This window comes from Sceloporus occidentalis, unplaced genomic scaffold (assembly GCF_023333645.1).
Source record: "Sceloporus occidentalis isolate IW3139 unplaced genomic scaffold, rSceOcc1.0.p SCAF_291, whole genome shotgun sequence".
Lineage (NCBI taxonomy): Eukaryota > Metazoa > Chordata > Lepidosauria > Squamata > Phrynosomatidae > Sceloporus > Sceloporus occidentalis.
Genome location: NW_028317271.1, coordinates 148,000 through 292,178, shown reverse-complemented (window position 1 = coordinate 292,178; position 144,179 = coordinate 148,000). Strand labels below are relative to the sequence as shown.

The 144,179-nt window shown below is 40.9% G+C and overlaps 1 protein-coding gene across 3 annotated transcripts; it reads left to right on the top strand.

Moving 5' to 3' along the window:
* Positions 1 to 24,911: 24,911 nt before the first annotated feature.
* Positions 24,912 to 114,116, top strand: LOC149275392 (E3 ubiquitin-protein ligase PDZRN3-like). 3 transcript variants are annotated; one of them, XM_089504774.1, is made up of 11 exons: positions 24,912 to 25,604; positions 32,188 to 32,214; positions 32,606 to 32,692; positions 35,354 to 35,461; positions 106,687 to 106,940; positions 107,652 to 107,739; positions 110,152 to 110,250; positions 110,614 to 110,676; positions 110,994 to 111,095; positions 111,740 to 111,856; positions 112,572 to 114,116. In XM_089504774.1, the coding sequence occupies exons 1-11, from the start codon at positions 24,912 to 24,914 to the stop codon at positions 114,114 to 114,116; spliced, it is 3,183 nt and encodes a 1,060-aa protein (XP_089360900.1). The 3 variants fall into 3 exon arrangements, with proteins under 3 accessions (XP_089360900.1, XP_089360901.1, XP_089360902.1); XM_089504775.1 differs by lacking the exon at positions 32,188 to 32,214 and having other exon boundaries at positions 24,912 to 25,625; XM_089504776.1 differs by lacking the exons at positions 32,188 to 32,214; positions 32,606 to 32,692 and having other exon boundaries at positions 24,912 to 25,625.
* The last annotated feature ends 30,063 nt before the right edge of the window (positions 114,117 to 144,179 follow it).

Below are 144,179 nucleotides of genomic sequence, written 5' to 3'. Positions count from 1 at the left end.
CGAGTACTCACGTCACACGACAGGCCGATGATTATGACAGAAAAGCCATTTACGTCCCTATAATTTAATGTCACCGCTCATTGTTCAGCTGGCCGCCGCGGAATAATTACTCTATAATTTAAGACCACAAACCATTTCTTTGACAAAATACAATTTCAAGTCTAGTTTAACACAACGCAGCGAGACTGGCTTCTGCCCCCGCGGCTTTTGACAACCACATCTAAATACATTTAAAAAAAAAAGTGAAATGAATAGAGGGTAAGCGAAACGGATAATCTCTGCGCTGTTTACGGGTTTCGGTTTTCTTTTTTTTAATCGGTTTCTTGGAACAAAAGTCTGTTTAACTCTTCGAGGGGCTACGTGTTGCATAGAGACCATGGCACGTAAAGGGTTAAAGTGGATCCGTCACTTTTCCTAAATTCTACATTCTATGTAAACACGCTGGATAAACCTATGCAATTATATTTATAGAGTAAAATCACATACATATATATATATATATATATATATATATATATATATATATATATACATTATTTCTCCATTAAGTTATCTCTCCCCCGTTGTCAAGCTGCTGATTGTTGCTGATTGGTTCACAAAGCCTTTGTAAAGGGGTGGGTGGAATTTAAGGATATTAATTAGATAATGCTAGTTTTATTATTTTTTTTAATCTCAAATCTCAACATGATGAAAAAAAACCAAAACCTAGAACCAATAGTTATTATATTATTTATATTATATATAATATATATATATTTCTATATGGTAAATGGGTTTATCACTATTGTACAGCACTGCGGAATATGATGGTGCTATTATTATTATTTATAGTTTTATATAACGCTGTACAAAGCTAAGAGAAAGGACACTTTTGACTGAAATCAATTATAATCTGGGCATCATGGGAATCATATTGTCAGAGATTGTCGATCTCTTTGGGGCACTAAGATCCCATTTCTACAAACTGATTTGATAAACCTAAAGGAAAGGATTTGTTGGCGTTTTAATAGCTCTTGGGTAAAAAAAAAAAAAAATGGAAAAAAAAGCCATTTTCAGTTTTGGGAAAAACAAATCATGTAAAGTGTCAGTTACTTGGAGTTGGCAACGAGAAATAAACAAGTTACATTTCCTAGGGAGGATTAAGTTACCTCCAGAATAATAACTTTTACATTGTTGCTTGTGAAAATATGTCTTTATTTTCACGGAATCCTGAAGAACGTGTAACTTTAGCTCCGAGCTGTCAGGATGCCAAATGTGTTTCGCGAGTGGTTGGTAAGTTGTCGTGATCTGCTTCGTAACCCACTGGATTTATAGAATGTTATGATTCCATAGATCAAGGGGATCTGCCACCAACACAGCTTATAGCATAACTACATTCATTCATCAAAACTACCCATAGCTCGTGTTATTTTATTGCCAATTGAGGTAATGGTTTTGGGGGATATCACCTTTAAAGGGTCACGTCATGGAAACTGAGATAGGTGGCAGCTTGTGGCAGAGCCAGCATTATCTAATTAATTTTCTATCATGAAGTTCTCTCCCTTCTACTCCTTTTACCCTTACAAAGACTGTCCGAACCAATCAAAAACAATCAGCAACGTAACATTAGGGGAGAGATAACTTAACGGGGAGGAATAATCAATATAGATATACAGTACACTATATGGACAAAAGTATTGGGACACCAAACCATGACACCAACAGGGACTTTCAAAACATTACATTCTAAATACATAGACATTAATATGCAGTTGGACCCCCCTTTGGCAGCAGTAACGGCTTCCGCTCTTCAGGGAAGGATTTTCGCCATATTCTAGAGAGTTTCTGTGGGATTTTTTGCCCGTTCATCCAGTAGAACGTTTGTGAGGTCAGCCACTGATGTTGGACGAGACGCCCGGCTCACAATCTCCATTCCAGTTGGTCCCAATGATGTCTGATGGGGTTGAGGTCAGAGCTCTGAGCGGCCGGTCAAGTTCTTCCACCCCAAACTCATCCAGCCATGTCTTTATGGACGTTGCTTTGTGCGTTGGGGCTCAGTCATGCTGGAACAGAAAGGTCCTCTTCAGCATACCAAGACATTTTGGACATTGCTATGCTTCCATCTTTGTGGGAGCATTTTGAAGAAGACCCCTTTCTATTCCAGCAAGATATTATATTATACTATTGACTTTGATATACATTGGGCCAGACCTGCATAATGTATAACTAATGTGGGGAGATTTCATGATTTAATCATACATGACACATGCCCCTCCTTTCAGAAGAGACTCATTGAAGTTTGCCCTTTAAAACTAATTTACAGCGCTTACTTAAGATATAACATGCAAGATCTCCCCCAGTCACATTTAAGTGTTAAATAGCAGAAATTTCTCCAAATAATTATATTTCACTTTATTTATCTGATACGTTTAGGCCATATTTCTTTCTTTTCAGAGAAAAAATATGGTATGTAAGTTCAAAGAAAAGTCCTGAGTCAGACTTGGACATATGTCTTGGGAATGAAGATTTATGAAATATGATAGCCGCCTTTTGTCTGCCCAGACAATGAGTCTTTCTGTTATCATGTTAGTGGCTATTTAACTGAATATGAGCTTCCCCCCCCCCCAGAAAAAAAGTTTTTAATTAACTTGGGTTACATCGCGACACATTAAAAGAGTGAATTTTCTAAATATTTCAGGGAAATCATTTTCACGTCAAAAAGGAAACAAAACAAATTGTTTTATAATTCACATTTGCTGATATTATGTGAATTGCAAACTACCATTTTTTGGTAATTTCAGGTAGAATTAACAGGAAACCTTAATAATGTTCATTAATCATAAAGTGGAATACCACCCAATTTTCCTATTACTACTATCAGCTTAAAAATAAATTTTCAAAGATATTCTGATGGTTTTTTTTAAACCAGTTTTTCAGGCAGCTGCATATTAGCCATTTGGATGAGTTCTCACCCTGTTATATGATCCCAATCTACCAGACAAACACCACGACTCCTTATCATGCTGCCTGTCGGAAACACTAGAATGGCTTGGTCTTAATCACCAGCCTGACTCTCTCACTTATAAAAGTCTATAGAGGAATGGACCTCATTATCATTAACATAAAGAATCAGTCCTGTCTGGGATCCACCTACTCTATACCACTTTCAGATCTTTTTTAGGGAAAATACCACCCATATGCGCTGCTAGCCCCACCTCCATGTGTGCTTGTCTCCACCCCTTTATCTCAGTCACACCTCCTCCTGAAGTGTTCCGGAGGGATCTCTGGTTTTGGCTCCTGTCTCAGAAGTCAATGTTTTTCTGGACCAACAGGAGGACTCCCTCTCATTGATACCTTTAATAGAACTGAGGTTAATGGAATCACTTGAGATCTATAAGGACCTCAAATAAGTACTTGAACCTCTTAGAGCAATAAACTAAATTCTCTGGAGAACACCTGGCTCCTGTCTGCTAGGTATATTTTCCATACTTATTTTATTAAGTTGTATTTTCTGTTTGATACATAGTATCTACAAAGCACCACACTCACTAAAGCCAGTCATCCATAAGATGTGTCTCCTCACACAAGGTCAACAGCTAATCTGCCTTGACTATGTAACACGGTCACATGGATAATGAAAAGGTCAAGTAAAACATTATCAGGAGGTGGAGGACCTAAAGATCTTCCATGAAAAGGGTAACCGCGTTTGCAATTGGAGTCACGAGCTTTTTTATTGGGCTAAAGTCAGCTAAAGACTCGATTTTTCAAAAAATCCCGTCGTCCGCCATTTTTAAAACCATGAACCGGCAGACATTGCCACTCGTTATCCAAGACCTTCAGGAGATGCGACGCTATAAAGTAAATGGAACTTGGAATCTTTCTTCCACCTCAAAAGGAAGCCGTTTAAAAATAACCAAATATTGTAAAAATAACTAAATATTGTGTTGACCAAGCCCTTTAATTTATACGGCGTTATCCTCGTACATTTATTTTCAAGACCATAACGTTCGAGGATTTGCTGATGTAGTCAGAGTTTTTGGGGGAAGTTCAGATAATTTCTTTTGCTAATTCTACATAATTCTCTATAAACCTGCAATTACGGTGAGGATTTTTCCAGACATCTAGAGGTGGTTATTATGCTTAAAAAAGAGTCAGTATTTCCTTTTTTTTTGCTTGAATGGTTAGCACAGCACATTTGGTCATCTCCAGCAGACCTTATTATGAAGAATAATTCTAGTTCGATGACCTCAGAATCACATTTAGTGGTTTGCCATAATCGTGTTTTAACCTTGTTTTACTTATTTTGAATAAAATAATATTATTATATGATTAATATGAAAACATAACCTGGTGACTATGCTGCTATGCCAGATTTTATATACTAATTAATGACGTAATTATCAATTATTAGAAAAGATCTAAATGGACTGATTGTGCTGATGGTTCTTCTTTCTTCTCTTTCTTCCTCCTTTTCTTTTTTGTGTTTCTTGAACACATCACTTACAATGCGACAAAATGTGTTCCATCAGCGGTTTGTTTGCGCGGCGGTGCCAGGAAATTAAGCGCCGTAAAGGGATAGACAACCTTTAAGGGGAAATCACGGCCATGCTCTCCGATTCTCTTGTAATAACTCTATTCAGGGAATGTTATAAGTGGATTTTTTTTAGCCACGGATTATATTTGTAACTGTTCACTAGCCAAATGTTGTGATTGGAGTCCGTAACCCATTCACCGTGGAAGAAAAGTACCAGGGCTCGCGTGTATGATGCCTTGCTGGCTGCCTGTGGGCGGAAAGGGTTAATGCATCGGGAGACACACAGAGGTCTCTTTTCCCCAGTAAACTGGCCGAGTTCATAGAATCGCTGCAAGCTGTTCACAAGCTGTCCGTCAATATACTCTAGCATTCTGCAGTGAATGGTGCCATGATTCCTCTTTCCAAACAGCTGTCATTCTTTTCGTCATCATTGGTTCTCCAGGGAACATTTGAAGCCCACTGATGTCATATACAGCATCGTGACATCATGCGCGACAATGTGATTCATATATCACAAGGCTTGTTACATATAACCTGGCAGACACAGAATAAAAGGTATTTTCCATGAGTTACCCCCCCCCCCCAGGAGGCAAACTGCTGTTATCTGCCCATTTTTATTTTAGAGCAGGCTGATTGGCTGATGTGGCACCAGGGTAGATTGGTTATCTTAAGTCTAGGTGCCAAATGGTAATGACATGTACTTGTAATAAATGGAGAGTTACAGACCATTGGAACCTAGTGATTTGAAGCTTGGCGCTCTAACCACCGATAGTCTTACTATGGGAGTTTTGGATGATACTCTTGGTGCAAAACTACCCTGTTTTGTAGGGGACCAACAGCATTTTGCGCCAGTCAAGCAGCTTTGATGCTTTGGAAAAACTCTTTACAAATAAGCCCCATTGGCTGGCAGAAATTCAGGCTTTTATTTACGCCATTGTTAGCTTTAGCAGTAGAAATTGCTATAAGACTGCGGAGCCTCCACATCGCCACCACCTGGCCAGGCATTTAAAGTGCAGCTGAACAGACTTATCCAGGAAATTCTTAAAAATCAGAAATTGTGATGAAGTTGATTGAGAAGAATCTAAAAAAAAAAACATAACACATGATGACTTTAAGAAAATACATTTGGGCTAACAAAGTCAAACAGAACTGCAACAAATTATTTTTCTGAAATTTTGCTACTATAAATTGTAAGCATATTACAAAAAGAGAGCATGTAGTTAAAGTTTATTTATTTCTACTAAAAATTTTATTCATAAAAGCAAGGATAAAAAAATATATATATTTTGTTTCCAAAGTCAAATAGTTCTTAGACTCAAAAAGGGTTAACTCAGCTCTTGTTTCCTTGGGGGTTTCAGAAGCTTTTCAGTGCCAGTGCCCCATTCTCTTGATCTGTTTTGCGTATGCAGTGTTTGCATGGACAAATTCCAGCTCTAAAGTTTGGCGATAAGATCAGACAGTAGCAGAGACAGCCTTAAATCACATTAACAGTCTCTTCTATTCACTGAAATGGTACAAACCCCCAGCTGGAAGATACAAGGTGAACGTAGCATGTTTATATCCGCATTCCGTTGTCAAAATTTTACTTTTTAACCCCAAAGTCTTGCATTACCCGCTTTCAAAAGGCCTTTTCCCATTGGACCCCATATTAAAGAGAACATCAAACCTCCAGTTGAACAATAATGCGATGGATGATGGGTATGGTAGTTCAGCCAAACCCTAAGGAAGACGGTTTCTTCTACAAATTCTGTGCTCATGTATCCCCTAGAAATGATAAAACAAGACATCACTATCAGCTTTCTGTTCTTAAAACAGGGGACTGAAAATAAAGAACATCAACATTACCCAAGATGCCTCCAGAGGTTATTATAAAACAACTTGGGGTACAATTGCACTGTTTTTGTTTTTTGAGTCCTCGCTCTGTTATCTGAACCCCAATCTACTAGACAAACACCCCGACTCCTTATCATACTGCCTGTGAGGAACAATAGAATGGCTCGGTTTTAATCACCCAACTGGACTCTCTGACTAATGAAGGTCTATGGAGGAACTGAAGTCATTAGCACTGCCATAAAGCATTCGTATTTGTGAAGGATACGCATACTGTGTTCTACAACATCATATATATTGTCTTAAATAAATATTTATTTTACGAACAGGTTCAAGTGAAATTTACGTCTCAAACCAATAAAAAAAAAAAGAACTAAGTAACTTGAAGTATTGTGCCTTTTTGTGCCTTTTGGGTTTTTCAGTTGCTCGGTAAATGAGCATTTCTCTGACATTGATATATATTGCTCGTAGTCTTGATAGAGCGTGTTAATGACCTTGTAACATTTTCAACATCGTGTAGCCAGCGTTGCTAAGCAGAATGAATAGTTTTATTACAATCGTAACACAGTTTTTGACCTCAAAAAAAACAAATCTGTAAAAAAAAACAATATACCCCCAGGGCAGCAGGGCTTCTATATACTAAGGAACCATAACGGCTATGGTGCTCAGGCAGCTTCTTTAAATATATTGGATATGATGTCTGGGGTTATAAGTGGAATTTGTAGACAATAGCAAGAAATAAATATTAAAAAAACACGCAATAAAAGCTTTTATTTAGGCACATTTGTTCATGTCAGCATCTCTTTCACCATCGGTGGACACGTCTATAGATCAGGTAGTCTTCATGTTTTGAGATATTTTAATTACGCAGAAGGAGTAACCTAATACGTAACATATTCTCAGTTAATACTATATCAAAGAACAGAGGTGTGAGAGATATCCTGTTGATGAACCCTGCTGTGGAAATAATAATAATAATAATAATAATAATAATAATAATATAATACAATATAATATTAAATCATAATTTCAGAAAGTTTTCACATTTCCATTATATTTTTGAAGGTCATACATATTCAGGAGATGGTGATATTATCCAGAAACGCACATGGGTGGAATAACCTTTGACTTGCCCAGCATCTTATTGCTTTAATGTATGGCCATTAACATAACAGATATTTTATTCCAATTGTATCAGTAGTTTCTTATCATTCGATTGATTTGATTCCATCTTTTGGTTTATTTCAAGTGCCTGGTCCCTATCTGTATAGGAACAGAACTAAAGAAAAGGCACCGCTAATGATGGAGAGTCCTGATAGTTACAGCTCTAAGTTGGGTTGGGAAGAGTCCTCAGGTCCCAGTCTATCTTAACTACACCTTTAGTGGAAGAGAACAGTTGATGGCCTCTGCAACCGAAGATTCATAACAAACTTCAGTCAGAAAACATGCCCCAAAGAGACAAGACCCAATATATCTCTCTTTGGTTATCTAGTTTGACTGGTGTCATTGCTCTTGGACCTTTTGGCTTCCCAGTTGGACCAAACGATATCCTACTGGTTTGGACATCTTGGTGCATCCCGACCAGCTAACAGCACCTATAATTCTACACCTCGACACATGATTGCATAGAATCATCTTACATCCATGGTGGTGGGACTAATATCTTTGTACCACGAAGTAGAAGACCTCTGGCCAACAGGAAGGTGATGACTTATTGCGAAACAGCACGAAAAGGCCAAACATATGAGAATCAAATCATCTGGTTCAATTATTCCTAAAAAGACATATAAAGAAGGGTATTTGAGATGCAAGATCACATTGAAGACAAAAATACGGAGAAACAATAAATACGGAATACAGAGTAGTACTTCTTGATGACGAGGTGGCCCTGGCACTTTAAGGCTAGCAGCCGCCTAATGACAGAAGTGCGGCCAATGGCTTGACTTATAGCACGCTGAACTTCTTTAGTACTTTATGGGTGTTTGATAAAAGCCATATGAAGACTTTTCATGGCCAACACAACACCGAATTAGGCTGAACCCAAACAATACTCTCTTCCCAGTTGAGTTTATGATGACTCCACCTTATCTTCAATCTTTCCCACCTTCAGTAACCAAAAAATGTAAAACTCAAAACAGAAGTGAAATATTTAGAAACTCCGGAGGGTATTAAATCATCGTTTCAGATGAGGTCTTGACATTTCCTTCATATTGGAGAAGGTCATACATATTCAGGAGTTGGTAATATAATCCAAAAATGTGTAGGGTTCCCTCAGGGCAAAGTAGCCTGCGAGTGACCCATCCCCTTGGTGCCTTAGTGCATTACAATCACAGCTAAAGCTTGTCCTTAACTTAAAAGATATGATGTATTTTAATAATTTCCAGAGATTCCAACAATGTCCGAAATTCATCTTGCTTTCATCAGGAGACCGACGGAAATCTTACGTCTTTTGGAGCTTCAGGTTCAGGTGTTAAGTTAACCCATAAAAAATGTTTGAAAAGGTGAACTTTTTATATTTTTCATTATTATTTTTGTTTATACTTTATCCAGTGCTTTTTTTGCAGAATTTAACATTTTTCTTTTCAGTGTTCGGTTGTAAAATAACCATTTTCTATATTTAATTTTCTACCAAATGTTTTAAAAAAAAATGCTACAAAATACACTCAAATTCAAGAAATTTTACAGCAACATCCAAAGGATGGAAGATTAGCGTACTGGAGATACAATAATTTTCCAAATACGTCAAATCCTAACACCTGTATTAATACAGCTTTTGTCTATAATTTCAGTGCGTTAGTTCACCCTACATAAAATGCCATGTATTGTTCTGAAACAAAGTGTATTTTTGTAAGAATTTAGTATTTTCAAAAGGCAGCGGATCTGCTCGGGGCAGGAAACATTTTTATTTATTTAAGTAAAATGGTTTTTTTTTTGTTCCTACGCTGTTATACTTACATGGGTCAGCAAGAAATGGATACAGCTAAGAAACTCTGTCCAGAAGTTACGGTTTATTTATTAAATTCAATTTATCCCCAAAAAGATCTCAGCTATAACCTCTAAGTTCTAAAGGCTGATTATAGAAATTATACTCTTTTTTAGATCTTGATTTGCTTGTGTATAGTAACTTGAATATAACATGTTCCTTCCAAGAAAAAACATGTTCGTATTAAGCAGATTGATGGTTTTATCACCCAAACATGTGATGCAATGGGCCATTTAGGGACATTTTATTGGGTGCGACTTTGTATCCAAATCATTCAACCCATTGGATGACTTCAATCCTGAAATAATTAAGATAAAATCTAAAATTATGGGACGATGCCTTTCTCTCTCATCTCGTTCTCCTTCTTTCCTTCTATCCCTCTTCATTTCTATCTCTCTTTCTGTCAATGATGTTAGATTAACATGAGATCAAACACGGCGTGATACATGTTGTCTGGCTGTTTCATATTACAGCGATGCAGGAACACGTTGACCAGCTCGGGATCCGTGTATGTCGCTGACAGAGGGATCGATATTTAGGATTTAGCGGTTTTGGTTATTTCATCAGTCCTCGATGCGGACTTTCTATCATTCCGAATTCCGAGCATGAGACAAATTAGTTTAATGTGTGACCTTCTTTTGTGAACGGGGAAAGGTGAACGAGCGAATCAGTAGCTAGTTTGCTCGAGTCACGTCAACTTGAGAAGTCATGTAAGGGAGAAAGGAACGCATACTGTATGTATTACTATAAACGAGGCATGAAAGAAACATACCCCACCTCTGGATAAACCTCTTCTTCCACGTTCAGCAATAAATAAAGGACATCGGATGATATTTTTAAGGTTTTTTTCTAGTTTAAGGTTTTTCTTTTAGAACAAGCCATGAAAAGGACATCTGGTCCTTCGTTTTTGATGGAGATAAACCCAAGACCTTATTATTTTTCCTACTCATGGCAGTTATGGTAAAGTTACCCCATAACCAATTTGGTGTCCTTGAAAAAAAAATTTGTTTTAATAAACTGAAATAAAACAATTCAGATAATATTCATTTATTTTTCTAAACAAGCTCATGGAATGAATGTCCTTAAGTTGTTGTTCGGCTTGTTTTTCGTCGTTCCTGCTTCCTGCGTGTAATTTAAAATTCACCATTATTGACGCGTCTCATTGGAGTGGCATCTTTTGAAAACGCGCAGCTAATTTGGGGAGATTCAAAGCAAAAAAGGAATCTATCACATCAAACAGAGCAGAAGAGGGGATTAGGGTCACATTACCTCTGATCTGTTAATAATTGGTCATATGATGAACAACTTTCAGTAGCAGAGTAAGTAATTTGTGAGTTTGATAGGCTTCCATGGAGCTCCGTGGAGATAAAAGTGTCTTAATGAATAGAGGCGATTAACCGGCAGAATGCTGGAGGGTAGAGAAGCTTAATCCCAGGTTAGTAAAGCAGTGCATCGCTGGTCCCCCCAGGCAGCGAAGAGTTAGTGCAATTACTGAGGGGGAATCAACAACATTTTGGGACAATAGAGGCATAAGAAAGCGCTTTATTTGTTTCCAGATTATACATGGAACCCAAGAGAGAGAGAGAGATGCTACGCATTGTTACCCCCGCCAATTTATCCCAGGTTGCTTCATCTTTACAGTTTTTTTTGGTTGGTTTGCTGTTTAAGGAGATGACGCATCCTTACAACGAGGCGGTGATAATGGAGGACTTCTAGAATCTATACTCTTAGAAGTAAGACCCTATATCATCTTCCCAGGGGTGGAATGATGACGAGGAATGAGGAATAGTTGCCTTCAGGCCCCTATTTATGAGGATTCTATTCTGGAGAACATAGAAGATGTAGGAGATGTTGGCGGGACCTTGTTGGTTCAAGAATTTGGCCAACCCCAACAGGATGAGCAAACTGGCGTTTATATGTCATAGTGTCAGCTTGTAATTTAGGTGTTTAAAGACTTATGAGTAGATTGGTTGAGGGCAGCTAAGGTTTGAATGCCACAGAGACCTACATGTTCTTAATGAAAGCAAAATATATAAACATTAATATCACAAAAGAAGTTAGGATTAATAAACTTGAAGCCACTGGTTTGCAATATGCTGGGGGAAGCCATTTTCCTTTGCGCGGTTCATTTCCTGTTGGAGGGCAGAAAGAGGTATGGAGACAGGAAGAGGAGTTATAACTGCATTGTTAGAACTATGGCTCCTGTGGTCCCCCTTTACTAATTTCACCTCCATCACTGAATCTAAACCCTTCCAGCTGTGAGGGACCTACAACTCCCATCACTTCCGGGTGGCTGAGGATAAAGGGTATCGGGGTCCAGCTACAGCTAGAGGTCCCCAAACCTGCTTTTCTGAAGGCTTATGCACTCCGGTTCATTGCGTCCTTGGACTTGTTTCAGGTTTATAAAGCTGCATTGTTGGTGTGTTTGCAGCTGCCCCGCTTGGAACTGCTTGCTTTGATCTCCTTTCAGAAAGTTTAATACCCTTTTAGCGAATTTAAAAGCCATTCATCCCATAACGTCACTAAGAAAGACATTTGCAAGGGTATTTCGGCTTGCGGCTGTCGAGTGGCAGCCCGACCTGTGTACACATTGTCCGTCATTCATTTTAAAAACGCTAACAAAGGAGGGCGACCGTCCTTAAAGGGGAATGTCCCTTGGGAAAAGTAGATCCTGTGCACATTTTCCTGAGAAAATAGTATGTTGTTTCTTTATTACATTATACTTATTTCAGCCATTAACATGGAAATCAGCAAAAAAAGGTAATTATATGATATCTGGGTGCCACCCACTGAACTGAAACCTCGCTTTACGTGTTCCCGGGAACTTTATGGCTCAGTCTACCCGGAACTCTTTCTTGCAGGATGCGGGGAGGAAGTCCCCCTGATGTTTGTTGGTTGTTCCCGCTAATGTTATGAGAGGTCCCGCTGATGTCATGGGTGTTTTGCTGATGTCATGGGCATTTTCGCTGATGTTTGTTGATCGTTCCCGCTGATGTCATGGGTGTTCTGCTGATGTCATGGGCGTTCCCGCTGATGTCGAGGGACACACAGTTGTTGAACTGGGAAATGGGGAGTGCGGAGGCTGGATATATAAACTTGATATATGCTTATACAGCATTTTATCAGCCACTGGCCTTAAAGTTCCAGTACGACCCTGCTGTACAAGCCGAGCTCAGAGTATTAGCCATCCTCTGCTCACAGACCTTGATTAGTCAAACGGCTACCTGGTTTAAAGCCCTAACATGTCACGGCGCAGTAAGTATGTAGTAGATGTTTATCTAACAGCAATGTTATAGACTTTTGCCCCAAATAGTAGTGGTGGTTTCATGCATCACGTATGTCTTTAAAGTACAATAAAGGCAATCTCTAAGGACGCTAGATGTCCTACCTAACACTTGAAGGGTTAAACATGTTTCTATGGGTTTTTTTCTTTTTTTTTCTAGCCCAAAAGTCCATATAGAGCCGCCTCAGTCAGCAAGGAGACAAAATTTCCTCCCTGGCCGACCGATTACACACAACCGCTAAAAACCCCTGGATTAAAAAAGATTAGAGTAATGGTTTTCATTCCCGAACAGCGAGGTTATTGTGACTAAAACGTCGGAAAGCCGTAATACGGCAAGCACGTTGTAAGAATGTAAACGATTGCGGACATTCTCACCCTTTTTATCCAATATAGCTTTAAATTCCTTAAAATAAGACTCGGAGGTGTCGGAGTTAATAATGTAGCTCCTCTTGTACTTATTGGCAGCAAATGTCTTTATTTCTTCATTTTTTCCCCAGTCGGGGGAGTGCGCTATGTGCTGAGACATCAACTTTCATGTCCGGTAAAATATTACGGATGGATATATTTTTCAGTTAACTGTTAAAACAGAACAGCATTTAATATTTTTAGACCAATAAACTTTAACATTCTTTATCAGTTTATTTTTAAAGTATCTGTTTTGAGTGAAATGAGGCGGAATTTGCCTGTTATTGGCCATATTTATAAAGAATTTAGGCTATAAATTGTTACATAAAAAACAGTCACCATGGAAACCACCTATAAGTTCTTTATAAGCGATCCAACTTCTGACGCTTTTTCTCGCCATTTTCTCCAAACTCTTCTTTAATGTGAACCAAGAAGTGGATTTAAAGGAACATTAAAGAACAGGCAAACCTATAGAAACACACTATTTAACCCCTTCGCGACTAAAGGCCGTACATGTATGGGCTCACAATGCATTGTCCTTAATGGGTTTAAGGGCAACACGTAGTCCTTAAGGGGTTAAATGGAACGGGTGATTGGGCTGGACTGAGGATACCAATTGGCCCTAGCATTTTAGGGCCAGTGGCTGCCAAATGATGTAAGTTCGTTTGCCGGCAGCGCATATCCAGCCGGCAACCGCATACTGCAGGAGACTATCTGCCGCTGGAGAGCCGGTATCGGTAAGTATGCTGCCCTATTGACCAATGGTGGCCGGTTGGGGGCCTGCCTCTGGCCAATGAAAGTCTGTAAAGAAAGGACTTCATTTAATAAGGAATACAGTTTAGTGCTGAGTTTGAGTAGGAAAAGTCACCCGATGTCACATGACCCCTTACAACGGCAACCTCCATGTCTGCCGATAAAGTAGATTTATTGGAAAAATATGAAATTGAACCCAGTTTTTTTTCAGGGGCCCTCTTTATTGCTCCACGCAACACCGTTTTAAAGAAAAACATTAATTACAGGAAAATTGTAACATACAAAGTCGCAACGTGGGGATAACATCCAACCGGTTCCTCAAGCGAAAGGACGTTAAACATCAGCTTGGATAAGAACACGGTTTTCCTGCCAAGAAATTAATGAAGACAAGATGCTGGCAGGAGATTCTCAGAAGGATGGAAAAATCTGGATAGGTTTTTTTTTTTCTTTTTGTATTTGTTTCTCCTTTTCTTCTGCAAAGAAGAGGACAGCGTGGCTGATCCGTGAAGAAGGTTCTAGATATTTTGCATAGGGTCTGTCGTGTGCTTGGTGGAAGGTGCCTTTAATTGCTTTCAATAATACGTATTTATAGGTATTTGTATCTCCACTCATCTATATAGGTGCTTCTGCATAAACCATAATATGGATACATATGATGACATAACAATAGTTGGTCATCAAGGTTCCACCTGAAGATTCCAGGTGAAGCGGTGGTTCTCCGGGTCTCAGGGACAATTTTTACGCACTACCCACTCTATTTTCCTGCCACCCCCATAAAGATTTAAGGTATCCATGGCCAGCCACACCCATATAGACAACAAGCCCTGCCCCTCGCCAAATCGACTCCCCTCCCCCCAAAGACGGGGGGCTCTGGGCACCTTCCCAGCGATATATATAAACCTCTTGTATTTCCTACTGATTATTTCTTTTTTTTTTCTTTTTTTCTCTTTTTAGAGACCCATTAATGGTGCAGTTCCACTAAGATGTTAATTATTGAGCTCAGTATTTCTTGGTGGGGGGGGGTTTAGTCATCCCTTCAAAGGAAGAATCTAAACCACTAATAAACTTTTATTAGATTCTGATTCTAGGTTGCCCTGGCGGTCTGAATAGAACTTTTTAAAGAATATTAAGAAGAATATTTAGAAGGTTTTTTTTTTAGATATGCAAGAAAATAAAATGCAGATTTACATATAGAAGTATCCGTCAGCAGACACAGATGGAGGGTGAGGCAAAGGTTTAGGCTATTCATGGGGAGGGGTATTTGTTGAATAAGGTGGCATTGTCAAGGTATTTGCTGGAGGGGGTAGAGGCATGTGCTTCATCATGCCCCCCCCCCTGCGGACCCCCATGGAATTATCAATAACGAGTTGCTTGATGGGTCATGCTGTTCAAGAAACAAAAATACTATGCGGATTTTTATAAAATTTCTTATTTAAAACATCCCCACTTCCTTGCGATATTTCATATTCATGGCTATAATATAAAATAGTTGGATTATGTTCCAATAGAATGGGGGGACTGTGTGAAATGGTGATTTATTGCCTCTGTTTGCCAGAGTGAATGGGGCTTTTTTTGTTCCAAGCGCCGTTCCAGGCTGTTATGTTTAAAATCAGGACCAGTAATTTAGTAAATTGCACAAACCACAACAGGACAGCCATATAAACACACATCATCTCGCTAACACACCAACACACTTCCATTCTTCCTAACACTGGCTTAACTGTTGCCGTCCCATAATGACCGACGATCCTTCACGACACAATGTATCCCGTGTGGAGGCCATTGGCTCTCTGTCTGGATGCCAAGAATAGCCCCCAACAGCTGGACACAGAGGTTACGTGTCCCTTGTCGCAGAACAAGAGGTTAAAAGATTATGATACAATGTTAACTAGCACTCCAACCGGGCTTATCTTATCTCCCTGCTGCTGACATACCTCGGCCCTAAATAGCTTAACAGTGACAAATTACCAGCAATTACACGTCTTAATACAAAGCGTGAGTAATGTTTTGTCTTAAGCACACAAGGAACATTGCAAGCATTTGGCATCCCATGGACTGGTATTATTTTAAGAATTTAGAATATGGTGAGAACACATTATCGACACTGGCCCTAAAGTGGTTACGTTACCAGGCCACCCACTGTTATAAATAAGGGACATGTACAAATTTTAGAGGAATTTTCTGATTGTAGCCTAAATTCCCAATTCTGTGTGGATGCGAATGCATTATTAACCCCTTAATGCCAAAGCCCGTACATGTTTAGGGACCGTCCATTGTCCTTAAGGGGTTAAAATACAAGTTTATACGTAATTATTTGTATTTACTTGTTTATATACAGTGCTGTGAAAAAGTATTTGCCCCCCTAAACCTTATAGCTGGTGTGGACACCCTTGGCAGCAACAACGGCTAACCGTCTACATGGAAAAAAATCAAGTAATTATTTCTCAGTATATATAATTTCCAGATCTTATCCGGTTTCATGGGCTTACACAATGCTGGCTAAAAGATCGACCAGTCATTCATAGAGCTGTATATGCAATGCCACACATTGCCACACACGTATACGACCTTACACACTTATCATGTTGAGTCTCCGAGCTCATAATACCAGAAGAGGTCACTAGGTAGGTGTTAGGTCAGGCTGTGTAAGGAAATTCAATCGAAATTCCCCATCGGCGTCATTGCTTCCTTGTTCCTTACTTGGGCACAGGCTGCCGTTTTTCACTGAGCTCCAGCATTGCCTCTCCCGGCAGGACCATGGACCAAACGGGCCAGTGACATCCTTTTGATGACATCAGAAGCCCCTTGCGTTGCCAAAAATAGTTTGTAGCCTTTTCGGCTATACGCAGCTTCAGTATTAGACACCAATTGTTTGAAACTTTGTATTGTCAAAAATAAGACAGCAAATCCCATTTTTTTTGGCAATACGCTGTCCTACGTCACACGTGACATCATCACTGTAGTGTTCCGAGCTCCAGGAGGCGAATTAAGATGCTAAAGTCATGGGTAGCTGATTATTCTTATTTAAGCTCCAGGTAAGTAAAATAAAAGTTAAAAAAAAGACTTAAAAATAAATATTACTTACGTGCTTAAAGCTTTATTAAAAGAAACACTTTTGGGTGGCGTGGCGGGGGGTCCCCTTTAGCCGTTCCTTTAAATGTGTCATAGTTCTATAGTAAAATATCGTTTCTGTACTTGATCCCCAGAGCTGACAGTTTGATTAGCTCTGCTCAGCCAATTCATTCCATCAGGACCCATGAGAAACCCACGAAGGTTCACGGGAAGGAACCCCCTTCCCCAAGCGGCCGCTCTGATTTATTGTGCGTTTCTGTTAATAGACCGGTGCGCCAGTTCCCAACATGAAAAGAACCATATGGAAGCATTTTACATTAAATGTCTAAAATCGTGATTTAACTAGGACTTAATGGGACAGCTTTATGTTAGTGACCAGCTGAATATTAACCTTTGGAATACCAGAGGGCTGAGTAATATTTATTCCTATTGTTTTTTTTTCAGTACTTTTCTGCCACAATGCTTTATGAACATCGATAAAGGATAATAATGTCGCCGATGGTAGCATTACAGCGAGCATTTACATGATTTTATCGGAAACAAATAAATGAACCAATAGACCAATCAGTTCCTAGTGATTTCTGTTAGTATTCCAGTTTCAGTATAATAATTAGGATTGTATCCATGCAAGGCTGGTATGCTCGATCATGACTTAACCCGTACAGCTGCTATAAGGGACACTCAGGTGCACTTTAATGCCGAGGATAGTTGAGTGGTTCCTTTAAATGTTTAGTGCCCCCTCACCCTTGAAAACGCATGGAAAGTTTCTGCAAAATCCCACAATACGCATTTGCCCCCTTTTACCAACACCCCCCCCCCAGCTCCTGGCTCTGAGAGATTTCTTGGGGTGTCTAACCATTGTTTTAACCATTGTTTTAATGCTTTCCTGCCACTGATTGGCTACTCTAAGCAGCCAATCAGTGGAGCAAAAAAAGTGACCACGAAGGGGGTGTTGCAGCTCTGGAACTGCAGCTTCTCCTAAAAGTAATTCTCTTCTTTTCCCCTACAGGTTAAAAAGTGCATTCTTGGTTGAGGAGGCTGCCTGGGACCCTAAGCTGTCCCTTTAAACGTTACTTTCACCTGCCGCAGATTTTTTATTACAATTAGGAGTTAAATGCATCCTAATCACGTCGTATAACTGAACGGCTGCATTCCTCCCCTACGCTGAATGGGGTTAGAATTGAAAACACTGAGCGCTGGCGAGCGCCACGTACTGCGACGAGCTTTAAACAGCCTTATAAGGTGAGCGGCGGAGGACTCGAAAGGCTCTTGTGTGTGAGCCGGGCAAACCTTCCAAGAAACTTCAGATCTCTGCCCTCCTGCTGTTACTGCCGAGCAGCGTTCCCTGGAACAGAGCGGTCTCTGTACGTCTGGCTAACACTGTGCGGTTTATGTACAAATAGCGATTCTTGTTCCAAATCAGCAGGAACATTCCATTGGTTGCTATAGTAACTGCTCCACTTTTATCCCGTTTTCCCCCGATTCACTGATTTAGCACATTTGATATACAATAAATATATGATGTGGAAAACGATCGCTATGGTGACAACCCGAGTCACTTTTAGTACCTAACCCTCGTCGTCTGCCTGATTGCTACCCCAGCCACGTGTTAAGGTTAGATCCATGCCAGCTTTCCGTACGTTTTAATTCTCTCGGAAAGAGATACATTGTTACAAGAACGCCGCCGCTTCGTGGATTCTCCTTATAATCCCATCACTCGTCGGAGGAAGTGGATCAATTGGCAATCTGTCTTCAGCGCAAGCACTTTCTAATTTGCTGCTTCGCTCCGTGCTGCTTTTAAAGAGACAGTCCAAGTGCTGGGAAATCAAGGACAAGTGAGTCAAGTTTAATCTCTGACGTGTTCTATAAGCTAACCCAGAGAAATCAGCCGGAGCCCTCTACATACATGTGCCGAGCCAGGAGTTGAATGGATAGATCACACGCCAAAAACACATCTCATGTATGGAACAAAGCTGGGGGGAGGTGGAAGGGGCAAATACATATGGGGGCATGGCAGAACCCCCCCATGCTTTTTTAAAAGGGACCCCACATAAACTTAAAGGGACCTCTGTCTGTCTCAGCCCTGAACGCCGACATCCTCAGAGATATTAAAGTAAACTTTCAATTTAACAATCAAAGGGCTGAAGACTTTACCTTCGATTCCATAGATGCCCCTTGCAGGTCAAAAACAAGATAATTGAGACCATAGGGGGCAGCTAAAAAAGAGACGTTTTATAAACGGGCGAATCTCAACAATCGTTTTCTGTGATACGGTTTATATTCTCTTTATATTACTGGCTGTTTTTTAATCAACCTCCCACTAAATCCGACTGTTTTCCCTTAGGCTTATTTCCTTTATTTTGTAAACTAACCTCCTGTTTGGCTGAAAATCAAATACTTTCCCTAAAAACAAATAGACAATATCCACTGTGTTGACATTAGAACAAGTTCCTAATTACTTCTTCCCAGAAGAAAAGGAGCTTTCGTGGCTTTTAAGCTTTTCCGTTTGTGGCGCAGCTGTATCGCCCACCGATAACCGTATTTTGGGGGTAGTCAATTTTTGGTTGGATCTCCAGATGATTTATATAAATATTTTAGTTGATATTCCCAACAGAGAGGGTTCTTGGTAAGCTGGGTGGTTGTGCATCAATGGGGTGGTGTTGGTTGCCAGATGGCTCCCTTGTGCCATGTATGTGTCAATGCAGACTATATATAATTTCCTTATTATTGGTATTTTCAGGCCACTTTTGGGGGTCTTCTTCCAAGTATACACCTGAAATGATCTGCAATATCAGTAGGAAGTTCTAGGATATACTTATATATTCTTATGTCAGTACTATATATAAGGCCCTGTAGTGTAACAATTCCTTTATTTTATGTGCTTACAAAGTTGGAATTTCCATCTACAGTGGTCTAACTGCCATGGGAGCTCCACATGAAGTAGATGTTATGGCTCCCCACCTCTGTTTTTCTCTACTCCCCCATTTATATTTCTGAACAAGATGGCGGACGTGTTCAGGGGTGTAGGATCCATGATGTTTTAGTGAGGTGCAGGAAGATTTGGCTTCCTCTAGCTACTTGTCTGATCTTTGCCAGAGTCCGTCATGATGTCACAGTCTAGCACCCTCCAGTATTGACTAGTATGGACGCAAAGATGGGTTGAAGGAGCCTTCTGGTGCCTGGACTGCAGAGGACCTTTAGGAACTTGATGCCCATGGAACCTCTATTGCCACAGTCATTACAGCACGCTAAGTACTCCATTGGAATTGAGGCCATTGGGTATTTTGGTATCTGAATGAAGATCCCTTTTTGTTGGGTTCTGTAATACTGGAATAAGTTGGAAACTTAGCGTATTATTTTGCATTGACTGCTTAATACATTCTTAAGCTTGGAAAGAGGAGAGGAGAGAAGCCTTCTCTAGGACTTAACAAAGGTCTTTGTGATGTTGGTCGCAGAGACTAACCTACAAAAAGAGAACTAGGAGAAAACCTCTATCTGTATCTGAAAAATGGCAGAAGTTAGCAGGTGGACGACACATACTGGTAAAAATTTCTACAGTGGCAACCTACGAGGAAGACGACTTCAACTTATCTCATGAAATATCCAGACCTTACAAATCATCCTCTTAACATCAATTAAATCTGCTTAGAATTAACTATTACAGCATTCCCATAAACACACACACACACACATATATATATATATATATATATATATATATACATGTTTTGTTTAATGAATTCAGCTTCAAGGTCAAATTCAAGTACATTTTATACCAAAAACATGTTGAACATTTGCAAAGCAGAAGCAAAAAAATACACACAATATGACACGCTTCTCATAATGTAATGGAGAGGATAGTGATGTCCTAAAAATAGCGAAGCCATCATTTTTGCTATAGTAGTTTTTTTTTTTTCTTGTTTGCTAATGAATCATGTGTTTTGATGTTTTGTGTATATGTGGTCATGTGGAAACAATGTGACAAAGAAGGTTTGTTACAAATGCTGTAAGACTGCTTGGGATGCTTTGTTGAAGAAGTGGTAGGACTGGAGGGTTTGTGCTGAAAAAAAATGATTGTACATCTTGAAGATGCAGCCAAGGAACCCGACTACCCAACCGCACCAATGGGTTTTTAAGATTTCCCTTGTGTGCTTAGTTAGCGGCGGCCCCCATAACTTTACCCTCTGCTGATCCGGAATGGAAAAGGCCGCGGAGGAACGTTCCTTGGCTCCCAGGCTGCCCTCTTGATGTGGTCGGGGAGTTTGAAAGAAGGGCCTAACTGATTGAACATGTAGATAAGAGATATAAGACATCCCGCTGTATGGGGAAAAGTCATTATTACCTGCAGAAGCTTTGTTAGACTCAAGCCAAGCAGAAGGGAGTCCATGAAAATGAGAATATTGCATACACTATGGAGAAAGCACAATGATTCCATCACTCACAGCCCCAATATTTGATCTTTATTACATGGTATTTATTTATTTAACAGAGATGAGTTCCTTAAAATTGCTGTAAAACATGGTTATATGTTATCTTCTCTTCAAGGTTTTATTTGAATTGGGCTAAAATAAGACCCATTCGGCCCCCGTCTAGTCACCCGTTTTTTCTGCTGTAAAGACTCAAACCTTAATCAGTCGTTGGTCTCGTCTTAGATTCAGGAGCCGTATGCCTATCCCATGCTTGTATATTACCCTCACTGTATTACCCTCTACCACTTCTGCTGGGAGGCTGTTCCACTTATCAACCACTCTGTTCAGTGATGTCCTTGTCTTCTCCTGTTGATCTGGGACCTTTTAGTTGTTCCCATGGACTAGTGGTTGAGGAACCCTCAAAATGTTATCTATGTAGCTCACCCTGTTCCTTCCAGTTATAAGGCAATAAGCTCTTGAAGTGGATTTTAATGCTTTTGTACTTTTTAGGAAAAAAATTGGTGATTTTTGTTTCTTTGGTGCTCTTGGTTCCCATATGGGGACAACACACCCAGTTCTACTGGCCACCAAATTCCATTGAAGCTTTATGTGAACTGATTGTTATTGGCCCAGGGATAATTTTTGGCCGTCAAGTATTATTCTCACTAAAATCTTACATTTTTTAAAATGTCAAATACAGAGTATTTAAAATTCTATATAATTGCTATTAGTCTAATGACGCAGCTGAAACACACTGAGCCTTTTCTTTCTTTAGGCGACTTGGAAATACCCAGTAATAAAAAGGATACTTTTTTCTATTTTACCCATAAAAAACAAATAGTCGTTAAACCATAAGAAGACAATTAAATGTGGTTACTGAATGTTCTCAAACTTAAATAGATTCTTATGTCTTAAATATTCTCTGCAATATTTACGGTAATTATTCCTCATTAGAGCAATTTATACTTAAGCGTTAAGTTATGAAACTATCCCAATTCTGGCAAAATGTTTATATTAACTATAATAAATTATTATTATAATAAACGGCTAGTATTACTGATTACTTTAAACAATATTGCACCAGGTTATATGTAGAACTGTTTTATTTTGCTCAGAAATCTAGATAATTAAGTAGCTTGGGGGTTCTTTTGTACAAATATATATATATATATTTCTTTTTTTTCAAAATTGTATCAGAGGTGAAATTAGACACCGGTTTATAAAAAGTGGATTTATATTCCAGAGATGAAAAAAAGGTATTTGTAAAGAGGACAAGTATTTTATAATAAATATCTATCTATGTATTTTTTTTCTGAATTTGAACTCCTTGAATTCAGCATCTGTTACATGACGGAAATAACCACTTGTTTTTATAAAAATATGAACAGAGAGCTGAAAAGGGTAAATGCTAAATATATTTCCTAAATACATGTGGTTTCTATTGCAAATGCATGGGGTGATTTTGCAGAATACCCTCATACGTAGTTGCCCCTTTCCCCAACTCCAAGCTATTTGCGGTGCAGCACATGTGTTATGCCGAACACATCATCTTACATATGTTCTCCGGGCTCCGGGTTAATGCTCTGGATGTTCTAACACGATCCCATTGTACTAATTGGCTACGTCAAGCAGCCAATCAAAACATTAGACCATGGAGGTGCTGTTCTACTGCAGCTTCTCCCGGAGGTGAGTCATTTTTTCTTTATTTTTTCCTAGAATAATGCATATGAAAGTACTTGCAAAATACTTTAATGTGCGTTTGTTGTTGGATATCCCAACCTGGAATGCTGGAATGTCCCTTCAAGTTTAACTGGTTTTCTGAGAATGCTTCTTAGGGCAACAGGACAGATCGTGTGGCAGTAGGTGGGTTAGTAAATTGTACCCACAATGAAAGAAACTACTTTGGCAAAAGGAATTCGAGAAGATCCCCAATAGACATAAGCCATCCCGATGATCAAAGAAGTAAGAAAGGGAGATGGGTGTACCAGATGGGTCAATGGTTCTTATCAGCCTTCAAGTTCTATGTTTCTGAACAAAGAGCAGATGCTGTCTTAAGCTAATGAATGCGCCGGTTCCTTGCTGGCTCTCTGGTTACCTTGAAAAAAGATGATATGGTAAAATAAATAAGCGGACACAACTCTTCTGCCCAAATTTCATCTGTTCCTCTTTTTGTGTGAATATCGGGTTAGCTGGTAAACTCCAGTTATTTAGTATCAGGCTCTGGGTGCAGTGACACAGTTCTGCCAGTAGGGGCAACAGTCAAAACCATGCGATATGTGTAAATATGTAACATATTGTCCAGAGAATTAGACAAATTTGAGATTAGGTGTAAAAAAACAATTCTTATGCAAAGCAATGAATCAGGAGATTCACTTCATTAACACATTTGCCAACACTTACAAAAAATGTTAGAAATGACTAGAAATTCCAGAGACAACATGCTGCATGGTTGGCTCATCATGGCTCATCAACAGCGCTGTATCCAAATGTCGTAGGAACGAGAGAATTTGTGTCTGTCTTCTTACTGCCAATTGGTTTTGTTGTTCTGTTCTAGGGGACAAAGCTTTACCAAGAAGGTTCAAGTGACTTTGTAACCTATTGATAGCTATTTCTCTAACCGAGGCATGTAGAAGAATGATGCATTTTATCTACACAGTTTACTTTATAAACCTATTCCTGCTGTTTCTATACACATTATCGGGGCTTTTAGGGCTGTAGAACCCTGTGATATCCTCATATCCAGCAAACATTCTGAGCTCCTAGAAAAGAGGGGCATCAGGGGACGAAAAAGTAACACGGGAACATAGAATCTGTTTTGAGATAAGAACCATTTGGACCATCCAGACTCAAACCCCAGTCAGCCCTTGGTCCAGTCTCATAGTCCGGATAGCTTTATGTCTATCCCATACATGTTTAAATTCCCTCAGTATTAAGCTCGACCACTTCTGCTGGAAGTCTGTTCTATATATCTACCACTCCCTCTGTAAAGCAGAACTTACATTCCATCGAAGCCTTGCACCAGAATAGCCCCACTCCAAAGAGTTAACGGCAGCGTGAATCTGTGCACATTTGCACCGAAAAAGATAAAAATCAGAGCGTTTTCATGATTAAGTGTCACGGCTCTCGGTGGGTTACAAAACATACTACTGACAAAACCACCCCTACGTTAACTATTTGCGTACCAGAGGAAGCACTTTTTTTTTTGTTCTGACAACAGGGAGTTAAAGCTTTTCTCCTAGAAGGTATTCATCAGAATGTTTATTGGGAATGAAGAAGGTTACAAAGATAGACAAAGAAACGGTAACAAAGCACAGAAAAACAAACACACAACACACACAGGGGCAAGCTGAACCCAGGAGGGGGGCAACAATTTCCAGCCCTCCCCTGTGCGTATTGTGGGTCCTCGACACATTTGCCCAAAGACAAGAGATCCCCTGTATGTTTGTCCGATCTGTTCCAAAAGTGCAGCACTTCTCCTTGACACATGTGCCTCCTGTTCTGTCCCCTGCCCCTCCTCTCCATGGATGAAGTCCCTGCCTCCTCTACATATGTTGGAGGCTCCCCACCCCCACCGCCTCTGCAGTGATTTGAGTCAGTAGACTGCAGCCAGCCAGTCTAGGATCTCCCAATGCCCAGCACGAAGCCATTCCAAGGGGCAGCATCATGGGCTTTGAACTAGATCGCTTCAGTGGGGAAGTGGACCCTGATTTCAAATGCAACCTATGCAACAGGGTCCTAGAAGACCCCCTGACTACCCCTTGTGGGCATGTCTTCTGCGCAGGCTGCGTCTTGCCCTGGGTGGTGCAGCAAGGCAGCTGCCCGGTGAAGTGCCAACGGATCTCTGCCAAGGAACTCAACCACGTGTTGCCTCTTAAGAGCTTGATCCTCAAGTTGGACATCAAGTGCGACAATTACTCCAGGGGCTGTGACAAGGTGGTGAAGCTGCAGAACTTGGGGGAGCACACCGAAATGTGCGACTACTCTCCGGCCAAATGTAGAAACAAGGGGTGCAATGAGGTCCTCAACCTTAAAGATATGGACGCTCACATGAGGGAGTATTGCGAGCATCGGACTGTGGGTATCTGCCAAAAGGGCTGTGGGCTCATGTTAACCTTTAGGGAGCAGAAGTTTGAGGACCACTGCTGCCTAAAAGCGATGAAAGTACAGAATAGTGCCTTACAGACCAAGATTTCAGGGCTGGAGACAGAGCTTAAAAAGAGAGCTTTGAGATCTTCCAAGAGAGAGAAATCCCTCTTGTCCCAACTCTCTGCTGTGCAGAACGAGCTTCAGATGACAGCCCTGAGATACCAGAAGAAGTTCACGGAGTATAGTGCAAGGCTAGACTCTCTTACCAAGGTTGTGGCTCCACCATGCAAGGTAAGACTTAAACTCATAACCCCACAGGGTCCACTTTACCCTTACGTCCGTTAGTTTCTATTACCAGAGAAAAAAGTAACTCCAGGAATAGAATACCAATTCTCCTGTAGACTGCGATGGAAAAAAATCTTGCGATAAAAAACTAATGATACATTTGTAGCCAGGTCATAGAATGTAGCAAATCAGTTCCAGCCCTAGAGCACCTACTTCTTTGTAAACTTGACTGATGACCTTCAGACCATCCTCCCAGGGGATTTTGGGCTTGGGGGCTAATTCGTATTCCCAGCAGGAAAGAAGGCTATTGGTATTTTCACAATTAGCGTAGTTAATGAAAGGTAAAGGTAGGACCGCCTTCCATCTCATATAACAGTCCAATCTTGTCTGGATAACTAATGGAATGGCCTTTTCAAGACAATGTCTCGGTGAACTGCAATGTGTATGTTTGTCCTTCATCTTGGAGATTAGTGACTTTGACAGATCTGATTGCCCAAAGGTCCTGCAGTAGCTGTGCTGGGCTGGTTATTTTCTCCAGTGGCTATAATCCTTACCAAATGCCTTAATTTCCAGACCCTCATAACTGAGGCATCTGGAAGGATGCTGTTTGTTGGATTGTTAAGTCCTCTCCTGTCGTCTATAGGAAAGGCTTTTGATGGGGTTAGTAAAAGTTCACTCGAAATACTGTGCGTTTAGGTACCATCATCCTTTTGGGTTCCCAAATGGGGTAAGCGTTACTTTTTTGGGTGCGGTTTTTAAGACCAAATGTTGGACCACTCTCTAGATAGTGTCTACCGTTGACCAAACTTCTTTGCTACAGTGGACATTCCATTATAAAAAAATGGTGTTTTTTGGTTTGACACATTCTAAATCAAATCATGATTAAATGGAATTGATATGCGAAATATACATTCTTCAATACAATTAGCCCCAAAATATGGATATATATTATAAACCCACTTTTTCCACTACCGAGTGGGTTATCACCCATGACCTTTTGACCCTGGGTCGCCTAATCAGGATTATAATGCGTGATAAGCAAGATAGATGCAGTTACTGATATAAACTGACAAGTGGTGATAAAACTCTCTGTTGAAGTTAAGTTCCAATCACAGAACAATTATCTGCCTCAAACTTTTTGTTTTGTGTCTTTCAAACTTTATCTAATGGGCAAATAAATGTCAGCCTGGGCTTTAAAAGAAATTTTGGGTTTATTTCATTGTTTCTGCCCTTAATATGGAAATCTTAAACACATCTGTGCGTGAAAAAAAAAGTTTTTTCCCCCCATTGTGCTTTTTAATGGATTCTATTCCTTTTAGTCTATAGGGAATTAGAACCAAATTATTCTTGAGTTCTGACACACAGCTGTGTTTTTGTAACTTGCCTTAACCTTTTTACGTACCAGGTGAAGGTGTGCATCATTTCACCCTGGTAGTTGAAGGGTTAAATCTATATTTCATGCAGGCAAGAAGCACAGAAACCAAAAAAAAAAAAAGCTAAGCCCCGTGTCAAACAAACACTGCCACGTTAAAGAAAAAAAGAATCAAGCTCAGAAATCCATTCCTAATTTTTTCTTAAAATCCCACATATCTTGGGACAATTTATTGCAATTTCCACACCAATAAACGAAAAAAAAGAACAAAACCCACAAAGGGTTAACTTTTTTAAAAAGCAACAATTTGGCTCAAATAAAGCCTTCATTTAAAAAGAAAAATAATGGGAATTTGGTGCTGTAATAACAGAATACAAGGAAAATTAACACCTTTCATGCCAGGGATCAGGCGATGTAGGACTAAACAATATTTCCTGTTTGCAACTTTTTTAAACTTTTTCTTATTATCAATATTTGGTTTGCTAGATACCAGCACATACTGGGTTAACATAGAAATGTAGAGGGGGCTATTTATAGTTTTAGTCATTTAACCATTTAAGGGATCATTTACAACTGTAAGAAAAAATAGCTGAAAAAATATTAATTATCAGGAACAGTTAGGAGTTTTTTTTGTTTTTGTTTTTTTAGAAAAAATAGATTATGCCACCAAAAAAACACCTGCTGTGTGGGAGAGTTTGCTTAGTATTTTGAATTTAAGAAATTTATATTTTTAATTATTTTGGAATTTTACACTACAAAATAGAACGTTGAATGATAAAAAAAATATTTTCTTTTTTTTCCCCATATGGCATTATTTAAATTGAGAATTTAGATAAGAGACTGCCTTGCGATTTTAAGTTTATTTCTTGCTTGGGTGGAGTTGATTTGTACCAAAGGTGATAGTGGTAACACTTTTCCTGTTGTAACCAAAACCAAGTCCCCGCTGGTTTTCTCGCACCTCCTGAAAGCCTGAGGGTTAACCCAGCAGTTAGCAATAAAAAAATCATCACTCACAGCCCCATATAGCGGCTTGAGTTTTATAGACTGCAAGAAGAACATGAAAAATTAGAATACAAGTATGGGTCTTCTGGGTATTTCTCTGTCAGCGACAGAAAAAAAATAAAGCCATACATCTTTCTTCTTTTATGGAATAGAAGAACTCTGAAATATGCATGTACTGTATCTACAAATATATTTGTTGATATATTGATGCTTGTGATTTTAGAGTTCATGGGGGAAGACATTTTCCGCTGCACAGTTTACTTCCTGCTGTATAAAGAGCCTCTTGCTCAAGTATAGATCAGGAAGTGTTTAAAACATTTAAAAGTCCTACAGGCGGAACACATGAGCTTTTAAATAGTTTGTATTTTTTTTGTGTAACATTTAGATTGATTTTTGTTACAGAACACTGTAATTATATTTTACTTATATAGCGCCCACATAATCCTCAGTGTTGTACAATGGTCATCGGGCACAAAGGGCCATCTTAAGATGTAAAAGAAAATCATTCATGTCACTTGCAGATCCCTTTCAATGCGCTTGGAAGAAACGCATTGGCAATTTGACTTGAACAAGGGACGTTAAACCCGATTTGTTGACTTGAAGTCTTTTGGCTTCATTAAATCTATTTGTACATAAAGCTGGTATTCTTAATTTTTTGCAATGATTGTAGCTGTTCTTAGATATTTGGTTCAAAAGTATGGAAGTTTAAAGGGATCAGATTTAATTTTAGGATGGGTTGTATCATATTACCTTCATGATGGAAGGCTGGACCTTAGTCTTGTAGGTTGGCCTCCTTCAATGTCTCTTGAGGGCAAAGCAATCTTTATTAAAAGTGCCAGAATCTTGTGGTTAGTGATATATGGCAAAGTTCCGAGGCTTCATTCTTCAAAAGCCCAATGCTTCTACATAAACCAGACCTAATGAAGTATTCTGGGGGGACCAAATCCAAGACCATCCCTAGGTGCCCCGTGTACATTGATGACCTTCCTACATTACCTTCCACTGCATATGGTATCATTACCTAGAATAAACATGGTAACTGTTACAATACACTTTAAAGAGAGCAAAAAAATCTAATTCCTCCAAGTCCCCAAGTTATCTTTATCCTGGTTTGTGTGACATTTGGTAGCCAAGTCCTTAGTTTAACCCATTCCACCACAGCCACTGCCCCACCGAGACTAAACCCCCTTTAAGTCAAACCATGTTCCTATTTCCTTCCCAATAACAATATGTAGATGCCACAGAATATTTTGTTTAGCTCTAATAATCCTCCATAAACATAAATTTTTCTGGAATGCGAGTTTTCTGAGCCTAAAGTGTTTATGTCCAGGACTTCCGGTGGCTTTTAGCAGAACTTGGTATATGAAACTTCTTTTTTGTGTAGTGAAATCTTGCCAGTTTCTAAAATACCTTATGAAATACGAATTTTTCATATTTAGAACATTTTCATATGTAATACATTATTGCAAAATCATTTTATGAGGATGCGCTGTATTCTACCATGAAATTGATTCGTGGACGTCTCGTTTCAGGTAATAGGTTTTCTGTATATGAGAAGCCCCCGTTCTCAGATCTTTTGTACGGGCAAATCCCCTGCTGTCAGTGAATACCTCATTTGTCAACCTGATTGTTTCTGCAGAATAAAACTCCAGGGGCTGCATACATTCCTAAAAAGCATGGTTTCTTTTCAAGCTGTGATGTTTCAGGTTGAACTAACATATAAATCTCCTTTTAAGCGGTGGCTTTCAAAGGTCCTGGTCGGACGGTTGGTGTTTCCAGTAAAACATAACACAGCTTCAGAGGACAATCTGCCATGGAAATACCCGTGGAAATATATTTATCTTCCAGTCCAATTAAACATTTTATCCCATTGTGGGTTTAAATCGCGCTATGGGTAGTGATACGCAAACCAAAACCGTTGGCATGAGTTCCAAGGGCCTGTTAACCACTTAACGAGGCTATAGGATGTCACCAATTGAATGGTTGGCCAGCGTGGCCTCATGAACTTAGTTAAAGGAGCTAGAAGTAAAGAGAAATGCGTTTGAAAATGCATTCGTAAATCTAATAATGCTGTCGAATGTAATCTTAGAAAGACTAATGGCTGACCTTCTCACGGCTGCTTATTCGAGAGGCTAGATGAGGCGATATCGGTTATTTATTTCATTTAGGTAGAGGTAGTATCTCAGAGAATAATGATAAATGGGAGACTGTCTTTGTTTGAATGAGATCTTTGGAATTCTTTGGGTATAGTGTCCTCTTCTCGAAATATTTCCGGTAGCTTTGCTCTTTCCGTGACTTGATATATCCAATCTCCATGCACTTCTTCTGATATTGATATTAGACATTGAATTCTACCCAAAAAAAGATCCTAGAAAGAAGAAAATCTGGCCCACCAATACCCTCTGTTAAAATCTGGAGAGATGGAACACGTCATACACTAGAGGGAAGGTATTCTCCTCAAACGGTGAATGGCGTGTATTTGTTGTGTTACGCTCTGGATGACAAACCACATTTAGAAAGCTAAAGCGTATCTGTACTTTAGGAAATAGGTTCTGCTAGTGAGCGAGGATTCGCAGATGGATTTAATGAAAACAATTGCCCCCAATGATACTGAGGGCTTGGTTATAGGAAACAATGCTGACATCTGCTACCATACTTCCCAAAGAAGGCACCCATACCTAGCACCGGCCATGTGGCACATTAGATAAATATTACTATGGTTGGCCGATGGCCGACAGCTCCCCATACTTATCCTTTCTGCCACGAGCTGCGTTAATATATAAATGTAACGTGCGGACCTACGCAGCCAATGGCCGCGCTTTCATCATTTGCCGGCTGCTGGCATTTAAGTGCCACGGCTGCCTAATCAACCCCAGTCTACGGCAACATAGTACCCAGTATGGCAACAAAGTATCCTTCTAGTGCGACTGTACTAAGCAATGCTTCATACAAAGTGTCCCTCTTACCAGCTCCTAAAATAAAAGTGTCCAACTTGGCCATCTGAAAGCTTGACCTGAGGGCACTCGCCAGCCATGTAATAACCGCTTATCCACTAACCTTATGGGTCGTCAGCCAACTGGACGAAATTGCAGCCATTTTTGGGACCCAAACAGGAACGTTGCCATGACAGCTGCACAAAACAATGATAATTACTAAATTTACCAAGGCAGGATTTTTTTTCAAAAAAATAAATTTGAATTAATTTATTCTATTTTTTTTCCCAGTGGGAGGGGTAGCTTTTTGGGGTTTTTTTCCCCCTCATTTCACCAAACTTTTGTCTGAGCTAAACTTTTTGTCTTTGTAACAAAATTTGAGAGGCTGTTTGTCGAGCGGTGGCATTTTGCTGCGTCTGTCTGGTAGCCTTTTAGCCAACAGCTGTGGGCTCGGCACATAAACCGTGGCTGCCGTGGACACAGGCTTTGTTTATTCATTCCCTGCTTTATAGCAGTCGAGCGTTGATATTTTTGGAATTAACTCTTTCAGCGACGTATATGATGGTATATTTAAACATAGCCTTATATAGTATACTCTACCATTTATTTTTTTATATGGCTGTAAATTTACAAACAAACCACCCTCATTTTTAGCTTTTATAGGACTTTAATTCTTGGAACAAAAAACCCTTTTGTGGGTAAGTTTAATGTTTACGTAGTTGCCAACTGTACAGATCTGACAGAGACAGCTATATCCTGACAACCAGCTGTTCCCAGTCTGACGTCTTATCCCACCAGGTTAATACGCGGGATAAGAGTTATCGGCCATGCGCTGGGTGGGGGATACTGGGCATAATGGTGGAAGGATGAAAAGACACCCCAACAATTTTTGGATTCAATCTTATATTTGGGATGGGGGGGGGGCTGGCATTTTGTTGGGTCAGGGTTTCACCAAAACATTTCATGCCATTTATTGACCTCATACCCAGAAAAATCTTGAGCTCTTAGAAAAAGAAAAACTTTAGAGAAGAAGAGATGGATTGGGGTTCCAAACGAAGACTGGGGCTCATAATGAGAAACGTTTGAAGGGCGATCAGGCCCGGGCTGGGTTTCTGGCACACTGGGCACACTGGGTATACTGGGCAAACGGATACCGGAGAGATACTGGCCAGTGTCTGTGCTGACATCATTGCCAGGGCCACTTGGTTATCCCATAACCCCAACGTCTAATCTTGCCGGGGGACCGGAACTTGGAAGGTAGAGTGTCGCTCAAACTGGCAGTGGTGCTGTGCATGCGCACGATTCTGCACATGTGTCCCAGACACTGGAGAATGAAACCGGTACAAAGGGATTGCGTTCCCGATTCCTCGGTCCTGAAAAGCGGGGCAGAGGTAGAGCTTGGCGGGGCGGTGGGATAGAGTGGCAAAATCAGGACTGTCACACACAAAGCAGGACAGTTAGGAGGCATAGTATCCCCAGTCCAGCCCTGTGGTTGATACAACATTATGAGCTGGTTTAAATTACACCAAACATTTTTTTTTACATATATTTTTATATATATTTAATATTATATGTATATTTATTGGGCATTTATATGGACTTGTCACCCAAATAGAATGGAACGCAAGCTTTACATGTGATCTGCTGTCTCGCTGAACTCTCTTACCTGTCCATTATAGGGAGAAGAAACCAAAACACTGACTCTTGTGCTTCACCGGGAATCTGGATCGTTGGGATTTAATATTATTGGTGGCCGGTCATGTGTGGTATGTTAATTGTTCAAATGTGTTTTCTTTTTCCTGTTGAGTATATGAGCGTGAATGTCTGAGGCTGCGTTAACGGAGGACACATTCGCCTCTGCTTTCTATGCCCCGAGGAAGGCACTTAAGTAGGAACGCTTGTGTCCATATCTCCCAAGTGCCCCTGTCTAGAAGGGATAGTCCATTTTTGGGTCCCCAAATCTGTGACGCCCCTCTTTCCTCCCCTGATGCCCCTCTTCTCCAGGAGCTCAGAATGTCTGCTGGGTATGAAGGTTACAATATTGTGTAGTTGTGCTCCCCAAAACACTGATTGCTTTATGGCAGCGCTCAGTAAATTATTTCCCCCCGCAGGCTTCATTAGTCATGGGATTCCCACGGAGCTGTAAGACCCGGGGCGTTGTGCTGCTTTACTTGCCATGTAATAAGGACCTGTTATATATTGTATCAATATATTTTATTTATATATATTATATATTATATATAAAGAGTACATATATTTAGCAATTGCATCGCTTTACTTTATGAAGGTCAAAAATATGTATCAGGCAGCTTATTGAGTGTAAAAGACTACGTAAGAGAATTTAAAGGTGCAGTTCCACCTACTCTGCTGCGCTTATTACTTTTATGCAGCATTGGTAAGACCATTGCCGGTACTCTTTAATGTCCTTAGGAGAAATTATTCTTCAATTAAGGGATTAAACCTTTAGAGAAAATAATTCAATGACAGATCTGCTAAGGGTTATTTGTTTTCCATGCTAACTGAATGTTTTACCTTTTTAAATGACAGTAATAAGGAAAAGATACATCAGGTTCAAAGTTGGAATCTCACGAAAATTCCTCTATTTATGAAAGTGAAAAAGTTTTGGGGAAAGTGGTCTGGAAGCGAGAGATACACAAATAGTGGGACCACATCTTTAATGGGCCTTTTGATTATCCTGCGGTATATTTTATATAAAAAAGTAATGAAAAGAAAACAGAGTGTACTAAACAGATCTGAGTTTTGATTGGAAGCCTAGCCGTGGAACCCAGAGATCCGATTCCTCCTAACACAGCGCCCACTGTTCTGCTCCGCCAATAAAGGTTTTGCTGTCCGGAGCGTATTTTTTCATATTTCTCAGCACGTCAAAAGAAATTAATAAATAAAAAGCTCTATGAAGTTGCTGTTTTCCAAACTCAACATTCAAATAGCTGTCAAGACTCAAGACCATCACCGGATCCGAAGTCCAAACGTTTCTTAGCGAAACGCAGAGGCTTCGGTCGTCAGCTGGCGGCCGACGGCAAAGTCTTAAAGGAGCAGCCATGCCACTAATTATTTATATACACAAGCCTTATTAAGTTATTGTAAGACAACACAATCCCTTTACATTCTTCTCTATGTATATATATATATATATATATATATATATATATATATATTTATATATATGACCAAAGGTCACAGGGCAATCTATACCGATATATATATATATATATCGGTATAGATTGCCCTGTGACCTTTGGTTAGTGGTCATTGTAATCAGTCCCGGCACATTTAATGCTCGCCTGGCATGTCTGTTATTAAGTAACGCCAAGTGTTAATGATTTTCAAACAAACATAAAGCCTCGTTTAATGGAGTAGGAACACCCAGGTATACGTGGCATCATGACGCTGGAGATCCCATCCCTTTCATTTTAGCTTTTATTTTGTGTCTTTTGATGCCGGGGCTTCGTGTCTCTCCTCCTCAAACATCCCGGACTCCCCGCCCCGTCTTTCATTTTCTTTTGATACAAAGTATTCACCGACTACGGCGTTTCAGATGTTTTCCTATTTTTACTTACAAGATGGGCCATTGCAAAGTTTAGTTGAAGGTAGATCCCGCCGGTCTTTGGTGGGGTGAATATGGTAGTGATTGCGATCTAATGACTGTTGCCTTGGCCTGCTGCGTTCCGCGCATTCACAGGGGTATTTGTCAGGGGCCCTTTAAATTCCAGGTATAAATAATGTGTTGCAGGTGTGATCTTTTTAAATTTACCAAATTATATCCCAATATAGGGAAGGAAGCGGTTCCAAACAATATCATTATGGATTTCCCACCTGAAACAGTTGAGGGTCTCCTCCCCATATATCTATCCTGTATCCTAGGACCCCCAGCACAGGGAGGACCATAGGGACCTGTTGTGTGTTGGTGGATCTTGTCGTTATGATGCACGTGGGGAAATACAGAGCCCAGATAGAATATGTATGCTGGTGCGAGGCTCGGGAGTGATGATGTTCTATGTTTCTAAAGCCATTCCAAGAGAAATATTCAAAAAAGCCAATAACCACGTTAAGAACAATTACACAGCGTAGATTCCATGCTACATATTTGTCATAGCTGGTTCTGTGGCATGCAGAGGTGTTACGATGAGATGTCCGATAGGTGCTCAGCTGACACATACATGTTTGTGTGTTTAAAATGAGGTGGATACATCTTGACAGCTTGAAAAAAATTATTTGGATCTTTGGAACAGTTTACTCCACATCTAAAGCTTTGTGATTCTAATCCTGCTTCACATGTTGCAAATCAATATTTTATGTAGTAAAACATATTTTCATAATAATAATATAATAATAATTATATAAAATCAAAAGTCAAAGTAAAAGAATTAATAGCACCTTAATAAATGTGTTTTTGTTTTGTTTCTTAGGACAATCAAGATGGACAATCAAGTGAAGGAATTTTCGTGTCTAAAATAGTTGACAATGGTCCCGCTGCCAAGGAAGGAGGACTTCAGATCCATGACAAGATCATTGAGGTTTGTTCCAAACACTGGACTTAGATCATTGTTAAAATGTATTTGAGAACCATGACCTTTTAGGTAAATGGGAATCACATAGCATGTTAACTATCTTCTGGAACGTATGTCAGTTAGAGGTTGTCTTGAGTCAAATAACTGTTGACCTTCATGTCTTGAAACATACCTCTGCTAAATTTAGGAAGCAGTACGAGAAGTTATGCTTGTATTTGTACGTGCCTCCTACCAGCAAATGTTTTTTGCCAATGTGTTTTTGGGTGGCGCTGAGTGTCTTCTAAGGAGAAAATTCTAGAGTCTTCATGCAAGGGTGTTGGACAGAAGCTTGCCCTGTCTACTTGCGCTTTCTGTGTCAATGTGTAGGGACTTTTGGCATGATAGAGGCACAGGTGTTGATATAGTCCCTTGATGATAATTGTTTAGTAGTGGGTGAGAGCAAGAGTTTACATAGAAAAACATGGCTTAGCAAAAAATGTTTTTGGTAGAATTTTCTGGATTTTGGGTAAAAATTACATTTTCAAATGACAGTCCTGGTGTTCAGAGTTGTATTTCAGTAGGCCTGCTAGTTATCTGTGACTTTTGTGTACAGTAAGATGACGAGTAATTTTTGTTTGGTATCACTAGACTAGGGTGACCACTATCATTGTGTTTATAGCACTAGTATAATTTATGATACAATTATCTAAAACAATACAGGTTTCTCAAGTCATTTCTGTGTTTTTAACAGAATATCAGCTTTTAAAATTGCTTGTAATTATATTGACATAAATAGGATGTTTTCAAACATTTTTAAAGAAGAGCATCGGATCGGAAGTCAAAGGTCACGTGTATGGTGGTAAATGTTGCCCTATGCCCAATATTCAGGCAACGTCAGTAGTAATACGTTATTAAAGATATCTTAAAAACTAGCGTTGATGTTTTTGTGTTTATTTTTTCTAATTTGATGTTTTTTAGGTTTAAAAAAACTATATCTTAAATCTTACTTTGGGGTTGAGGAATAAAAACAGGTTTTGTTTATTTTCATGGCTGGACACCTTGAAACAACTCAGAGCAGCTTCTAAAACTGTAAATAAGATTCTCAGATAGTTGATTCCGTTTAAGCTTTGTAATGTGTTCATCCAGATGGATGAACGGCGAGTAATCTCTCTAATGTTAAGAGCTTTAGGTAATGGTTTATACCAATTAGCGTTGTTTATAAAGCTTGTTGATGGATCCAAAATAAACTAGAAGATTATACTTTGCAATCTGTACAGAAAAAAAGGTCTTCTTCTATGTGTCTCTACATAATGAATGTAATGTGAGATCAAGTTAGGAAACCATATGCAGTCTTACAAAATTAACGAGTGCCAAGGAAATCCCTCTGATCTTCCAACTGCTTCAATTTTATCAATTTGTTTCAATGTACATTCTTAATCTGTATTTGGCTCGAAGCCATGCTTGAGGCTTAATGTATGACAGTTCTCACGTTTGACGGGCCAATTTTCCACAAATTTCCCCCAAAAGAACGCTGATTTGAAGAAACTGCTTACGTTTTAAGGCCTGGAGTGTTAATCTTCAGGTGAAGAAAGGAGGAGAAGGGGTGAAGCAAGGATAAAAATATCCCGCTTCGTCAAAAAAGGAATCTTCGAAAATCGTTCTTTTGTTTACGAAGTCAGTGCTTGAGTGGGGACACAGTTTAGGTCTTAAAAGAAATTGTTCTTTGAACACATTGTTTAAAAGAACGGAACCAAAGAATGATTGCTTTTTGAAATTCAAGACTGTACGTCTTAAGACGTGATTTAAAATTATATGGAGGAATGACTGTTGAAGCTTTGGGCTATTTGCAGGAAAACAATGTATCCGAGATGATAGTGTTTGGAATTTCGGCCATTTGGGGGATGAATTAAATCTAAGATTCATAATCTTGACCAATCACAAATGTTCAATATTTTATCGTTGTGTTACAATGTAATACAAATAGAATACTGGCCAGTATAGATTTAGATTCAGGCGCCTTACACATGCCTGAAGAAGACACCTAGGTAGTCTTAAAAGCTTGCAATCTATTATAAGTGTGTTAGGTATCATCTTGACCTATTTGCTTTCTCTCTTTATATGGCTGACACAGTACAACTCTATACAAAGTTCTACAAAACACAACTTTGAACTGCCTAAAAAAGACGAGGATTTATAGTAGAATGGACTTTCCTCCTTCCTTGGATCCAATGGAAGACACTGGAATTATAGGCGATCTGTAAAAGATTAACACTATTTATATGTATTTTATAAAACTTTGGAGTAAAATCTCTAAAAAAATAATCTTTATATTCTTCTGTTCAATTAAGCTTTAATATTTTAATTAAAAAAAAATGTAGCCAAAGTCGTAGGGTTACATGTATATGGATCATGTTCAGCTTTGCAGCTGTGGAGTCAGGGCTGGTCCGGCTTAAACGCTGATATTAGGGTCTCCGATTTTCACTTGTTGGTTTTTAACTAATTTGTTCCACCTCTCCCGTCAATCCCAGATGTAAATGCGGTGAAGCTTCTCAGCTGCTGCAGAGAATTTTGAGAAGCGGAGATTCTAGGAAACTAAAAGAGTTCAATTACAGTTTCAGAATACTGAAGTTTCGGTATCTATAAAAAAATCAATAATTTAGTAGTTCCTACCTAAATTTGATGGAATATATGAAATTATAGTCTGTCTCAACAAAGGCTTAGGTAAGACTTTTGAGTGAAGGAAGTAATACAGGAGGGAAAGTACAATTCATGAAAATTATTTTCCGAAATTTCAGGCATTTTTGTAACCATGCTGAAGTTGTTAATTAGTTAACGAGGTTCTGGTGCTGACATTGGAAAAAAAGGATGTATCCACACGAAGGAATTTTTTTTAGAAAATAATTGTTGAAATTGGCAGACGTTCTACTTGGATGATTTTACCATTTAATTTCCACTAAATCACTCCACAAATAAAAATGACTCCCACAAATCAAGACTTCCATTTCCTCCGATAATGTAAACGTTTCATTGGACGATAGCCCTATTGACGGATTTACTCCTTCTGGCGTTGCGTGCCAAATCGTGAAAAACCCGTCCTTGTACAAGTGATAACTGGTATAATATATATTATTATATAATATGATATATATAATATAATATAATAGATATATAATATATAATAATAGATATTTTTAATTACATCAAAAAAACAGAAGTGGGTACTTAGTTACAGTATTTGGATACATCGACATATCTTATAGTAAGTTTCAATTAAAATACATTTATTGACCCAAATCTCACCTTTGTTGTAATACTAGAGATCTTTAGATCAGGAATACAGAGTTCTACATTCTGCAGTGAATTTGGTGGCTTTTGTAGTTTCTGGAATGGTATGGTTATCATTTTTTCCAGGTATTTACCAAACCAGATGCTTTTGCACCAAGCCATGGCTTCATCATTTATAAATCATGGAACACCAACGTTCCAGCCACCGAACTATCATTAATGCGCAATGTAGCATAACAAATAATAATATGTTTGTATTTTATTTTATTTTCGCATGATCCTCGCCAGTAGGAAATCTTGGAAACTCCTGAAAAGTTTTATCTTCCCATATAATAAAAAATATATATATCTAAATTGTATTTCTTTAACTACTTTGAAGGATCTTAAACCCCATGGTGATATAATAATGTAGGTAATGCACAGGGATATAAGATCAAATTGAACTAAAAGTCCCAAAATTCTAGAACCGAACTGTTTCTGAAACAAATCTCATTTTGAAATACACTGAAAACATGCGTTTTAAGAAAAAAAATTAATCTGTAGCATTAACGCTGACAACGTGAATATTCGGAGTCTGCCCCAAATGAATACACGCGTCTCAACCGCAGAGTCAGAGGAACTATTTTCTTAATATATTTTTCTAGACACATATTCATTGGGGTTTCAGGTAGTTGGGTAAAAAAAAAAAAAAAAAAAGAACAAATTAAGAGGAATGCTTTTGCAAACGACCCCAGGTATGCAAGAAATTTTCCTACGGACAATGAAAAGTCTATGCAGATCGTTGCATTCAGTAGCAGAAACTTTAAACAGAGAGATCGGGTTTAATAGTTTTGGAATGGGACTTACGGACGCGTTTAACTCTTGTTACTCCGGTTTGGCAGCATGTCGCCTCTTTTAGCTGTATTTCTCAAACAGAGAGTTTATAATGTTTGTTGGCAAACAGTTTAAATCCTTACAAGACGTCTATTCTGGCCAACGCCACGAGACACGCCGTCTAAAGCCCTGTGGTATCATGGTTCATTATGTGCCGAGCTTCCCATGTTATACGGGGTAGTTGTGATGTCATATCATGCTCTACCTAATGAACATAAAAGATGACACAAACACTGTTTTGTCTGAAGACTTAGTAACAACTCATTGTCTTTGTGGATCGTCATCTTTACGGGTATTCTGGTGCCTCCAACGATAGGTGACCTTGTGTTCTCCTTTACTTTTCCACCATGTTCTCCTCCAACCTTTAACTATATCCTTCGTTCCATTATATAAAATATATGCAACTGGGGTCTGAGACCTATGGTAATTAAGAGAGTTGTTCTCTTAAAAGTTTCTACTGAGACTCAAGTGACAACCGAAATCTTACTAAATGGAAGGAACTTCCTATGTCAACGTAAAATTAGCCTCGTACTATGAGCTGTATGGTTACTTTACTCATGTAATTTTGACCCTAATGGTTATTTAGATTTGGATTAAAAATATATTTTTACACATGTTTGTGAATTGCCAAATTAAAGGGCCACTGGCTTTGTAGCTTTGTATCTATTTGGGTTGGTAATTCATTGAGTAACTTGGCTTTGCGACAGGAGATCTTCTAATGACATGTCAGCTTTAATCTGATAAAGAAGGGCATTGTTCCTCTCTTAAAATGGACATTTTTAATTTAAAAATTAACTCAATTTAGCAATTAGCCTGTTTATTTCAAGATCCTGTCCTTTGAAAGTGAAGGAAGTGTCAATTTCTGGTGGATACAATGTAATGAGCTTTGAAGCGGTGAAGTCCACGTTCTGATAAGCAGGTCAATGGCTTTCAGTGTGAAGTTCTCTTTGAGACAGATGATTGCATTAATATAACATCAATTATACTGTCTCAGCATCTAAGGATGACACAGAGGCTGTGAAGGATCAGGTACAGGGGGAATCGGAGACTTAAACGTAGGTGGACAATGCAATAGAGCAGCAGGGATGCTTGGTTGTATGAGAAGAGGACATGGTCTTAAATTAGAGGGGCAAAGGTTTGGAAGTAATATCAGGAAATATTACTTTACTGAGAGGGCAGTGGATACATAGGATAGCCTTCCAGCAGAAGCTGTTCATACAGTGAAGGAGTTGAAGCATACATGTGATAGGCATAAGGCTATTCTACAGATGAGGCCAGGGACTAAGGAAAGTATCCAGAAATTGGGCAGACTGGAAGGGCTGAATGGTTCTTATCTGCTGACACATTCTATGTTTCTTAACTAGAACTTTATGACTTATAAGTAAGTTCCAGAACTCTTCACGTCCGTATAATTTATATGTTCTCGATGACCGCGTATTGAGAGCGGAGACCCTTAGAGATCGCGGTTGGTTATATTTGCGCGTGTGTCTAATCATATTGTGTATTAGTGTTACTTTTCCCAACTTGCTGAAATAATTGTATTCGTGTAGTTTGTAAACGGTCAGACCTACGTCTGGATGAGTTCGCTCTTTGAATCTTAAGACAGACATGTGGTATTTACACGTTCGCAGCTCCACAGTAAATGAATTATACTGATTTCTGCTGGCAGATGGTCTCGCCAGGAACGTTTCATTCCACCTTTTCAAAGCCTCCTTGTTTCAACGGCTGGACATGACTTCTTCTTTTTTTTACCCCACTCTTTCAGTTCAGGAGTTGGGCTAAGGAGCTCTAACGCTCTACACTCGCTATACTAGACTGTTTATGAAATATATATATATATCAAATTCTAATCAAATGGAAACATTTCATTACTACAAGTTTTCATATACAATTTGCACCGGCGGTTTGACAATTGATTATATTTCAATTCTTATTTTGAAGTTCCAAATGGAACTTGAAGAATAAAGCCCCCGACCTACTGATACTTTCCATAGGGAACACTTTACGTTAGATTTTGTTTTTTCTAACAACTTATCTCGCTTCTTCTAAAGATACGAAACGCATCTCCTTAATCAGGTAACGGCGTCATTTCTCATCTCAGACGAGGCATATCTAAGTGTGAAGGACGCACAGAGTCAGGCAGCTGCTGTATGGGTTTGAGGCCTAAGAAAGAGATTCAATGCCAAATTAGCCCACTTGAAAACACACAAGGAATCCGCAGATGGCTCATTTCTTGGAGAGAATGTTCAGCAGAGCGTGGAGATTCGTGCGCTTATCAGACTTTGGAATACCTATCAGCGGCCTCGATGATTCCTTCACAAGACGTACTCAACAACACTCACCGGCTCCTTCTGACCAAGATGTCATCACGTGATTAGCAGACTCCCCGTTATGAAGGGTCACACGTGGTTTCTTGACTTTTTCCGAATATTTTTTTTTGGAATCCAGTTTTTTGCCATGAAGAATCCTGGGAGAACGTTAATAGAAACATTGTTACTACTTACACAATGATTAGTTATTAATATAGCAGCAACATGTTACGTAGCATGATACAACGGCACGACTGCAACCGTCAACTCCCGTCATCTTCTTTCTTTGGCCAACGTAGCCAACATCCCGGCAGACATCTTCCCAAGTTGTAACGATGAACGAATAGGTACATGCTTTCTGAGATGGTGGAAAAAAAGGACAGGGGACATAAAAAAATAAAAGGGATAAAAAATGTATAATATATCTTCTTTAGCTCTCTGCCTATCTACATTTGGTAATATAATCCCCCCCATTGCTACATTTTCCCATCTTCTTATCCACCCTTAAAACCCTTTTTCATCTTAAACTTTTTGGTTTTGTAGCCGTTGACTGTTAAAGATGTTAAGAGATGCATTTGACTCCATTAAGATTCCTACCCTGCGCTGAAATCCCGAGCGAAGATGTGACCTCATCAGCCGCCAGTTGGTGAAACCCAATTCATAAATTATAATCATATTTCATGCTGCAGCATTTTGAAGAAGCCGGTCCTGATTGCTTATTTCTTTCCCTTATTCTAATAAAACCTCACAGCGTGAAGGCTGTCTGAATTCTGGGAGTTTTGATATCCTTCCAAACTTCCCATTAATTGGTTCATTTACTTGAATTTCTGAACAGCGTCACCCGGACGTGTATCGGACTCGGGAGAATCTAAGTCGTTTTGGTGAAATTGAAACAACAAGAAGTGACAAATCCGGGCACAATTCCGAGGCTAGAAATAGAATAACACAAGTATTTTTTGGGGGAGGGTTTTTAGAATGATGAAAAGGCGTTTAATCAGCTGTGAAAACCATTGATTGCGATTAACAAAAAGGAGGCATTTAATTCCATTTTTTTTGTGATTTCAAATGTTTCAAGCTGTTTTCTGCCGCATTCTAATTCGGTTCACACCAGAAACAGTCTGATTTTATTTTTCTATGGTTAGAAATACCTGGCCGCATTGTCCTGAAGAAGGTAATTTCTGAATAGTGACCATCGCTGTTTTTTTTTTTGTTGTTGGTTGGAGTCTGAATCAGATTTTATTTCCATCATAAGATTTTTTTTTTCATTCATGATATTGTAGGGATCCTTTTATAATACGTATAGAGATACTCCAAAAACCACCAAAAGGAAGAATTTTTTCAGGGCTTATGATGACTTAAGCAGTTGCCGAGGGTGCCAAATGGCAAGCGGCACCACATGGTGTGATCCCAGAGGTGCTCAGAGCTTTCACCTCTTAGGACACCTGCCAAGGGTCAAGGATCTCCCTCCTAACAGCTTGTTGTGAAAGGACCCGATGGATTGGAGTCAATGTTCCCTCACTCCGTGTCCTTACTGATGCCGGCTATTGGGACTTGATGTCAACCAGCGCCTATCAGCCGGTGGCTGCGTGAAATTTGAAGGTGATAGCGACGTAAGTTCCCGTCACAGACCACCAGGGAAAACGGGACCTCTGTCTCACCCCCAAGCATGGGTAAGAGGAATAGAGGCGGGGGCCACAAAGATAAGTCATGTAGGACGCCATATCTATGAGAGCTACCTCTATCTTCCTAAGGAGAGCGTAATGGTCTTGGTAGAACGTCACGGCCTTCTGTTCTGAGTATTAACATCTCCAAACAATTCCTGAAAAAAAAGCACCACATTGAGGTAAAACTTAAAGAATGGAATCTACACGTTGTTCTATTTTCCATAGAAATATCCATACCTTACCCAATGAGGTTTGTTTTTTTTACCATATGGCGTTACTGCTTGCACGGAGCGGGCCGGATAATTACCAAACAAATTCTGTGTAATCAGTATTCCCCGTGGCTCTAATGACAGATAAATGTTTTATGATCTCGCTGCCAGCTGACGAGTCCAAATATACAGCGACAGCGATTCTCTCGCGTCCCATAAAAACGAAGGCCCATAACTCTCAATTTGCACAAAAAAATGGTATTCAATGATAATATTTAAAGATGTTTTTAGCTCGAGACATTCGACCCACGGAACCTTCAAGAACATGACAGGCGCGTCGTCTAATGAGGGCTAAAGGAAAGAATAATACATCGCCCACCAAACCCCCCCCCCCCAAAAAAACTGATTTTTAACACATAGACAATGACCCCACAGATAAACTGATATAACAATAAACCATCCCATACCTATAAAGTGCCAATAACCTCTCCGAAAACCAAAAAGTAGGGGCCTACCGCCACAGACCAACTCGAAACCGACAACACCAACCAACAAAACCAACTATTTAACCGACAGAAAAAATACCAATTCTACCCCCCACCTTACCAATCTTTTTCCCCGTTGCGGATGATATACTGCACTCTGGTACTTAAAAGGTTAAAAATGTAAAGGCCTCTTTCTTCGAATCCGAGTCTGGATTTGGAGTCTTCTAAAGGAAACTTTTTTAAAGAGCTCTTTCTGCCCCATTAAATAAGGAAGAGGTAAAATTTCTCGTCATGCCTAAAAGAGTTTTCAGATCACATTTCGTTTGATTACAGATGCGTAATTAATCACTTTGAACAGATCTGTCTTATTATTAAGCGCGTTCCTCTGATGTTTTAGGTAAAAAACCCATAATTTATCCCTTTATTTATAAGGCGTTTGTATATTGTACGAACAACATTTATAAACTTAAGAAACCAAATATTAGCATCATTACCTTCTTTCCGCTTCTGGAACGTTCCGTGCCCAATACGGCCTGGATATTGCGCTAGCAAATATGCAGATCAAGAGAAAATATTATTCTCTTAGCTCCTCCCTCTTTAGCCCCATTTGCAAATGAGTTATTTTGCATTGTAATAGTTTATTTGCATAGTGTGCAGCACCAAAAAAATACCAGCTCCAGGGGTGGAGAAAATACATTTAAATATTTTTTAAATATTTTTTTAATATTTTTTTCCCAAAATAATGTATAATCCAGCACCCTGTATTTATATATTTGTATTTTTAGAATTTTATTAAATTTTTTAAAATGTTTTATTACTATTTTTTTTCTGCGCTCATCACAACATACTTTATTATTTTTTATTTTTTTTTAATCATTAAGTTGGCCATTTTCCCGACTTATCTCCCCGAAAACGGGGTTTGACTAGTAGACCCTAATTTTTCTGTACGTTTCTCCCGTGTATTTATTTTTGCATTTCATGTCCCGGGTACAGGGAGGCTTTAGAAACATTCTTAAAATAAATACTCCTTCGCGTAAGCGGCTAAATTGCACCTAACCAAATTCAGTAAACTGAAGCAGATGTCAGATGTATCAGCTCATAAATCTTCAGGAAGAGATTAGGGCTGGCCGGTCCCATGCAGATAACCACACACGCTTTTTCAATAACATTCAAATTTTCGCTCATAGCTTTGGTATGTTTTTGTGCATGAAACAGGAGTTTAACTCTTTAGAAACCAGCCAATGCAAAATTCTAAAAAAAGTTCATAGTGTTTGTTTTTTTGGTTTTTTTCCGCCCCATTTCCCAGCATTCTTAGCCAGCCTATGGGGGTAAGAAGGAGAAAAAAAACAACTCTAGGAGAGTATAGTGATGTCAACATACAGCTGTTATAGGGCCTCAACTTCCATATGTCTTTGCAAGCCGCATAGTTTTCATCTCCCTAATTGTACTCAATAAATCACTCTGAAGTCGTTCAGTCCACAATGCTTTAAAACTTTACCGATCAGCGCTAATAATCAGCCTGGTAGTAGTGAGCAGTAAGTACTTATATTTATATTTGATAGATTAACCCCTTAATGACAAAATGCATTGTTTTCAATGGGTTTAGGGACCGTCCATTGTCCTTAAGGGGTTACAAAATAAATAAATAAATAAATAAATAAATAAATAATGGACTTAACTGACTTTAAAATTATTTTTCCGACAGCCTTCAAAATAATCGCTCCTAATTACGCTTACAGGAAGTAATTCCGGTTATCGGAGCCGCCTAATTAAACTGAGTTATCAGCGAGCTGATAAACCCAGGGCGGAATTTACTTAAGCTATCGGGTTAAAAACGAAACGCAAATAGAATAAAGTCTTGGGAAAAGGTTTGGTTTAAGTTCTTGCCGTCGAACAAATAATCAGCCGAAGTTATTGAGATTTAAGGGCAAAAAAAAGGAGGGGGGGGGGAGGACCATAGCCGAGAAGGCAGGACGGTCGGAGAGCTGCAACATTTTTGCTTCTATTGAATCCAGATGTTTTTTTCTCCCTCGCCTGCTGTAAAGCAGGGGTTTTGTTTTCGACTGTACAGAAGTTAAACAAAAGGAGAACTATTCACTTTTGGGGGAATGCTAGAGTTTGTTTAGAATATATATATATATAAAAAATATACATTTTCGAAAATGACTTTTTTTCCCTGAAAAATGGGACCCGGTTGCACAAATGGCTTCTTGTGGAGTCATTTCAAAATTAGTAACAATGCAGAGTTTGTTTATTTCTATCACTTTTTTTTTGGGCAAACCTTACAAGCAGCAAACGCAACCTAGTGAACCACAAAAAAATCTAAGTTTTTTTTTGTCTAAAGAACTGTGAAACCAACATTCTATGAAGAGACATTCTATGGTGGAATGTTTTCTTCCAGAAGCTGCTTGGTTTTGGACAGGATGATAATCGAAATGAAAAAAGATACCAGATCCTCTGATTTTGGACAGTCATCCGGTGCTGAATAGGCTTGGCTTGCTCGCTCTTCTATGTGCCGAGGTTGTTGAGGAGCATGAGCAAACCTAGATGTTTTTGTAGGGAAGGACGTTGACATCCTTTTGACCACCATAATTCTGTAACCATGAAAGGTTCTTTGTTCACCCTGTCATTGTTTTGGACGATAGCACTCGATGGATCTTATTGTGCGTGACGTCACATCAGAACACTACTTTCCAGTACAAGAATGAGAGTTTTATATTAATTATTGAACATTGAAGAACCTTTCAAGATTAAGGAATGTGTCTTCAAACACATACTGAGGAAGCCACAAATTCTAAAAGTTTGAGAACATTTGTTTTTTTACTAAGATTTTTCACCCTAACCCTTTTAATTGTTCCAATTTAAGAGATTTACCTGTCCTGAATGCTCAACATCCAGAGTTATGCCTCCATTGAATGGCAAATTTCCCTAGTAGTCAAATGACAAATGTCCATTCCATTCCATACATTGAGATCATGAAGTTGCAAAGTTATACATAGATAATAAAAAATACTAAGGTTCCATACTTATTATGGATGAAGGTAAGTGGGCTTTTTGACTCCATTACTCATTGGGCATTGTCTCGCCGATACAGTGCCGATACATTACCTGGTCGTTAACTGTACCTTTGGTACTTCTTAATGGCATTTCACCCATGGCTGTAAGGGACAAGCAGAGGTTAAGTGGAGACATACCCTGCCGAGCCTATTGGTCGAAGCCGTCCTACTTGATCCCTTAAAACAGATGGGATGTCAGGAAGCCAAGATAGTTTCCATATCCATCTGACTAAGAGCTACATTATCCCTTGGGACTCGAATGTCTGCCTGTTCCTGCTAAGCCTTTTGTGCCTGCCTCATCATGATATCTGTTACCTGGATGAACCAACTTCAAAAGTAACAGTCGAAAAGTAGCACAGAAATCATAATATTCTATACAAGCTTTCCATTGGCTTCCGTTGTCTAGAATATTAATCGGCTCATCGGTGTAGAGAATAATAACAGAATGTCTCTCCTTTTTGGTGGTTTATTCACTAAACCCAGAAATGATCTGAATTAATCCAACTAGCTACTACCACAGTTAGTATTTAGGAAGGTTAGGAATTTGTATGCAGAAAGGTCGATATGACATCATTGATTCCCCAATGAGGTCAGATGTAGTTGCCGTGAAAATAATGTGATGTCCCCATTTCTTCTGCATTTATGTCATGGTGTGACCCTGAAGAATATTAGACTCTGTTTCGCGATGAAAATATCGTCATCAGTTTCCAAGGTTTGAATTTGTTTTGTCTGTTGGTTTGATTGCAGACGGATTATGGTCGACGGATACATTGTGTTCAGTAAACGTAGATTACATGGAACCATTTTGAAGGACCAAGTGAGCGTGTGAGCGTGGGAAATACGGCATAGCATACAGTCACACGTTATACGATAGGCATTCCCTGGGTTCTCCTGCCCCATGCATGTTTCATTATCTGCTTTTAACTGTTTCCATGTTGGACTGCGTGAAGGAAATACTGGCCAGTCAGTGGACCTACATACATGTAAATCCAACAAGCGTCGGTATGTAGAGGATCATACGTTCCATAGGGCAAAAGGTGACCGTCACCCCGGTGCATGCACCCCACAGTCCTACCTGTGTCTGTCTGAAAGGGCTTTTCAGCTTGGACTGAGTGATGGACATGTGGAAGAATACCCCCCGCCAACCATGTGGCCTGTGGCCAGTACCGGTCACCCCGAGGAAAAGCTGACAACTTGCGGTTCCAGAGCTTTTCTCTCATTGAGTTGGAGACACAGGTGGTAGTGCGGGGCACTGGGGGCTCTGCCAAAGTCAAGTAGCTCATTCCTTTAATATGGAAGCCATCAGGCCTTGTCAGTAAAAGCAACCTGGGCTGCCCAGAGGGAAATCTAGAATGTTTTCCGGGTAAACAGACAACTTGACAGCAGATAGAAGCCACACGGTCCATCTAGTCCGCCGATTTTCCATGCTGCAAACCCATATTCAATCCCTGATCTATTCTTATATTCAGGATAGAGTTTTGAACATTCCCCTATAATTCCCTCACTGTATTAAACACTACCACCTCTGCAGGAAGTCTCTCCCACTTATCTACCACCCTCTAATTTATGTAAAACATCCTCGCATCATATTTACCTTGGAACGTCCCTTACATTACATCTAAGGGTAGGCAGTATTAAGCAAGTTTGAAGTGGAATATCCTTGGTGACCAAAGCCAGTGATAATCCAACATGAGTTTAGTACAGTCCACTCTCTGTAGGTAATCGCTCGGTCCTGTTTTTATTGGCCGTCGAATACCCGTGTTTGCAGAAAGACGAGAATTAGGACGGATGGATGTGAGCTAAGTCAGGTTGGAATTTGGCAGAGAAGGACTTTGGTAGCCGGACTAACTGTACAGCCAAGACTTTTTTTTTTCAGGCTTAGGTAACGAAAGCAAAACATCTTTTTTAACATCTGTGCCGAGTGTCGGATGTCTGACAGCTCCGAGAGGGACAACTGTTCCGTGTCTACATGACCCTAGTCTCTCTGTCATACTTACGTCCTCAGTTCTCAGGGGATCTCTCCCTGGGACTGCCCAAACTAAATGGGTTTTTTTGGGGGGGGGGGGGCTATACAAAATCGTAACTTTGAAAGTATTTCTAACAGAAGAAACATAAAAAATGCAAAGTAAATTCAGGGCCACTGAACCCAAAAGTAATACATTTCAGAATATTGTTTTAAAGTAAATGCCATATTTTCAAGTGGGACATTACTGCTCATTTCATGTCCAGGTTGGTGATAACTCCAAAGCTATTCGGCCACTTTAAGGGCCAGGTGCCATCTGTCCGTCCGCTCGCAGGGCGCTTCCAGCTGTCAAACGGTTAATATTAAAACAAGACTATCCCGGAATCCCAGGCCAGGATGTTTGGTCTCCGTACCTCGTCCATTACAAAGATAGAACGCCCAGGGGCAGTTGAAAGAGGGTTTTTTGGGCCCCGAAGGGCATTAGTTCAGCAGACTGGCAGCTGTTTTCCCTGATCGGGAACGTCTGTCTGTCCGAAGAGCTGGGACCCTACTCACAACAAGTGGCATTGTGACAGATCTCATCCGAAAAAGCCGGGCCATCTAACAAATGTATTTACTTAGGGATTTGGGCTCTTTTACTTCTGTCATCTCTATGGCAACAGCCGTCCATCCGTTCTGAGCTAAGCTCGGGTTCTTAGACATTCATACCAGGGCTGGACGAACAGACGAACAGAAGCACACCTGGCACTTTAAGTCCAGTAGCCGCCAGATGAGGAAGGTCCGTCCAACGTCCGACATCTTATGTGTTTATTCGTCCAATGTGCCAGATGGCTAGTCCTGGCCTCGTTCATACTGTTATAGTAATTGATCAACAAGGAGGGGGCTTCTAAATGGTTAATACTTTATATTATCTGACTTGTAGAACAAAGGAGCCGCTTGTGAACCTGAAACATGCAGAAAAGATAAGCGATAAGCTGTAACTTGCAGGATTACTCAAAATATTTGATTGCAAAATGCACCCGACAATCAAAAACTAAAAATAAATCGTATCTGCTGACATGAGCCTGCAAATGATCCTGTTATCAAGTAAAACATTGAGATATATATATCTTTATTGGCATTTCTGGTAAACCGGGTTCATCAAAGAGTGAATTCATCAGCCCTGTATGTGAGTAATAATTCTGTCTTCGCTCATCGTTCCTGTGTGCCGATTGGATTAGAACTACCTTAAAAAAGATGGCTGACTTGATGGCCAACTTAACTTTTAAGAAAACAGTATAGTTGCCTATTATCATTGGCCCCAAGAGCCATTTATACTGGTTGGCTGGTACAGTTTGGGGTTGGTGGTGACCCTTTTATCTGTCCTTCGTTCCGTCCTGATTTATAGTCAAGTGGAGGTTGACCAACCTTGATCACGATGAGGATTCTACTGGCCCAAAAGAACCAATTGTTTGCCATTCTAGAAAATCACCACCCCTGGCCTTTTAAAAACCTTGTTACCCCAATTAATTTAAGATGACCCAGAGTCCGAGATCTAAAGCCTGGGGCCGCTCGCTTACCACCTGTTACGTGACCGGTGTATTTGGTTAGATTGGTATAAATAGCATGGACTGAATTCGATAGAAACATTTCTCGAGCCGGTGACATCCCAATCAGCTGTTCTCAACGCAAATTGGGGAATTTCTTTGCTTCTATGTATATTTTATGTAATATCTTCATTTGCTGGTAAAGGACCTCTGTCGATACCGCCTCACGTAGTACATATATAAACTTCTAAGCGGCCATCAGCTCAACTCATGCCTAGAAATGTGAAAGAATTGTTTATGTTGGAGTCGCATCAACCTCCTCACCATAATTATTTGGAGGCCAAATCAGTTCTTTTTGGAACAGCTCGGAACTTTCATAAACTCTTGGACACATCATAAAAGGAGGTGATCTAAGATTCTTTTTCGTAATTTGAAGGCATCTAACACAGAATAACAACCTTCAAATAGACTGGGATTTTCTGGCCCCCCGGGGATTCCACCTTCACCCCTCTTTTCATAGATATTCAGGTGGCTCCAAAGTTTTGAGCTTTTAAAGTACGTTCTGAAGTTGATTCACTTAACGTTGAATTTCAGGAACCAAGTTGTGTTCAGGTCCAACCTGAGTGAATTTTGATGTGGATTCTTTTCAGAACCATGAAGCCGACACTTTGGTGGCACCTGGGTAGGTTCCTGGGGATGAGCTTTAAATCCATTTAACCCACAAGAGGGTCTCGATTTAATGAAAACCAAATATTTTATCAGCATTATCACATCTTAAGGCAGCTCTCACTTTAATCAATAAATCCATTGAGCAATTTTCCCATCATAATCGAGTCCGATAGATGTTGTCCTCTTCACGTGCCCCACAACAGTATCGGATATCCAAATTATACTTCATTAACGCTTATGTTTAATGGAATTAAGAAATGAACATTCCAACCAATCTCTTTGTTGCTTTGAGGTACAATAAACCCAAATGATGATTCAGAATTTACACCCTTGCCTTAAGAGGTCCCGAGCGGATCATTTACTGCCAGATCTGGGAACGTTAAGACACCAGTCACATGCGCCGTACGTGTCCTATCATGGGCTCATCCCTCGAGGGTGAAGAGTTTAATTAACGTCAGTTACCATTTTCATGCACGAATAAATCGGATTATGTCTCGGAGTTCTAGAAGAACACGCTCTTCATATCTTGAACGTTGTGAACGGCATACGCTCTAACATTTTAGGTCTCCAAATCAGGACACTTGGCACGTATGGATCAAAGCTTATTAAATGAATATATATATATATATATATATATATATATATTCAGAACTTTATTGATATTTGATACATTTTAACCTGATCGCTTACCGGTAGTTCACAAATAAAAAAAAAATTGGGGGTCATTTCATCATAAGGCGTCCGTACGGCAAACAATTTTTAATGAATTTTAAAAAGCATGGATGTAGATGTTTCTGAACGTTTGACTTCACCTTCTCTCCTCGCCTGTTGCTCTGCAGCTGATTAGCCCTCGTTCTTACGCAATTTCATGCTTAATATCACCTGTTAGTAATTATGGCTGGATGTGAATTCCAAGCCTCCAAAAAAAAAAAATCCCAGCGAATTCCGCGCCTGCACCACATGCTGTCATATCAAGTGATGCCCGAGGAATTCTGCGCTTCCTGGAACATCCGCGACCCCGCACAATTGTAAGCTCACCAGCCCACACATATATATATATATATATATATATATAATACACAAACTATAACCATCAGTCCTGGCGTTTTCAGGGTAGTCCCTACATCCAAGCCTGTGTCCCAGCTGTTCTGGAAAATTTCTTGTTTATTGGGACCGCCAACAGAATTCATCAAATGGCTTGTAAGTCGGCCCACAATATACAGCCCACATGCGTGTGACGTCGCTAGCCCTGTAATAAACATAGTAACATAGACTGTGACGGCAGAGAAGAACCATTCCGTCCTTCTGCTAGAGGGCTGTTACATGTATCCACCACCCTCTCAGTAAAGTAAATGTTAGTAAGGTAATGTCCTGGGTAAAAAAAAAGTGAAAAAATAAAGGAATCCACCAAAAGCTCACAGACACCCTTGACAGCATCCTGAAATGTATTATGACATCATAACGCAAATTTCAGTGAAAAAACAGGCGTGGGAATATATGTGGTTGTTTCTTACCTGGGACAGTTGCTACTTTCTGTCATTTTCGGCATATGGGCTAAAAAATTCTGGACTCAACACGGCTGGAGCTCTTCACCGACTCTATTGGCCAAACAGGATCTACCTTCACCTCTTGCCTTAAAACTCTTAAAGCATTAAAGGTATTTTTAAGTTTTTCCATAAAATAATACTAAAATTGAGATGTTTTACATACATAAGACCTTTCACCGCGTTTATAAGCTTACTTTTAATTCTATTAAGATTAAGAAGCAGAACCGAAGCCGGCTAAGAACCTTTTTTTCCCAGCCAATTTTGGCGTGGGGGGGGGGCGGTAACACAATATTTTTATGTTGCATTAACGCTATGGATGATGCCATCTGCCGATTTAAATGGATTTCCTCGTCAAGTGCTATAATCAATTAGTAATAAGCGAACGCGCGGCCCCCTGGAACACGGTGCGGTTAACGGCATTCCCCGCGGAGGGCGATGATTTAGTCTTCTGCGTGAGCCGTGCCTGGAATATGTATAAAGTAAATCGTTTCTCCTTCTTCCTTTTAAACACTGCCGATAAAATGTAAATGAACAGCCGAGCCCTGTACGCGTACGAAGTGTAAAATACTCTAAGGGGTCCTGATCATTAAATACGGGGTCTTCTCAAACTGAAAGGGTCCTTTATCATTACTAGTAAGCCGCGGAGATATAATCGGTGGTTTTACCAGGTGACGGAATGTTCTGCGACTCTTTCTGCTCTTTTAGAATCTTCCGCCGCGGTTTTAGGTTCTATCGAGCGGCCTGTAACTTTTGGGTGGCTCGGTCCGCTAGGTTTGGGCTTCCACTCGCCCCCTCGCTAACTTTTTGCTTAGAATTCACGGCACGGATTAAGCCGACAGTTGTATAAATAAATACGCAGCGAGGAAGAGGCGTGTAAGTGGATAGCGAGAGATAACATTTGCTCGGAATATTTTACGCTGCTATCCAGGGCAGTTTGCTCAACCACTTCGAATTTCAGGCTGCCTCGATGCATGGGGGGGCAGCTTATCGCTTATAGGGGCACAAGCTTAATGTCCCCTGGGGGGTTCATGCCTGATGACCGTGACGTGAGTTACATCCTAGGGTGAAAAGTTAACCATTCACCTCCGATGCTGAGTTAAGATCTTTTTGGTCACTACGATCAAGGACGTATTTACCACGGCCGCAGTCTCATTGCGGAGCGCTGGGCTATGATGTCATAACCCAGCACTCCGTGTCATAAAGGCCCTTGTAATGCATCCCGTAAAGGCTATGCCAGCTCAATATAGCCTCCATAGTGTAAATGGGCCGATCCGGAACAGCCCATTGAGAAGCCACACAGCAGAGGGGCAGATCACCTAAAGTTCTAGTCGCCCTAGGTCAGAAGACATCACTGACTATGATGTCATATAGCTGTACGGGGAGAAGCTTTCGGAGCTGTTTGAAGTTAGAAGTCAACATACGGGTTATTTTTATTTATTCAGACTTAAATATACATTAAAAGGGATTATTTAGAGAAGGGTTCTTTTGGTCTCGGTGTTATTGTTACTCCTAACCTAGGCTGTATTGCCACATTCGTGCTAGGTGTTTCAATGGCATGAAGCAAAAATAGATGATGTCATAGCTTGATATTTGAGGCTGGCAATAATATTTATGACTATTTACCAAAAGAAGCAGGAAATTGAAGTTCCTGAGAGTTTCCATTACACCTAGGTGGTGAGAGGCATCTGCTCAGGGTTTTTTTGGGGGGGGTTGTGGTATTGCGGACCCCTCATTGCCAGCTGACTAAACTGGCTCCTAGCTTGTACGAGGATCGTGAAAAGGGACTTTGTAGGATGAGGGTGCCCTTAAATTACAGCCACACTCCAGAATAAACATGAAAGTGTTATTTAGAACGCCGTGAGTGATGATGTCATTGTCCATTTGTCACATTCGGTCTAATTACAGATTGTACTGGTTCCTGTATATTCTCCAGAGCCCCATTACCCAGGGTCGCCTTTACTTTTTGAGTTTTCACTCTATAACCACAAAAGCGAATTATACCGTCACCAAACACCATCGTTACCGAACGGTCCCGTACAGACGCCATCTCGACTTGTGATTGTATTACATGTTTAATTAATCACATCTGAGCTGAAGGAATGTATATTAACGTCTCAGTCGTCCTTTCTTGGCCTCTTTGTGACCCAGTGAAAAAGACAACCCCAAAAAAACATTATTTCCTGAAACAAAAACACAGACATTTATGGAATATATGATGTCATAATGTCGTTTTTAACTGTGACCTTACACATATATAATTTTTAGATATTTTTTATTTTCTCATTTTAAATACTACTCTGGTATCTCCCATGCATTTGATTGGCGGAATAGTTTTTTAATGTTTCTAGTAATTTATAGATTAGAAGAACGCCGATGGGGGGGTGGGGGTGCTTTATTGCCGTTAGTTAAAGCCTTTGACACGACATTCTGAAAAGGAACATTATTTTCGAAGCAGACCTCCCAAGAGGCTGTTTGGAATTTAAACCCTCCGCTGTGTTACGAGGCCAGGCAAGGAAAAAAAGTTTGCATTTCACAAATTTATATCCCGTTAAGCCCCAAACTCTCTCCTCCTTTCATCTCTGCACATTATTATTATTATTTTATTTTTTTTGTATAGCGCCATCATATTCCACAGCGCTGTACAAGGAGTATATCTGTGTCTTGCGATACTCTGCAATTTTAGATGTGTGGCATTATATGTGTGCGTGTAATATGTATGTGTGTGTTTAAATGTGTGCAATATGAAAAAAATGTTATAATTTCCAATGTAATAACATAACTTGTGTTCTTCTGACGCAATGCTTTTTTTCTTCCTGGAATTGTAACATAAACCAGACATGGGCGAGTGGAGCATGATAGGAGCCAGGGGAGGGCTGGCAGCCTAAGGCCTGGGGGGCGAGTCTAGTCAACTGGCCCATTGCACCATCAAAGCGGCTGCGAGCGACATTGAAAGCGGCCGTCGTGCGGCAGTCACTCCACCAGCGCCTAATGAAATTAAAGTGGCCGGTGTGCACGCACCGCATGCCTCAGCTCTTCATCTCACCCCTTTTAAGACGTGGGAAGAGGAGCTGAGGCATGGCCGTTGGGTCTGACAGCCGCATGATGCAGGGGGGTACCGAGAGTATTTGGCACCTGTGGCAGACCCTGTATGTGGCACCCCCCCCACACACACACACTTTAAAACTGCATAGTTTCTATGGTTAGGCAAACATTGACAGGGGTACAGCATAACTGCTATCATTATATGCTTAGGGATTACGCGGTACCACCGTCAATGTGTGCCTATACATTGAGCCAGACACTGACAACCCCTATCACTATATACTAAGCCAAACATTGATGTGGTGTAGGCTTACCACTTTAGTGACTGGCATAGTATATAGTAGGGATGCACCGAAATGAAAATTCTGGACTGAAACTAAAAATTCAGCATTCACTTGGCCAAAACTGGAAAAAAAAAAAAAAAAAACCCTTTAAAATACTTTATTAAAAGTAACACCAAAATTAGACAAAAAAATCAACAACTATATTAACACATATATATATACACACAAACACACATATATATAACAACAATCACAATCCTATCAAGCCCAGGTTCTAGCATGTGCTGGCTGACTTAGCATGATAGGAGTGTGATTGCTGTTTGCAATTATATATATATATATTAATACTGTCATTGAATTATTCTGTCCAATAAAAGTGTTAACACACCGAAGTTGGACCAAAAAATTATTTAAAACAGCAATCACACTCCTATCATGCCTAGGCAGCCACTACATGCTGGAATCTGGGCATGAAAGGGATGTGATTACGGACTCCCTATGCCAAGCTATCCCCCAACACTTACACATCCATGCTATCTGAAACACTCATTCACAAACATTCAGCATAACACCCATCACTCTCACACACTTACATTCAGCATAACACCCATCACTCTTACACACTTACATTCAGCAGAACACCCATCACTCTCACACACTCACATTCAGCATAACACCCATCACTCTCACACACTCACATTCAGCATAACACCCATCACTCTCACACACTTACATTCAGCATAACACCCATCACTCTCACACACTTACATTCAGCATAACACCCATCACTCTCACACACTTACATTCAGCATAACACCCATCACTCTCACACACTTACTAATCCACTCTCTCCTACCTTTTCTTCTTTCACTCTCACTTTTCCTCCTCTTCCTCTTCTTCTTCCTGTCCTTCCGGTGCACTGAGCGCGGAAGACGGTGGGCGTGGCTTCAGTGTTGTGCGCCGGGATTTGACATCAAGTCCCGGCGCACAGCCACAGTTGCCGCGCGCATTGTTTCTGAAGGCGTGCCGGCATGGTGGCACCCCTCAGATGAGCGGCAGCCGGGGCGGACCGCCCCCTCCCCCCCCCCCGCCAGGTACGCATGACGGCCGCATTCAATCCTGCTCGCGGCCGCTTAGTTTTTAACTTTGCGGCCGCAGCCGCATTGAAAGCTCGTCTGCTGGTCGTCCGTCCGGCCCACCGGCCCGGATTTAGGGCGGCCTGGGGGGCAATTGCCCCCCTGCCCCCCGGCCCAGCCCGCCCCTGATAGGAGCTGGGGTCGGCTACCACGAGCTGGCCTTAAATATTCCTCCTTTCCCCTTTTTTCTTTAAGTCGAATTTTCATGTTATATTCTACTTGTCCTGATTACTCACCGTACAGCGCTACGGAATATGATGGCGCTATATAAAACAATAATAATAATAATATTAATTTGAGTATTCCAATATTTTTCCTTATGCGCAATCCTTTTTTAACCCAAATTTTAATACTATGAAAGTTTCCTTTAATATTCGTTCTTTTTAAAAAAAATAAAATAATAATAATAGTAATAAATTGGAGATTGGATAATATTTTCTTTTTTTTTTAAAGCCCTAACCTTTCTCGAGAACGTCACTTTTTTATTTACGTCACGGCAGCGCTACTGTGGCCTCATTTCGGTGTTATTATTGGCAACTTCTGGCAAGAGGTTCTTACAACCACAATCTTACAATCGACCATGACTGCTCAAAGTGTTGTATTTTAATTGTTAATGGCCCTTAAAAAAAGCTGTTAAACACGGGGCTGCGACACACAACTGGGAACCATCACTCATGTTCTCAGAATTCTTTTGCCTCATTGCTTATGGATGATCTTTTTTTTTTTTTCTTTAACTTTATGAAATATTTATGAAACTCCAGCCGGCGAAGCAATCAGCACCTTTTCTGGCTCATCATACCCAAAAGCCTGCCAAGCGTTTAACCACTTCTTTAACTACATTTATATGAACAACGCGGAACAGCCTTCCAGCAGAGGTGGTAGCTGTTAACGTTTTATGTTAATATTAAATAGACGATGTATTAAATGTTCACCCATGTGATATGATACTTCGCCTCGTATATGAAGACGAGCAGGGTAACCATCTATCAATATGGGTCTAGAATGTTATAAGATGATCTAAGAGGGTCAGGGATAGGTTTAAGAAGAATTACAAGCACATGGCGTACTGTTGAGTCGCTCACCAAGAACCAGGAAGGAGCAGGGTGAAGATGACTCCATGGGATATTTCCGGCTTTAGAACCTTAAGCTTCAGATCAGCTTTCAAGAACAGATAAAACAAATAACAAAAAAACTAAAACCATCTGTCTTCAAATAGTTCCATCATCTTCTGCTTTTTATGATGGGGGAAAAAAAAGTGCTAAATTTGTGTACAGCACATCAAAAAGAATAAACGCGGTGAGCAGCGTCATGAAACGCCTTGGGAAGAAAGATCAATATTTTATTTATTGCTAAGCCTCGTTTCCCAAAACTTCCATTAACGGACTTAAATAGGAAATCCATCTGAAATACTTGCCTTCGTGAAAGAACATTCTGTACCCTTAATAGCTATATGAATAAAAGCTGACAGAGATAAGTATGATGTCATTACTATTTCTATATTGGGGAAGTAGTTTGTCTATAAATCCCTTACTTCCTGTTTAGCAGTCTAGGTAAGGCTCCTGAGGAAGTGCATATGAGAATGTCTTCCCCCATAGAAACTCCTCCTGAAATGTCATATATGTTTTATATGTACTTTATAAAATGTAGTTAACATCATCAGTTCTCTGTTATTACAACGTTTTGGCCGATAATCTCACGATAATCTAAACTTTGGTTGTGTCATACTCAATAAACTATAATTTTGGTTGGGTCATACTCAATAAACTATAATTTTGGTTGGGTCATACTCAATAAACTATAATTTTGGTTGGGTCATACTCAATAAACTATAACTTTGGTTGGGTCATACTCAATAAACTATAATTTTGGTTGGGTCATACTCAATAAGCTATAACTTTGGTTGGGTCATACTCAATAAACTATAACTTTGGTTGGGTCATACTCAATAAACTATAACTTTGGTTGGGTCATACTCAATAAACTATAACTTTGGTTGGGTCATACTCAATAAACTAGAACTTTGGTTAGGTCAAACTCAATAAACTAGAACTGTGGTTAGGTGATACTCAATAAACTATAACTTTGGTTAGGTCATACTCAATAAACTATAATTTTGGTTGGGTCATACTCAATAAACTAGAACTTTGGCTGGGTCATACTCAATAAACTAGAACTTTGGTTGGGTCCGAACTATAAGCTCAAGCTCCGAACTATAAGGAAGCATTTCTTCTTGGGTATATGTAGCAATGAGCGGGGATAGTTCTCCTCTGTCCTCAAGTACTGTTCACATTCTATCGATTAAGGACAATTCCAACTGCTAGCCATAGAGTCCTCCTAAAGCTCCTCTGATGGAGGTCCTCCATGACTCTTTAATGGAGAACTGGATTGGATTGAGACAACCAAATCTCTTATCTCTACAATGCCCTAAATCGAGAATATTTTGTTAATCTCAAGAGGTTCCTGCAAAATATGAGAGCTGTGTCCCTAAATTACTCTTTGGTAGAAGAAGACAGGGGAATGTTAAAAAAATATATAGATATAAAACATGGAATAATGATCTCAGACTCTTGGAGATAGAGAAAGACTAATTTATGTGAACACTGACTTCTACACTAGAAGCTCCCAACCCACCCCCACACTTGTAAAATGCTACAAACATAAAATCCTTGGATTTATTTCAAATGTTTTGGAAAGCTGACAAAAAGAAGATGAATAGATCTGCCTTACATGCTGAGCAGAAACCCAAAGCTTCATCTTGTGACTTGGAGACCAGACTCAGTCGGTATTTTCCTAGCGTTTTTTTTTTTTTGCTTGTTATTTTTACAGATGAAACGTCGTTTTAAGGAGGCTATGCATAAAAATTTTCTTTTGGGGCAAGGGTTTAAAAGTGGTCTTATCGTCATGGCAATCAAGAAACATTCCGTTGGTTGTGATAAGACCTTTTCCACCAGTATCGCTTTTTTTAAATATAAATCAGAATATTTTAAAAATGATTTTTTTTTATAAAATTGCATGTCATTTTTAAACCCTGTTGATATGTTTATGAAGCTTTATCCACCTCCTTTAATCGATTTTCTCTTCTTTATGTGTTTTTATAATTTCTGTTATTTGTTGACTAATGTTAGAAAAGAACGATCAAATGAGTGCCTCAAATCTCACAATTAGTTGGGTTGAACTCACTAAACACATTTTAAAGAAGGGAAAAAAACCCTTTTTTTAGAACAAAATGTTTCTTTTTTCATGTGTTAATTAATGCCCCCAAAAAGTCCCATCTAAGCATTTCAGATTCCCCTCATGTATTATACTCTTGGATGTTGTCTCCAATGGCTAGCCTAGTAGTTGTTGCTTATTCCACGATTTCCACTAACTGGGTAGGTGTTGGTTCCGCACCCATTTAGTTTCTGAATTTAACCGTCTGGATTTGATTTCATTAAAAATTGGCCAAGCCCAGTCTTATTCTACCTATGTTGTTGATAAAGTCCTATTGACAAAGCCCTCTACTCCTTGTTGGAATGAGTAAATCTCCAAGTTTCCAAACTCAGCTGGATTATTCACATCTCCATGGTCTTCTTCCGTGTCTGTTGTCCATGGCTTCTTTTTCTGTCCTGTAGAGCAGGCTGTCCGGCTCCCGAAATAGGATCCCCGTGTTCTTCTGAACCCTTGTTTTTCTTGGCACTGTCCGATCAAAAGACTATTTTAACAGAAATTTTGCAAACCACTCTCAAGCTTGTCTACTAGATGTTTTATCACTTTGTCTCCTCCTGAAGAACCCCTCCACCGACCACTTCCAAAAAAAAGTCCGACTCTATTTTGTTCTCATGAATTCTGGTCATGAAATGAAAATCCCATTCGTACCCCAGTGAGACAGACAGATCCCAGTTTGAAGACAGAGGGGTTTAAGGGCATTGAAGGGGTTGTCGTGAAACGCGACCTTTTTTGGCAACAAAACGATTGCCCGTAAGCACATTTTTTAATGACAGTTTGAATATTTCCAGAAGGGCTTTTAGCATTGCGTGAAGCAAATGATTAAAGGAATATTTTCTCCCTGAATCTTTGCAGGAGGGAAGTGTTGATATCCCGCTCGCTAAGGTGTAGAAACCTTTTTCTTGTACAGTGACGCGTTAAACTGTGTTATTTATAGCGTGGGTTAATTTCTACAGTTCATATCAATGTTGCTGTCATAACAGATTAAGGATATCTGTTAACCTACATGATCTGTGTTCATGGCAGACACGTAACAAAGATACGAACATGCTACCCGTGTTCTTTCGGTGGATGTATACTTCTAGAGTTATAAATAGTCTTTTTTGGAAACTGTTATAATGAAAAGATAATTCCTCAGCTTTCACATATGTTTTCTTTCGTCGGCCCCATTCTCTACGTCGAGGTTCTTCTGGCAGATAATAGATGAAAGAGAGAGATTGTATATACAGAAGTGGTGCAGGTCTGCTTTCTTAACGGGTACGTTGACGATGTACAAATATTTAACTCAACATTCCGGTCTGGAAACATTAACATTAAACTTAGAAATGACTCTAAAACTATAGTAACTATAATTTACTATAATCCAACAACATTTTCTAATCTGTATGCCATGGCTTCTGTGCTGTTGCCTGGCAACCAGTAGGCTATGTGTTGATGGGTGTAAAATAAAGGGAATGGTTCGTATACCTGCCGACCTGTCCGCCCTGGTTAAGGTAAATTTTGACCCGCTGTTGTCCTCGGTCATAGATGACCTTCGGCGATGGTCTTTTCCACATATTTCGTGGTTCGGTCGGGTGGGGGTACTGAAGATGAACGTCCTCCCGAGGTTTTTCTATCTGGTCCAGTCCCTCCCGGTATATCTCCCTAGGTCGTATCTGAGGGCGTGGCGTAGAGTGTTTACCAGGTTTGTGTGGTCTGAACGTCCCCCCAGACTTGGCTTCTCCTACCTGACTCGTCCTAAGGAGCGAGGTGGCTTGGGCCTCCCAGATGTCGAGGGGTATTGGATCGCTTCCCATGCACGTCGGGTGGTGGAGTGGGCGGCTCGCGCCCCTAAGCAGTGGGTCCACATCGAGGAATCCTCCTTCGGGGTGGATATTTCGGCTGTGCCCTGGCTGGCGGACATTCATCGTCGCCCTGTGATTCCTGGTCATCCGACTATACTTCCCACGTTGCGGGTACTTCGCACACACCTTGCGCGGTTGGGTTGGCTGGGATCCCCCAGTCACTTGTACCCGATATCCTCCAACCCGGCTTTCCCCCCAGGTTTGGGTGCTGGTGTCATTCGTCACTTGCTGCCTGATGGTGTGCGGATTCTTCGGCTTCACCATCTTTTCCTAGATGGTACGCTCCGACCGCTCTCCTCCCTGTCCCAGGCTTCTCCGTTGCCTTTTAGCTTAATTTTTTTCTATCATCAACTAACACATTTTCTGTCGGCGCTTTCCCCTGTCTACGATACGGCGCGTCCACATACCCCTTTTGAAATTATTTGTTCGGACAGGGACCGTCATACCCACCTTTTATCCACCATGTATAATTTATATGTCTCGCACCGGTCTCAGGCTAAGCCATATTTCCTCGGACTGTGGGAGAGGGACCTGGGTCTCTCTCTAGCTGATGAGGATTGGTCCAAAGTAATTCTTCTCACCCATAAGGGGGCGACCTCTTCCAAATTGCAGGAACCGTCCTATAAGCTACTTACTAGGTGGTACAAGGTCCCGGCGGAGCTTCACCACTTTCTTCCTCAGGTTTCCCCGCAATGTTGGAGGTGCGACGCGGGCGTTGGCTCCTATCTCCACATCTGGTGGGCTTGCCCTCTGCTACGGCCCTTCTGGGATGTTATAGAAGCGATACTCAGGGAGGTTGTAGACCCCGCTTTCTGTCTTACTGCTGGGGGAGCCCTCCTCAACGTCACGCGGTCGAGCCTGGGATCTTATAAACGCTCCCTGGTCATTCAGCTACTTAATGCCGCCAGAGCCACTGTCCCTAGGTTCTGGAAACAATCCCTCACTCCTCCGATCTCTGCTTGGCTGTCCTACGTTAACTTCCTCTGTCAAATGGAGGATCTGGTGATGTCCTCTAGGGGCTCTGGCTGTGCCAATCATTTGAAGTGGTTGCCCTGGCAGGCCTTCCTCGGATCCCCTGCCTTTCAGAGGATTTTGCCGGGCCTTCCCGGGGCTCCCCAGGCTTCGGCTCCTGTATAGCTAGTTCTTATGGAACTCTGTTGTGGTTACATAGACTTGTTTTTTCGCAGTGCATATGTTCGCTCTCCAGCTCTACTTACATTTGGCGTGGTTTCTCGTCATGTTCACGTCACGTCCGTTTCTTTGTTTCCTTGTTTTGTGTTCCTTTGCCTGTCTCGGTTTAGTCCGAGTTGCTGGATCATCGGCTCTCCTGATTATGCTCTCCTCTGTCACACAAGCCGACTGTCATTTGAGAGGTTTTTGCTTGTATGGGTTTTTGCTATGTGTCTGTCTTGCCCTCTCATCGCGGCGTTCCTACAACTGTGCCTGATGATTGTGTTATTACTTGTCACATGGCTCTCACCACTGTATGGTCTATTGTGCATTACGTATTTTTATGGCTGGTGTCTGTATTGTACTGTTTTTTTACTGTCTTTTTCAATAAACTGAGACTTAGGAAAAAAAAAAATAAAGGGAATGGAACAAGGACTTTATGTAGTTGCCTGGCAACCTGTAAACAAAAAAATGGATGGAACTCTTTAAGAACATACATTGCAACCAATCTTAATTGGCTTCTAGATAATGTATAATGTACTATTTGAAATATCAAACCCCATCACTTTTTTCCTTTTTTACTGCAAAAAATCCACATAGCTTTCAGTTTTTTTATTTTTTTAAATATTAATTTAGCTATTTGCTATTTTCTTATCAAAAACAGTGAATTGCTTTATTCTTACAACTCAATCTAAATCTGTCAGGGCATATTAACCCCTTAACAATAAGGTGAATAAATCCACGCCGAGAAACATGTCCTTGCCGGCTCGGGCCAAAAAGGATGCCGTCGAGTAAGGCGAGCCTCTGGCAAGGGAGCAGTTCCACTTTAATTGGAGGGGTTATATTTTGGGACGGATGTAAATGCCACCTTTGACTTTCGCGGACGTGTACGAAATGAAGAAGAGCAGAGATTATGTAACGTGGAAACGTTGGGCTATGGTGTCAGACGAGCATTCCACAGGCATTGCTTGGTTTACTGACCAAAAAATGTTGACTTGGTTGACCTCGTGTAACATAAAGAACAATACATACGCTGCCTAAAAAATGAAAAACTTTCTTAACCCTTTCCATGCCGAAGGGCTGAGCTATATCTTAGATCCTGAAATGTTTAAAGGGATCCAAAAACATATTTTTTTTTGGGGGGGGGGGGATCAACTGTTGAGCTACAAAGGTTATTACTTTCCTATGGATGGCTATGAATAGGGACTAACTTTTTGTCCTGAGTTAAGCCCCCCACGCCAAGCGTCCCCGGCGCGATATGATTAATGCTTGCTGATTCTTGATTTTTGGGGTCTAGTCGTTAAACCTGAGATATAAGCATGTGTTTGGGAGCCGAGTCCATATTGTTACAAATGTCCTGGTGGGAATAAACACAACTTATCAGGATAGGAAATTGATTAGATAATGCTGGTTTTGCCACAGGCTGCCGCCGGGCTTACATTCCAGAAGGTGAACATTGAAGCCAAATATCTAAACACATTTTTATACTCGATTTTTGTAAACAGAGTAAAAGTCTCTTTAAATTCCTTAAAAAAAACAGAAAGTGTCAGCAGCTGATATTTTATAATAAAATTAAACATTTCTGTTTCTCATTCTCGTTCCAATTAAAAAACTGTCTCCGTTATTGTTAAAGAAACAGCTGCGGAGTCTCCAAATAGTCTGGGCCGCAGGAGTCTGCGGGAGACGAGAACGGCAGCAATAGGTGCCAACAGTCACAGGGGTTTGGGAGCTTTGCCGGAACCGGGGTTCTTTCCATAATGCCGCAGTACGAAGCTATAATGAGTATGTATCGTGACGTACACCCAACACTAATACGTATTTGAAGCCTCTGTTCACTCTTTTATTTTGCTGCCAACTGCATTTATTTATTAATATCGTTACCGGACTGGCTGGTGCCGCAGGGCACCACTTGGCGCATGCCCAGAGTATCCCAATATGCGTAGCTTACTGCATACGTATTTCCATAACTAGCTATGCTTTTAGTGCCTACAACTTATGGCCGCTTGCACTAAAATCATTAAGGTAAATGGTACACTGTAACCGTTTTTGCTCTGCCCCTTTTGTTATAGGGCAAAAGGGGCAGATTGTCCAACTGTTAATAGAGGCCCCACACCAGTCCTTTTTGTCCCTTGGTCTCACCGGAGTGGCTTTTGGGGTCACAAGGAATGCAGCTACTCTTCGCTAAATATGATCCCAGGTCTTACGTGACCTCCTTCTTCCCCCCATATAGACCATCGTGGCAGAACCCCAAACTCCAAAAGGCATTTTTTCTGGTTGGCAGATGGATGGATGGGGTTTCATTCATGGATGGAGGAAGCAAGCAGTGGTTGATCTCATTGGATCCATTCTAAGCAGTAGATGAAGGGGGTAACAAGAAGAAAAAGTCTACCCCAAAACTGAGTATGGGTTTCAAACATCAAAAGTCAAGCTGAGCTTCCTAAATGTTCTAACGCTTCTTCTAAAGGGTTCCGGAATGCTGGGTTTTCCTTTAAATACTTTATTCGAGTGAAAACATGGAACCACCACCAAAGGTTTGCCAAGAGACGCCATACAATAGACAGTTCCTCTGAAATGTTTCCATTCCGGTTGTAACATTAGTTTCCGAGCGTGCGGAACACACTAACGATTCCATGATTGCTGGAGATGGATGACACTTTTGTCCATTTCGTGTTCTTTTTGCACCTTCGAAGGTCTGAATTCTCGCTCAGTGTTATAAATGACAAATCCACGAACGGGGGAAAGAAAAGGAGATAATTTACCCGTTTTTTGTGTACCTTGGAGGTTGTTAACACTGCGAATAAAGCAAACACGGCTAGGCTTGATAATGGGGCGGAATAACACAAAGACAAACAGTGTTTACTTTTTTCCAAAATCGCCCGCACAAAGCCTTGGGCTGCAGAAAAGCCGCATCTGAAAGCCGCCACGCACAATTTGCAATGATTGGCAGCGTTTTGGCGAAGCAGAAAGTTCTCAGGGACGCCTGCATCGCTCGGATTTCGAAGGCTTTCAAATCACCCATGGGAACACGGGGTTAACAGGTGCTAACTGCACCTAAGCAAAGAAACCTAAGCAGACCTTTCATGTTCCCCTTTTTTTTCAATAATCCTAAACATAATACAGTACAAACATTGGAGAGACGTATTTTTTTCTGCTGCTACGGCAACAAAGCCTTTCAACTTATCAACAGCCTCTTCTTGTCCCATGTGTCTACAGCCCCTAATATAGAAATATAAAGCAAGAATTCGGCAACATGTGACTTAAGAAGGGATCAACACCTTGAAGGCATTAATGTCAGGTTCCAAATGCCTCATTGCTGATGCGACCCTGATAGTTGCAGAATGTGAAGCATGACATGGTTATGAGCAAATTTTCTAAGAGAAATGGGGCATGAAAATATACCATAATTATATATATATATACACACACTCAACGTTCAAAAGTTTGGGGTCACGGAGCTGTTTTCATGGAAAACAAGGACATTTCTGACTGTAATTAATTACAAAAAGGGTTTTCTAAAGATCAGTTAGCCTTTTAAACTTAAACTTGGATCAGCGAACACAGCGTGCCATTGGAACACAGGAGTGATGGGAGTGACAAAGGGCCATTGGAACACAGGAGTGATGGGAGTGATAAAGGGCCATTGGAACACAGGAGTGATGGGAGTGATAAAGGGCCATTGGAACACAGGAGTGATGGGAGTGATAAAGGGCCATTGGAACACAGGAGTGATGGGAGTGATAAAGGGCCATTGGAACGCAGGAGTAATGGGAGTGATAAAGGGCCATTGGAACACAGGAGTGATGGGAGTGATAAAGGGCCATTGGAACACAGGAGTGATGGGAGTGATAAAGGGCCATTGGAACACAGGAGTGATGGGAGTGATAAAGGGCCATTGGAACACAGGAGTGATGGGAGTGATAAAGGGCCATTGGAACACAGGAGTGATGGCAGTGATAAAGGGCCACTGGAGTACAGGAGTGATGGGAGTGATAAAGAGCCATTGGAACACAGGAGTGATGAGAGTGATAAAGGGCCATTGGAACACAGGAGTGATGGGAGTGATAAGGAGCCATTGGAACACAGGAGTGATGGGAGTGATAAAGGGCCCCTGTATGCCTATGAAGAGATTCCATTAAAAATCAGCCGTTTCCAGCTACAATAGTCCTTTACAACATTAACCCCGTCTGCGCTGGATTTCTGATCTATTTTGAGTTATTTTAATGGACAAAATGTGCTTTCCTTTCAAAAACAAGGACATTCCTAAGTGACCCCAAACTTTTGAACGGTAGTCTATAGTATATATATATATATATATATATATAGTCACTTGAGAATAAATCCGGCCGGTTTCCGCGGGTCGCACGTCCTAATTTTGACCTCGCAGGTGTACAGTATTTCAACCTCCTAGCACGGAAATGAATGGCGAGTAATAATCAGGCTGTTATTTATTAATAGAAATGAATCGCTGAACCTTTTACTGAAATACAGTGAAATACGCCGGGGGATTTGTGCTTTAACCGCCGTGTAATCATTAGTGCCAGTAGCACTTAGTAATGCGGCAGCTTAATTAAGACAGAAGGTCTACTGTGGGTATTGGTCTTATATGAAATAATCCTTCAGGTTTGCTTCGTTTCACAGCCGATGATTCCCGTCCCCTTTGATGTTTGCCTAATAGGATTAAAATGAACTTGTTAAAGCTGAAATCTGAGGTCGCAGGGGAAATAGGTTAACCCTATATTCTCCTAGATTTAAAGGTGCAGTTCCACTTAACCGTTCCACATCCGGACGGGTGCCGAGGAGGCCGTGCGGGAGCTTGGATTGAGATCGATGACAGTGGGGCTGCTAGTCGAGACAGTAGGATAGTCCCTGAAAATCGTGACTGTACCACGTGAATTGGGATAGTTGGGAGATATGTGAAAGATCTAATGTTTATGTGTTTGATGAGCTTTTGAGCTTAATAGAATTAACCCCTTAAGGACAATGGACGGTCCCTAAACCCATTGAAAACAATGCATTTTGAGCCCGTACATGTACAGGCTTTGTCATTAAGGGGTTAATAGAAGATATGATTACAAAACGTTTTCCAGGGAACAAATAAAGAGAATTTAGGATTATTATTTTTTAGAAATTGGTTTCAGAAAGTACAGATCTGATTACAAATTTGCTGAATCAGCTCATTTTAAGCCAGCTCCTCCAGGCAACGAAGAATTGGTGGATTTCCCGACCTTGAATAACTTTGGTGAGATCTGTGCACCTGGTTTAGTTGATTGAGTCCATAATTTATCGTCTCAAGAGGCCCCACTTACGAAATTTCAATTACAGTTCGGTTCCATTATTTAAAATATTTTGTAGGATCCGGGTTGTCTCCGCTATGTTAATAAACATCTAGATGTTCTATTTACAAACTTAAAAGAGTCACCCAATTTAAACACAACATTTTTGAATTTGGAATTCTGGGTAAACTTTGTATTCTTTGTCAGATACTTTTTGACACCAAATGGACCGCCATGAATCCAGTAAACGCCTGTTCCTACCATGATGGACCCCTTTTTGCCCCTTAATGAAGGAGATTTTACCCACCTTGCTTAATTATCGATGAAACATGGACCCTACGGGATTCCAACAATGGCTTAAACAACAATTTTGTCATCTCCCAAAATGCCCCCCCCCCCGCAGGAAGGCTTACATTCTTTTTTTTCTGCCAATTGTGAAAGGAATGATTTAAAGATATTCGTGGACCCGGGATAAACAGGACAAGTAAAGACTGGACAGGAAGCAGGGAGTGAGATAAAGAGAACATAAAAAGAAGGTGAAAGGAATATAATCCAGAAGAGGAGACAAGATCCACATGTCAAGAGAGAAATTAAGCAGATCAGGTCTTGGCTACAGGCCTACATGAAAGGGAAAGTGCTACACTTCACTCCGTGGTGATGTCACCGAGCATTTAATAATACATATCACATATAGTACATTACTCCATGAGGTTCTAGAATGCAATCACTTCATAGTTGTGAATATTACTAGCAGGACAATAAAAATGTTCGTTAGGCTCATTAACAATCTTATGATGATCTGATGGTATTTTTTTTTCCAATAAAACTTAGCAACCCTTGGCGGTTCTACCATTAAAAGTTGGGCTGGCGTCACATTGCCAAAGACCCATCAAGCACTTGATTTGCCCCATGTGCCCAACTGTCTATCCAGACCCATCAAAACCATAAAGCAAAGAATAATCGTCTTATATACTGAGAACTAACCCAAAATCAAGGTTTGTTTTTATGTCCATCTTTTTGAAGATGGAAGACTAGCTCCAGAAAACCATTTAAGGTCGAAGCTTCTAAAACAGGGCAAGAATCCATAACCTTTGTTGTATAAATTATAGTGAATTTGTGTTTCTGAAGATTCACTCAGACGAGTCTTGCCTATTTTGCCCTTGAACTACCTCAACTTTTTTACTGCACCGTCTTGCATCAAGGGGCCATTCATTGGAGCGGACTATCTCTTGATATCTTTAATCAGGGCATTGGTTCCGTTGAACAAAAACACACCTGACTTTGTTTGGCATCTATCGTCACTGATGTGTAAAAAGCGTTCCTGTGTTGGCTTAATCCTTGGTTAAAGGGTCATTGATTCTCTTGACAGTTACTCGATCTGTCTCAAGTTAGCTAATTTGTTAATCAGAGCAGAAATCGTTTCGCCAATTCGAGAGAAAAAAAAAATATCTGACATTTAATTGTAATTATTCACCCCTCTATGGTTAAGAAAAATACATGTTAATTTCTTGCTCAAAGAACGTAGGATTCGTTTCCATTAGACGTTTGGAGAAGACATTTAGTGTTATCAATGTTTACAGCTTGTCCTAGTTGGGGTTGTAAGAGTTGACACGAGACATATATTATAGACTTCATCACGTTGGTGGACTCCAAGATTCTCCTGGGGGTTCCAATGAGACGTAGAACGTGAAATTTCATGGGTTCTAAAAGTCTAGAAGAACCTAATGTCTCCTCAATTCTTTGTCTCTCTCCATGGGACTCTTCATCTGATTAACAAACCTATGTAGGGTAAAACTACAAAAACGTTACATAAAAATGTTATTGTAAAACGTACCCGTAGAACAAATAGTAGTAACAATGTTACTGATCACATTTCGGAATTTCTGGTTTTCTGTACCCGTGATCCTTCGAGGACCCTGAAGAGGCCAATTTTATTTTGTTGGACAATTAATTTGTTTAGACTCCAATTTTCACGGAAGCAAAGCTTTCTCTTCTACCTCCTGCCTAATTGTCGGGTTTTCCCCCTTACTATCTTGAGACATCGACCTTCTGTTAAAGGCGAGTGAATACAAGGTTATATCCTCTATGGTGTCATCTAAATTGGTTTTTCCTGAAATTCTGGAAAGCTGCGGATATTCTTAATCTGTGTCCGTTGATGAATCGAGACGCTTGGTCTTAATCTCCAACGTTTCTTTGCTTTGTGTAAAATATCCTTTGGAAACGTTAAGCCGCAGATGCGTTTAATAAACAGAATGCTTTAAGAAGTTGCATAATATGACATTTCCAAAATATTAGCAATAAGTCACTTTCTGAGCCCTTCTATTTCACTCTAGGGAAGCAATGGGAGTTATTGCGCCCTTGGTAGAAATTAAAAGTCACATTTTATACTGCTACATTAACCCTCTAATAGGCAGAAGGAATATTTTCGCAATACCCGTACCCTCCGTCACCGGGTTAATTCAGGGACGTGCATGCGCAACATGCTTTTCATATTGTGAATTTTCACGGAAAATGTGTTGTATTTTCTTGGAAAACCCCATGGATTTAGAGAAGCTTGCGTGTTCATACCCATGTATTTTGTAAATGCCATTGTGCCGATCCGTGTTTAACCATTGTAAGCCGGTGTATAGAAAAAAAGTGCGATAGGGAGACTAAATAAACATGGAAGTGTAACGGGATACTACGCTCTTTGCTATTCAATGAGTCCGTTATATAATATTTTCTTGTATGCCCGGCCAGGTATTTGTGCTTAGTGGAACTTTAGCTTTAAAAGTTTTTTCTCATGTATTTTCAAAAAATATTGTTACAACCTTTAGATCACGATTAATAATTCTTTAATAAATCACTAATGTAGCATATATAATAATTTAAAAATATTAAATCATTGAATATCCCAGATAGATTTCCAGGTTTTTTTTTTATCACTAGGGCCACCAAGGGGGAATTATTTCATTGTTGCCGCGTATGATATATTTTTTTAATATGTGTCCCTTTTTCAAAGAAGCCCTCTGGTTGTCCTAGGAAACAACCCATAAAATAAGATGCTGATTCCTGGGAGGCCTCCACCTTCTGCCCCCCCCCTTTGAAGCGGAGGCCAAATCCTCTGTCAAATATTAACTTTTAATCATAAATTTACCCACCACTATTTATACAAATCTGGTTTATCATTAGCTTTAACAGCGGCGTTTATGGCTCTGGAAAATTATTCTCTCCGAGTCTTTTTCGACCTGGTCAAACACAACATGCATTACCTTAAAACAACACGAGCCGCGTCTCGTATCACCAGGTGAAACCGTCGACGAGGCGGAATTGAAAGAGTCTGAGGACCGGACTCGTTAAGATAACAATCACGACAAGGAGCTCAGAAGGGAAGCTAAAGGCTTTTTAAGACTTGTTGACTTAGCTGCACGTATCTGATGTTTCCATTAGCCTAGCAAGCGATTGCAAGCAACGTTTAAAGGTTTAACTCGGGGAGGCAGGAACCAAAGTCTCAACGGGACAATGGTGAAGGGCGAGTGGCCAAAAGGCCAGTATCATAAATGACTTGCTTATGCAAGTCCGTCGAAAACAACCACCACCACCGCTCGGTGAAGCCATGGCCAGCACCTTCTCGAATGTCTTGACTCTTTGCCCCATTCATTGGTCGATTTGCTGACCAATCAGAAAGTTACTTTGTTATTGCCCATCCTCGCCCTTATTGTACATGCAACAGTTGAAGTCACAAGACTTCAGAATCTATACATTTGATAAATCCCCGTTCATCCTGATGTCGTAGCGGACCAGAGGTGGTCTCATAATTCTACTTTTCGTTATGAGCAGCTAATGGGTTAATTTACCTGAGGTCTCAGTAGTCTTCCGTCCGGTGCTGATGTTCTGAAAGCAGTCTATTAACCACGTGGCTTGTTGTTGATATGATTTATAACAGCTCGGGGTAAAAAGAAGAACTGGATATGCCTTATGAAAGGGGGTGAAAGCTTCTGAATTAGGTAGTAGAAAGAACGACATACGGTTCAAACCCCACGACTTAATCCAAAGTCATTTTTGTTTGGGGAGTAAATGTATCCTTTGATTTTTAGGAAATTATACGGATTATGACTTTGGAAAGTAGTTTTATTCGGTGTTCGCGGAACAAAACGCGTCTCGTTGTCAAGAAGAATATTTAATAGCCGTCCAAAGAAATCTGCTCTTTTAATGCGCAGAACATTTCGGAGATACGTTGTAACAGAGAAATCCAGATGTTTCCTGTCTGAGACGTGGAACGGCTGACTTGGGCTTTGCTTTGGTTTGCAAAACACCAGTTTTAATAAGCATCGTTAAGCTACAGCTCTAACCCCCCCCCCCCCAAACACGGCTGTTCAAAGCCCCAAAAACCTATTTGCTAATTTTGGGTTAAAAATAAAAAAAATCAGTGCTTTACACGCTTCTGAATTTTTTTATTTTTTTTTCCTGTTTCCAAAACTCCATCATACTTCGAATGGAAGACTGTTGCGGTTAGGTAAGTAAAAATTAACTAGTGTGTTTGTGTATTTTTGCTGAGCACGTCAAATTAGTCATTTATGCATATAAACTTTTAATGACTAGTTGTTTTTGGGCCGGATTCCAAGAAAAGAATTCAAGGATAAACCAACCCCCCTACAGTGGATTTAAGAAATATAAGTAATATATAAGTTTAAGTAATATACCCCCCATGCATTTTACTGCAAAGAAAATTATAGCTCATACATAAATTTGGCTTAATCGCTTTTACCTACTTTTTTGAGACGACGACCATGAGGTTTTCGCAGGTTACGTATAAACTATATATTATATATATATATATATATTTAAAGTATAAACTTTTTGATGTCATATGTGAAAATGCTGAATTTTTACAAAACGTAATTGGAAAAGGTCTGCTGCAGATAAAAAAAGAGAACTTCCACATGTTGTAATCTTATTTTATTTTTGTTGTTTGTAGTATATTTGTTGTTGTTTGTTTTTTTTTACTTGTTGTTATATATTGTCAGAGGCGTCATCCTCGTTTCAGAGAGCCAGGCTATGATGTCACAATGCCTTTTAAAACAGTCGATGGAGCCTGTGTTGGCTCAGAACAGTATGAAAGGGCCAGCTAGGGAGATTATTATTTATTTATTATTATTTATTGTTTTATATAGCACCATCAAATTCCCTAGCGCTGCTACAAGATCAGAGATCTCCCTTCTAGCAGGTAAAGGGTTACATTTAGCCAGCGACCGTGCCTTGCAGCTCATTTAAATGCATTGGGTTTTAGAATTCTCTGATCCAAAGGGCATTGTAAGCATATGGCTAATATCCCGTCCACGCTTTGTGATTTTTGGCAGAAGGGTTGAAGTTTTGATTCACATGTGGTCGTTTTTTGTTTTTTTTTTACTCCTCCCTCTCTCTTTTTCTCTGTGTCCAAATCTTATTTCTTCATTTGGTTTAGAAACTGTATCCCAAAAACTACGTCAGCGACCAAACTTTGCTATGGATTTTCCTTATTGTGCGAGCGCCACCTAGTGGGGATTCCTTGTAATAACTAATAAAAAAATGCTGAGTTTGCACCGCTGAGATTGATTGATTCTGTACTTTTATCAATGGTTTTGGCTTTGAAGAGAAACATGAACCTCCCTTTAAAGAGACACCAAGCTCCCTTACAAATGTGTTTATAGAAACAGACATCCTGAAAAATAAAAAGCAGAAAGGTGCTGGACAGTCCAAGATAGACGATAGACGGATCATGTTTCAAAGTCTGATTTGGCAAGAAGAATGGTAGCAATCTATCAAATAATTTTCCAGTAGTAGGGGGAAGCAGTTAAGATATAAAAATACTTATAATATTTGAAAAGATAGAATGAATGTTTTACATACATAGGACAGTGGCTGAATTTTGCGGTCTACTATTCTATATTTCTATATATATATGATATTATATATAATATAAAACAAAAATTATTCCTCTATGTCCAGTAGAGGGCAGCAACGCACCTCAATAAAATAATCATTCTGTCTTTGCCTCCTGCTGCCGTCATACTGAATAGAAACATATATTTATATGTATATATATATATATATAAAATTATCATTATTATTATTATATAGACTTATTCACAAAAGCATTGGTTTAGGTTTACTTAAGGTCTGTTTTACCTCCTTTCAAAGCCAATTCCAAGACATTTTGGAAATTATTTTTACTAATTTTACCAAAATATACCAAAATAAATGTAAAAAAAAAAGACACCCTTAATGATCTCAACATTTTCTAATTAGAATATAGAAAATATATAAATATATACAGTGTAATTTAAAGGACATTTAACCCATCTGCAACGCAACCTGAAAAAACCCACTAAATTCCTTTGTATTACATGATGATATGCAATCAATTTAATCCATTTGTTGTTTATTCCATTCTTCAGATAATGGATGTTATTTAAGCGATATATTATTCATTGGTTATCTACCTGGCAGGTAAAGGGTTAACGAAGTGTGATTTGGTAACAGCGTCAGGTGTATCATCCAAAAACACGATTCTTAAACAGGCCAGGGACACAAAGTTACCATTTTATCCGGTGTTACAGATTCATTAGACATCAAATGAATGTTTGATGAGAAGGAATAATCTTATTTGTCACCCTCTGTTTCACATCTTTACTCCCTAATTTCATCTGTTTAATTGGAACATTTGGGTGAACGTGTTAATGGTTATTATTAGAGAAATATGAATTTTTTTTTGTTGAACCTGATCACTGGTAATGAGGCGTGTGATGGAGCGTAAGGCAGATGGCTCTCCATGAGGGCTGAGGGACGTCTCAGCGAGGCTTTATCGTTGGCGAAAGTTCAGTAACATGATAATTACACAGTTATATATAATCAAATTTAGGTCTAAAAGAAGGTTTTATGGATAAGGAAAATTTTATGTAACCGTCCTTTTTTGGTAGAGAGACAGCCTCTCGATCTGTGATCTCCAGAGATGACCGGTGGTGAGGACCTGGTTGTCCACCTCGACAAACCTGACAAACCCAACAAACATGGTCGTCATCCCGATTCTTCTACTTGGAGCCAAACGTTAAGACGTTGGGTATGTTGAGTCAGGACTGGGTGGACCTCTTGATGGATCACAATCCATTGTATATAGCAAATAGTGGGTGGAAGAGGGTGTGGAGAACGTAGGGGCCAAGTGCCACCTCCATCCTACCCACAGCATGGTACTGACCCTTTTTTTTTTTTTAACAAGAAAAGCTCATTAGGAACCTTATTTCTCACAATATGCCAAAAAGCTGCTAGGTTGTTTTTTAAAAAAACAAATAAAAAATGAACATCATATAGACATTTTTGAGATTGTAAGCTTCACTGCCTAATGGCAGATCTTGGCCCGTCTTAATCTGACGATTCTAGTTTTGCCGGACCCTTTGAACGTAGGGACTGTAAGAAGCGCTGCGGAGACTGTTGGCGCTATATAAATAAAATAATATAATAAGAATAATTTGTTTTCTTATTTATGATTTTTATCTATAGTGTTATATATAGGAAATCTGGAAAGCTGGAATCAGATATCTTGTTGTAATTCTCCACGTGATATCCCAGTCCATTTCGGGGAAAAATGTCAGAATATTTAATTCTAAAAGAAACTTTTAACGTATTCCGCGGCAATAAAACCAGACGCGCAGTTGCTATAAAAGTCTCTTTTTTATGTTGTGTGACAGCGGATGGATTATAAACCTTTCCCTTTATAAATATGTAAGATGTGGTGCATTTTTTATGGGTCTTCCCGCGAGGTCTGAATGACCCCGTACAGGGCAGTTATAAATGACTTTGTTTCTGTTCCGTTTGTATGAAAGATATTGGAACATTTTCTGCCCATAGGGTTGGTACATTTCCCTATTTTTTAACCCCTCCCCCCATTTTTTGTATCCCCCACTATATAATATGACAGATAGGGCTGATTTTTGTAATACTGTATTTTATAAAATATACATGTTTTCAATCCCCTGACTGCATGAGTGTTCATTTTTAACATAGAAACATAGAATCTGCTGGCAGATCGGCCCCATTCGGCCCCCATCTAGTCGCCCGTTTCTCCTGCTGTAAAGACTCAAACTTTAATCAGTCATTGGTCTCGTCTTAGATTCAGGAGCCGTATGCCCATCCCATGCGTGTTTAAATTCCCTCACTGTATTAATCTCTACCACCTCCGCTGGGAGGCTGTTTTACTTATGTACCACCCTCTCCGTAGCATTCCAGCTAAGCCTCTGGCCCTCTAGTTTTAGAATATGGCCTCTTGGTGTAACATTTCTCCTTCTTTGAAATAAACTTCCCTCCTACATTGTAGTAAATCCCTTTTTAATTTCCTAAATCCAATTTCTCTGGCTGCCATTTCTCGATATACGGAACATTTGGAGAGTATAAAAAGTTGATGTATCCATAAGGTTTGATTGCGGCATCTGTTCCATACGGGCAAAAAAGAGACACTTTTGGGGTTTTTTGCGGCTTTGTGCTTTATTGTTTACTGTTTATGTACCAAAGAGAAACAATTTCTAGAACTGTAGAAAAGTACAAAAATAAATAAATAAAAAAGTATAAACCAATTCCCTGCGGTTTCTATACACATTATCGGGGCTTTTAGGGCTGTAGAACCCTGCGATACCCTCATACCCAGCAAATGTTCCGAGCTCCTAGAAAAGAGGGGCATCAGGGGAGGGGAAAAGGGGCAACAGGAAGTGTCTTTCTTAAACAAAGAAAGTTTGGTTCGGCGGTATCATTATTGTTTTGTCTGGTATTATGATCTCTGGTGTTTATATCTCATTAATATGAACCTGATGAATACAAAGTAACACTCCTTGGTTATTAAAACGATATTATACGAGGGAATCAATGTGTCGTGAGCGTAATATTGATTTCACTCTCTACGAGGAGTGTTACTGCGCAGAGATCGGTTAATATGCAGACAGACCAACGACCATGAAAGTAAGTTCCCGTCAGTGTTATTATTTGTCGGCAATCAATGTTAAAGTGACAGTTTAACTGCTGAAGATATTGTGTAGCGTGTGAAGAGATGGAGACCCGACCCTCTGTCTTACAGAAGAATTATTGATTTACATGAAACCAACAAAGACCAGCCCATATTATATACCCTACGGTTCAAAAGTTTGGGGCCACTTAGAAATGTCCTTGTTTTTGGAACAAAAGCACATTTTGTCCGTTAAAATAACATGAAATGGATCAGAAATCCAGCGCAGGCGGGGTTAATGTTGTAAACGACTATTGTAGCTGGAAACGGCTGATTTTTAATGGAATCTCTTCATAGACATACAGAGGCCCTTTATAACTCCCATCACTCCTGTGTTCCAATGGCCCTTTATCACTCCTGTGTTCCAATGGCCCTTTATCACTCCCATCACTCCTGTGTTCCAATGGCCATTTATCACTCCCATCACTCCTGTGTTCCAGTGGCCCTTTATCACTCCCATCACTCCTGTGTTCCAGTGGCCCTTTATCACTCCCATCACTCCTGTGTTCCAATGGCCCTTTATCACTCCTGTGTCCCAATGGCCCTTTATCACTCCCATCACTCCTGTGTTCCAATGGCCCTTTATCACTCCCATCACTCCTGCCTTCCAATGGCCCTTTATCACTCCCATCACTCCTGTGTTCCAATGGCCCTTTATCACTCCCATCACTCCTGCGTTCCAATGGCCCTTTATCACTCCTATACTTTATGTATTACATCACACCACTCGCCGTCCCCTTTAAACGAATAGCCCTTCAAGGAAACGTCCCTTCTGTGATGTCAGAGGCAGATCAGTGCAGAGGGAACAAATTAAGAGGCCCTGCTGAACAAGAATCTACACAAAACAGTGCTTTCTTTCGAAACAGAAATATGTTTATTTATTTATTTTTTAGGCCAAAATGTGTTATTTTCAATGTTTCCTGTAAAATATCTTCTGACATCATTTTCATTTCCGTCTGTTCCCTTGTGCTCTACGAGGGCCGTGTGATTCGTTTATCGTTAGGACCACACTTTAAAGAGGGATACGACATCTGTCTGTCTCCGACACATCCCCATTAAATGCCATCGTTACCCTACGGAATAAATAAGATTTAATGGCGGCCGGGTCGGCCTTGGCAGGACGTACGGGATCTCTTTCCCAGTATATACCGGTGTTCACCAAAACCTGGTGGCGCTTCCAAGACGCGAGCGGCAATTTTACTATGGAAGAGGATGATTTTAAAGTAGGGGGCAGATGGCCTTGTAAAACTTGGTGCAATTTTCCGCTTTGCTCTCAAATCATTAGAAGAAGACAAAGAGGACTATTTATCATAGTCCCAGCTGCGGGTGCTATGTGGGAACCGCCTCGATTCGAATGATCTTTACAAACTATGAGATTTTGTGAAATGTCCTAAGAAATTATATAGATTATTGTGAATGTATTATATTGAATGGCACGATATGGAAATATTCAGTTTTATAATATTTTATCATTATTTTAATGATTATTTTTATTTGTTCTCCATATGATGATGTCATACGTTCAGCTAGATTATTTGTGTTGGTCTATAATTGCTTGGACTTCGCTTGCGTGTGGTTCTGATATTGTTATTCTTTATGTATTATGCCGTTGTGATAACGCCGAGGAGGTGCGGGATAGGAAGTCAAAGTGTTTCTAGGTCGGTACTCATGCCTCGTCTTCCCAATTGTATCTTAAGATAGAAAACATGCTTACGGCTCCGGAAAAAACAATAAGCTTCTCTTGAGGGCGCTTCCTCAGATACCCCGGGGGGTTCACAAAATGTCGCTAGAACTACGGTAGGGGAGATAATCCCCCGGACCAGGTATCAAGTCCCACCAGTTGTTGATGATCCAGTTGATTCTTTAGAATTGAAGCCCGTTCCCGTCATGCCATCTCAATGACTTCCATTAGAAGATGAGGACTGAGATGGCCAAGGTTTTGGTGGCCTCCCTAACCAGTCCTGGTTAAACCACCCATAGTACTAAACCACCACCCTAGTACTAAAGTATGGACCAGTATCTTCTCGAGTAAAAAACATTGAAAACTCAATCCTGTTATGTGTTTGTCTCGTGCTCAGCTGGAGTGACCTTCCATGAAAGCAGAAGGTCCATCATTATTGTCCTCCTCGCCTTCATCATTGTGCAGTATGGTAACATCATATAATCCATGCACTTAACATAAATGAAGTTCAAATTGGAAAGAAATTGCAGTCTGATAGATTTTAAATGTACCCTCAACCTCTTATATTTCTATAAAAAAAAATGACAATTGGAATAACAATTACCTTTATTACGTTCAAGAAATGTTGCTTTATTATGTGTTCTCAGCCGTAGAAAAATATAGATATTTAATGAATATAATTCATCCTCCGATTGTTTTAATGACACGCTGTAATTACACATCCTCGTAGGGGGTATAATTGTATTTGCGTATTGAGCTCTTTTTTTGTCAATTAAGCATTTTCTCCATAATAAGCTGGAACAAAATAAATGAATGTATTTTTTTCATTTTTATCCTTTTATTAAATCTGTCAACGGTTGTTTCTCTCTCCTGTAGTACATGTTGTTTAGACGCAGAAGAGATCGTAATTTACACACTTTTTACATCTAATGGGAAGAAAGAATAAACCCTGTTTGCTTCCATGAGCAGTTAAAGGTAGAAATTCAGTTTGTAATATTTATTAAAGGCACAAAATATGATTAAATAATGATAAACTGTAGCACCTGGCATGATTAGAGTGATACTTTTAGAAATCATGAATAAAATATATTATATATTAGAGCCCAGCGCGTTTAAATTAATATATTAGAACCAAGAATGCCTAAAACTGTCGAGGACGTCAACATTTCTTGAAAATCTAACAATGCATTTAAAGGGTGAGTAAGAATACCTGGGGAAAATATATATTATTATTATTTAATGTTATATATATAGCGCCGTCATACTCCACAGCGCTGTATATTGGATTGTAAAGATAAATAAAATTGCCCTATTAGGATCAAACCTCCTTTTGATATATCCTATAGAAATATTTATGAGCTTATTCGAGAGCCTAGGAAGGATTGTTGTTCAACTTTCTACAATGTGACAGTGCTACATTTATAGTTTTCCTTGTGGACCGCCGTCTATTTTATAAAAGAAATAATTACTAATTTATTATTTTTTTCTGATTTTTTTTTTTATATTAAAGTAGGATTCTAGATATTTAGTGAAATTGTTTCATTTTATTTAAGTCAATTGGAATTACAACTTTCATCACAAATACACCAAAAATAGATGAGATTATCTGGACTCTCACCCAGATCAAGTAATATTTGTCTTCGGATAGATCTGCGACACTCACAAGCTTGGGGTTCTCGTTGCGGTTACACTGTTACCGTCTTAATGGAACTATTAAACCTCTATAATGAAGATTGAAGGTTTAATAATGACAAGTGTTACAGATCGGTATTTAATCGTTGCTAAATTAATTTGGGACGTTTGAGCCACGTGCCCGGGCCGGCGGAAAAGAAGACCCGAAGAATGAAAGCATTGTGTTGTGAGATTGATAAATGGAAGTTTAGTGCGGTAGCGATGAGTTTATTGGATTTATCCGGCTCCCCAGATTAGATTTCCATTGTCACAGCCATATGCGTTTAGGGCCTGAGGAAGGTCATTAGAGGCCGAGCACTGGAGGCTGAGATGGGTTAAAGTGATTTGGAAAGGCCGGTATTGTGGTTAGTCAATTAAAAGGGATGGCAGGGTCTAATGCTTAAGAAAAGCCCGATGCGCAGTGGTCACTCGTACGTTCCCAGAGGCCTATTTAAAATAGACTATAGTCGGCAGCAAGTAAATGTCTACTCCTGCGCCTGAGGCTTTTTAGACCTTTGACTAATGGCTTCGGTGAACAAAGGCCGGGATAGACAGCCGGGGGGACATTAAACCAGATTGCAAGCTGAGCTGTCAAATGGGGCTGCACCAATATGGCCACTTTCCAGCGGACACCGCGGGTCTTTTCAGGGCAATGGGACATCCCGACCATACCGGACTCGGGCACTCTTTCACATATCAACCCTTTAAATATTCTGTTCGTTCTATTGTAACGGTTCTGATAACGGACCTGATGAAGCTATAAAGATATTCTGAACGGAGTCACCTGTATTCAAGCAGGGGTTTCAGCTGTCATATAGCAGGGAGTAAAGCACCAACCGGAACGATCGGATATCATGAATTCTGAATAGAGTGTGACGTGAGCTCCATGCTCTGTGACCTCGAGAATCTGCCCACTCAGCCTAGGGACCCTTAAATTGGGGTAAAATCACAACCCACTGGATTAAGTCACTCCCAATGCTTTTTAAATCATTTAAATTAGAATGTAGGGGATTTACAGCATTCTAAAACAAAATTACCCCCCCCAAGATTGTACGTGTATCTGACGGCAGCATTTTAGGAACAGCGGAAAAGCGTTTTTTTAGGTCAGAAAACATGAATGAGACACCAAATGTATCTGTGTTTTTTGTTATTTAGTTGCTTTATTCGCAGTTGAGACGGGAGGTAATAAGTTCCAGCTTATATTACATGCTTTGGCTTAAATCAATGTTCAGTCGATGAGTACATAGCCCGAGGAAAACCCTCCGGTTGATAAATGGTTAATGTCAGACAACGTGACAGCTATTGTGACTGCCATCAGCAGCCAGAGCCCAAACCTTAATTGTCCAAAACGGCTTGAATTTTAAAAAATCAAGCAATGAAGGAGAACTTTTGGAATTATTATTATTTTATTATCTTATTTTATATAAAGATAATTGTACTATTAAAATGTATTTTTTTAAAAAAAAATCTTGTTAAATAATGATGTATAAAGTTGTAATTTCATTTTTTGTGGATGTGGCTTTGCTGCTTTTGGGAAAATCCGTGTTAAGAAACAATATTTTCATAATAATTTTCAGCCTAATATTGATTGTGGTTTCCTGATTGATGTCATACAGTCCTCTTACATCACAGCTAGAAAGATGTGGCCAGAATTTATGGGGGAAAAATAGACTGCTGCCTCCTGCGAGCGACGCAGAAATGTAAACGTGGAAAAAAAATATAAAAAACTCGAGATTGTTTTAAAATGTGATCTCTTAGCAGTTTAAATAATGGGAACGGGGGCATCAGCTAGGCCTAGGGGCAGCAGGTCCAGTCACTGTATTGGGCAATCAGGCTCCCCGGACGGTTAAAGGGACGATCACCATACCTGGGAACTCTCCTGGTCTCCGGGTCACCTCTGGAAAACGCCAGCCCAGAGAATCAAGTCGGGACAGAGGGGCCGAGGGATTTGGGTTGAGAAACCCAATGTCCTGCCGGAAAAAGGGGACAGAGGTAGAGCTTGGCAGGGATAGAGCGGCAAATTAGGACAGTTGAGAGGCATTAACACTATGGAGGACTGTGCCGACTCAGCATAGCCTCCATAAATTACTACTGCCTGGCGCTGCATGTCCTTAAGAAGCGGAGTGTTGGGATATGATGTCATATCTTGACATCAAACAGTATGGGTAAATTCCCCTCTTTCCATAGGAGCCCCGTCCTCTGCTGTCTGAGCGCGATACCGGCTTTGTTTAGAGGCGCATGCTTATTGAGAGAAAAATCCTCCTAAAACATCTAATGTAATTATATCCTGATAGTCGTTAGGGACAAGAAAATGCTGGAACAAACGGGATCATCAGTGACAGCTATAGACAAAAATACCCCCCCCCCCGGTGCGTGCGCCGCGTCTTTCAGTAAAATGTTAATCAGGGAGATCTGTTCTGCAGCTTGTAGGTATATCTTACCAAATATTTATCGTGTCGACCCCAAGAGAGGGGATTGCAGCTCGACGTGGATGTAACGTGGATGTCGGAGAATAACTCCCAGCAGAGCCTGTCTGAGAGTGATGGGAGCTGCATCACAAATGCCTCCGGCAGCAGAAGCGTTAAGTATCCCTGGACGCCCGTGTTTAAAAGACAATTTAGTCCTGGGGTAATAACGCCACCGCCGCTCTCCCACACTCCATTATGAGGTTTTGCGTTAACGCCAAATGAGCTCAGCTTGGTAATTGTTGTTTTTTTTTTCTTTTCCTCGCGGCTCGTAGCGCGATATTCTCTGATTGCCGCCGTTATTGCTCTACTCCGCGGTGCGATGGGGCTGCGCGTGTTAAAAAAAAAAAAGCTGTTTTAAATTGAGGTGTTAAAAAAAAAAAATCAATAAACAACTAAATTGATGAAAAACACTTTCATGAGAATATTTGAGTCCATTTACAGAAACAGAATTGATTTGCGGATCGGAGCGGCTCGGCCAACCGATTTATGATTATTATGATTTATTTAGAAAAACCCAATTATGAGCGATCTGTCGTAAAGGGGCCCGGGGTTCTAGAACTAAGAACAGAACGCTAAAGTTCAGGAGTGTAATAACCCGCCGTAGATCAGTCTGGCCCTTCACTTTCTATATTATTGGGATAAATAGTGGAATTGGGCTTGTAAAGTATTATTTTCAAACTTTAAAGGCATATCAGTGGTGGTTTTTGTACTTAAGCTCCTGGCATCCCTTAATTTTTGTTCCCGAAGCCAAGCTCGGTATTTGTCAATCGTTCAGGCCGACAAAGATTTACCAACTGGGAAAGAAAGGATCCAGCCAGGATGTAAATGCTGCCTGAAATCATTGTTGCTCTATACACCCCTAGTGGTTGTGTGTGGAATTGCAAATGACGCTCACAGAAAGAGGCACTTATATTATATATATCTTCACATATGGCATATCGCTTTCCGGCCCAAAACATTGAGTTGATGCCTCTTGTTTCTCCTTGCTGAGGCTGATGGGGGTATTCTCCACTCTCTGCCATTCCCACAATTAAGTGCTGAACCCCCAATATTTTGTGGCATATACATAACATATAACTATACAATAATGATGATTAGTAATAACCATAAACATACACGTTAGACATAAACCCCGCCGGATCCTACCCTGGTCAGCGCTGCAGAATATGATATCTCTATAAATAACAATAATAATAAAAATAATAATCATATTATTATTATTATTATCCATCATAATACCCATAGGTTCTGCTATATAAAATTTCTTTGATGAAAATACCCCTTAGTAGGAGATGCCCCATTTTTTTTAATGTATGTTTAGTGATGTTCTGGTCTGAAGCGCTCTACTTCTCAATCAATAGTCTTAGAACGGATCGGATTTCTTTAACGACATCACTAAATCCACGTAAATCTTCTTATCTCCTGCGTTCAGCGTTTAAAGCCACCCTGATACCTGTCAAAATGTATCGGCGCGTACGACATCATTAAACAAACCGGCAATGGCGGGACGGCGGTCTAATGGATCGTCACCCCGTCGTTCTACCGGGATATTCTATGATCGTTGGTGCTTATACACAGATACAATTTAAAATCATTTCGATATTATTATTTATTGCTAGTCGATTGTGAATTCAAGATATTTCAGCAATCCAATTGCGAAATGTTTATCTTCTCTTGATTTAATTCTCTAAAGAAGAATTCCCGCCATATTGGGTTTTTTTGCAACTTTTTAAATCTTTTCGATACAATGTTACCATTTTTTCTCTATAAAATATAGATTTCGCGATTGTATACAAACTTTAAGGAATACGAATCTAAGACGAGACCAACGACTGATTAAGGTCTCTGTCTTTACAGCAGGAAAAAAAACCAGGCAGCCCAGAGGGGGCCGAATGGGGCCGATCTGCCGGCAGGTCTAGATTTCTATGAAAGAGGGTTTTTGCAAAGGATCAAGTATCGATTCGAAGGAAGTTCATTCCTGCCCCTTTGCCGAATACACAATATATTTCCCTGCATCTCATCTGAGCATTCGCTAGTCACCTCTGAAGAAGCCACAATGGCGAAACGCGTTGGGTGCACAGCATCTAAAATCTTTAATTGGAATCACTGAATGAACTAATAGCGATATTTAACCCTTTTTTATTTTTATCAGTATGTTTTATGATAATACATGCGCATAATCAGTGATTTCAGCAGGGTATCTGCTTGGGCGAGGGAATGAACGCACCCCATGACCCCATTCCTTCACAATCAGTCTCATGGGAATGTGAAGGCCACTTGCCATCATAAAATACGAAGTGCCCTTTCTACTATTAGATCTGTCGTTTTATTCTTACCTCTTACAGTGTAATCACATATAAAACAGCACAAAACATTTTAACAAGTTTCTATGGCAACAACCTATCAGTGCCTGCATTTGTGTCACATGACAATTAAGCATTCCCTGAACATTTACGAATAAGGCAATTTTTTACATGACGCAAGAATTATTTCTGAAAAGGGTTTGGGCGTTGAACATTTACAAGCAATGAGGTTTCCGATGCTGCATTTAGTTATAAAAGTGTGAAATTCGACGGTGTAAATGGAACACTTAACAAGTGCCACAACAAAGCACTTACACTCACAACAAGTCATTTAAGGATACGACGACTGTTAACGGCTGCCTCGCGCCTAAAAGGCTTCATCTGGCAGTCGGAGAGCGGGTTAATGTGTCTGTCAATGAAGGAGTTAATAACCGCGTATCAATTAGCGAGGGATTTCGCAGCTTTATGGAGGGCAGTAAAACGCCGGCTCTCCTCCACCTGCTACAGGCGGACCATTGTGTTTTGATTACTGATTCTTAATTACACTTAATTACACTCACATCCGTCTCGGGTCTGGGTTGGATTCGGAAGGTGCCGGCTCACCGCCAAACGCGTGAATATTTCATCACCATCGCTGTGTGTATTTTTATTTGGGGGGGAGGTTGGAGCAGAGAAATCGTGTAATATTTCTTTTTAACCATTTTGCTTGTTTTCAATATTATTTAACCTCTTAAGCGCCACAGTTACTAGTAGACAAACACCTTGCCTGCGGGAAACAATAGAATGGCATAGTCATAATTACACAGTCGGACCCTCTGACTAATGAAAGTCTATGGAGGGACGGACTTCATTAGCATTGCCATAAAGCATCAGCTCAGTGTGGTGTTTGAGCCGGGAAATCACCCAAAAAAAGCATACAGTTTATTACTGTATACATCACTGGGTTTATGCTCAAGGAGAAAATAAATATTTTTTATTCTATGGAACTGTCTCATAAAGTATAGTTTTAACCCCATTTTAAACACACTTTAGAAAGTGTTGGCGTCGCGCATGGTTTAAATATCTGTCATCTGTTTTTCCAGCTCCCAGCAGAGAGGGTCGCGGAGATGTTTGAGTTGGACGAGAGCGGTTTCTCTGCTGAGTGTTAGTGTTGGTGTTGGATGGTGATAAAAAGCTATAAACTATGTAACAAAATGGAAAAGATTAAAGAGAATGAATGTGTCGGAGGGCGATAACCAGCAGGCCTTCCAGCCTCGCTCCGCAGTCACACCATTTATTTTTATTTGACGTTGTAATAAATGCTTCCCCGCGGTCCGGCTCTAAATCTTAATCTAGTGTCAGGTGAATGGACGCTGTAAAGCAGTGCTCTGATTGGCTAGCTATTATCGTCCGCCATGTTGTTTGGCCAGTGGGCTGCGCAACTCTACAGAGAACTTATGTGTCTTGATTTACAAATCAATAACGATAGACATTTTATTTTACCGAGACACCAATGAGATGGAATAACCGCAACGGCAAACGTCAGGCAATGAATAATGGGAAATCGCGGAATCACAACGCCGATTATTTGGTGTCCACGATGGGCGGCTTGTCAAAGCCTTCGAAACCAGTTTATATCAGAACTTCTCTGTATTGGATCCCAGGTACTGAGTCATTTTTGTGTTCCATCCCTTCCAAAAGGAGACCCTTTCCTTAGGACAGGGGGGTCTGCGGGGATCAAGGAGTTTGTTTGTGGAGGGTTGGGTTGTCCTTAGAAGACTTCAGGGTCCGGGTCCTGAGTGTTCTTTGGAAACAGAATTTAGATTAGAATAGTAAATTCTTCTAAAATGTTAGAAAGCTATTTTCATGGGGATTTAGTTTGTTTGATCGATGCTGCCGCTATTACCCAAGCCTACTGAGTAAATCAGTCCCTCTGTACTTAAGGTGGTCCTGAAAATTCCCAACTTGTTGAGAAACCCAACTCTGAGGACAAACTTTGTACTTATGAGAAAACGTTTTCTTCAGGCACCGGAGGGATTAACTTTTTGTACGGCCGTCCACCTGAGTCTTCGTCGATTTGTTCCCCAATCCGAAGGGAAAGTTACAATAATAATTGGGCGGCTTTTGGAGCCTCGCCGAGTGACCCTGGAGGAGAATTCGTTATTTTCGATGTTTCCTTCCATCTCACCTCCCTATATTTTCATGCCAAATTTCCAAAATGTTAGTTTGTCAACGGGGGCTTTCGCTCTGCCGTTTGCAGCCTCACAGATGGACTTGTTTGACAAGCGTACGAAGCCAGCTGAGGGTTTACAGAAATGTAGTCTTTTTTTATGTCTCTTAACCATTTCACTTCCTACAGAAACAATAGTGACCCAAATCTAACATTTCTCCATATGCGCTTATTTGCCTCTTTGATAAACGTAAAAAAAAAAAAAAAAAGATTCAGTTATCAAACGTATCAGAAATTCTAAAAAGGTGTATTTCAAACACATACTTCTAACAAATTCTGATTCATATTTACAGTTTGTAAGTAAAGTTTTCTTTGTTTCCTCTGAAAGGGGGAAGCAAATATTTCTTGCACTCTGTACTTCCTGCGGAATATTACCATAAGTGTCTTACGAGCAATGGGAACCGTCTGCCCAATCAAAAGGGAATATTAGTATATTAATAATTAATCATTAATTAAGAGTATTTTTTAAAGTTATTTTTTTAATTATAATTATTTCAAAATATATATTTATAAAAATAATTAAAGTTACATATTTATTGTAATCGCCCTGTGAGTTTATGTTGATACATTTGGCGATCTATTCTTTGTGGACATTGTTTTTTGGGTCACTAATTACGTAATCTCATTAAAAGCATAGAATTGCGTGTTATTTGTTCTTCCCCTTTCAATGTTTGGGATATTTGATGGAGGAAAAATTGTGGTTGGTGTGAAATGAATGGGAATTATCACAGCGGGTTGGAGTGACAGACGATTGAAAGGCGACACTTTGTGGCTTATCGTCCATCATTATTTCTGAACAAAACTCAACCGAAATACACGTCGGAGGAAGAAATCAAATATCCTGAAAACTCCATAATGCACCAAAAAGAAAAATAATGCCCAAACTGGAATATAATGGCAAAATTAACTCAAAGGCTGGGCAATTCAAGCATTTTGAAAATTTATATTTTTAGGGGAGAGGGTCATAGGGAGAGATTTAAATCAAATTACTCCAAAATTAAATGATTTTGCTCAAATTGTATATATATATATATATATATATATATATAGCGGAACAATGCCATTATTAAATGGTGACTAGATATTTTATAGCACTGTTTTGGGGTGACTTACAAAGAAATCAGGCAGTTTTAAATATTGCATTGATAAATTATATCTGATATCTACAATAATGTGAATTGTTATTATGTAGCAAGACGTTAAATATTTTCTTGGTATTTTTTTCACTTAAAGGATAATTAGGCGTCTGTAAAATCCTAAATCAGTGAATCTCCGCCGGAAGCTCCGCGAAATTCTTCCAGGCTTTGACTCGTTCCGCGTTGTGAGTCCTCAGACATTCCGAAAACATTTAATTTCAGAACAATTAGTTTGGGTTTTTTTCTCCGTTTTTTGGGTTGGAGGATTTGTCTCCCTGCTCCCTCGCGGTGATTGTGGATGGTGTATCGTGGCATGACCGACGTGACAGACGCGGGTCTCTGTTGGATTAATCAGTGTGTCCTTTGATCCGTAACATATGCTCCCAGAAGACGTTTGGAGTCAACGTATTCAACATTTGTGATCTGCCAGTTTAGAAAGGTCTCGTGTTATACCAGGAAGACAGCTTTCATCAAACGGGAAGCAGATCGTCTTCAACCGACAACAGTTAAAGGGACAGAGAGTGAGCTTCATACAGTCCCACAAATGAAGAGTGTGGATTAAAGTACTTTTGGAAATACTTTCATCGGTTTTCATTAGAAAAGGGGGGGAAAAAAACTTTAGGAGAAGCTGCAGCTTGAAAGCTGCAACTTATACCCCCCTCTGTGGTTCAGTTTTTTGCCACTTCTGTAGCCAGTCCTTGGCAGGAAAAGTGCTCCCTTTGCAATCAATGGGAGCACTTTTTGGGTAGGTGCAGGAAGGGGTCTCGTTAGTCCCCCCGGAATTTTGGCAAGCAGGATTTTGGCCTAAGGGCTGGGGGGTCAAGGAAAGAGGCAAACGCTTCGGTGAAAAAATATGAAAATATATATTTATAGTTTTATTAGTGTCGTCAGGCTATATTTATCACAGCCGTTCTGGGATAACGTGCTACACGCCACATGTCCACATTCTAGATTGTAAGCTCCTTTGAGCTTACCTTTTGCTTTCTCATTTGATACGCTACATGGCATGTCCTGTTGACCCACGGCACATCGCTACGGAATATGATGGCGCTATAAAGTCTTAAGCTGCTGTTTTGTAAGTATTTATCAATATATGCACAGTTATGATGCGTTATAAGACATATATACGCGTTTATAAATGTATAGAGACACGATTTGTTTCGATGAGAATTATTTTTAGATTTATTTTTATTTTTATTTTTTTACAATTGTCAGTTTTGCATCAAAAGAGAAAATAATCATTCTTCCAATACAGATAAACCTTTAGTAATTTGGAAATCAATGCGCTCCCCAGGAGGACTGAGAAGGACATTGTATTTTTTATTTTTTTTTGGCTGGTCCGCAAGTGAAATGTAACTGCTGGTCCAGGTGCGGAGAGCGGGGGGGCATGTTCGGCTGAGACCACTGGGATTGAAATCAGAGCTTCCAGCTGAAAGGACATGAATATTAATAGGACATGGAGCTGGGATTGTGATCTGACTTTGACAACACTTAGTTAATTAGAGTATGACATGTCACCCGAGGTCCCCTGACACCGTCCTGCCTTCTGCTGGCGCATCCGTTCTCCCTTTTTTTTTTGACAAGCCAGATTACATCATTACATTCAGTTTTACTCGTTAGCTGCGCCAACTAAAAGAGAAAAAAGGTGCATATTTTAAAGATTAATTAGAACCCATATCTGGCATGTTCTGACTTCTCGAAGACGGGGGGGGGGTGCATTTCAAAGCATAGCTGAACAGGAACGGAGGAGAACGTTCGAAATGAGCTACTTAGTTCCGACTCTCGCCGAGTGGGAGGTAACGCATGCAAATCGCTAGAAATACGGGATAAGGTTAGCCTTTGTCTGCGCCGCTAGCACTGAATCTTCTCGTAATGCAAAATGATGAAAAATTGCAGAGAGGTTTATTGAGATGTATGCAAAAAAAAAAGAACTCTGAAAATATTATTTTATTAGTAGTAGATTATTTAATACTTGTTGCCCATAGCATGTCTGTTTTGGACAGCAAGGAGTTGCATATGAGGTTGTTCCATGATGTCACATTGGGGTCAGAGCACAACCAGTTACTTTTCGATACATTAACCAGACTTGTAGTCTTGTAGCCCAGCGAGTGGGTCAGAATCCACTGGGGATTTGGAAATGGCCGTGCCAAGGGTCTCCAGTATTTTCCCAGATTCTGGAGTCAATTCATGAAAGGTTGAGTTGAGTCGCATTGGCAGTCAAGTGGAGGAGTTGGATCCACTCTTCAAACGACCCTCACCTTACGACACCCAGGGCCCCTGCCCCTCTAGCCCTTTGGAAGTGGCAACCCTCATCGTATATATTCATGGACCCTCATTGGGTTTTCTTCCTCTCCAGGAGGAGAACCGTCTTACTAGGGTTTGAGGGAGCCATAACACGCATATCCAGTAAACTCTACTTCAGAAACTCGGCAATACAACGTTTGGTGAGCTGGTCAAGTGAGGTCAATTCAGGTCACTCACTTCACCTCTAACTCAGTTTACAATCCAGAATTTTGTGAACAGATGAATAGTTTCTCTCTTACTCTTAAACACAATTTTCTCTTCCACACTCTCATTCTTTTACACACGCTCATTCTTTTATTAATTCTTTAGCTCGTTACTCATATCCTTAATTTTGCTAGGTCCAGTAATACTACTCCTTCTCTCTTTCTTCTCTTACTTATCTCTCCTAATCTCTTCTATCGTTCCCTGCTGTCTGCCTCGCTATCTCCCTGTCCCACGCACAATCTTATTCCCCCCCCCCGTAACTCTCTAAAGGAAGATTCATTGTGTATCAGCTGGACTGTTTCTGCGATGCCTCGAAATCTGTTCTGCTCGGCACTCTCTAATTCTATTAGGGGCGCATTAGGCTGAACAATAGCTGGGGGTTTTGACTGTCTAACAAACATCCATTTTTTCCCCCAAGTAAATGACTCATTTAACACTATATCGCGGCTTCCAGTGAAAGCCTACGAAGATTGAAGGTAAAGGCAGGTTAAAAGTTCATTGTACACAATTGAAAGCTCTTTCAGATTCATCACTGGTTGCGAGTCATGTTAAAGCCCCCGATTGAGCGTAACCGGGGAATATGCCTAAAGTGGATGTATTTTCCTTAACTATATGTGTTTCTAAAAGGCATGCTTGAGCCCGGCGGTGTGCGGTTTCATTCAGGTGCACATTTGCATTCAGTTCTTGGGATCGCGTTACGCCAGCGACTGATTTTGCAATTATATTCCCCCCCCCCACTTTCGGTATATAAATGTATGTATATATATATATATATATATATATATATATACATACAGTGTTACTTTGTAGCAAAGACGGGCGATGGTCGCTCAATCTGTGGGCCAACGGTAGGTGGTTTGTTAAAAAAGTAAATAGTTGGAAAGAGCCTGAGGAGTGTCACAGAACGGCGCCAGAACCTTTGGGGCATTATATATATATATTTTATTAACACTATTATTTAGCCTTTCACTTTGTTGCAAATCAGCCCCTCGATGTCCCTGTCCAGGGATGCACATTATTATACGGGGTCTTTGTGTCCCACTTTCTCTTTGATCAGAACACTCTATTGGGGCGAGCATTGGCATACCCACGGCATCCCCAGCCCCCCCAACACTGTCATCTGCTGGCGCGTTGTGGCACGGAGGGTTCTTTAAAGCATGGCACGGCGCTCCATAGTGTCAATGGACCAGTTATAAAGGGGATCTCTGATCTCTCCGATCACTCCATGCAGTGGGGATCCCGAGCGCACTATAGGGGTTATTAAATGCAGAGATGTAACTGGGGCTGTTGGTGCCCGGGGCAGGATCGGAGGGTCCCCTCCTTGCGGATGTCACAACTCTAGTGGGCTCCTTATCTTTCGGCACCCGGTGAATGACCCCGAAGCTATGACCCTAAACATATGTCCTCATCTGCAAATGATTGGATTTATTTCCAAAGCCCGTGACGGGGATCCACCGAGGTTAGAGACCGATATCCTATCGCAGAAGCCGCCAGTGAGGAAAAAGAGAATTAAAAATTTTGGAAATTCTATCCAACAAGAACATCTGCCGCGGGTGTGATCATTGAATAATGAGACCACCCGTCTGAGATGCCTCTTAATCGTATTACACTTGAACCACAGCTGAATTTAAATCTTGACATGCATGGGTTAAGAGACCCGTCCAGATCAGGAGAAGAACCAGAGACTTAATATTTACTTTACAGAGAGGGTGGTAAAGGAACAGCTTTCCAGCAGAAGTGGTAGAGGGTAATACAGCGAGGGTATTAAACATGCATGGGATAGACATACGGCTCCTGAATCTAAGACGAGACAAATGACTGATTAAGGTTTGAGTCTTTACAGCAGGAGAAACGGGCGACTAGACGGGGGCCGAATGGGGCCGATCTGCAATCAAATTCTGTGTTTCTTAACCAGCCCCTGAACATGTAGGGTAAATGCCCTTTGGGGGGGGGGGGTTGTTGAGCCTTTCGTTGTCCATAAGGTTTGTTAGCGGATAGGATTAGTAATGTTACCCGCTCCTAATTAACCCTTCCTTCCCTGTTTACAGTAACAATTGAAGTTGCCTCCTCTGAGGATACATTGTATCTGTTTGAATGTAAACATTTATGACATATTCAGTTCAGCAGCGAGTCAGTCATTATAAAGAGGTCTGTTTAATGGCAAATAAGCTGTTTTTTCCACGACTTTCAGTATAGGGTGAGTGTGCTGCGAATAATCCACCTCTGTGTGGATGACAACTCCCATCACACTCAGCCAGGGACACAATTCTTTTGCACACAAGCCAGCTATTCTGGCAAAAACAAACTGATCCTGATGGGAGTTGAAGTCCATGATGTCCCTGGCACAGCCTGCATTCAACCTGTCCCCTGAGCCGTTATATATAACATTAAAAATCATAGAAAACCAGAATCTGACCCATCCGGCCCCTGCCTGTTTCTCCCGCTGTAAAAACTCTAAATCCTTACTCTCGTCTTCGAATTCTGGAGCTTATACGTGTTTACATTTCCTCACCTTATTATCCTCTACCACTTCAGCTGGGAGGCTGTTCCATTTATCTACCACCCTCTCAGTAAAATATAGTGAAATCAGGGAAATAAACTTCCCTGCTGTACTTTGTTAAATCCCTTTATGCGTTTAACTGTTTCTATCCCATCCCTCCTCTCCCCCCGAGCCGTATATATATATTGAATCAGAGGTCAGGATAATAAAATATTTGATTATTTGTACATTATTATTTATGCTTTTTTTCCCCTATTGGGGTTTATTGTACTGCGGACTCTTATCTGTATTTATAAGCAATATATTGGGGGGGGAATCCTTTTAGCGGAACCCTCGGCGTTTCCGATATTATGGATATTTGGCTCTGGACCGGGTGACTTGTTAATAAGAGGAATGTTACGTGCCATAGCCGGCGATTATGGCTTCTATATCACCGTCTAATACGAATAGGCAAGGGGAGGCTATTAATATGCATGAGAGCCGGGATTTAGTGCGAACGCTGGACCAGTGTAGAGCAGACAGTGCGAAGGCAGCAGAGGGAGGGCAGTGTACAGACGAGGAGGGAGAGACACGGAGGAGGAACAGTTGAATTCTGCCAGCCAAGTGCACGAGGCGAATGCAGGAGGAAGGAACATTTATGGTGCAGAGAAGCCTCCAGGTCACTGGGAAGAGATCCGCTAAACATGGGATGCAGATTATGTAGCCTGAAGAGACCGGACGAGGAGTACAGATTATTATACGAAGTCTGCCAGGTAACAGCTTCGCATTATTATTTTTAAAAAAAAACTGGAAAAGCCACCCTTTGATTACCATTGGGGTGCTCACCCTGGGCCACTGAAAGGGTTAAAATCAGTATACATATAAAGGGTTGCAGAAAAGCACCTGGTTGTTAGGATACATTGTTTTTTGTTTTTTTAGAGTTTAAAAATTGTGATTTATATATTGTTTAAAAACACTTTTTTTTCCTGAATTGGGAATTTGCTAATTTGTAGAATTTGCAGCATATTACAGGGGGGGTAGGGGGCAATTTCCATTGACCAGGGAATTTAAAGCCCCTAGGTGCCTTCTTGCCCCTTGGTTTGGTAGAATGGAAGAAATTGCAGTGGATTTGGTGGAGTGTTGGAAGTAGTTGTAGCAGTGCCAGATGCACCTGTCAGGGTGATGTTGGTGGCGGATGGGCAGGAGGGCAACTAGGAGTTATTTTATCCTTGATGACTTTAAAACCCCGTCTTACAAGCAGAAGGGGGCAATTGAGACATGTATCCAATCATTCATTCATTCGCACTTTAACTTTGCTGAATGTTTGCATGCTTAGGGCTCTGTTTGCTTTGGATTTCCACTCTCAACTTGCTCAGCCAACAAAAAAGTGATATTAGTAGAAGCTGTTGTTTTTGCTGTGTGGGGATGAAGCCAAACTCTTAATATATATTGAAGTGAATAAGCTGGGGTAGTGACGATTGTAAGCGGGGACCACATCAGGATGGTGACCTGGTAGGGCAAACCTAGCAAGGGTTGTAGTTGGGGGACATCGGTGTCTTTCCCTGTGATACCCGTGGTCCTTGGCATGCTTTGGACCTCGGTGACCCTGGGACGTTAGTGAATAAATAAGAAACCTAAACCTATAGAACATGGAGGGATGAGTATAAACTGGGTACCTTCCGCTTTAGGAAACGAGCCGCAAACATTCATGACGTCTTGCTTAGTAACAGCTGAGAAAGTCTATTGTTAAACAATTGCTTGCTTTCCATTGAGCTCATAGCCATCTGATTTATTATAATGGAATGATTTATATAGCACCATCATATTCCATAGCGTTGTACAGCCTCTGCTACGAACTACTTTGCGGCAAGCCTGGGATTCCAAATGAAAGGGATCCGCTTCTCCTTGCAGATGGTTTATTTGTGCCGGGCGACAGATTTGCTGTGGCTGCTTTTTTCTTTCTTTTTCATATTTTTTTTTGTGTTTTTTGTATGCGACTATTTTGATCACGGAGCTGCCGATGAAATATTAAAAGGCAATGTGATAGTCAACGACTTCGGTAGAAACTCATAGTTAAAACATCAGCGGCTCCATTGCACAAAAACAACCGCCAAATATTTTCTGTACGTAGATCCTGGATTAGATGGGACTATTTTAAGAATGGAAATGATAATAACTGGCATGATTTTCTGAACGCAAAAATAATTTTTGGCGATTTTCGAATCGTAATTCCCAATTCCTCCATTAGAGGGCAGTACGTGTAATGAAATTTGGCTTGATTTCCAGCTCGGTAAATCCAGCTGCTGGGGTTTGCAGCTCCCATTAATCTCAGCCATCCAAAGCTACTTCACGCTTCTTGCCGCTCTTCTTGACTTCTGTATCCACAATAATTATTTTCAAACCTTCAAACATTCTAAACTGTCATAGTGACAATGCCTTCTGATGGATACATTAGTAAATTTTGCAACATTTCCACGTCGCAGACATTATTGTATCGGTATCCATTTGTAACAAATCTGTTACTGAATCAGATCTTACCACCTCTGCTGGGAGGTAATGCAATGAAACCACCATGTACTCCGTGCGTTTAATTGGATCTCGCTTGACATTCCGTTCTGCGGAACACAGAGGCCAAGTGTTCGTGTCAGGGATTTGATTAGAGGAGAGTAACGAGGCTTCTTGGCCTGTTTCCCACCTCGGGGACTGGCTTCCAGTGGTGCCTTCGGCGGCCGGCTTGGTGTCCGCATTGTCTGTGTGAATTCTAGTGTTAAGATCAGGCCGCGCTTGGCGTAACGGTGGTCTCCGCGCAGTCTGGCTCCCGGGGGCCGCCGCTGGTTCAGAAGTGCAGTAGGCAGAACAAACTCGGTAGGCGTCAGGGTCTGAATACGATAATCGGTTTATGTACCGTGGAAAATATCACGTCTGATACATGTAACAGCCTGCGCAGTAACGCATTGGGAATTAACCCTTACGCTGCCCCAACGGCACTGACCGCACATGCGCAGCGACCCTCAATCAAGGAGACCCAGTAATCGGGTGCTGATGATGGGAAGTTATGTCAGTAGTAGTTAGAGAACTAAAGGAACAGAATCTGCCGGCAGATCGGCCCCCATTCCTCTAGTTGCCCGTTTCTCCTGCTGTAAAGACTCAAACCTTAACCCCCTCATGACAGAGCCTGTACATGTCACGGACTCACAATGGATTGTCCTTAATGGGTTAATCAGCTGTTGGTCTCATCTAAGCTTCAGGAGCCACACTGTATAACCCTCTACCACTTCTGCTTGGAGACTGTTCCACTTATCCACCACCTTCTCAGTGAAGTAAAACTTCCTTGCTTCACACGAGATGTTAATGCAGTAGTTTGAGCCACTCAAGGAAGAGTGAATTCCCCAAACACTCCCAGCCGAGCGCTGGCCTCGGCTGCCTGAAATCAACTCCCATTACCAGCAGCCGGCTAATCTCACGGCAGCTGTAGCGCCAGACTCCCGACCCCGATTACATCTTACTGGTGCCGGGGAATTTGCCGGCCGGCCTCGCCATGTGGCTGGTCTGTGATACATAATCGTGGTCCGCGACCCCCCAGCTGTTCTCTTCCTTCTAATACTTTCGTATGAAACGCAGATGCGGACGGCAGATAAGAACTTCTCGACCTTCTTTCTGACCTCCCGTATCTGAACCTCCCCTTCTACGTAATCTGGTGCATAATTTCATTGTGCAGCGCTACGGAATATGATGGCGCTATATAAAACAATTTCTGATTACGGTAAAAAGACCGATTGGGGGAGAATAATTTAAGAGAACGTAAGACCACATATCAGATGATACTTCATCCTCAAGGACCTGCGTAATGGACGCTTCCAGCTCCGGGCGTAAAATACTTTTTAGCCCACAATTTAACTCAAAACTTGCTGGACTTTAAGTTCCCCTTAAATTCCATTTGCAGAGCGGCGGTGGCTCCAACTGGTGGCTTGAACACAATGCGGATTAAATACACCAAACCCTGGTGCTGAATCGCCTCCTTCATCCTCTAATAGCCCGGAGAGCCTCTCTTCATTAAGGGATTTGGGAATCTGCCAACCATTTCATTTTTAGCTTCTGCGCACTTAATGATGCCGAACGATATTCTCTTCTATTGTTGCGTAAATACCTTATTGTGACTTTAATCACACGATAAAAGACGCCTACTCGTTACGTGATGCGCGGTGTGCTGCGGAGGACGTGCTGCGGGGCGTGCTGCGGAGGACGTGCTGCGGGGCGTGCTGCGGAGGACGTGCTGCGGGGTGTGCTGTGGGATGTGCTGCAGGGTCTGTTGCAGAGTGTGCTGCGGGGTGTGCTGCGGGGTGTGCTGTGGGGTCTGCTGTGGGGTCTGCTGTGGGGTCTGCTGCGGTGTCTGCTGCGGGGTCTGCTGCGGGGTGTGCTGTAGGGTCTGCTGCGGGGTCTGCTGCGGTGTCTGCTGCGGGGTGTGCTGCGGGGTGTGCTGTGGGGTCTGCTGCGGGGTCTGCTGCGGGGTCTGCTGCGGGGTGTGCTGTAGGGTCTGCTGCGGGGTCTGCTGCGGTGTCTGCTGCGGGGTGTGCTGCGGGGTGTGCTGTGGGGTCTGCTGCGGGGTCTGCTGCGGGGTCTGCTGCGGGGTCTGCTGCGGTGTCTGCTGCGGGGTGTGCTGCGGGGTGTGCTGCGGGGTCTGCTGCGGTGTCTGCTGCGGGGTGTGCTGCGGGGTGTGCTGCGGGGTCTGCTGCGGTGTCTGCTGCGGGGTCTGCTGCGGTTTCTGCTGCGGGGTCTGCTGCGGGGTCTCCTGCGGGGTTTGCTATGGAAATCCCTAAACCCTGGAGGAATCTGCATTCATTCAACCTGAAAAAAAATACTTAACTAATGGAGAAACTGCAGCAGAAAACCAATTCCATGGTTTGTTGTTTCGTACCACTGATTGGCTGCTTAAAGCAACCAATCAGAGGCAGGAAAGCGTTCCCATTGTAATCTTCCTTTTGCCCTTGTTGCAGTGACGAGGGTTATATGGTTGGGTTTACTGGATGGATGGCAGATTTCCGGCACTGCGACCTCTTATGCTTCACCGAGAGACGGACTTTCTGTACAAATCCCATCCCTCTCCACCTCTCTGCCATCACAGCTACCCCAGCACCTCTACACCAACCTTTACACGTGAAACCTGCCTGTGTTTGCTCTGCTACTTCTGTCCCCCACATATTCCTCCCTATTCCTGTCACTCGCAACCACCAAACTTAACCAACATGCGCAACCTAAACAATTTTATTTATACCCCCCACACTACCTCTCACCCGGCACTGATACCCCCCACACTACCTCTCACCCGGCACTGATACCCCCCACACTACCTCTCACCCGTCACTGATACCCCCCACACTACCTCTCATCCGTCACTGATACCCCCCACACTACCTCTCACCCGGCACTGATACCCCCCACACTACCTCTCACCCGTCACTGATACCCCCCACACTACCTCTCACCCTTTCTCTGTGCCTTATACCCCCCACACCACCTCTCACCCGTCACTGATACCCCCCACACTACCTCTCACCCGGCACTGATACCCCCCACACTACCTCTCACCCGGCACTGATACCCCCCACACTACCTCTCACCCGGCACTGATACCCCCCACACTACCTCTCATCCGTCACTGATACCCCCCACACTACCTCTCACCCGGCACTGATACCCCCCACACTACCTCTCACCCGTCACTGATACCCCCCACACTACCTCTCACCCTTTCTCTGTGCCTTATACCCCCCACACCACCTCTCACCCGTCACTGATACCCCCCACACTACCTCTCACCCGGCACTGATACCCCCCACACTACCTCTCACCCGGCACTGATACCCCCCACACTACCTCTCATCCGTCACTGATACCCCCCACACTACCTCTCACCCGGCACTGATACCCCCCACACTACCTCTCACCCGGCACTGATACCCCCCACACTACCTCTCACCCGGCACTGATACCCCCCACACTACCTCTCACCCGTCACTGATACCCCCCACACTACCTCTCACCCGGCACTGATACCCCCCACACTACCTCTCACCCGTCACTGATACCCCCCACACTACCTCTCACCCGGCACTGATACCCCCCACACTACCTCTCACCCGTCACTGATACCCCCCACACTACCTCTCATCCGTCACTGATACCCCCCACACTACCTCTCACCCGGCACTGATACCCCCCACACTACCTCTCACCCGGCACTGATACCCCCCACACTACCTCTCACCCGTCACTGATACCCCCCACACTACCTCTCATCCGTCACTGATACCCCCCACACTACCTCTCATCCGTCACTGATACCCCCCACACTACCTCTCACCCGGCACTGATACCCCCCACACTACCTCTCACCCGGCACTGATACCCCCCACACTACCTCTCACCCGTCACTGATACCCCCCACACTACCTCTCACCCGGCACTGATACCCCCCACACTACCTCTCACCCGTCACTGATACCCCCCACACTACCTCTCATCCGTCACTGATACCCCCCACACTACCTCTCACCCGGCACTGATACCCCCCACACTACCTCTCACCCTTTCTCTGTGCCTTATACCCCCCACACTACCTCTCACCCGGCACTGATACCCCCCACACTACTTCTCACCCGTCACTGATACCCCCCACACTACCTCTCATCCGTCACTGATACCCCCCACACTACCTCTCACCCTTTCTCTGTGCCTTATACCCCCCACACTACCTCTCACCCGGCACTGATACCCCCCACACTACTTCTCACCCGTCACTGATACCCCCCACACTACCTCTCACCCGGCACTGATACCCCCCACACTACCTCTCATCCGTCACTGATACCCCCCACACTACCTCTCACCCGGCACTGATACCCCCGCACCACCTTTCACCCGTCACTGATACCCCCCACACTACCTCTCACCCGGCACTGATACCCCCCACACTACCTCTCACCCGTCACTGATACCCCCCGCACCACCTCTCACCCGTCACTGATACCCCCGCACCACCTCTCACCCTTTCTCTGTGCCTTATGTTTGTCACCCCATTCCCTCTAGATTGTAAGCTTGCGAGCCGGGCTCTCTCCCCCTAAGGTATCGGATTGTCTTTGTCTGTCAATTCTCGTCTTGTCAGACCCCTTGAACTTATGGATTGTATGAAGCGCTGCGTAAATTGTTGGCGCTATATAAATAAAAGATAATAATAATAATAATAATACAAAACCCCCCAAAAACAGCAAAAACAGAGAAAAATCAGAGCTCTCCAGACACTTCGGCCTCGCCGCGTTACAAAAACGCTCGCAAAACAAACGATTGAACGTTTTATTGATTTTCCAACACATTGCGCGGCTTGTGATTTATTCTGTAAAATGTTTGTAATCTTCCGACAAAACGCGGAGCGAGTTTTTTTTCCAATGTAAACGGGGAATTATAGGGAAGAAAAAAAAATAATGGGTTTTTTTTGTAGTTTTGTTTGAAAGAGAATGTTTTTGATGATTTTTACATTAAGCTTTAGACACAGTGGCGGAGCTCCCCATAGGAGGCTATCATGGGATATTTCCTCTAGATTGTAAGCTTCTGAGCCGAGCCCTTTTTACCTAACGTATAGTGTCATCTTAGTTAGTTTTGTCAGACCCTTTGACGGTAGGGACTGCAAGAAGTGCTGCGGGAATTGTTAGTGCTATGGAAATAAAAGATAATAATATTAATAATAATAATAATAATAATTATTATTATTATTATTATTATTTATCACTCCCATCACTCCTGTGTTCCAGTGGCTCTTTATCACTCCCATCACTCCTGTGATCCAATGGCCCTTTATCACTCCCATCACTCCTGTGTTCCAATGGCCCATTATCACTCCCATCACTCCTGTGTTCCAATGGCCCTTTATCACTCCCATCACTCCTGTGTTCCAATGGCCCTTTATCACTCCCATCACTCCTGTGTTCCAATGGCCCTTTATCACTCCCATCACTCCTGTGTTCCAATGGCCCTTTATCACTCCCATCACTCCTGTGTTCCAATCGTCTAATATCAAAAGAGACGTAGATTTATTTCTATGTAGCGATTGCGCTGCTTCTCTGGGACTCAGAAGTTCCCGGTCACTAATTAGACATTCATCACAAAGCGGCGATTGAAACGTTCCCGTTGACTTGCGTCTGAATAATGCAGCGTCTCGGCTCCCCCGCGGACGGGGATTTCATTACACGGAAATCCGTGCGAACAGAGGCATGCGCGGCGCACGAGAGCGAACAATTAAACAGTCAGCGCGAAACAAAGCGATGAGCCCTCCGGAGAATCCCCGTTACTTGCAAATAGATGCTTCGCGTTTATAGGAGAAAAGCGATATTATTTTTATCGTTTTTCTTGTTTTGTCTTTTTTAATAAAAAAAAAAATAAGAAGGGGCTGACCTTAATTATTATTAAGCGGAGTGCTGTTACGATACCTGCGAACTCTCCCGATTCTCAAAGTTTTTGCACCAATCTCAGGGACTCGGGGTGAAGGAGGCAGATTCTCAGGGGTCACACAGACTGGAGCCGACCCCTTCCTATTCTCCCCCCGCCGTTGGTACTTTTGCCCCCCGTATGTTATGGTTGATATCCCTGCTTGAATGCAGGTGAGTCAGTGAAGTGTATCTTTAAATAACGACAAGCCAAGGTTTCCATGAGGGCCGGTATTAGGGCCGTTGGGGTAACACATTCGTCGAGTCACTACATAGAATCTGCATGACGGGCTAGTAAAGGGTTAACATTTCAAGAGTCTCACGCCGGATGGTTATTCCTCCTCATTAAGCGATCTCAGCTTGGTTGCTGATGATTGTTAATTGGTTCAGGCAGCCTTTATAAGCGAGAGGGAAGGAACTTGATTGGATAATGCTGAGCCTGCCACGGGCTGCCACTTATCTCAGCTTCCGTGATGTATCTGTGCATTATCATTCCAGGAATTAGAAGCCCGGGGCAGTTCCTCTTGAAGTGGGCGCTGCGTCACTGCAAAAGCCCAGAAGGGGGTCTCAAAGAGAGGACGTCGATCCAATGTCTCATCTACTTTATTTCCCCGTTGCTCAAATTCAAGCCCCTCCCCCCCAGCCCGCACGTACATCTGCTTAGCAGGTGGCGGGGAGGGGGGGTCTCATTTCTTGTCACATATGAAGCATATGGATCAATAAAATTGCGCAAAACTCATAAAAGTCTTCCGCGTATTAATTAATTATGATGGGAAAGTTCAGATTTCGTTCTCCAGCTGCTAAGGTAACGCAGGGGCTGCGCATGGAGAAGACAAGAGCGGGACGTTCGGAATCACAAAGTATTTGTTCGGAATCAACGGATACATTTATTCATTCTATACGGTTACAGCTTATTGTCTCAATGCTAGTTCATGTATTCAGAAAGCGTAACGTACGATGGACAGATACGACCTATGGACAGTGGGGCCGTGGCAAGTCTATGTGGACAACTGGGTTAGGGCAGTCGGGGCCTGATCCCAAGAGCTTACAGTCTAGATATGTGTGTTATATTGTGATCCTTCTTTGTGTAAGAGTGAATGGCTCAGGGGAAAACCTCAGAGTTTGGCTCTCAACTGCTTAACAAAATGATCCATAATGGCAGTTTTAATACGTTTGCGATTATTTTGTCCATTGAGAGGATCGTGACATCATGTAGTTAGACCCAACTGAAGGAAGAGCGTTTGGCCTGGTTCATTAATGGCCATCTATAGTCTTAAGGCAGTTTTTTCACCCCAACGAGGTGCTTTACATGTGTGTAGTCCTTCTAGGCATGGCTTAACGTGCGTCGGACAGAACCTTCTTCCCATTGGTCTTGTTATAATGTTTTTACACCAAATATACTTTAGGAATTTAGAATTAATGGGTCGTTCTGTTGGTTCCCACTGAAGTGTCCAGCTGGTCCCACCGGTCCCCTCCGGTGGCTCCTTCAGAACTGGGGAATGAGGCTCTTCATGGAAACCCAACTGGAGAAGACTCCCCTGCATCCAAGCGGTGGTTTCCAGTGCAGCTCTTTACTAGTAAGAGAAACACCAGCCGAGGAACGCATTGGTCTACAATACGATGGATACATTTTCAGACCGTGTGACCTCAAGAATGGACCCTTCCACACTTTAACCCTGAAATCCATTTAAAAACCCCTAAGACTTTGGGTCAGTCCCTGGCAGCCCCTATTTACGCAGATAGACGATGCGATGAGCCTTCCCAGGGCTGAATGTCTGCCACTGAAAACAAGAGGGTCTCTTTTTTTCATTTACATTTCTTGTTTGCCGTCGAGAAACGTGAATTATATAGCAAGTTGCTGAGATGGGTGCCCCAAGAGCTAACACTCATTGCTATTCAGTTTTTGTAAACATAAAGACGGGGAACTAAAGAAAAGAAGGATTAAGCGGCAGCCCAAAACGTGCCTCTATTTCATGATTAAGATGGCAAACGCAAGCGAGGATTCGGGCAATTCCTTCATTCTTTTTTTCTGATCTTTATCTTGTTAGGAAAACTTTTTGTCTCTCTCAGAAACTCGCCAAAAATGTTTATTAGACCAGAAAGACAAGTTTGTATAGAAAACATGGATTTACCCCGGTCTTACAGAATAGAATCCAACTTCTTCTTCGGAATAAAGACTTTCCGTCCAAGAAACTAACAGCAGTCAACAAACTATTTAACGCGTTTGGATTTTTCAAACAGGAGAGACGACAACATTTGTTTCTTTGGCCAAAACCTTATGTCATTCCGCCCGAACTTAGAAAGCGGAGTAAAGTCGCATAATAACCGAATAAAAACAAAAAAAGACCCTTCTCGGCCGCAGAATTTAATTATTTGAAATTATTTTCCTAGAAATCATCTTAAAAAAAGAGGTACTGATTTTAAGTATTTGCCGAAGATTAAAAAATGAATGTTTTTTGCGTCTCAGGGATCTATGTGAGCAGCATCTTTATAACCTTACTATTCACAGAGACCACAAAAAAGTGTCTGTCAGAGTCTGGAGCAGCCACATAGAGGGACCTAAAAAAATGCACTTATGGTGGGAGCCCCCGAAGCCCCCCAAGCTTCTCCTTTAAAGTGCTGCTTAATGGTGGAAACAGGTTACACACACGCTTACACACGCTTACACACGCTTACACACACTTACACCACTTACTTTGTATTTACCCCAACAACACATGCTTACATACACTTACACACACTTACACACGCTTACACATGCTTACACGCTTACACACGCTTACACACACTTACACACGCTTACACGTGCTTACGCTTACACGCGTTTACACATGCTTACACATGCTTACATGCTTACACACGCTTACGCATGCTCACACACACTTACACATACTTACACACACTTACATACGCTTACACACGCTTACACACACTTACACTAGTACATAGGTTATGCTCTGGCACACGCATCAACGTCAAGCAGCTATAGGTTTAAAAAAATATTCTGAATCTGTGAAAGGTTTAGAGCTAATAAAAGCCAAATTGTAAATTTTTGACCACAGGAGTAAGAGATTCCCCTGCCCACCCGCGGCCCCTGGGAACCCATTTTCCATCGGGGAACCCAATGGCATCTTGTGTTCGCCGGGCACTTGCTTTGCCACGACTTTCAGAATTCACATAGTAGCAGCTGCCCCCAGCAAGAAGACGGGACGGGGGGCTTACATCTCTAGCGGTCTCTGACTTTATGGGAATAACGCCCAAAACACGACACTCTCGTCTTAATGATCCTCTAGACGGCATGTAAGAGCGTCGCCGGGAAACGTGGCTTTTATTGATGATGCAAACGGTGGTTATATTGTAACGAATGGAGGCCAAACAGATTGTTTGTTAAACGTTCTGCGCGTCGAACTAATCTGCAAACTAAAAAAAAATACGTATTTTTGGATAATTTTATAATCGGCTCTTTATGTTGATCTAAACTTAGCTGGTAAGGTTTGAGAAATAAATGTATATTTTGTTTATTTGTTTAAAATATTAATCTGGACCAGAACTCTCTTTTTCTTATTGGTTGGCAGGTTAATTATGTACTTTTATCATTCTGTAAGTTTTCTTTATTTTTCTTTAAAGCCTTTAGGTATTTACTTAATGCTTTAAAAAAAAAAAAGGGCCTGGTGTGAGTGAGATGTAACCCTGTCCCATGTATGGCTCATATAATACGCTTGGCGATATGATGGTGACGATGGATTCTTACGTAGACTTCTTTCCGTTCTCCAGGTGAATGGGAAGGATTTATCCAAAGCCACTCATGATCAGGCCGTCGAAGCTTTTAAAACCGCCAAAGAACCCATCGTGGTGCAGGTCCTACGGAGAACCCCCCACCCCAAGATATACAGCCCGACGTCCGGCGTGCAGCTCGTCGATTCCGGGACGCAAACGGAAATCACCTTCGAACACATCATGTCTCTGACCAAAATGGCTTCTCCTCCACCGCCCGTTTCTGCCTTGGACCCGTATCTCCTGACCGAACAGTAAGTGTCGGCATCGGTTCCGAAATGCAGAATGATTTTATACCAAATAGGAATAATAGTTATAGCCGTACCAGCCCGGAGAGAAAATAGGAACTTTATTTGGGTCTGATTCCTTTTATTGGGGCAATACGGTAAAAAAAAATGTAATGTCGCATGAGCTTTCTGGACCTCGAAGGTCTCTTCTTCAGGTGGAACAAAGAATGGAATAATAGAAACAAAAGAAAAGGAATGTATCCGTTCCCAATATAACCAGCAGAAGCATGACTGGTTTCTGATACTTCATATAAGAACCATTGATTCCCCCAACAGACTGATAGGGGCTGGTTCACTAAACCCAGAGCTAATGTTTCGAGACGGCAAAGAAAAAAGGTTATTATTATTTATTAATTTATAAAAATATAATTCCGTTATTCATGGAATTCCATCATTTTCCCATTTTCTTTAGAGAAAACTCTATATTTGTTTTTGTCTGGAATAAATTATTTTAATTGTAATAAAAAATCATGTTTTGAGTTAAAATCTCTTTCATCTTCATCATAAATGGCGGTGGAGTCGGGTTTTTCCGTCCCGCGGCCTTCTTTGCGTTAATTATGCAGGATGCGTGATAAAAAGGTCCCGCACTTTGACAACAAAACTTTATCGAAATAACAATCTAATTGGTCGTTAGCGGGAGTGGGCGTTTTCTAAGAGCCTCTCGCTTCCCCTCTGCAGGCACTCGGCGGCGCATGAATATTTCGACCCCAACGACTTCATGGGGAGTTTGCATCCAGATCTGGACAGAGATGAACTGGAATTAGAGGTTTGTTTAATTTCTGTCGCTGATTTGACTTTTGGGGTTAAAAAGGCAGAAAATACTATCAGGGGAACGGGAAATAAACATTATTTATTGTTTCCTTTATAGCACCATCATATACCACAGTGCTGTGCAATATATTCATTTTTTATGTCAAATGTAAAAGCATTGGGTGCAACATACAAATACTTGATGACCTCACTTGTTGCGCATCTGTGTGACATAGAAACATAGAACCTGCCGGCAGGTCGGCCCCATTCGGCCCCCGTCTAGTCGCCAGTTTCTCCTGCTGTAAAGACCCAAACCTTAATCAGTTGTTGGTCTCGTCTTAGATTCAGGAGCCGTATGCCTTTACCATGCATGTTTAATACCCTCACTGTATTACCCTTTACCACCTCTGCTGGCAGGCTGTTCTACTTATCTACAGCACTGTATATACACGCATGCCTCAGTATATACACAGTCCCAATTTCGTCACTCTATCCCGCTATCATAAGTGGATTTGGTGTAATATGCTCTGGAAGCAGCGGCTGGGTCACGCATTGCCGCAGAGTTCAGGGTATTTCAGGTTTTCAGATCAATCCACAGACCTCGCTGCTCATTTTCCTGGTGCTTCCCCGTTTCCTCCTGCCTGTAGTAGTCTAGATATTGAAACGACGCCGGTGTTTACCTGCCGCCGATTTAAGCAACGAAACGCGTCGACGAGTCACTAAAGCGAGATTGCCGGGGTTTTGGCAGCTGCCAGGCTGACGCTTCCATGAATTATTCAGATCGCTTTGTTTAACGATCATCCTGGGATTCCTTCCTCGTGGTGCCGTTCCTGACTCTGCGAGATGGGGGGGGGGGGCGGTAAAGTGTATGTGAACCACAAACACAGGGCAGACAACTGTCACGACACCAACTCCCATCATCCTTACCCGACCCCTGATGGAGTGTGAGCCCACGGGAACAGCCCATTGCAAAGTTGAATTGTACGAAATCTTTTAGAAGATCCTTCCGGAAGCTTACAGAATTCTATAAATTGAATGGAATCGGACTGATAATAAATGGGCCCCGTCGTCGTGATGATGTCATCATGAGTTTGGAATGGAGCTGATCGGAAACCTAAAAATGACACAAAGTCTCCTCCGCTAACCACAAGCTGTCACGTTTCAATGTGTCCTCCGTCAGCGAGCTGGAGGCCTCGGACCTTCTGTCTCCACGACGGGGCTGACATGCGGTCCAGCGAAGTAATTGTGTCAGTGGCCCTACCTTTAATTGGCTGTCAGGGGCTCCTAAATACATTGTATACCGTCCCTGGGGGCCGCAGACATAACCCTCTTAGTAAGGTCAGCGCTCACCAGAAGCGGGTGGTTTGCGGCGGTCCCCGTGTTCTCACGTCACATAATAAATTAAATTATGTAGAGAAAATACGTTATTCTCCTAAATGCCTCAATTACATCTCCAGCTATCAATAATCGCAGAAATGCATCAGGGACTCTGTATATTTTTTACTATTTCATATGAGAAAAATTTCAGAAGTGACATTAGAATTTCTCATTTGAGGGAAATTACTTTTGTAAATAAAACCTTTAATGTCGTAAATAGCTTTTAATAGACATGCCGGCCGGTATTAAAATGGTTCACACTCCCTCACTCCCATTCACTTTCTCTAACACTCTCTCATACTCTCATTTACTCTCTATAACACTCTCTCACACTCCTATTGACTCTCTCTAACACTCTCTCACACTCCCATTCACTCTCTCTAACACTCTCTCACACTCCCATTCACTCTCTCTAACACTTGCTCACACTCCCATTCACTCTCTCTAACACTTGCTCACACTCCCATTCACTCTCTCTAACACTCCCTCATACTCCCATTCACTCTCTCTAACACTCCCTCATACTCCCATTCACTCTCTCTAACATTCTCTCACCCTCTCACACTCCCATTCACTCTCTCTAACACTCTCTCACACTACCATTCACTCTCTCTAACACTCTCTCACACTCCCATTCACTCTCTCTAACACTCTATAACACTCATATTCACTCTCTCTCTAACACTCCCTCACACTCCCATTCACTCTCTCTAACACTCCCTCACACTCCCATTCACTCTCTCTAACACTCCCTCACACTCCCATTAACTCTCTCTAACACTCCCTCACACTCCCATTCACTCTCTATAACACTCCCTCACACTCCCATTCACTCTCTCTAACACTCCCTCACACTCCCATTCACTCTCTCTAACACTCCCTCACACTCCCATTCACTCTCTCTAACACTCCCTCACACTCCCATTCACTCTCTCTAACACTCTCTCCCTCTAAAAGAGTAGACAAATCGGGAACTTCCCAAGAATTGCGTTTTTTATGAATTTACAGTTAGGCTGAGGACTAAGCTCAGTCTGTGTCTTTATTTTTTCAGGAGATAGACCTATACAGACTAAACAGCCAAGATAAGCTTGGCCTGACTGTGTGCTACAGAACCGACGATGACGACGACACTGGAATCTATGTCAGCGAGGTAAGATTACTAACTTTTAAAAAAGTTAAGAAGTTTTTTCACTAGATGGCCCCCTCATGGAGTCGTCTGTACCCGGTTTTTATTTGTCCGTAGAAATATCCCCTAAAAACCTTTTTAAAAGCTACTTTTCTGATTTAAAGACCCTTAAATGTATACATCTTCGATGATGTCATTATAACAATCCCAGAAATGACAATTTCATTTCTGTAATTTTACCTTTTAATATCATATCTGTGACACTGAAAATAATAAAAAAAAAGTCTATGTTTTTAACTATGTTTAAAGTTTATTTTTTCGGATACATTTTTTACTTGTTAAAAATAAAGGATTAAAAATCATGTTTATTTTTTATTTTTTTTTCAGATCGATCCCAATAGCATTGCAGCCAAGGACGGGAGAATCAGAGAAGGAGACAGGATCATACAGGTGCGGATTCTTCCAAATGCTCCAGAAACCTAATTTCTGAATAATCTAAACTCTTCGGACAATTGGGCTTACATTTTCCTTCTCAGTATATTGACGGAGCTTTAATTACTTTTAATGCTATTTAATTCTTTTCTTTAAATATTAAAAAAAAGGCCACTTATTTTGCATATGGCATCAAAAGTGGATCCAACATTTGAGGTCAACAGTAATTTAGTTAGTTTATCCAAAATATCTTAAGTATTAGTAAACATATAGTTTATTCGGAACATGATATTAATAGTTTGATCGATGTTTAATAGCGGGTTCTTCTCTCACAGATAAATGGCATCGATGTTCATAACCATGAAGAAGCTGTAGCTCTCCTGACAAGTGAAGACGCTAAAAACGTTTTCTTGCTGGTGGCGAGGCCGGAGATTCAGGTATGGTCGGCAGACACCAGCCTCTCGACTACTTCTTTCGTGGCTAGCGAGCTAGAAACAATTTATTCTCGTAGCATCGTACTAAAAACTTGCTCAACGCGTAACATAAATACCCCAATAAGTTGGTGGGTTTGGTGACCAGCAGCCCCAAAATAGGAGAGACAAAGAGCGGATTGGGCATGGCTGTGGTTGATTACCGTAGACATCCAAGGAACCCAATGTCATAGCTGTCAGTTTAAAGGGAAAGACCCCAATATTTGGTGCGATCTTCGTAGAATGGAGTTTTCCCGTTAACTGCTACAAATGCAGCTCTTTTTGTAGAATGGCTCTGATTTTTCCAAATGTGGGGAGCCTCTCCCCAAAACTTTTCCGAGCTTGATAAACATGGCTCATGAGCTTGCATTTGAAAGCTTAGTTCCATGACAATAAATATTTCTTTGGCCCATGAACTCCATGTGATAACGGGTTGGTTTTTGGAGCATTTTGTTCTATACATTTCCTTTTGTTCTATACATTTCTTAGCTTTGCTTAATATTCCAATTTCGCTTGACAATAGAAATAGAACTGCGTTCCGTCGAGATACGATATTCTGTTACCTCGACAACCTTTGGATGTCGTATTTATTTATTTTTTTTGCCACACAGCTGGACGAAGGATGGATGGATGATGCCAGGAACGATTTTCTAGATGATTTACACATGGATATGCTGGAAGAACAGCATCACCAGGCAATGCAATTTACTGCCAGCATGCTTCAGCAGGTAATGCGATTCTCTCTTTCTATTCCGTCAACATCTCTTGTCAGATCCGATATTCCAATCCCCAGTTTCCATCGCATGGATTAAACTAACCAGCTATTTTAATGACTATATAAGGTTATGGATAGCAGGAGGGATTTGTCAAAGTTTCTCATTAAAGGCTCTCCGGGAAAAAAAAAAAAAAAAAAAAAAGATAAATTCTATGGTCAAAACATATTAATATTTTTCCTGAGATTCATTTAACATTAGCGATCTCGTGTAAAATTTAAAATGATTTATCTGTGCGAAGTATTGAAAAAAAAGGCTGAAATATTTCCATGGATTCTTTTTTTATTATTTTCGAGATCAATAATAAAAAAAAAAAAACAATAATAACTGAAATGCATTTAAAAGAAGAATTAAGATAAAAATAAATTTTTAATTTGTCTAATTGCCATCAATATGTCGAAAACAATGAAATCCCCCATAACGCAGCCTACATATTTGCCAAGAGCTTTATTTTTTTTTTGGTCACCATGAGAAGCTTTATAATAGCCATAATAGCCACCTAGACAAAATAATGTCCAGATCCTCAAAATTTGGCCCTAAGTTAAAAGGAATAATTCCTAATTGTTGCCCTTATAATAAACCCTTATTATGTTTGTTGTATGGGTACAATGTAACAAAAGCAATAAAAAAAAGCAATATTCTTATAGTTTTTTTTTATTATTTATTTTAGAAAAAGCTAGATGAAGATGAAGGAACTACAGATACGGCTACAATTTTGTCCAACCAGCTGGAGAAAGACAGTGGAGTCGGACGCACAGACGGCAGCACTAGAAATGATGAGAGCTCCGAGCACGAGAATATTACCGATGACCACACCACCTCTTCAAACACGCTAGGGAGTCAGAAGAAGCTAATGTACAGTCAGGACACGTTGGGCAGCGGAGATATGCAGTTTAGCAACGAGTCCTTCATATCGGCGGACTGCACAGATGCCGATTTTCTGGGTATCCCCATGGATGAGTGCGAGAGGTTCCGGGAGCTTCTCGAACTTAAATGCCAAGTGCAAAGCGCCAACCAGCGAAGCCGGTATTACCAAACTAGCACCATGGAGACCAATCGAAGCGATCAGGAAAGTGTAGACAGGGAGCTGGAGATACTCAATGAAGAACTTCACAGCATTGAGCTTGAGTGTTTGAATATTGTCCGGGCCCATAAAATGCAGCAACTCAAGGAACAATACAGGGATTCGTGGATGCTTCACAACAGTGGTTTCCGCAACTACAACACAAGCATTGACTTGCGTAGACACGAGCTTTCGGATATCACAGAGCTGCCGGAGAAGTCCGACAAGGATAGTTCAAGTGCCTACAATACAGGGGAAAGCTGTCGCAGCACGCCGCTGACTTTGGAAATTTCACCCGAAAACTCACTGCGTAGGGCAGCTGACGCCCTCAACTGCCCGAACGCTGAGGGGGCAGCTGGCAACGCCGTCCCGAAGAACTTGCCGACGAGCGGTGGCAGCCGCGAATCCAGTCCTGCCAGATACCACCTCCATGCCAAGGATTTCGACCCCAACAAGGAAACAGAGAATAGAGACAGAAAAGCCGGGGATTTCGGCAAAAGCCAAACCACCTCTGAAAAACTGTCCAGCTCAATGGCGCCACCGCACCGCCACTCGCCCTATAAACATGCCCATATTCCAGCGCATGCCCAGCATTATCAAAGCTACATGCAGCTTATCCAGCAAAAATCCGCGGTGGAGTACGCACAGAGCCAGATGAGTTTGGTCAGTATGTGTAAAGACTTGTCTAATTCTACGGAACCAAGGATGGAATGGAAAGTGAAGGTGAGGAGCGACGGGACTCGCTACATCACAAAGCGGCCCGTCAGGGATAAACTGTTGAGGGAAAGAGCCATAAAGATAAAGGAAGAGAGGAGCGGGATGACAACCGATGACGACGCCATGAGCGAGATGAAGATGGGACGTTACTGGAGCAAAGAAGAAAGGAAGCAGCATCTTCGGAAAGCCACCGAACAGCGAAAGAGAAGAGAGTTTATGATGCAGAGCCGGCTGGAATGTCTGAAGGAGAAACAAACGACGGAGGACAATAAGGAAGTCAGCATCATCGACCTTAGCCACAAGAAGATGATGAAGAAAAGGAACAAAAAGATTTTCGACAATTGGATGACCATTCAAGAACTGTTGACTCACGGAGCCAAGTCTCCGGACGGGACTCGGGTGTATAACTCCCTGCTTTCCGTTACAACTGTATAATTTTCTGATCTACGGCCTGTAAATAAGAAACTACCGATGGGGTAGAATTTCAGCCTCGTTAAATGTGGCAAGTTTTTTGGGGTTTTTTTGTAAATATAAGATAATTACCATTACTGTTAATAGTTTGTTATTGAGAAAAAAAATATATATGTACACACCCTGTTTGGTATCACGTTGATGGAAGGACAGACGAGGGTCTGAGTTAGTTGGATACATTAGATATGGGATTTGGAACTTTTTTATTTGAATTTTTTTGAATTTTCGCTTGTATTTTATAAAACTTTTTTTTTTTTTTTTACATTTTTCATACAGATATTCAACTTGCGAAACCAAATAACCCTTAATTACAAATGTAATATCTTTAATCAGTATTCACTAATTACACAAGCTTTCTTTTTTTTTTTTTTTTGGCCTAGAAACACAAAAAAGCAATTGCCAATATGAAGTTATATTTTATACATTTGTATTTTGTGATATTACTTTTGCATTTGTGTTTTGTTTTTTTTATATTATCTGCCTTCCTATTTATCAATATCTGCAAAAAAAAAAAACCAAGATCTTTTCATAATGGGTAAAAAGCAGCTTTTACAATAATGAGCAAATCAAGACTTTAATACTTTTTGAGAATCTGATTTTTTTTATATCGAGCGATTTTTATTCGTCGTGTAGCTTTAACAGGATTGGAAAGCACGTCTACGGCAGTCCCTTTGTCAGGCTTTTGATATGGACAAGGAATTTCTTTATAAAAGAAGGAAAAAAATAAAATAATAATTTAAAATGTTTGTTATGGTTGGGTTCTTAAATTGGTTTGTACTGAAAGACTCTAAAATGCAATCTAATAAAATCACAAATAATTGCGGCCGCAGCAATGAAAGAAAAATAAATTATTTTGTACCCAGTCTATGCTAGAATTTGTGTTATTTTTACGACGATATACCTTGAAATTAAATACGTTCCGCCTTTTGCACTCAATTTTATTTAATGTGTATGTATATATTTTGTAAGTTCCTTGAGCGCAAGTTTATTTTCACTGTGGTTTTTTTACAATTGGGTGTAATTTAACCAAAATAAAAGCCGTCACGTTTCCAAAAGCATAGTTTTTTTACGTTCTATATACTAAATAAACCCATTTAATGGTGTTTATGGCTTCAACTAAGCAATATGTATGTATTAAACCCCAGCTTACGGGTAAAACTAGGAGTAGTCATCCTAACTTCTTGTTCTTAGGATCTGAGTGCTTTCCATTAGGTTATCTCTCCCTTATTAAGTTGCTGTTGATTGGCTCAGGCAGCCTTTGTAAGGATGGGGTACGAGCAAGAAGGGAACTTCAGCACCAGAAACTTGATTAGACACGAGATATAATAGTCCCTAACGCTTAAACTAAATAACTCTAAAGAAATTACATTGATTGGAAAACAAAAAGTACAATCCATAGGTCTTTTTAGAAATTAATTTGTATGTAGAAACATCTGAAGGCGGCCATTCCTCTTTAACCTAGAGAAATGTGAAAACATGACACAACCTATTATTCTTTTTCTCTTCCTTCTTCTTCTCCTCTTCCTTCTTCTTCTTCTTCTTCTAATTATTATTATTATTATTATTCTCCTTCTCCTCCTTTGTCTTCTTCTTCTTCTCCTGCTTCTCCATTTTCTTCTCCTTCTCCTCCTTCTTCCCTTTTTCCTCCTCCTTTTTCTTCTTCTTCTTCTTCTTCTTCTTCTTTTTCTCTTCCTTCTTCTCCTCCTCCTTCTTCTTCTTCTTCTTCTTCTTCTTCTTCTCCTCCTCCTTCTCCTCCTCCTCCTTCTTCTTCTCCTCTTCCTTCTTCTTCTTCTTCTTCTAATTATTATTATTATTATTATTATTCTCCTTCTCCTCCTTTGTCTTCTTCTTCTTCTCCTGCTTCTCCATTTTCTTCTCCTTCTCCTCCTTCTTCCCTTTTTCCTCCTCCTTTTTCTTCTTCTTCTTCTTCTTCTTCTTCTTCTTCTTCTTCTTCTTCTTTTTCTCTTCCTTCTTCTCCTCCTCCTCCTCCTCCTCCTTCTTCTTCTTCTTCTTCTTCTTCTTCTTCTTCTTCTTCTTCTTCTTCTTCTTCTTCTTCTTCTTCTTCTTCTTCTTCTTCTTCTTCTTCTTCTTCTTCTTCTTCTTCTTCTTCTTCTTCTTCTTCTTCTTCTTCTTCTTCTTCTTCTTCTTCTTCTTCTTCTTCTTCTTCCAATCCATACATTCAATTGGTCTATCAAAACCAGAACCAACAGACTGAGACAAACGGATACATAAGTTAAAGAGGGCTCGGCTCGCAAGCTTACAATCTAGAGGGAATGCAGTATAGAAAAACATAAGATATAGAGAAAGAAGGAGATAGTGCTGTAGATGGACGTGGGACTTGTATTAGTAGCAGAGAAGCAGGGTGCTTTTGTTTATCTGGAGTAATTTGGAGGAATTGTTCCTGTTATGTACATTTTGTACAAATTCCCAGTATTACTACACGATTTATGTCTCTCTGTTGCAGTCAGAAACCTTTTGGCATTTAACTGAACACTGAAATCCGTGTTAACGTAGCTCAACCCAAGAAGAATAACCTGATTTTCCACTTAATTTCCTTTCAGCAAAAGAGCCCTTCCACGGCCTGCATGAATATACGCTCCAGAACATGCAAACAAATTGATTTTCCCTATTCAGGTTACCCAAGGAGATTCCCGGAGACGCGATACATTTCCCTTCCACCTGATACGGTGATACTACGTGTCAACATGAACAAGCAAGTTTTACCTACATGACAAGGAACTCGGGGAGAATAAAAAACATCCCGAGTGATGTCAGAAGCTAATATGCGTTTTTGAGTGCATTCTTCGAGATTTGGAGATATTTCAGAAATAGTAATGATGTTCCAGGGGGTCCTCATGCAGAAACACAACGCAAAACATTAGTATTCGGAGAGGAACCCGACCGACTTTATCTAAGAAAACAAAGAATCGCACACACCATAGAACTTAAATGAGGCGAGTATCGGCCTCATACTCCGTAGGGACCTGAGGATGAAGATGTAATTATGTTTATAAAAGTAAAGCGACGCTAATTATCCCAATTTAATTACAAAGCTATGGTTTTTGGAAACGGTTTACCGGGTGCTTGTTAGCATCTTGCGATGGGCACAGTGTGGCAGGTCCTGTCATAAGTAATTCTGCACGTGGTTACTATGGTTACAGGTTACTCTTATATATAGATGGTGCCTTGGTAATGAGATAACGTGATACATGATACCTGCCGGACAGGTGTCTCCTGGGGGGTACAAAGGGATATTTGTGCTAAACGACTTTATTTCCCCCTCAATCCTTCCACATTTATTCATTATAAAGCTGATAATCCGACCTTTGCCAAACCTACCCTAAAGCGGATTATTTCTGGATACAACCATACTTAAGCGGGACCTTAATTGTCCATGTGCGGTGACATAAACGCTTACATACGTTCAAAACTCCATTCGGAGAAAAAGTGCTGTGTCAGCAATTAGTAAGAAATCATAATTCCATTAACTAACTAACGAAGATCCAGTTGGTTAATGCCATTAACGAGGATCACCCCCCAGCCCGCATTTTACCAGTCAGCGGGAAAAAAAATAAGAAGCTTGAAGCTAATTACAGCAGAATAAGAACAGACGGATAGACCAGGTGTGGCCCTGGGGTTTAAATGAACAGAGCTTATCTCTATCGGTCGTAGAGGATGTATATATATATATATATATATATATATGTGTGATGAAAGCCACACATATGGATTTGCTTGTTATACGTTGCGTGCTATAATGTAACACTATGACAATTACGCAATTCTGCACATTGATAGGGAGCCCCATATGTAAATTGGGTTAATTTGCCTACATGGCAGCTCTACCTATAGGATAGAAGAAAGTTTTTGTTGTCTTGTTGCCTGATCTCCCTTCTCCGGGGTGTTTCTGCATCCACCAGGTTAAGAAAGGGGTTCCGATTTTAAGCATCTGTTTAGTGAATATGGGCCAAAAAACTGAGCCAAAAAAAAATAAATCAAGCATTTTGTTTCTCCAGATTGCTGTGTTAAGCCCCGGACTCTGTGCATAAAATAACTAGATTAGAAATCAACTAATCTTGCTGAAATACCCCCGAGAATCGCTAATAAAACAAACTGGATTATTTAGCGGCGCTCGTCCCGATCTCCAGCCGGGCGCTCGCAAAGTAAACAGATGTGAACGCGATCAGAAGGTTTGGCCCCGAAGATCCCCTGTGGATGCCTCCGATATACCAGAAACTCTCGGAATATTCCACTTTTATTACAGCCCTTTAATAAAGATGTCACACGGCTTCTTATCCAGATACACGAGCCGTCTAAATATTCAGACTCACACAGGAGGCAGGATACAAAACATTGGATTATATCTTATTTACAGAGCGTCCGTAACTCCGTTACTATCAAAATTAAAATGTAAAATAGATAAAAAGGATAATAATATTAACACAAGTAAAAATCTACTGGACAGAGAAGAGGGCCCCGTCCTGGAGAGCTTACAATCTATTCACAGAATAAAAAAAACTCCAGATTCTAGAACTAAATAAATTACTCAACATTCTAATTCTTCTTATTCTTACTCAGTTTAATAAATGGGCATCGATAGGTCACAAAGTTACATGAGAAGTTTTAATAAACCCCAGCCACGCCTCTAACCACACCCCCTAATGCGTCCATCTTTGGCCAAATGGATGTACGTGGTGGAGTTCTGCTTAATCGTCTCTGAAGACACTTTGGGTGGCTTACCTGCTCATTCCTCCACAATATGTAATGTCGAATTACATGACAATGGGGTTTTTATGGTACCTCTAATTAGAAGTGATGGAAAACTTACGCGATTCGTAAAAAAATGGATGGAAGTCACACTTTCCACCCTATGGAATGTCCCAGGTCACGGGTTCTGTCACCGTCTTCATCACTTTTGTGTCATGTGACCCCTTTGACCCTCTTTCACATTTTTAAGTTTCTACATTAACTCCCTTGAGAGTATCTTCAGTTCCCCCCATGATGCTCCCCAACATTTGAGGTGTCCAAATCAAGAGGTATCAAGAGGCAGGGAGGTGTGGGGCCGGTGCCACCCAACAAGAAGAGCCACAGAGAACCGGAAGGTGGCCACGTGACATTACGGATCCCTGGGCCAGTCGGGGGCGGGGGGGGTTAGGGGCACCCCAACCAGCCCAAGATCTCCACTGCCACCCTAAAATTGGGACTGTTGAGTTGTATGGCACTGATTACAGACCCCAATCTCTGTAGAGCTTGCAGTAAAGCTATGGGAATGCCGACCTTCCTCGTCTAAACACGAGTAGAGGCCGCTCAGCTCACCCCCCCTATTTTATGTATTTTTTTCTTGGTCGGCAGACAGAAATCCCCGCTCGTCTGATGCGGCGTCCCCTGCCGAGTCCGGGCTGAAAGCGTGAAAGAGAAGCAGGTGGCTCGCCCGCTGCTCCCCTGCCAGGTCTGAGAGCCGTCTGAAGCACGGATTTATTTATTTTTTGGTATAAAATATTTTCTCCGTACTGTGTTTGGAAAAGACATCAAAAGAACTCATTGCAAAGTGCGTGTTTAGCTGAGAAGTTATTGATCTTTATTATTACAAAGACTCGCATCGCTGACACAGAATTACCCAACGCCTCCCTCTGCTTTCTTCGCCTTGCGTGTTATTGTTTAAACACAAGACCTTCCACCCTTTCTATATATAAATATTTTCCCAATTATTTTACTTTTTTGTCTTTTGCTTCAGGGACGTCCACAATCCCCCCCCCATGGGGGTCAAAGGCAACATCATGATGTCTTCCTATTGTTTCCATCCCTTTTAAAGTCCTAGGGCAGTAATAGACGATGGTGATATCATCTCTTTTAATAAGCTATTGGGGGGGCACACACTTTTCTGATGTTTCTTCAGTTAACCATAAGCTTTACTTATTTATACGACCAAAATATTTTTTTGGAAGGTGATCTAACCCAGGTATCGCATTTATGCATTTAACATGTGGATCGTTATTAGAATCTAGTCCGACGATCGGAACATTCCATAGATTTCTGTGTTACTGGTACGTGAAGCAGTAACATGTCTGATACTTGTTGATACTTTTTTTCACGAAGATATCCATTTATTTTTTCCTTGTTTGAGTAAAGCCAGAGGCTGAAAACATCAAATTCTTCCTTTTATCCTAAATTTGTCACCTGCCAGCTCTGGAAATAATGTATCCTTTTAAGAATGCCAACATTCTTATCTCTTGGGTCATTACATGTGTCCAGGTCTGCGTACGATAGGCAAAGAACAGCAAAGTCAAGCCGTGACAGCTACTTATTTAAGATAAGGCAGCTAAAAAGCTTCTCGCTGATGTCTCCCAGCAGATGTTATGATGTTAAAACGTTGATGTTGCTGATCTACGCTCATCTTTAAAGACCGTGTTCATTTAGTAGGAGTTTAACCTCATGTTTGTCTCGAATGCTCCACCGGCAGAGCCTTCGGAGCATGTGGTGTTGACGAAACACTTTTCATTGATGGTTGTCTCCTCAAGGTTCTTTTCACTGCTGGTGGCCACTGGCTCCAAGTCAACATGTCTCACGTCTGACCGTCAGGCTGTGTGGTCAGTCTAGTGGGTCCATGTAGAATAAACTGTGTCTACGTCCTAAAATTTTGGGGGTTCTTTGCCTTCTCTCCTTTCCTCTGACCCTCCAGCATTGGGGGTGGTGGGCTTTTCAGAAGAATGAAGTCTAGAGAGATCTGTGCCTCCTTCTTTCCTCCTTCTCTCTGTTCTCTTGAACACTGGCGCCAACTCATTGATGTAATTAACTGTGCAACCATCAAAGAGACTTATGTGCCGGTGGAATCACGTACCTCAGTGTTCCACCAACGACCACCACAGGAAGGGTAATGGCAGTTAAAATTAATTAAAATAATATGTTTTTATATTGGTACCTTTTTTAAGTATTTTTAATTTATCTTATAAGTTTTCTAAAAATCAGGAAAAATTAATGTTTTGGGGGTTTTTTTTCATTAATTTGAACTAAAAACTAAAATTCTTTCTTTATCTAACTGGCAAGACTGGGGCGGTAACCAAAATAATTTATAGACTAGAAGGAACAGAATCTAAACCCTTTGTAAGAGGCCGTTAGATTGTATCTGCACGTCTCCTTATCGGAGCGTTCGAGTGACCACATGGAGCACGGCGTAATTAGACTCCATTGATTTTAGCGCATCCATTTGTCTGAAATCCCACTGTTTATTAGAAACGCTATCTGACAGTCCCAATGGCCAGACCATCTTTCTTCAATGGCTTACGTCGTTTCTTAGCTTATTAAACTGACAGGTCTATAATTTTCCAAAGTCCCTTCTTTATGTTCGACACAAAACATCTGTTATTATCAGCGACTCCAACACAATCCCCCCCCTCCAAAGCCAAAATCATCTTAAATATTTAACGTCAGCTTTTACTGTCCTATAATCTGTCCCGACTATTAGCGCTGACCTGATCTGGGAACGAATTATCTCTCTTTTGTAACCAGTTTGCTATCGAACAATGCGAATAAAAGGAATGTTTCTTTGGAGAGAAGAGGCGTGGGGCGTTTTCGCTGCCGATCCTGTAACAATGTGATTTAAAGGAACTTACAGAAAGATCTCGGAGAAGCCAGCAGTCCTTCTGAATAGGCTGAGCTATCTACAATCCACAGGTTGCGTCGTTTTTTCAGCTCCCATGATCCTCAACCAGAAAGGGAGTAATGGGCATTTTTAGGGTGAGGCTGATAAGGGACTTTAAGAGGTCCATCTGGTGAGGTCAATATAGGACAGAGCTTGGATGAACTAGAGGAACCCTCAACATATACTAGTCCATTTCCTCGCTCTTCATCCAGTTGCCCAGAATCTGTTGAGTTCTGGAACTGTTGGGTTCATTGAGGGTTTTCCGATTAATTTGGTTGTAAGGAAGCAGGATACCACCATGGGAAAGCGGGGATATCCAAAAAAACTAGAAGATACCAAGACCTGGAGGTTAATAAACCTGTGAGATACAGAAGTAGGGGAAGAAATCACTGAACGACCATCTCAGTCATGGTGTGAGTCAAGTCCGTTCCATCTACTCCATCCTTTAATACTTTTTATAAGTAAATCTGTCATCTGTCGAAACATTGTTTCTAATGATGTCCAACACCAAAAACACTTCCTAAAAATATTTCTTTAAAATTTGGTCTCATTCATCATTTTTGCTCATTTGTCACATGTCACAAAGGCAGGTGCTGATAGGTTGTTGGCTTAAAAATGGGGGGGGGGGACTTTGTAAAAGTTTTCGTGTTTTTCTGTGATTAAACCTTTGTAGAAAAGGATAAAATGACAGATCTGCTAAGGTGTGTTTGCTGGACGCTGCAATAAATGTTATAAGTGGAACTGAACCTTCGAGCGCCTTTTCCTTCCTTGATTGTTATCATTTGTGATCAGATACGAGGAAATAAAAGAGTTTGTCACACTACCAATGAAGCAATAGTCATCTTGTCACTAACCGTACGTCGAAGGCGGCTATTAGCCGGAGATTCTGAGCCGGCGCTGTCACCCCGAACACTTTGAGAAGACAGATTTCTGTAAGCGTTGCTTGTTCTCAAAGCGCGTAAAGCTCTCCTGCGTAATGGAAGACTGCCGTTATGTGTCAGCCGATAACTTTTATTTGCCAGACAGATAAATTCATTTATTGTCTATAAATTAAACCATTTTTCTCTGTGCTTTTTAAAACGCGGGGATGTTTCTCACCGTCACTATGTGATCTGCGTTCTAATAAAGAACCAGCGTATTTGTCAACGCTTCGGAATGTTTCATTTTTTCCCAAATATTACTTTTTTCGTAATCGATACACAAATATATAATGGCGTTTACAGAAAACCATACGCAATATATACAGATACGCAACAGTTCAAAAGTTTGGGGTCACTCAGCTGTTTTCATGGAAAACAAGGACGTTTCTAGCTGTAACATAATTACAAAAGGGTTTGATGGAGGAGTGATGGGAGTGATAAAGGGCCATTGGAACCCAGGAGTGATGGGAGTGATAAAGGGCCATTGGAACACAGGAGTGATGGGAGTGATAAAGGGCCATTGGAACACAGGAGTGATGGGAGTGATAAAGGGCCATTGGAACATAGGAGTGATGGGAGTGATAAAGTGATATATATATATATATATCTTAGAAATCTTGTTCTCTGGCTCTGCTAGATTATTCCTCCCCATTGAGGTATTTGACCCATTAGGTTAAATTACTGCCAAACTCTTTAGAGTGCAATAGCTGAAAACTCAACATGCAATCTGGGTACATAAATTGTTTAAAAACCATCTAAACAGATGAGAATAATCCATTTCATTGATTTTTGCAACATTTTAGTAGGTAAGCCTGGGGTCGATCTTCAGTTAAACAGAGAAAGCAAAGCCCTCCGTAATCTGACTACTCACGATATATATAGTAGCTCCCCGCTGTTATATATATTTATTGATCTTTTACAATCTGACGCTTATTTGGATTTACAGAGTTAATTTTTTCCCATTGAATACAAGAGACAGGTTTCCTGAGCCCCGCCCCACTCACGCCCAAGTTACCCGCCTATTTATTTATGCCCCACCCACTTTCATGTTGTGCCCGCTAATATTTTTTTGCTTTTTTAGTCCAATAAACCTTAATGATGCAAATAAATAATATCCTAATTATGATACATCTAACATATATTAATAATTATTATTTGTTTAATTGTCAATAGTAATAAGGACTATTTGCTATTTACTAACAATTTATGAATTTTGCCTAATTTTGCCAAAGAAACTACACCGGATACTTCTTTCCATTCAAACATTGAGGTTATGTAGAAAAAGTGATCTTCTCCCCATAGCAACCGATGGAATGTTCTTACTGATTTGAACATTCCATTGGTTACTATGACAATAAAACCACTTTTGGTCTGAAACCGCATTTTTAGGCATAAGCCCCCATTTATTTTGCCCAATATACAAGCAAAGGTAATTTGAATAATAACTTGAATTGATTTATTTTGTGCTATTATCATATAAAATTGATGTCCGCACCCTCGTGACACTTAATAGTTTAATAGTTTCGATTATGTTTGTTCCAAACTGGAAACATCTTAGATAATCTGCAAACAATCAGATATATTATTTTTTTTTATTAGTAATCTCAATATAGACATAAAATTAAGTTAACGACATGAGATCTATTGGTTCTTCCAAAGTTCTAGTGATTTATAACCTGCGAGTAAAACTACAATATTGACCTTAAATTTACAGCCTATTACTGGCTCTTTTTATCCATAGGGAGAAAGGAAGACGTCTGATTGCATATAAATTTTATGTTTTCTGTCCGCTTGATTTATGTTTTATGTCTCGTCTTCTTTCAATTCGAGTGAAACCCTGTAATAACTGTCCGGTCGCCGTTCAATCTCTGCAACTCTAAATTAGAAACATTAAAATCTATTCTTTTTTTAAAACTTTAACCCTTGGGCTCCCAAATGGTTTATAAAGAGTCGTCAAGGATGGTCGAGAATTGTCTTCGGAAAGAAATATGAGATGGCGCTGGTTATTACAATCATGGGGCAAAACATAGCAAAGTTGTGATTAATTTACTTAAATTTGTGATTCTATCGACGTCCATAAATGGGAAATTTCTCAAATTAAGCTTTTTGAAGGTAGACTGGAGTCGACATATATGTTGGAGCTATATATATAAAAGATAATAATAATAATATATTATATATATATATTATATGAAAACACTATTTTTGGCATATTTCCAAATATATATACATGTGGAAAGTCCAATATATATGAAGATGGTTCTGTACTCAGTCTCCCAGCAGAGGTGGTAGAGGCTAATACAGTGAAGGCATTTAATCATGCATGGGATAGGCATATGGCTCCTGAATCTAAGATGAGACCAAGAACAGGTTAAGGTCTAAAACTTTGCACGATAGAATGAAACGATTATTATAATTTGCCGGAATGCAGACTTTTAGTTTTTTCTTTAAAAAAATCTTGAATCAGGTTATGTGCTGAGTCTGCGTTTTATCTGTTTGTTTCTTCCCCAGAAGGGTTAATAAGAAGAGTCAAAGGCGTCCTCTCGAAGTTGTCTTTTGCTGCCAAGTATTTCTGTATGAAGTAGGGCACAGTAGACAACCACGAGAGATGAGACGATGGACAGGTGTCTGATGAGACAAAATGTTGCCATTATTTACTAAGACACATCTGCGCTTTCTTCAAAATTACGAGTCGGAGAACATAATACAGCCGGGGAAACAGCTTGTATTCGTCGGAGGGGATTTCTTTAACCATAATCTCAAGGCGCGAGGCACATTATCAGCCACGTTAAATACAATGTTTCCTAATGAAAAATAAATTGAAACCGGTTAAAATAGTCCAGGTTCCGTGGAGTTGAGGCAAAGTGGGTCTTCTGGGGACTGTTACAATAGGGTTGGAATTTTGATTCGGACGATTGCTCCACAGATTAGGAATAACATCATATTCAAGTCAACGCATTTAGGAGGCGAGAACCCAACACGGCATTTAATTCCAGGAACAAGAAGCCGAGAAAAGAATCGTAATTGCCGATGTATCCATGAGACAAACCTTGGATAGGGTATGTGTTTCCATGGCGTCATTTTGAAGCTTGACCCGTTGTTTTGGAGTTTTAGTGTAAAAATCTCATAAAAATGTAAATATAAAGCACTGAAAATGGTGAATTGGGACACCAGTCCTGCAAGGGAACCCAGGATAGTGCAATCCAAACTTCCGTGAATCCAAGTTAGTACTTGGGATAAAAGTGGTGAAGATCCCTCAAGAACTTCTTTATTTTTCTCCTTCCTAACTTCAATCATACAAAAAGTCCTCTGAGATACCTGAGGACCTTATCTACGTACTTCAGAATGTGGAGGTTTCTTGTGGTCGTTCTACGGAATGTACCATAGACTTCGAGAACCAGTTGCTACATAAACATAGATTGAGAGTCCTTGCATCATGTCTTCAACCAAAACGCATCAAGGTTCTAACCCATTGGACTCATGTCAAGTGGGAACTCGTCACTTGTCTTTCCAGGGCATAATTTAGGATTCTGTAGCTATCAAGGAACGCGGAACCTCTTCAGACTTAGGTTTTTAGCATGACGCGAGGTTCAAGTCTGGTGTAACGGTGACCGAGAGCAAATTTAACAAGCAAAGACCAGATAGCGTGTAGCATGTTATTATTGCTATAAAATAAATGCATGCGTGGTTCCTCGTTTAATCATTAATGTGCAGGGGAAGTTATTTTCTCCACACCGACAAACAGAGAGAAATATTAAACCATTTATCATGTGCACTTGGCTGCGTGAACACATTGAGTGAAGCCAGACTTGCTTGTGGACCACGAAGCTGGAGGTTGTCACAGAAAAAGATGAGAGGTATTAACCCTCATTAAGGAAACGCACCTGCAGCAGAGCCTACCAACTGTGAATAAGCAAATGTCCACCATTCCTCATCCACAGTATCTTCACCCCTCATTAAACAAATCCACCGGATTTATCGTGAAAAGTATCGTAGAGTTTACTGGCTTTGTATGGAAAAAAAATAACAAGATAATTCACAGTTCTACAATAATATTCTTCATGGGTTCGCCCAACTATAGCTCTGTGAATAGAATGTTCGTGAACTCGTCAATAGTCTCAGCATTCCAGACTTTCCGTTTTGAAATAAATTGAAGAATTTTGGAAACAGCTTCTCACCCAACGTGGACCACAATGTTCTAGCATGTCTAGTTATCGGGGAAATGACCTGTAATAGAATTCAGCAGATGGATAAACATTAGACACGTTTGTGGCCCTTCCACATGTATCCTCACCGATACTTGATACATTTGTGTCCAGGTGTCATTGACGCGGGTTCAGGAAAGGCGCTCATCCCCGGCTCACAGAAATCGCATAGCGGGACTCGAATGTCATATTTGAGGCAACTCATTGCCAGAATGTGACATTGAGAAATATCACGAGGAGGGAATTAGCGCAGGTCAAGCTCAGGTCGAGTAGCCCAGCTGCATTAGCAAATTCTACCCCCCCACACATACAATTATTTCTAACGCCAGAACCTCACACACATCGATGAGGGACATTCTTGATTGAGGTGGTTGGGTGATATTTTTTGTTTAGAAACTCGCTTCACTTTTAGGTTTGAAGTCTTGGCCACAATAAATGTCACTTATTTGAACTTTCCAAGCAAAAAAATCTCACCATAATGCCCATTCTTTAGAGAACAAGGAAAGCGACTAACAATTATTCCAAACAGTGCCAGCTGAAGGATCATCGATTGCCAAGGTAGTCCATGACAAATGAAGCGCCTTCCAGAAGGCTGCCTTTGGCTTGAGTGTGATGATGTGCGCTGGAGGAACCTGGCAATGGTCTTCGCCGATGTGTCCTCACTGGCAGTATTTTGCGTTTACAATGTCACCGATGTTACCTTCAAAGTTATCCAAGGCAGCTGATGTACATATAAGTTGACATTCAAGAGGTTCCATGAGCATAAGGACTACTATAATAAACAGGACATATTCCACTTAATTTAAACATTATTTAATAGACTTGTGCAAATGGACCAAAAACGATTCAGACATATTCTTAATTTTATTTTTTTTTTGGTCAATTTGTTTTTGGACAATTAATTTCATTTCCTGCCATTTCTGTTCAGATGAAAATCTGAGGGTATTTTACAATGGGAAATTACATTTATTGTCACTCACCCTCATTCACTCTCTCATGCTATTTCACGGTCTCATTCATGTTCATTTAGACTCTCATTCACTCTCTTGTGCTCTCTCTGAATGTCTCCCTACCTTCCCCGACGACTGCTTCCATGTCCATGTCTCCTTGCTGAGCAGATCTGCTTCTTCTCTTGCATCTTCTTGTTCTTTTGTATTCTTTCTTCTGTCTTCTTTCTTCCTCCACTGCTTCTCCTGTCCTCTTTCTTCATCCGCTTCTATGTGGACATGGCCTCCCAGTGAACTTCTGCAAAAGGCTGGATCCTCCGGGCAAACCACCTCCCCCTGGTGATAGAACGGGGGAGAGACTGTCCATACCCATATAGTGTGACGGAATCCCCAATATTTGTGCCTCAGGTAGGCGCTTTTATATAGTATTTACTGGGTGTGCGCTGAAATTGCATGTATGATTTGGTCATTTCAGCAGCACCTCGGAACCTGAATTTATATGCTTTCAGGGTTTGCTCCACTTTCTGTATTTGTTTTTTCATGAGACCGAGAGGTCTATAAAGCCAACATTCAAAATCAGATTTCTTTTGTTGAGAAAGCATCAAACACCTCAAAAACATGTAAAAAAAACATAAAAGATACAATACAATGAACTCCAAAATACAACCTACGCATTGCATTTCTCTCTGTATGCAAATCTTGTCTTGTACAAGCTAAGCGATGCCCATTATGCAAAATACCAAGCCGACCGTTATGCAAATATCGTGGGGGATGAGTATTTCAGGGGGTTTTTTTTATTCCTTATTGAGCATTGTTCTAAAAAAATGGATTTGAAATGTGCACCTAATGAGTTGGAAAATATTGATAAAATATATAAAGAGAGAAGATTAACCCTTTTTGAGAATCTTTGTGAAAAAGGCAGGATAAAGAACTATGCAGATCCTAAGAAGGGTTAAAATGTTTCTCTTATATCATGTCCTGGTGATACGTTATGATACGCCTAAAAGAGCATACCATGCACGTTTTATCAATGAATTGGCCATTTTAACGCCGTTTTAATGCACAATTCTCAAGGAATTCTGATCTTTGGCATTCTTCTCCAGGATTCCGATAGCTCTGTCTGCTGTGTTCCTGGGTTCTGAGCGTGGAAATTTTTCTGAGTGTCAGCTCTCTGGCTTTGGTTGAACAGAGTGCCCTGCCTTTGCACTTTGCCTTTTCATTTCTGGCTTCCAGAGAAAAGAAGAGGGAGTTGTGGCTTTTTTTGTGTAGCCTCCGTAATTGATACAAGTGTTTAATGGCCAGACTGACAGCCTGCGCCTCCTCAAATCTGAGGACGTCCAAACAGAAGAACCACTGACACAGCACATTCAGGGCGGACATCTGCTCCCTCGTAGGTGATCGTCCATTGACTCTTGTGGCTAATATTGGAATTTTTGTTTTCTGATGAGATTCCTCGCTAGCACTTTCGATTTATTACCAGCACTTCCCATCTTTGAAAAGTTGACATCTAGAAGCCATATTTCTCAATAATTCATGACTCTTTATCGGTATACAGAAAGAAAAAATGTAAAGTCCAGTCTTGGGTAAACTACTAGGATATAGATAATGATTTTGGAATTCTGATACAGATATGGAACATTCCAATTTCAACTCTACTGCTGGTCGATGTATCGAAGAAGCCATATAATTTTAGGTAAAGGAATGGTAAAATCATTCAAACAGGAACCAATGAAGAAGGAGTGAGGAGTCCCATGTTATCCTTTCCAAAGCGGCTATCAGTTGCCTCTTTTGCCCAATTACTGTTTCTCAAAGAGATGAGTAAGAGGATATACTGGTTGTGTCTTAGTAGCCAAAAACATTACTTCTTTTGTAGGTTTGAGGAAATAAATCAGCGCTTCTGTTCTATAACACACTAAGGGCTTCCAATTTTCATATTTTCCGTTCCTTTACTTCTTGCCATAAAGACCCTTTTTGATTTTTCTTTTAAAAAAAGGGGGCTTTAGAGCTTTTTAAAGTCCCTTTGTGGCAAGTATTAAAAAAAAAAAAGCATTTTTAGAATTTAATATGGAAATTATTTTTTTCTACTCAACAAAATAGGGTAAAACATTAAAAACTGAATAGTTTGTTAAATTGCCCGGTTATTTTAAGAAAATGTAAATACCCTCGCGGTGTAAGTTACCATTGAGTTTAGCAACGGAGCGTTTTAATATTCAGAGACTGGTTATAAGTGGGATTGCATTAAGCGGAGCGCATCTCAGCGAGGCTCCCTCTTAAGAGCTTAAGTGTTCAGATGAGTTTAATTACCTGCTTGCAGTTGGGTCTACGACGCGCAGCGCCGAGAGCAATCATTACCACAAACACCTTTTTTTTCCTGTGTTTTATTCAGTGCAATTAGATTAGTAAATTACGGCTGAGAGTGTTAAGAGCCATTTTGTCCCAAGAACATAATTTTAACAGTTCAATTAGCGACGGAATCTAAGAGAAAGCAAAACAGGTAATTTTAAGACTTTAGAAACATGAATAATTATTAGAAAAAAAAACCATTTATATTATAAATATAAATAATATATATTATATTAAAAACAATATTTTATAAAGAAATTCTAAATTCATATTATTTCTTTTTTACATTTAAAAATATCACATTCAGAGTTATCCTCAAAACTATTTTTACGCCTGTATATAACATATTTATCATTTGGGCCAACGGTAAGATTCCAATGCAATTGTCACCAAAGGATTATGGGAAATTGAATACAATGTCGAAGAAATGACAGGCGGAGGCAGATATGATGTCAGAGCGGACACCAAAAAGAATCTGGAAATGATAATAATAAATCTAATAGCAAATGAGATCATTTAATCCAGTGTTGGATTCAATTATGTTTTGTTTTTTCTCAGATCTGACAGTGTGGGATCATTTCAGACGTCCTTTTGTGTTCTTTGTGTTTTATCTATCTTGTTCACGCAGTAAAGTAAACCTATTTAGATCTTATCTTGCTGCTCTGAAAATATATATATATATAAGTCACCGAGGGACTCAAGAAGCTGATTTAGATATGAAAACTCCTTGGGGAGAGGAGTAGATTTCCGTGGTATTATCACAGAAGCTAATTTAGATTAAGTGATCTATGTGGTTGCGTTTGTATCTGAAAGTCTTGAGTTGTCCACATCTGGCTCTCAGCAAGTTACAAGAAACTGATTTTTTACCCCATTTCCTTGACAGAAACAGTGGGATTCTCTACAGGCAAGCGGGTCAATGGATTTCATAATTATTAAGAATAGATTTGGCATTCAGGTTTCTTTTGTTACCTTGGAGAGATACAGTAACCAAACCCCCATCAATGTTACCGGCCGTCATTTCTCATCCCTCTGCTTTTATAAAAGAACAACACAACCGTAAATCATTTCAGCGGCAAATCATGGATCCCTCGGGGGATCTAAAACATAAAATAGGTTCTGATACCAGAGCTGAAGAGATAATACAGGGTAGAGTAATCACCCAGAAATTCAAGTATTTAGTATTTCATGCAAGCAATAAATAATAAATATATTATAATGTTTCTTATAAATTGGCGACCACTTTCCTCGTTGTAATATTAAGTTCTGTATTATTCCAAAGTCAACATGAACATTGTAGCTAAACCTCAAGCTGAATAGAAAATATTCATGTTAATTTAAATATAATTTATAAAAATAATAATATAAATATTTTGTCAATAAATTAAAAAAAAACTATTTGTAAAAATTTGGGATCTTACTTTATCTTCAATTGTTTGGATGTTTTGCTTCTTCTATTCCATGTTTCATCTGATGACGTCCCTCAAGGAGCTCCGACTTAATTCTACTGCAATCTGTCAATCGATTTAATACTTAGAACAAAACTTTGCCCCTCTGTATCAGAAAGAACGTAAAGGAATCTATGGGATTCCGTGTTAATATTAAGGAAAGCTTCAGCCGGGTATTGTAGAGTGTTACCCTTGGGGCAAAGTGAAGGTGGGGGTGGCAACAGGAGGTCCGCCAGATGGATAGAACAGAGAGTAAGGGATTGAGGGCTGGTTTCTATGGAAATATGTTCTGGTATTAAAAATACATTTATCTCAGCATCTGTGAGCATCTGGACCAGGAGCTCTGCTCGTCTTTTACCCCAAAGCACATTTGTCTTTTTTTTCCCTAAATCATCCATTTTACGTATGCGATATATAAGCCCAATTTATATGTATTTAGTGAACGCAGCCATCTTATCTTCCTCGGGATCTGCATCGTTATTCCTCTTATCTCTCCCCGGTTGTTAAATTGCTGATCGCTGTTGATTGGTTCAGGCAGCCTTTGTAACGCTGGCTCTTCCACAGAGCTGCGATTCTGGAATTTGGGGCACTTTGGGGAAATAAGACTAGAATGAGCCCCAGGCATCCTCCATTGTGAGGCCGGCCCTGGTTACCGCGACGTAATCCAACGGGATGAATGAACAGTGAAGGCTTATCAATTTGGCAAGGATACGGGGCCCTGAGCTCTGGAGGGCCCCTGTGTGCTGATGGGTAATCTGCCGCATGTGGCTACCAGCAGTAGTTGCATTTTGCAGACCTCAGTAGCCAGGTGCTCAGTGTTAGCGCGTGCGTCCATGTGCTTCACACACAAACACCTAGGGACCCCGAAGTGTCCTAATCCAACACCATAGCTTTGTCGTCTTCTCCTAACGTATAGATTTTAAGATTTTTTAACCCAAATAAACAGCTCGCCGACCTAGCAGAAAACAAGCCGTTGCAGCTCGTTGTTACCTGAATGAGCCCTGTTTGGACGGACAGCGCTTGCACCTGTGTGTCGCTGTTATCTTTTCCACAATAGAAGGGAATTTTCGCACACGGCTCAGGCTCGGATAGCTTGCCATCGAAGGCATCCCGTTTTTTCCGCTCACATCGCTCCCCGAGGACCCCGCGTTCAATAAGCCCCACGTTAGCGGAATGCTAAGTTCAGGCACCAGCCAAATATCGTCCCGCTCTGCACCGGAGTCCCACGAGGATAGATTTAATTAAAGGCTCCGGCTCCATAACAGAGCAAATGCTTTGCGTCCAACGTGTTCCAGGTGAACAAAGACATATTTAATAAAGTTTCAGAGATTATTGCTGTGTGATCAGCTGCGAGGATATTAATCACAAACTCCGACGAAGCGCCGGTAAACATTAAGGATTTTTAACAAGCCCTTTTCTGTTCATTAAAAGATTTATTTATTTCTTTTTTACTTCTTTTGGTCCTTTAACCTCTCTGGAACTAAAAGGGTTAATGCACGCATGAATTAAGATGAAAACATTTCATTTATACTGATATTACATGTTAAAAAATACACACACACACACACCCCCCCCCCCAAGAATTACAGAATTTTGTTTCTGTTAATATCTGCTATAAATCCACTCAGTTTTTGGGGGGGGTTCTTGTAAAAATGTAAGAAAAAAAAAGGATGTAATAAAAACAAAACTGGAATAAAAAAAAAAAAACACGCCACGATAATAAAAAATACGATATATTTAATAATAATAAATGCCTTATTTTGATCTTTTTATATGAACCCTAATGTAATGGATGTTCTGACCAGTTTTTGAGGTCCAGGATCCAACCAGAGTTTTAGGATTTGCCTCTTATTATGATTATTGTTTATTGATTTTTATAGCGCCATCATATTCCATAAGGCTGTACAATGGGTAAAAAACAGGTAGCACAACACAAACAAAGGTCGAGGAGGGCCCTGTCCAAATATTTTTTATTCCTTGAAGATCTGTTCTTTTTCTAGCCCTCGAGGACTGAATTTTTGGAGCCTAAGAAACAATTGTATCGTATTTACGGATACATTCGAAGAGAAAGGCCTACGTTCCCTAATTATCGTGTCTTCGTAACCCAAAATTAGGTGGATTTTTTACAATTTGTTAATTAGAGCTACGGTTCTCAACCTTCACCTTCCTCACACTAACCCGATTTATCTCCGACGCCAAAAAAAATGGTACAAAGATGGGGCGTTCCGGTGATACATGTCACAGGGGAACATCATTCGCGCCTCTGTGACTCCGCGGAATGCGGCCCAGAACAATCGGTCACTGTGGAACCTCACAGACCTAATCCTATAGCTGGCATTCCAGCCGAAACTCTCTCAACCATCGGGAATTTCATGAATAGCCATGTTTGCTTGTTTTCATTCACATGCCACCCGTTGGGCGTGCGCTCCAGACCGAGGGCACCCATATATTACAACACAGAAAGTAATCATTAAAAAGATATATCACTCGAGTCTGAAATGTTGCCAGGCAATAAAATTTCCAGACTCATAGTTCTGTGGTAAATTCGTAACAATTGTAGAGTCATACGTATCAGCGGGTTTCCAGCAATCTGTCAATGGATACGCATAGAGCCGTTTAGTGTTCAGAGTCCTAATCCGAAATGTTTACAGTTGTTAAATTGTATGTCATTTTTAGACTGACCTGTTGACTATGTCACACCCAGTGCAGACGGGGTTAATGTTGTAAATGACTTTTTTAGCTGGAAACGGTCGATTTTTAATGGAATCTCTTCATAGGCGCTCAGAGGCCCTTTATCACTCCCATCACTCCTGTTTTCCAATGGCCCTTTATCACTCCCATCACTCCTGTGTTCCAGTGGCCCTTTATCACTCCCATCACTCCTGTGTTCCAATGGCCCTTTATCACTCCCATCACTCCTGTGTTCCAATGGCCCTTTATCACTCCCATCACTCCTGTGTTCCAAGGGCCCTTTATCACTCCCATCACTCCTGTGTTCCAATGGCCCTTTATCACTCCCATCACTCCTTTGTTCCAATGGCCCTTTATCACTCCCATCACTCCTGTGTTCCAAGGGCCCTTTATCACTCCCATCACTCCTGTGTTCCAATGGCACGTTGTGTTCGCTGATCCAAGTTTAAGTTTCAAAGGCTAATTGATGGGTAGAAAACTCTTTTGTAATTAGGTTACAGCCAGAAATGTCCTTGTTTTCCATGAAAACAGCTCAGTGACCCCAAACTTTTGAGCGGTAGTGTACATGTATATACATACACAGTGTATATATATATATTCTACTAGCTAGCTTTTTATGTCGAGAAGACCACCGCCTCCTAAAAGCATCGTCGCCTCTCGTCTGGCGCTCTTTCTCTCTTTAATAAATGGTAAAGAAGCACTTTTGCGTTGGGGACACCGATCTGTTTCATTACGCAGCCCCCTGGCTTCCTGCCGCCTCGCCGGGCGTATTAACCGAACGCGTCGGTGTCAGAGCTCTGTCATGCGGTGATGGATGATTCCGCGTCTGTCTGCGTTATTATAACTGGCAGCTTTATGAAAGATACACCAGGCATCTGCTGAGACGGCCGTGGGCTTCCCACCACCGCGCCTCCAACGCTTCCGACTTTCAATTAATTCGGAGCTGCATAAAACACGACCGTGTAAACGGTGTGATATCAGATTAAAGAATCCCCGCTGCGCTGGTTATTTGGAAAGTTACCTGACTCCAGAACTCTTTTTAGATATTTCTGTATGAAACACAGACTCTGACGGCAGATCAGACCCATTCGCCCCCATCCTTGGTCTCGTCTTAGATCCAGGAGCCGTATTTACCGTATCTACCATTTCTGCTGAGAGGCTGTTCCATTTATCTACCACCCCCTTAGTAATTCAAAACATTTTGATGTTAAAAAAGGAGCAGGGGTAACCTTCGATAAAGGACAGCTCTGGACCGACAGGGAAGGGGGACATGTCTGCTGGCCTCGGCCTGAGTTGCTTGTCAGCGTTCCCCCTTTCCTATCGGGAGAGCTTGGATATAATGTAGCACATTAGGGGGTAAAGGTCACACGAGAGAGGCCCCCCCCCCCCCCGGCCAGGGCTTATCCTGTGTGGCGATTGACCAAAAGGCTTAGCGCGGTGGATCCTGACGACGGCTGATGACGGACGGGGGCTTTTTGTGCAAGTGGTGGAGTAACCGCCTACTGGGTCATTGGTTTCGGTAGCTGGCCGGTTGTTTAATGGTCAATGTTACGTTGGTCATGGGGGCTACCGATGTGGCCCCCATTCTCTACCCGCTACGGTCTTTATTGGGTCTCTGGGTGCGGGTCTGGGTGGAATACCCGATACTGAGATAATAGCCACTTAATGTATCTCACATGGTCAAAGTAACCCCCTGCGTGCCACTACGGACCCCAGAGCTTTCACGTGGTTGGGTGAATTGTGAGCCTTATTTATTCTGATCCATTTCTATGTTATTATGTAATCTTATCGACGCTCAATGATAGGGCCTGATTCACTAAGTAGAGCCATCCTTTCGGCTTCTTTCATGAAAATGTTGCTAACAGGCTCACAATACAATGTTTTTAATGGGTTTAAGGACAACCCATTGTCCTTAAGGGGTTAATAATGAGGACTCTGGGGCAAAAAAAAACCAAAAAGGCTTGGTACATACTTTAGTTACCCCACATTGATGTATCACAATCTAAAAAATGCCCAAATTTCCCTTTTTCGTGTATTACCTCCCCCCCCCAATCAAAATCAACCTTAAAATAGCAAAGCAATTAAATGAGGACCCCAGTTGCCCCTTGACTGGATCTGATTAACAATTTTTTCCTGAGTAAAATAATTAAGAAATGAATGGGTCAAATTCCCTATATCTAGATATTATGGATGATCTACCACAACCAGCCGCTGGGACAACTGCTGTCCATAGCCGCGTGGTACATCTTAGAAGGTTCTCTAATTGAGAAATGTAATTTATTTAGTATTTCTCTTTTTAAGGGTGAGTCCATAATAAAAAAAGACTAATGTTTATTTCTATCCGTAAATGACCTTTGATTGAAGCTTATCTATAGAACGTTCATCGCGCAGCGTTCTCTCCGAAGCCTGAGATCCATCAAGCAGAAAAATGTATCAGCTGCGCGATATCAAACGTATCCCGTTCTGTAAATGATGGAAAGACAGCAAACTCAAACAAAATAACCATCCAGAGCCCCGGGCACAGGATCCTTCCTTATTGACACATCGGAGCAATTCAAGGAGGAATTGTTACCATTGTCTGCTCTTGGGTAAATTGATAAGACACGTTGCAGCTGGAGGAAGGAAAATCAATTGGCCGGTTGGCTACAGTATCAGACATAAGTCCACGGGGGAAGAAATTTATGGCTTCCGAGAACAAGGAGATAAGAATTTATTATAAGAAGGACAGAGTCTCAGTTGTAGAAATTTCTACTATGGGTCCTTTGATTGTTGAGACAGCGTTACGTCTTCCGTGCGTAATCTTGGAGATATTTAAGGACTGAAATGTCCCCTTTTCTATGAGATTATGGAACCATTTTATTTCCTCACAATAAGAGTAATATGTTGCTCACCCCAAGTTTCTGTTGACAGTTATGTTGGCGGCCGGCCAGGCAGCCATGTTTCTTCATGCAGACTGGTTGGGTTTTGGTTACGATTTGTAGCTTTTTTGGCATATTTCATCCAGAAGATTCAAAATTCTCAACCAATGTTGGGCTGCCATGATTTACCAATTACACTAATTTCCAAAGTACACAAAACAGGACATTTTTCTCAGTAGGCCACATTTAATTCATTTTGAGCTGGACATTCCACGCTCGCCGAGTCAGATTAATATCCGACAGGAGCATTCTCTTTACTCCATGGGATCTGTTAACTGAAATTGGACGGCCGCCTTTGTCATCGGAGCGTCTCTGAGTTATTGTTCATGGATGTAAATGACCATAAAGCTTTTCCACTTCTAAGAGGAGGAGAGACGCAGACCCCAAGCCCACCGAGGCCAGCTGCACCTCACTGATGAAGCCCAAAGTGGCTGAAACATTCATCTGGGATTTCCTGCGGCTCCAGTCCATGGAGGAATCGTCTGACGTATTGGGGATGAACTGCCCTTTTGACTTCATTAGCCTTATAGACATCGACTATATCGTACCCTCGAGTTTAAAGGGACGGCATCTTGTGAATGGCGCATCATTCAGTTAGTTTGGCTTTTTGTATCAGGTTAAAGAAAGATGGCAATTCACTTTAATATTAAAAACATGCCGCGTTAAGCTATTACTGCCACTTAAATTAAAATAATCAAATTAAATAATTATACATTTTTATGTATGTAAAATAATTTTAGTGGTAGAGGGTAATACAGCGAGGGTATTAAACATGCATGGGATAGACATACGGCTCCTGAATCTAAGACGAGACCGACGACCGATTAAGGTTGGAGTCTTTATAGCTGGAGAAACGGGCAGACTAGATGGGGGCCGGATGGGGCCGATCTTCCGGCAGATTCTATGTTTCTGTAATATAAATTTCCAAAACATTCCACATTTTCATTCTCCGGGTGCATTGTCTCCTGAAGTCATTTCACCGAAGATAATCTAATGACTGCAACAAGATAGGAAAGGGGACGGGAGATTTTAAAACAATGCCCCGGCGTTTAGGACGTGACAGTAATCTGAAAAGTAAAGCAAATATCTAAACCAGCCTCATTTTTTATAAGTGACACATTTCTTACTTAAAGAAGGAATCTAATCATTTTCTTCAACTGAACCAAGCAAGGCGGCTTTCCAATTGAATTTGCTGTCAGATATTCTTATTTTCTGATGTCACGGTTAATATATTTAGTATTTACATACTCAGAAAATATTACAAGCACACATATGTATATATATGTATATATATATATATATATATATATATATATATATACTACTGTTCAAAAGTTTGGGATTGCTTAGAAATTTCCTTGTTTTTAAAAGAAAAACAAATTTTGTCCATTAATATAACATAACATAGATCAGAAATCCAGTGCAGACGGGGTTAATGTTATAAATGACTATTTTATCTATTTTCTTTTCAATAAACTCCCTTTATCTGCAACATTGTTCTCCCTGCTCTAACACCACACTGAGCTGATGCTTTATGGCAACGCTAATGAAGTCCGCTCCTCCATAGACTTTCATTAGTCAGTCTATGTTATTAAGACTGAGCCACACACAGGCAGTATGATAAGGAGTCAGGGGGGGTTTGTCTAGTAGATTGGGGTTAACAGAGCGAGAACTCATACAAATGGCTGATATGCAGCTCCCTGAAAACATATTATGGGGCAAAAAATGGTGTTAAAATAAAAACAGCAAAATATTTTTTAAAAAATAGAAAATTTAGTTCACATAAAACAGAGCCTCACTTTACTCTCTTAGGACACACGTAATAAAACGCCATGTGTGACTCTCCCTCCCGACCATGGTATCCGCGATGCGCTGTTGCCAACTTATGAAAAGGATAGGGCAAATTCACACGAAAATAGAGGATTCTTATGAGAACGGGATCAATTAACGAGACTTTTTTTTTCAAAAAAAAATTCTTTCCACCTCCGGAAAGAAAAAAAAAATAATAAAATCGCTGAAATGAGACAAAGAGGCTCTGCTTCTGTATCTTACAGAGAGAAAGAGGAAATAAATCACGATTATGGCCTTTATAATCTCTGACCTTCACACAGGCTTTTGAGTTCAAAGGTGACGCTGCTTTGTGTATTTATGGCTAGGAGATGGCATTCATCATTTTGCAGCAATTTAACCCTTTTTTCCCCGCTGGCCAACCAAGTGACGCAACGCACGGCGGGATATCTGAGATTGGTTAAATGAATTCTTTTGTTTCGGGGCATATTAATAAAAAATGTAAATGGGGCTTTCTGATCGTACGTTGAGATAAGAGTTACTAAGAAGTCATGATAAAGATGAGTTTTTAGGGTCCTATTGTTCATGGAGGAAATGTTTCTGCGGGGAGTTGGAGCCAAAGTGGAAAATTGGTTTTATTGCAATGCCAGCTTTCTCGGAGCTAAAGGGGGTATTTAATATCTGTCTGCTCTTTGAGTGGTTTATAGGGCTCCATCCATCTGTCTGTCTATACATGTAGACAAGTCTAGACTATATGTGGATCATGTATGTGTCTGTCCTCTGTATGGTCTACATGGTCTATATTATGGATACTTCTTTAAGGAGTAATATTTTTATCTTGCACCTGGGGTGCCACTAGGCCTTGGGCCAGTTGGCCAATGTAACCGGCCCCAAATTCTCTATGAAACACTGTGCCGAAACTGCACACCCGCCATAGGGACCCTATATGACGTCAGATCTAGGTGGAGGCTGGGACGGTGCCCTGGACCAGAGCCCCCAACCAAGATACGTCTCTGCCGAAGAGTTACAACGTCCATTAAGAAATGGTGGTATAAGTGATGTTATCATGTTATGTAATGCACAAAGTGATGACATCACATGTCATACTCGTGCAGTTGAACAACTCTGGTGGTCAAGGTTAGAAGCAACTACGCCAGCTCTGGAATCCCTCTGCTCTCCGTCCCTGAAATATCTTGGGACAAAACTTGTTGGGACTTCCAGCTTAAAAGAACTCCAAAATGATAAAAGATAAAGGGCGCTTAATGACAGGAGCTTCCAAACAATAAAAGCTTCTGACACGTACCTATTAGAACCCTTTGTTAGAACATTGAAGAAGAGCACATTGAGAGGAGAAGGTAGAATGAGATATCTAGAAGGATATGGTGGGGCTAAAATTATTGGGGGCTTCTAGAAAAGATTAGAGAGTCATAAAGCTTTCCTGGACAGACATAGAATAAAGGACAGACCTTTTAGCCCATATACAGCCCGGACCATCAAGACAATTCTTGACTGTCATCAAACCCTATCATTTAATGTTTTCTTCTGCTTGTTTATTCCAAGCGGAGTCTAATGTTTTAATAACAGTGTAATTCTTCTGGAAATGTTCCACTGAAAACTACCCGGTAAATAGACAAGCTGTTTTTTCGATTTCATTTAACCAACTTGTGCTGATATTATTGCGCTTAAAAGCAATTAAAGCACTGAGTATTAGAAGCCGTATCAGCAACTCTGGTATCGTAGTTCTGTGTAAAGGGAATTATAATTAAAAGGCTGAACAAGGGGATTATCGGAGGACCAAATTGGGTTTTGTTTACTCTAAAAAGTGGCACCCAGAGGGGATGTGATTGAGACATGTGATATAATGTGATATAAACATGCGCAAGGTCGGGAAAATTGTAAGACTTTAAAGAAATGTGAGCTTTAGGAGAAAACTGAAATCCATGTTCAGTATATAGAGTCGTTGTCTACAGTAAGAGCAGTAAAAGTGTAAATTCCACTGCCATGTTAAGTTGTTTCTGTTGTTATCCAGTTGGCTGGTCCTCAACCAAAAAGTGGCCCAGACAGAAGTCCCTTTGTTGCCCGGCATGCACATACAATGTCTTTTTTCACAATTAGAATGTCTATAGACCTCTCCTGCACATCCTCCACACGGTGTGAAGACCAACTTCTACATATCAGGGATATTTTCTGGGATGATTGCTAGCAGCCCCCTGGTCCAAGAGCCCCACTGAGCTCCTTAACTCGCCTGATACTAAGATCAGACCTGCTTATCTGGATACATTTGTAGCAAGTTTCCTTGGTAATAACAAAATCATAAAGTGTTGGTCTTTTAGGACCATGTCCATGAGTTGTCCTCTTCTGGTCCAACAATGAAGGGGGTGACATTCATTGGCCCATGTCTGCTTTTCAGGCCAGTTATGATATTTTTTACTTTACATAGAGGACTATAGATAAATAAAATAGCCTCCCAGCAGAAGTGGTAGAGGTTAATACAGTGAGGGAATTTAATTAGGATCTGCTGGCAGATCATATGGTTCTGTGTTTTCTTAAACCTAAGGTAATTTTCATATAATACATATTCTTTTCTCTTACCTAATCGTGTTGACCGTGGTAGAGATGACCTATGATGTCATTTGGCTCCTTGTAAAGAGCTGAATTCTCCCCGGGTAGATAACTTGCTTGTAATAGCCCCCACCATCCTTCATCAGGACGGACAGATAAATATGTTGCCTATTGTTTGGTCCAGGCGGCCCATTGTGCGTCTCTCCAACAAACATTCTGGTAATTAGTCGCCAAGCTTTATGTCTTATTTCTCTGGGGACTCTATAGATTCCTACTAGTCGTCCATATTTTAAAGCGGCTGATAGCATTGACCAGAGGTTCAATCCAAGCGGGGGGGGGGGCTAGCGATAACACCAAAATATATTGTTTATTAACTATGGATATTGCTACTTAGGAGCTTACCATTCGTTCCTAATTCATATTAAAAATAATAAGCAGAAGAACAATATTCTTATTCCCTCGCCTCGGTTTCCTCCTGTAGACCAGAGGCCGTCTCTACCTTCTTCCTGGTGTATTTCTAAATTTTTTATGTAAAAAAAGATAAATTTTTTCTGCTCATTGTCCAGACGTTTTGTAAGAATTCGGCTGCCATTTTCCGTCATCAATAAACCTTTTTTTATCGGAAGCAAAAACTACTTTAATGGAACTTTCTTCAAAAATTAAAGTTCATTATTCGAGCTGGAAGTCTGACAGGTGCTAAGATATCGATCTCCGCCACGTAGGGCCCCATGACAATGTGAAATGGTTTTGACCCTGACAATGAGGACTCGTGTAGACCCAAATCGGACACATCAGAACAACGGCCAAAGGCCGCGGCGGTCCTTTTTAAATGCTGCCTGGCGCCTTCAGATGTTATCGCTGCCCAAACAAATACCGACGACAACCGAGGGAACGAGCAAAAAGCCAAATGGATTTTTTTAAGTTATCTTCTAAAGATATTTCGACCTTCACAAAGGTCCTCTTTATGCCAGGGCTGGAAATGATTATCGCGGTGTAAGAACGCCTGTAATGGACTTAGATAAAAATGTAGCGATGCTTTTTATTTAAAAGCCATCTGGAGACAAGCGATTTCTCTGTTGCCGAACGCGTTGGGTATTGTGATTCTTCTGTTCCGTGTCCTCGGCTACACGATAAAGTTCATTAAAAGTCGCGTCGCTTTGTTGTAAATGTATGAAAGAATATTCATGATAAGAGGGGTTCCTTCGCCAGCATGGACTCGAAGGTTTGGGGGTATTGTGCGTTCTTACTTGTATTTTTCTTAAGAAACAGAAAGATAATGCTTGTTTAACCTTCATAATAAGAAGGCTAACCATTAGCTGTTTTTTCTTTGTAATTACAGAGTTGTTTTTGTCTTTGCTGTGGAGTATTTTTAAAAATATATGATAAAATGATAAAAGGATTAAAAGATTTTCATAGTCATATTTAGTTTTTGGAAATCCAGGTTTTGTAAGATACAGTTTTTATATCTAGGAAGCCATTTTTGGTCTGAAGGGTTTGGAATTCACTGATAAAAGTTGGGTTTCCATGGACCAAACCATCTATTGACACAGGGAATTTTATTGTATATCCACCCAAATCGGTTACATAGAAACATTGAAGATCGGCCCCATTCGGCCCCCGTCTAGTCGCCCGTTTCTCCTGCTGTAAAGACCCAAACCTCAATCAGTCGTTGCTTTGGCCTTAGATTCAGGAGCCGTATGTCTATCCCATGGTTATGGTTCTAGATCCACTTAGTCCTACCTGGCCAGTTCCCACACACTCAACGTCTTTCTTTTCTCTTTTTCTCTCTAACTTTCTTCTAGATTCCTTACAACTGAAGAAAGAGGACGTTGGATGACGAGGCCACCGCCGTTCCACCGTTCCAAAGGGGAACTCTGGAGAAGCTCATTATTCCGTGATGACCAAACTCTCGCCATTCTGTATCAAGTAGCAATAATGTTTTTTTTAAAAAATGCCACAAAGAACAAAGTCTTAAAACCATTAAATCCAGCTTTAAAACTTGGTTCCATTAACATCACCAGCTGGTGTCTTTGGTCGTAAAATTAATGGTGTTGCCACCTACCCCAAAATACCCTTTTTACTAATGGGGTTAATGGCAAATAGAAACCACGAATTATCTTTAAATATTTAAGCAGAATAGGGTGTTTTGGGTTTTTTTACACAGTGCTATTACGGTGTGCTGCGGAGACGCTAAAGTTCAACCAAATTTGAATCCCTATTAGAACCGTCAGAAATTAAATCTCATCAAAAATGTGCGGCATTCAAACCCTTTCCAAATTCACACCTTTTTTTTTCCCGAGTGTCTAAATGTAAGATTGCTAACCAACATTTTGGGGTAATTAGGTTTGCATCTACAGGAATATTATGTTATAATTTGATGCTAAAAAATAGGTCCCTGTTATAACATTCTTTTCTTTGTCATTCAAAGAGATGGCAGCTCTCTGTCGGGAATCTTAAAAGAAATCCCGCGGTTCGCTGTCTGCTCCTTTTGCCATTTCACCTCCTCTCAGGGTATTTACTATTTATTTTTTTTTAAAGCAAATTATCACGTAGAAATCCAATTGCTTCT

Coding starts and splice junctions, on each gene's coding strand:
- LOC149275392 (XM_089504774.1), top strand. CDS start 24,912: ATGGGCTTTGAACTAGATCGCTTCAGTGGGGAAGTGGACCCTGATTTC. Junction 32,215..32,605: donor CTCAAACTGGCAGTGGTGCT/GTGCATGCGCAC, acceptor TGTCCATTATAG/GGAGAAGAAACCAAAACACT. Junction 111,096..111,739: donor TGGCGAGGCCGGAGATTCAG/GTATGGTCGGCA, acceptor TTTGCCACACAG/CTGGACGAAGGATGGATGGA.